The sequence below is a fragment of the Erpetoichthys calabaricus genome, chromosome 11 (assembly GCF_900747795.2).
Source record: "Erpetoichthys calabaricus chromosome 11, fErpCal1.3, whole genome shotgun sequence".
Lineage (NCBI taxonomy): Eukaryota > Metazoa > Chordata > Cladistia > Polypteriformes > Polypteridae > Erpetoichthys > Erpetoichthys calabaricus.
In genome coordinates, this window is record NC_041404.2 from 52,026,461 (window position 1) to 52,170,639 (window position 144,179).

Here is a 144,179-nt window from a genome sequence, read left to right on the forward strand (position 1 = left end):
ACCTACAACTGAACACCAGCAAAACCAAGGAGCTGGTGGTGGATTTTAGGAGGCCCAGACCCCTCATAGACCCCGTGATCATCAGAGGTGACTGTGTGCAGATGGTGCAGACCTATAAATATCTGGGAGTACAGCTGGATGATAAATTAGACTGGACTGCCAATACTGATGCCCTGTGCAAGAAAGGACAGAGCCGGCTATATTTCCTTAGAAGGCTGGCGTCCTTCAACATCTGCAATAAGATGCTGCGGATGTTCTATCAGACAGTTGTGGCGAGCGCCCTCTTCTACGCGGTGGTGTGCTGGGGAGGCAGCATTAAGAAGAAAGACGCCTCACCCCTGGACAAACTGGTGAGAAAGGCAGGCTCTATTGTTGGCATGGAGCTGGACAGTTTAACATCTGTGGCAGAGCGAAGGGCGCTCAGCAGGGTCCTATCAATTATGGAGAATCCACGGCATCCACTAAACAGGATCATCTCCAGACAGAAGAGCAGCTTCAGTGACAGACTGCTGTCACCGTCCTGCTCCACTGACAGACTGAGGAGATCGTTCCTCCACCAAACTATGCGACTGTTCAATTCCACCCGGGGGGGGTAAACGTTAACATTTAACATTATACAAAGTTATTGTCTGTTTTTCACCTGCATTATTATCATTCTTTAATTTAATATTATTTATTGTATCATTATGCTGCTGCTGGAGAATGTGAATTTCCCATTGGGATTAATAAAGTATCTATCTATCTATCTATCTATCTATCTATCTATCTATCTATCTATCTATCTATCTATCTATCTATCTATCTATCTATCTATCTATCTATCTATCTATCTATCTATCTATCTATCTATTTAAAAACCTGAATTTACACCAGGAGTCAAAAACGTTCTGTCTAGCCCTTGTACAAAAACCTAGACAAAACCTGGGGTATCACCTTGGTAACCCCATGTACTTTTGGAACTGTAAGAGGAAAATAGCACAACTTTACAGACAGGAGTCCAATGCAGAAGTCTACTTACTTTTTTACTTTGTAAAACAAAATTATTAACTGCTGATGATGTCGATTGTTTTGTCTGTGCTGAAATTCCAAACAGAGAAACCTGTTCTGACCTCATTAAAAAGATTCAGCATATTGGGACTCGCAAGATTACAAATATTGTTTTTACAGAAGTTCTGAAATAAAAGTGAAACTAATGAAATAGCAACAATTCAAAGAAAAAAAATCTTAAAAGTGTGCATCCGGAAAACCAAATACGGGGGTTGGCGAGCGAAGCGAGCAGGGGGTGAAGCCCCCTAGTTTCCAACAAAATTGCCATGCCAACCAGAGACATTTTGTTTGTCCATGATGGACGATTGCCTCCTCAGATTCTAAGGGGTAACGGGAAGCATGTTACAAGCAGGTTTAGCCAACCGAAGAACCTTAAAATAAAAATACTATCATTGTAAGTAGGAATCCTTATGAAATGAGATAAAATGAGCAGAAGAAGATCGCTGTAATTTCTCATAAAGAAATCCTTGAGCCAGAATGGGCTAATTATAAAATCTCTTTTTTTTTTGACAACGCATCGCTTCAGGCTTCATGTACACGGCAAGGCTGACTGGAAGAGTCGGACATGCTACAGCAAGGAATTTTAATGATCAAAAAAATGCAAGAAAATGTTCATCCGTACAGAACATGGAATTTAATTCGTTGAGCTATAAGTGTCCTTAACAAGATGACAACCCTAGACAAATAGTATCCGTCACTCCTAAGCCCAGATCATGTTAAATGAAAAGGGAGAGAGGAAATATTCGAGTGCAAGTCTCTTACGTCCATAGATACCTCTGAAATGTTAATGTCACAGTGGGCACAGGTGTGGCCTGCTAACCAGCGCCCCTGACACACATGTAATTTACACCCCCAGCTGGATTGACAGTCCCCTTCTTTTGACTTCATCTATGGCCACACAATTAGTCATCATAAGGCACTCAATTCTCAACGCACTGATTTAACCACTAGAGGGCGACACTACCTGCCGACAGAGGCCTCCTTAGCATTATGTTTACCCCCAGAAAAACAAACCAAAAGCTTGGAATTTTTTTCAAGAACAAAAAAATGTTATGATGTGTAATGGAAACATGTAAATACATGAAAATACTAAAACGTCAGCATAGTCACAGAAGCAAAGGCATGTTTAGTGTCTGCTGCTGCAGGGATGCAGATTTAGTATGTTTTGAAACTGCCGCCATTGCACAGAGGCACTGATTAAGGTGAGGTCAAAAGATTTCTTTAGTGAAATTTATGATGAAGAACAAGATAGAAGAAGAAGAAGAAGACCAGATACTGAACCAAATTGTCAAACAGGAAGTAACCTTGAATATAAAGTGATTGAGCAGGAGGTAAACATGAGGATTCACAGGCATGCAAGACAAAGTCCAGAATACACAATGTCCCAATTTCCCAGGGGCAGAAATGCACAGCGACAAGCGTGAAGATCATCACACATTCTTACCAATTTCTTTTTAGGAAAGACCTTCATTTACCATAATCTGTCTGTCTTCCTTTATTAATTGCCTATTTTGTGAACTCATGATGGCCATACATAGTGCACTATTGTCTCAGTAAAGCTTCAGGGAGTGTAGCAAAATGGATTATTTCTGCACTGCTTTATACAGACAGAGGGTTTGGGAGTAATCAAGAGAAGCCGGGACACCTGCAGCAATTGAACTTTCAAGGCTTCATTAACTTTCATTGCTGCACAAAAGTTGTAAGTTGTTAATCCATTACTTGCTCCCTGAATAACGCTGTTTTTATTACTCTGAAAATTACATCAAGTTTCATTTTTAGAAACCTTAGCTTTATTTAAATTTCTTAGATAGATAGATAGATAGATAGATAGATAGATAGATAGATAGATAGATAGATAGATAGATAGATAGATAGATAGATAGATAGATAGATAGATAGATAGATAGATAGATAGATAGATAGATAGATAGATGTGAAAGGTGCCATAGATAGATAGATAGATATGAAAGGCACTATATAATAGATAGATAGATAGATAGATAGATAGATAGATAGATAGATAGATAGATAGATAGATAGATAGATAGATAGATAGATAGATAGATAGATAGATAGATAGATAGATAGATAGATAGATAGATATGAAAATCAGTTTATAATAGATAGATGCAATATATATATATATATATATATATATATATATATATATATATATATAGTGGAAGGTCAGCCCCGGACACAGACAGACAGACACCAGAATGTCCGAAACACACATTTATTTTTCTTTTCTCCTCACTATGTACAAAATAGCAACCCTGTTTCTCTTCTCTCTCTTTCTCTCTCTCGCCCCTACTGCCCTCCTCACAAGCTCCGTCTCCTTCCTCCCAAATCCGGCTCATCTACTGGAGGGAGGCGGCCCCTTTTATAATAACCCAGAAGGGCTCCAGGTGCTCTGTGACCCCCATGCAGTCCAGAGAGGCTGCCCTCTTGCGTTCCGGAGGAAGTACTGCCCCATTTCCAGTCCTCTGCTTCTTCCGGCGTCCTGGTATATATATATAGCCAATAGATAGGTACAGTAAGTAGTTAGTAAGTTCAAAATGGACAGATAAGAAAGGCATTTTACAGACCAAAAACAGTATTTTGTCAAAGAGACACTTTATGCTAGATAATGAACACATTATAGATAGTCAGGAAATACCTCATATAACACACAGATGCAAAGTCACTGCATAATAACTAGTAAAGATGCTATAGAAGAGATAGGAAGGCATTAATTACTAGAGAGATTGATTGGAAAGCATGAATATGTTAGACATATTGTAAATTAATTATATAACAGGTAAATAAAAAATATCATATAATAGCTAATAGAAACACTATATAATAGATAGATAATGAAGGCATTGTATACTAGTAGGCAGGAAATCACAATATAATAGACATTTGAAAGTTATTATAGAATATAGAGCTAGGAAAGACACTATATAATAGATAGAAGGAAGACATATACTTGATATATAAATAATTAGAAAATACTCCATGTGACAGATTGTAGTGGTGTTATATAATAGGAAATATATATACTGTAACCAAATGATAGGTAAGTAGGTAGTAAATACAAAGTACACACATTCCAAAGGCATTGGGCAAAAAGTAGAACAGGAAAAGTAATTTAAACTACATAAGGAAGGCATTATGAACTAAACAGACCGACAGGCAAGTAACAGATAAATAAGAAAGTCTGTATATAAATGCCAAGTAAAGACACAGTGTAATAGGCAGATAAGGAAAGCATTATATACTGTAGTATACAACAGAATGATTGGAAAGGCACTATATAATTCTTATACAGTAGGTAGGAAAGGCACTATACAATAGATAGATAGATAGATAGATAGATAGATAGATAGATAGATAGATAGATAGATAGATAGATAGATAGATAGATAGATAGATAGATAGATAGATAGATAGATAGATAGATAGATAGATAGATAGATAGATAGATAGATAGATAGATATGAAAGGCAGTAAATACCAAGCAGACAGATCGGTATGACATTTTATAAATGACAGATAGCAAGGACATTTCATACTACTTAAGGAAGGCCTTATTATTATCTAGATAGATGGACAGGCAAGGCAGTCTGTAATAGATTGGAAAGGTCTTAGGTAACAGATGGACAGGGAAGGCACAATATAATAGATAAATAAGGAAGGCATTATATACTAGAGAGGTAGTCATGTAAGCACTATGTGATAGATTGATTAAAAAGGCTATTTATTGAATATAAACAGTAGGTAGGAATGTCACCATATAATCCGGTGCTAAGGGTATCACTTTATATCGGGTGGATGTGTACTGTAGATCGCTGAAGATTTATTGATCACTGAGGGCAGACACATTTGCTTCAACTGCAATAGCTCAGAAGAGTATAAAAGTAAGTGCAAACTATTAAACACCTCCAAGACCGAGACATCCCCACCAAACATCCCCAGTACGTATTTATGTGACTCTGGAAGTCGTGTCCCCATCCCAGTGTGCCTGTCATTACTGGTGGGCTGAGCAAGGGTGTGATGGGTGGAGGTGCTGTACAGTGTCATGGCTGCCCACCCAGGTGGCACCTCCTAACTCACTATAGTGATTAAAGCTTAAGAGACTGGGCAGGATTCACTTTAGTGGCCTCTAATGGTCCCCTCATTCTCTTTTTCTGCCACGGCCAGCGCTGAGTCCAGGGTCAGGCCTGTAATCCGGTTGGCTTTCCTGATCGCTTTATTCAGTCGTCCGTTTTTATTTTATACTCCCTCAGCAGACGACAACAGGAGTCAACTGGCCGTTATGAACCGGTAGAACATCTAGAGCACCTTGTCAAACGCATCAAAGGATCCAAGTCTCCTTAAAAAGAAAATCCCCTGTGACCCTAAAATTGGATTAAATAGGCTCAGTAAAGAATGAAATACAGAGCCAAACTGACGTGACAGCTGAATGGTACGACAAAGTGACCGAGGTCATAAAAAATCCCAACTGAAGCACTGCAGGTTCAGATAAAAACTAATTATTTGACAGTAAATGAAAAGAAACGCATTCTTTTTTAGGTTAAAAATAACTTGGTTAAGCCCTTTGAGCGAGTGAATAAGCCGCTACAGTAAAAAAGGGAAAATCTCGGGTTTGGAAATTTTGCCTGTAATTTGGCGCAGTCCCTCTATAACCACATCAGGAACATTTCACTAATTAACTCATTTGCATTAATTGGCAATTTATTTTATGCTCATTAATCATTAAATGGTTGAATTAAGAAGAAGGAAAGCTTTTTTTTTTTTTTTTTGAGCAATTTAATTAGAAAGCGAAGGACATCCACTGATTTTTCACCTGCTCCTTTGGTCAGGGTTTTCCACTATTGTTTCCCCTTTAAATTTTTTTTTTAGCAAACTAAATATTTCATACCCAGACATAAAGATGTGAGGAGGGGATTTGAAAGGACATCTTATCAAGCGGTTATCTAGATACCTCATATATTTAAAAATGAAAAGTCAGCCCGATAAGAGAAATGTCACATTGATGGCGTTCTAACCTTTACGCAATAACACCTCCGCGTGCGGCGTGCAAGCAAATGCAGAGCAGCTCTGAGCGTTATCTGCTGAGACTCGGAATTATTTGGCTTAAATCCCCGTCCTTAGGCAAAATTGCACAGACACAATTAACTAAAATTGTGAAAACGGTTAAGAATGCCTGTCATCAGTTTCTTAAAAGATCACGCGAATCACTTTTGTCCTTATCTCTTCAGCCACCAAAAAAAGAAAAAAAAAAAGAAAAACCCTAAAGGATATTTGGATTCAGACATCTGTGCACCAAATATCTTTCATTACACAACACACCAGCCTCTTTTATTGAACAAGAACCCAATTACTTAACCAAGCTTCAGGTTTCATTCCACCCTGCCGCTTCCACCTTGACAAGGGCTTGCTAATCTCTTTTGACAGGCGTTGCTACATATCAGCTCTGATACAGTGAGATGACTCCTGACCCCCCTCTAAGAACCTGATTAAATGAAAACTGTGATGCCCATCTTAGCTTCCCTGGGCCAATGAATAACAATGAGTGAAAAAATGTTTGAGAAAGAGCAACCTTTGTGTGTGTGTGTGTGTGCGCTTGACTCTGCACTTATATGCCAAATCAGCATGAAAGATTTGGCATTTGTGTCATGTTATGTGTGTATATACTGTATATATATATATATATATATATATATATATATACTGTATATATAAATATATATATATATACATATATATATATACTGCGGTGGGTTGGCACCCTGCCCGGGATTGGTTCCTGCCCTATGCCCTGTGTTGGCTGGGATGGGCTCCAGCAGACCCCCGTGACCCTGTGTTCGGATTCAGCGGGTTGGATGATGGATGGATGGCTGGATATATATATATATATATATATATATATATATATATACACATATAATCTATTATGATTAAAAAGTCCTGGGACGAGACAAGACTTTTTAGCCTGGGACGAGACGTGACTTTCTCAGAGAGACACTCCACGAGATGAGACATTGTGCCAAGAGAATTTAACCAGGCCCGGGGACGGAAATAAAAGACAAAGAGTAAATGACAAAGTAGAATATCGTAAAGAATTCAAGGACGTTGGCGTGATACACATGCAGAGTAGGTTAGTGATAATGAAAGTGCAAAAATTTGAAAGTCTCTAGAAAATGATAGTAAAGATCGGAAATGGAAATTATTACTCAGTGAAGTAACGGAACAGCAAAAAGAGATTTCAATATATTGTTCGGTTTTAAACTTTACGGCTCGGTGGTGCAGTGGGTAGCGCTGCTGCCTCACAGTTAAGAGACCTGGGGACCTGGGTTCGCGTCCCGGGTCCTCCCTGCGTGGAGTTTGCATGTTCTCCCTGTGTCTGCGTGGGCTTCCTCCGGGTGCTCCGGTTTCCTCCCACAGTCCAAAGACATGCAGGTTAGGTGGATTGGCGATTCTAAATTGGCCCTAGTGTGTGCTTGATGTGTGGGTGTGTTTGTGTGTGTCCTGCGGTGGGTTGGTATCCTGCCTGGGACTGGTTCCTGCCTTGTGCCCTGTGTTGGCTGGGATTGGCTCTAGCAGACCCCCGTGACCCTGTGTTCGGATTCAGTGGGTTGGAAAATGGATGGATGGATGGATTTAAACTTTAAGTCGGATACTTGTAGATCGTCTAATTCGTGTTGCCATCAGGGAAAAGTAGTGCTTCTAACCCAATGAAGAGGCGTATCCATGACTATTAAAAGATTTGTTGTTTGGTAAAAGTGAAATCTACATACACAAGCGACAGAGACGTAAAGTGGCTGGCGCGTAGTGCAGTCCGGGGGGTTGGTGGGTGAAGCGAGCAGGGGGTGAAGCCCCATAGTGTGTATATATATATGTATATATATATATATATATATATATATATATATATATATACTGTATCTATACTAATAAAAGGCAAAGCCCTCACTGACTCACTCACTCACTGACTGACTGACTCACTCATCACTAATTGTCCAACTTCCCGTGTAGGTGGAAGGCTGAAATTTGGCAGGCTCATTCCTTACAGCTTACTTACAAAAGTTAGGCAGGTTTCATTTCGAAATTCTACGCGTAACGGTCATAACTGGAACCTCTTTTTTGTCCATATACTGTAATAGAGTGTACCTCCATGGCCGTGGGAGGCGGAGTTATGTATCGCGTCATCACGCCACCCACGTAATCACGTGAACTGACTGTGAACGCAATACGTACAAAACAAGGAAGAGCCCCTAAGAACGCTGAAGAAAACATTCATTACACAATTGAGAAGGCAGCGAAACAATAAGAAGCGAGAGAGTGACGCATACAAGCATATTCATAAGTGCAGCTACTGCGGAAACAAAGCACAGTGTAAACCGTAAGTTTAAATTAAGTTTATAGAAACGCTCCCGCTGCCATTTGCAATACCATATTCATGACATACAAGTTTATTGAGAAGACACAAGGTATAAACGAGACTTTGGATCACTTTGTAATGGACTTAAAATTGCTGTAGCGAGAAACTTTTAAGTGCCGGGTCTTAGCTAACATTAAATAAAGCCGTGGACATCTCAACATCACACAAGAGAGCGGCTCATGTGAACATATGAAGCGACTGACGTGTACTGACATATTCATGAGTGCCGGTACTTCGGAAACAAAGCACCGTGTAAACCTAAAGTTTAAATTAAGTTCATAGACCTACAAAAGGTTGCCATTGATTTGAGGCAAGATTGCTTTTCTCCTGTACAACTATACGTTGCATTCTCAACAGTAAGCTTGCATGGCTTGGTCATATTACAACCGGAGTGCTGAGCTGACAAAGTGGTATACAAAGAGAACTATAACAATCCTAATAAATGAACAAAAAAACAGTGGAGAACCCGTGGATTAAATAAAAAGGCTGCTTCCTTGGCGAAACAAGGAAAAAGGAAGACCTTATATGGCGTTCGTTTATAAAACAGCGGAGAAGCTGTGTAAAGGCTGCTTCACAAATAAAACAGCAGAGCGCCTTATATGAGCAGGCAGTCAGCTAAAGAAGGAAATCAATAAATAACTATAATCATAATAAACAAACAAAAAATAGCGGAGAATCCGCAGACTACATAAAGGAAATGGGTACCTGAACAGAAAAGTGAGTCTCAAATAGCTACACAATAACTATAGCAATCGTAATAAACGAACAATAAAAGAATACAGAACCGCTAAGCAAGGAGAAAGGACGGCCTTATATTCGTTTATAAAACAGCGGACAGGCTGTGTAAAGGCAGCTTCACAAAAAAACAGATCCTTAACAAATTGTTATTGGTATATTTTCCCTCAATTTAAAAAGGTTTTCTTTTCTTCTTAATAAAAATTTAAAAGCAGTACTTCGCCGCTGCGAAGCGCAGGGATTTGTCTCTCTCTCTCTCTAACTATATATATATATATATATATATATATATATATATATATGTAGATATGTATATATATATATATATGTGTGTGAATGTATGTATGTATATATATATGTCTATATATATGTAGATATGTATATATATATGTAGATATGTAAATATGTATATGTATATATATGTGTCTGTATGTGTATATATATATATGTGTGTATGTATGTATGTATGTATGTGTGTATATATATGTATGTGTATGTATGTATGTGTATATGTATATATGTATATGTGTGTGTGTATGTATGTGTGTATATGTATGTGTATATATATGTTGATATGTGTATATGTAGATATGTATATATGTATATATGTATACAGTAATCCCTCACCTATCGCGGGGGTTACGTTCCAGAGCCCCCCGTGATAGGTGAAAATCCGCGAAGTAGCGACCTATATTTATTTTATTATTTATACATATTTTAAGGCTTTATAAACCCTTCCCACACTCTTATAAACCTTTCTCACTCTCTTGTTAACCATTCCCACACTCTTATAAACACTTCCTATGCTCTTAAACACTTTCTACATTCTTAAACACCGCAGACCAACACTGCACGCAGCTATCAGACGTCGATGTGTCTGCACTCGCTTTGTGAAGCGGGGCAGCTGAACTCACGCTGAGCAGCAATGGACTTTGTGCTGCTTCTGCCAAAATCCCTGCTTGTCGCTCTGCGCGTTCGGAAGGAGGAGGAGGAGTGGGGGTGTGTGAGGGCTGAACGCACGTTCGCTCAAACCCCCCTCCCCGGAGGCGCAGTACGCTCCTGCCACTTCGCATTGTCAAGGGGGTGGGGAGCTGAATGAACGCTAAGGAGAAGTGGACTTTGTACTGGCTTTGTGCTGCTTGTCGCTCTGCGTGTCAATAATTTAAAAGCCTGTACATCACCAATTTTCCTGTCTCACTGTCTTGTCTTGCGTGAAGTTAAAATGTTTTATAATAGTGAGATGTTACTCATATCCTTAGCCCGACATCCACATATCATATGTGTTAACAAAGTGTGTTTTATAAGTTTACATGTGTTTAAAGCATGTGGGATGGGTATTTTAAGGCTTAAACTATAAAAATGTTTATTTATATGGTCTTTCTATATCGCAGATTTTCTCCTGTTGCTGATGGGTCTGGAACATAACTTCCGCGATAGGCGGGCAATCACTTGTATTTAAAAACCTGCGAAGTCGTGAATCCGCGAAAAGTGAACCGCGAAGTAGCGAGGGATTACTGTATGTATATATATGTTTACATAACCTCTTTAACAAACTACTTCTCCGCTGTGAAGCGCGGGTATTTTGCTAGTATATGTATATATTGTGGAATATGGCCGGCCATTCATCCCGGCCAATACCCCCAAGCTGCCAGGTGGAGCTCTCCCTGCAGCATGGAGGTGCCCTGAAGGCCAGCAGGTAATCCTGGACAATGGGCTTTTTATCCACAGCCCCGCTGGATACCATAGGGGCCGCTAGAGGACACTGCAGGGAGGCCCAAGGATTATTATGTGCCCTACGCCCTGGAAGTACGTCTTAGTCACAGTGACAGGAGGAATGACGTGCTTCCGGGATGAAGAAGAAAACTTTTTATCTGACCCGGAAGTGATGGAAAGTCACATGGACTGGGGGTGTTGGAAACACTTCCGGGTCAGGGAATATAAAAGGACCATGGGAAATCCCAGACGGCGAGCTGAGTTGGGAGGCAGGGTGGCTAAGCGTCTGGGAGTGGAGGATTGAGTATTGTTTATTGGTTATTGAGGATTTATTGAGTATTGTGGAGAGGAGGGTGCTTTGTGCACATATTTATAATAATAAATATTATTATTGGACTGTTATCTGGTGTCTGACGTCTGGTCTGAGGGTTCAAGGGGTCGACAGTGCCTCTATTGCCACAATATATATATATATATATATATATATATATATATATATATATATATATATATATATATATATATATACTGTATACAGGCAGTCCCCGGGTTACGTACAAGATAGGGACTGTAGGTTTGTACTTAAGTTGAATTTGTATGTAAGTCGGAACAGGTACATTATTTTAATAAATGTTATTGTTGACCAACTGTAACCAAGTGCTCTGCCAATGAATGATGGAGTTTCACCTCTCTCTGACACTTTTATTATTTCTACTTTATTTTCCATGGTGATGGTTTTCTCTTCTTTACTGTATCACCAGCACTTGCATCAGATTTGTGTTTTAGAGACATTGTTGAAAGGTGAAGACAAAAGTTTAAGATGAACTCTTCTGCACAGCACTGTACACGCTTTCACAGTAGGAAGGCACCAGTCGTCAACACGTCTGATGTATAGGGTGGTTCAGATCTAATTATGCAATTTTCATTACGCTATAACTTATTCAATTTATCACACAGAAAATCACCCAAAAATCCTGGACCATCAAGAAGCGTGCGAACTGACGACATGAAGTATCGTCTTCACGCCGAACTGGAATCGTCCCTGCATAAATCAAAGTCATCCAGACGATCTGGATCTGCATAATTAGATCTGGACCACCCTGTACTGACAAGAGACAACTTTCTGCTATGTGCGTAACAGTACAAGCAGGCTTGCTATTGAGAATGAATGGGGGCAGTGAGGGGCGGCTCATCACCAGCCCACCTCACAGTCACCTACACTACAGTATGCTGCCTGCAGCATACGCAACACCACCGTCCCCATTCAACACGCAGCCATCCGAGGCACACTACAATGCTACCCCCGCTGCCCCGTTCAGCCACAACTGGATCACCGCTTGCAGCATTACCAGCCACGCACCTAGAACGAACGGGGCAGCTGTGTGTGGTGGGCAGGCAGTGAAACCGCTTGCTGTTGGGAGCCACCCAAAGGACACTACACTGCGCGAGCAGCGAAATCGCCCCCCTCCAGCCTCCGTCCAGCCACCGCTTGCAGCGTCCGCAGGCCAAAGATGACAGAGCAGAAGTTACTGAGGCGCATGCATCGCAGCTGCGGCCCCGTTCGTATGTCGTAGGTCGGATGTCCGTAACCTGGGGACTACCTGTATATATATATATATATATATATATATATATATATATATATAAATATATATATATATATATATATATATATATATATATATATATATATATATAATATATAGTCACACACGTGCGATTAGGAGGCAGTCAACAAGCCCGGAGGTGAGTGAAATATTGCAAGACAGAGGGTCAATCTGCAGTACTAACGCTTCTCTCTCTCTTTCTTCAGACAAAAGGAACAAAAACAAACCAACCTTACCTTCGGATTCCAAGATGGCCACCGGAATGTCACCTACGGCATCATCTGATGACATCACTTCTGGCTCCAACCTATGACGGCACTTGTGGTATCCAGTCGATGACATTACTTCCACCCATACATCACTTTCGGTCACTTTTGATGACGTCACATTTGTCTGTCAGCTTCAACGTCATTTCCTGCCAAGTCATTTCCGCCCGTCATCTTTGTTTTGTATAAAAGCCGCAATTTTGTTAAAGCCGTTGTGATGTACTGTAAAAGTCATTTTGATCACTATCTTTTTGCCTTTTCGTTTCCTTTGTCCTGTGGACATTACACAGGGAAATCTTTTTCTTATCACTATATATATATATATATATATATATATATATATATATATATATATATATATATATATATATATATATAAAATGTCACGCACGCGCGATTAGGGAGCCGCGGAACGATCTAAACTGTAACGCGAAAGCATATACCAGACGGGAATGGCAGACTACTAACCTTTCTCTCTTTATTTCCAACAGAAAGAAAGACACAACACCGCCATGAATCTTCCGAACACGGATTCTCAACACGCCACTTCCGCCTTCCCTCTGTCTCACCCCGATGACGTCAGCAATCCCATCATCCATCTCGGTTCCTTCCCATCAGCGCATTCAACCATTTCCGGTCCCCCCTCATAAATGTTCCCCCCGTCCGCCATGATGGCGAATGGTGTTATGAAATTTGTACTTGATAATCAAACTTCTGCACTTTTCCCACAGTATATGGGGCCGGAAAACCCCAAACCTTTATCTGCTCTCTTGTGTCTTTTTTACAATATACATATATAAATATATATACAGTATATATACTGTATATATATATATATATGTATTCTCTATATATAAAATCCTAAGTCTAAAAGTGCAATGATTTTGTTTAACGATTTTATGTCACGTTTTTTGTCATGCTTTAAATCGGGCTTATTTTAAAACCTACATATGGTGCATCCAGAAAGTATTCACAGCACATCACTTTTTACACCTTTTGTTATGTTACAGCCTTATTCCAAAATGGATTAAATTCATTTTTTTCCTCAGAATTCTACACACAACACCCCATAATGACAACGTGAAAAAAGTTTACTTGAGGTTTTTGCAAATTTAAGTTTAAAAATAAAAAAACTGAGAAATCCCATGTCCATAAGTATTCAAAGCCTTTGCTCAATACTTTGTCGATGCACCTTTGGCAGCAATTCCAGCCTCAAGTCTTGTTGAATATGATGCCACAAGCTTGGCACACCTATCCTTGGCCAGTTTCGCCCATTCCTCTTTGCAGCACCTCTCAAGCTCCATCAGGTTGGATGGGAAGCGTCGGTGCACAGCCATTTTAAGATCTCTCCAGAGATGTTCAATCGGATTCAAGTCTGGACTCTGGCTGGGCCACTCAAGGACATTCACAGAGTTGTCCTGAAGCCACTCCTTTGATATCTTGGCTGTGTGCTTAGGGTCGTTGTCCTGCTGAAAGATGAACCGTCGCCCCAGTCTGAGGTCAAGAGCGCTCTGGAGCAGGTTTTCATCCAGGATGTCTCTGTACATTGCTGCAGTCATCTTTCCCTTTATCCTGACTAGTCTCCCAGTCCCTGCCGCTGAAAAACATCCCCACAGCATGATGCTGCCACCACCATGCTTCACTGTAGGGATGGTATTGGCCTGGTGATGAGCGGTGCCAGGTTTCCTCCAAACGTGACGCCTGGCATTCACACCAAAGAGTTCAATCTTTGTCTCATCAGACCAGAGAATTTTCTTTCTCATGGTCTGAGAGTCTTTCAGGTGCCTTTTGGCAAACTCCAGGCGGGCTGCCATGTGCCTTTTACTAAGGAGTGGCTTCCGTCTGGCCACTCTACCATATAGGCCTGATTGGTGGATTGCTGCAGAGATGGTTGTCCTTCTGGAAGGTTTTCCTCTCTCCACAGAGGATCTCTGGAGCTCTGACAGAGTGACCATCGGGTTCTTGGTCACCTCCCTAACTAAGGCCCTTCTCCCCCAATCGCTCAGTTTAGATGGCCGGCCAGCTCTAGGAAGAGTCCTGGTGGTTTCGAACTTCTTCCACTTACAGATGATGGAGGCCACTGTGCTCATTGGGACCTTCAAAGCAGCAGAAACGTTTCTGTAACCTTCACCCAGATTTGTGCCTCGAGACAATCCTGTCTCGGAGGTCTACAGACAATTCCTTTGACTTCATGCTTGGTTTGTGCTCTGACATGAACTGTCAACTGTGGGACCTTATATAGACAGGTGTGTGCCTTTCCAAATCATGTCCAGTCAACTGAATTTACCACAGGTGGACTCCAATGAAGCTGCAGAAACATCTCAAGCATGATCAGAGGAAACAGGATGCACCTGAGCTCAATTTTGAGCTTCATGGCAAAGGCTGTGAATACTTATGTACATGTGCTTTCTCAATTTTTTTATTTTTCATAAATTTGCAAAAACCTCAAGTAAACTTTTTTCACGTTGTCATTATGGGGTGTTGTGTGTAGAATTCTGAGGAAAAAAAATGAATTTAATCCATTTTGGAATAAGGCTGTAACATAACAAAATGTGGAAAAAGTGATGCGCTGTGAATACTTTCCGGATGCACTGTAGATATATTGTGGTGGACGGCTGGCCAGGGGGAGAGGATATGTTCATGGCAATACCTCCACCGAAACACAAGAGGGCACCCCCTCCCTGGATTGCATCGATGCCACAGGTTGGAAACTTGGAAGTTCAACCCTGCAGGGGCTCATGGCCACCACTAGGGGTGCCTGAACAGTTCTGGAGCCCTGGACTCCAGCACTTCCGTCACACTCGGAAGTGCTGCCAGAAGAGGATCTGGGTGCATCTGGAGCATTTCCGGGTGCCCATGCAGCACTTCTGCCACACCCGGGAGTGTTGCCGGAAGAGGATCACAGAGCAGCTGGAGCACTTCTGGGTGCAGTATAAAGGAAGTTGTATCACTCCACAGTCGGGAAGTGGAGGACAACGCTTGCTGGGAGACGAGTGGTGATGGGAGAGAGGAGAAAAAGAGAGGGGGTGGGGGAGAAAGAGAAAGAAAGAAAGAAGAAGAAAGAAAAGGGATTGAGCAGTATTGTGGGACAGTGTTGTACTTGTGGGGAACGGGGAAGACATTTGCCCAAGGGAAAAGAAATAAACAGTGTGCTGCTTTTGCACCTGTGTTTCTCTGTGCCTGTCTGTGTTCGGGTTTGGGGAGCTGTAAATCCCTGTGGTATTCCACAATATATATATATATATATATATATATATATATATATATATATATATATATATATATACATTCACCGGCCACTTTATTAGGTACACCTTGCTAGTGCCAGGTTGGACCCTCTTTTGCCTTCAGAACTGCCATAATTCTTCATGTTATCGATTCAACAAGGTGCTGGAAACATTCCTCAGGGATGTTGCTCCACATTGGCATGATAGCATCACTCAGTTGCTGCAGATTTGTCAGCTGCACGTCCATGATGCAAATCTCATGTTCCACCACATGCCAAAGGGGCACCATTGGATTAAGATCTGGAGTCTGTACAGGCCATTTGTGCTCCAGTGAACTCATTGTCATGTTGAAGAAACCAGTTTGAGATGATTCGAGCTTTGTGACATGGTTGCCATCAGTAGATGGGTACACTGTGGTCATAAAGGGATAGACATGGTCAGCAACAATATTCAGGTAGGCTGTGGTGTTTAAACGATTAAAAGAGGTCCAAAGTGTGCCAAGAAAATATCCCCCACACCATTACACCACCACCACCACCACCACCTTGAACCATTGATGCAACGCAGGCCATGCTTTCATGATGTTGACACCAAATTCTGACCATACCATGTTGCACCAGAAATTGAGGCTCATCAGACCAGGCGACGTTTTTCCAAACTCATACATACTCCATTCAATTTGAACTAGTGTGGTGCTGAGGTGTCACCCGTTGCACCGCTGTTCTCGGGTCCTAATTTGGGATCCTGAGGTGGTTCGTCGTATAATGTTTGTGGCAATGCACTATATCTGCATGCTCCCAACCTCTTCCTCTGGAAGACCACAGATAGATAGATAGATAGATAGATAGATAGATAGATAGATAGATAGATAGATAGATAGATAGATAGATAGATAGATAGATAGATAGATAGATAGATAGATAGATAGATAGATAGATAGATAGATAGATAGATACTTTATTAATCCCAAGGGGAAATTCACATTCTCCAGCAGCAGCATACTGATACAATAAACAATATTAAATTAAAGAATGATAATAATGCAGGTAAAAAACAGACAATAACTTTGTATAATGTTAAATGTTAACGTTTACCCCTCCGGGTGGAATTGAAGAGTCGCATAGTTTGGGGGAGGAACGATCTCCTCAGTCTGTCAGTGGAGCAGGACGGTGACAGCAGTCTGTCGCTGAAGCTGCTCTTCTGTCTGGAGATGATACTATGGATTAGCATATAGATGATGGCATCCTCCGCTCCCACCTTCTCCTAATATGCAAACTGCAGAGGGTCGAGGGCGTGTTGGACCTGTGGCCTCAGGTTGTGAAGCAGCAGCCTCTCCATGGTCTTCATCACATGTGACATCAGAGCAACAGGCCGGAAGTCATTCAGCTCACTAGGACGTGATACCTTTGGGACTGGGGTGATACAAGATGTTTTCCAAAGCCTCGGGACTCTCCCCTGTTCCAGGCTCAGGTTGAAGATGCGCTGTAGAGGACCCCCCAGCTCCGATGCACAGACCTTCAGCAGTCGTGGCGATACTCCATCTGGACCTACTGCTTTGCTGGCACGAAGTCTCCTCAGCTCTCTGCTCACCTGCACTGCTGTAATTATGGGTGGGGATGTCTCGCCTCTGCGGTGGGTTGGCACCCTGCCCGGGATTGGTTCCTGCCTTGTGCCCTGTGTTGGCTGGGATTGGCTCCAGCAGACCCCCGTGACCCTGTGTTTGGATTCAGCGGGTTGGAAAATGGATGGATGGATGTCTCTCCTATGCTGGTATCAGCAGAAGGATGTGTGGAGGGTGCAGTACTCCGAGGTAAAAGAGAGTGTAGGTTAGGGTGGTCACACCTGTTAAAGAAGTTGTTCATTTGGTTTGCTCTCTTCACATCTCTCTCGATGGTGGCACCCCGCATCGAGCTGCAGCCAGTGATGATCTTCATCCCATCCCATACTTCCTTCATGCTGTTATTCTGCAACTTCTGCTCCAGCTTTCTCCTGTACTGCTCCTTCGCCACCCTGAGCTGGACTCGGAGTTCCTTCTGCACGCACTTGAGCTCATTAGCTAGAGTCTATTGAAATAAATTAGCATCTGACAAGTGCAATTGTAACTTAGCACTGCTATCTAGCTTCAGTAGCTGGCTTTAGAATTTACAAAATTCTAAAGAGTGTTAAGAAAGGGAAAATATTTTATGAAAGTATAAAATAAATATTAAGTCACCAAAACATCGCCTGCTAAGAAGGCACAGATTTGTGCTGACAGTACTCCATCATTAAACTCAGAAATTAAATATGGTGTGCTGCAGCATTCTGAGATCTTTACCGTTGTCACTTCACATCCTTCCATCGGGAACTCTTGTCAGAAAACGTAACATTCATTTTCAGTTGTATGCAGATAACACCTAATTATACTGTTCTTTAAGACCAAATGACGTTTCTCCAATGCTGTCCTTAATTAATTGTGTCAGTGAGTTAAAGGATTGGATGGATGAGAACGACTAAATCTCTAAATACAGTAAAAAATGGAAACTAAATGCTATTTACTTGGGAGAATAATGGATACCACAATATCATTCTGTCACTTTTTCATGATCATTAGTTTAGCTGAATCAGCACTAGCATGTCCTTTAAGATGCACGTTTTATGAACTATTCCAAACATTTTTTTGTAGGAATGTTTTCTGAATATACAGGATACTGAGAAATGAATTCATGAATTTATTTCTAGGTGGGTTGACTACTGCAAAGCGTTATTCATAGCCTGCCCAAATTATTCTTTATACGGCTTTTAGTTAACTTAACATGCTGCCGCAAGAACCATTACCTGAAATAGAAAGCACAAGCACATAATATCTTAATATCATAATATCTTTGCACTGGCATCCATCAAAATCCCCTTTTTAACATGTAAAGCCTTAAAAGGCCAAAGTTCTGCTTACTTATGTGAACTCATCATTACCTACAAACCAGTGTACACATTGAGATCTCAAGGTGCCACCCTACTAAAGATTCAACGGATTAATAAAACAACAGTGGGAGGGTGAGCTTTTAATTACAGGGCCCTGAAGCCATCGAATGATCTGCTTACTAATATAAGAGATGCCCTTTCGGTCTCAGGTTTTAAATCCTGACTGCAGATTCACAACTTTAGTCTAGAATACCCTGACTAGAGCTGCTGATTAGTTGTTCATCACTGTTTGTTAGTCATTTATACAGAAATATATGAACATAAGACATTAATGATAAACCATTACTATGCTGTTTCTCTTCTTGCTACCTTGATATGCCACTGCTTTGCTGCCAAGCTGCTCTCCTGCCAATGGAAAACTGGTCATAAAGGAGCACTGGAATCATCAGATGGAAAGATTCTGTCATCAGATTGCATGGCATGGCACAGACTTCACTATAGAATGACCAAGAGGGGGCCGGCGGCCAGTTAAGCTGTGACTGTGCTTAATGATGTCTTTGAGTCCTTTTACAATTTTCATAGCTTCTATTGCCAACTGGCCATAGTTCAACAATTGATTAAGGCAGAGTTTCTCAACCTTTATGTATTTGCGACCCGAGTTTTCATAACAGTTGTAATCGCGCCCCCCCTAAGGTTTTTTTGAAAGGAGCCCACTAATACCAATTTGTTCTTTTTTTAATTAATGATATATCATAGATGCATATTTTATTATACCTACTTAACTTTTATCGACATTTATCTAACTCTATATTTATTTTTCTAGTATCAGAATGTAGTTTAAGTTAATTTGTTTTGGTTTCAATAGATGTATTTTTCATATTTTCGATTCTTGTTTTCTTTTTTTCACATCTTCGCAACCCCCTTTTTGTTACTTCGCGCCCCCCTAGGTGGGCCCAACCCTCAGTTTGAGAACCACTGGATTAAGGGACCAATATTGCTGGTTTCAATTTATGTTAAATCGTTTTCTATTTTGTTTTCTATGTGTATTAACAAATCTATATATTTATATATATATATGTTTATATATGTTATGGCCAAAACCCGAAGTTCGGCCAGTTCTCGAATTGGCCGGCCAATTCGCATTTTGTCAGAAAGTCTGGAATTACTAGAAATGACCAGCATATATGCTACTTTGGTCAGCCATTTTGCGAATTGGCGAGAACTCCATCCATCCATCCATTGTCCAACCCGCTGAATCCGAACACAGGGTCACCGGGGTCTGCTGGAGCCAATTCCAGCCAACACAGGGCACAAGGCAGGAACCAATCCCGGGCAGGGTGCCAACCCACCGCAGGACACACACAAACACACCCAGCACACACTAGGGCCAATTTAGAATCGCCAATCCACCTAACCAGCATGTCTTTGGACTGTGGGAGGAAACCCACGCAGACACGGGGAGAACATGCAAACTCCACGCAGGGAGGACCCGGAAAGCGAACCCAGGTCTCCTAACTGCGAGGCAGCAGCGCTACCACTGCGCCACCGTGCTGCCCTGGCGAGAATTCCCTGGCCAAAATTCGATGTGCTGATATAAGACTATCCGCGGGTCTTGTTCAGAAAATGACGTCACTTGAAACGGCCCAAACACTAACCTTAAGGTCAATAAAATAGGTCCCTGATGTTAAGTCACTATTTTAGGGCTAAAATGATAACAGAAATGTGAAACCTACTTATGTACCTAGTCTTAATTATTGTGAAACAACCAAGTGGCGTCCGCTTTCTGAACAAGAGCCGCCAAGGCCGCACTCGATGCAATTGCACTACTAAGTGCTGCTCATGCCTTTTTTCTTCTGACTTTGGCCGATTGCCCCATGCTATTTCGAAAATTGGCTGGCCAAATCCCAAAATCAAAGAAAAGATCAGACATTGGCATTCAATTTACAGAGACACTGGCCATTTCCCGATTTGGTCGGACACTCCCTGGTTTGGCCGATTTCGGGTTTTAGCCGTAACATATACAGTATACTAATTCTGTATATACGAATGTATACTTACACTTTACCAGTTAATTTGTTCACAGTATTCTGAACCTGCATTCATTGAAGAGTGCTATACAAATATAAATTGTATTATATTGTATTGTATAATGTCCCGTATAATCACACAAGAAATAGTTGGGGAGCCAACCAGGCAAACTCGTTTAACTTGTGAAATTAAATAAACAATTTTTCACATACCCCAACTTATTCAGAGTTTTAGGGACAGAGCACAGAGTCAGCTATTTGTACAGCACCCCTGGACAGCCTTAACTCAAGGGCCCAAGAGAGTAGCGTTCCTTCTGCCACTGCCGGGATTCAAACCAGCAACCTTCAAGTTACCAGCCCCAATCCTTTAGCCACAGAGCCTCCACTATGGCCTTAAGAACACAGAGGATGTGAACCGGGGTCTTGTGGGCGGCAGACAAAAGGGTATACTCTCCATCACGGAGCAGCTGTCACACTCTCGTGCTGACATTGCATAAACATTAACAAAAATGATAATTCTCAGCCCTCTCCTCTGGCATCATCTAGCACCTCCTAGGGTAATCTTTTGAATTAGGCCTTCTCTTTGAGCTGTTTTTGGGAGCTCCATCCCGGTAGGCTTGGGTCCAAGACAAGACACCTCCTTCTGGGACAGCACAGAGAGGGGCGGGGCCTTCTCTGTGTGTGTCATATGCTCTCATTGGTCGACTTCTCGAAGAATGCGGGAGGAAGTGAGAGAACAGGTAGTGACAGCTCCCCCTCGTGTCCCGGAGTGGTATTATGTGTTAGCTTTGAGCCCTGTAATTGATCCTCAAGCACCCGTTTGTGACACCAGGGAAATCAAAATGCTGCCCATTTTTCACAGTTCTGCTCCCACCAGCAGCCACAGAGTCAGTCCAGTGACACTAATTAGGCAGGGACAGAGGGCAGTAAAGAAAGGACAGCAACAGGCATGTGCAGTATGGTGGTCCTGTGGTGTAATGATAGGATGGAGGATTGTCTGTAATTTTCAGTATTACAGGAAATGATATGACCAGTCTGAAATATTATTATGTCTGCAGGATATGAAGAAATTATCTTTGGAAAGATATGCCGTATTACATTATAGCTCTACGGGCATAATGTATTATGCATTGCAAAGTTATAATTAGCTATGGTACACAGTAGTAGTCCTATTAATTACTTAATACCATAACCCCGAGCAAAGTCACAGGGGGCTAAGGCTTATCCCAGCAAGCAGAAGGTGCAAGGCAAGAACAATCTCCGGACATCGCAGGGCGCACACACACTACACACACTTGAAGGAAAATTTAAGCGCTGCCCACCCACCATAACTCACATCTCTTTGAATGGTGGGAGGTATCCTTAGCGCACTAGCTCAGGCTCCTTCCCCTTCAGAGAGGAGACATTCCACGTCCCAAGAGCCACCTTCTGTAGCCGAGGATCGGACCACCAAGGTCCCCGCCTTCGGCCACCACCCAACTCACACTGCACCCGACCTCCTTGGCCCCTCTCATAGGTAGTGAGCCCATGGGAAGGGGGACCCACGTTGCCTCTTCGGGCATGGGTGCAGGCCCGGCCACCAGGCGCTTGCCATCGAGCCCCACCTCCAGGCCTGCCTCCAGAGGGGGGCCCCGGTAACCCGCATCCGGGCAAGGGAAAACGCCATCCAAAGTTTTCATTCATCATTGAAGGTTTGAACCGCTCTTTGTCTCATCCCTCACCTAGGACCAGTTTGCCTTGGGTGGTCCTACCAGGGGCATAAAGCCCCGGACAACAGAGCTCCTAGGATCTTTGGGACACGCACACCCCTCCACCACGATAAGGTGGCGGTTAAAGGAGGGGTCTAATTATTAATATTATTAATTATTAATATCTTTGTTATCTAAGATGATATTAATATTAATATTATTAATATCTTTGTTATTTAAGATGAAGCTGGCAATGTGGCAAGGGAAGAAGTTAGTTCAATGGAAGGAATCATGCCAGAGGCAAGAAAAGGTTGTACAGGATAAGCCAAAAACGAAGTACCACATTTCAAAAGTTTATTCTACAAAAATGCTACAAGATAAAATACATTCCATTGTGACACAAGAAAGGGTATACAGAATAGATTATTTTCACTGTGTTTTAAATATGAGGTCTTTAAGGTGGTGGCCATCATTAGCGATATGCTCTTCGAGATTTCTGAACAGTTGCATGACTCGTTCAGCCATTTCAAGGGGAATAGTGTCCTTGAGGGCTTCAAGGTTTTGAGGTCGGTGTGTGTCTACCTTCGACTTGAGATAATAGCCCCACAAGAAGAAATCTCACAGAGTGAGATTTGGCGAAACGTGATGGCCACCCGACATTGTCGCACAGGGAGATCACCTTCCCCGGAAACATCTCCTGTAAAACTTGCATGGATTTCCATGCCCCATGAGCTGTTGCTCCACCTTGTTGAAACCAGACATCCATCACATCCATTTCTTCCAGTTCTTTAGCATTTCAATGTAATGTTCTGAAGTGACGGTGACCGTTGCTCCTCTATGCTCAAAAAAGTAAGGGCCTACAATGCTAAATTCTGCAACGGCACACCAAACTGTAACACGCTCACTATGCAGGGGTCTCTGATGAAGTTCACGAAGGTTGGTTTCAGCACAATAGCAAAAGTTTCGTTTCTTTACACAATCATTCAAATGGAAATGTGCCTCGTGGCTGCACAGATAGATAGATAGATAGATAGATAGATAGATAGATAGATAGATAGATAGATAGATAGATAGATAGATAGATAGATAGATAGATAGATAGATAGATAGATAGATAGATAGATAGATAGATAGATACTTTATTAATCCCAAGGGGAAATTCACATTCTCCAGCAGCAGCATACTGATACAAGGAAAAAAAAAATATTAAATTAAAGATTGATAATAATGCAGGAAAAAAACAGACAATAACTTTTTATAATGTAACGTTTACCCCCCCTGGTGGAATTGAAGAGTCGCATAGTTTGGGGGAGGAATGATCTCCTCAGTCTGTCAGTGGAGCAGGACGGTGACAGCAGTCTGTCGCTGAAGCTGCTCTTCTGTCTGGAGATGATACTATGGATTAGCATAGTACTTCTATACTTCCTTCTAAGGAAGTATAACTTGGCTCTGTCCTCTCTTGCACAGCACATCAGTATTGGCAGTCCAGTCCAATTTATCATCCAGCTGCACTCCCAGGTATTTATAGGTCTGCACCATCTGCACACAGTCACCTCTGATGATCACGGGGTCCATGAGGGGTCTGGGACTCCTAAAATCCACCACCAGCTCCTTGGTTTTGCTGGTGTTCAGGTGTAGGTGGTTTGAGTCGCACCATTTAACAAAGTCCACGATTAGGTTCCTATACTCCTCCTCCTGCCCACTCCTGATGTAGCCCACAATAGCAGTGTCGTCAGCAAACTTTTGCACGTGGCAGGACTCCGAGTTGTATTGGAAGTCCGATGTATATAGGCTGAACAGGACCGGAGAAAGCACAGTCCCTTGTGGCGCTCCTGTGCTGCTGACCACAATGTCAGACGTGCAGACGCACATACTGAGGTCTGTCTTTAAGATAGTCCACGGTCCATGCCACCAGGTATGAATCTACTCCCATCTCTGTCAGCTTGTCCCTAAGGAGCAGAGGTTGGATTGTTTTGAAGGCGCTAGAGAAGTCCAGAAACATAATTCTTACAGTACCACTGCCTCTGTCCAAGTGGGAGAGGGATCGGTGTAGCATGTAGATGATGGCATCCTCTGCTCCCACCTTCTCCTGATATGCAAACTGCAGAGGGTCGAGGGCGTGTTGAACCTGTGGCCTCAGGTGGTGAAGCAGCAGCCTCTCCATGGTCTTCATCACATGTGATGTCAGAGCAACAGGCCGGAAGTCATTCAGCTCACTAGGACATGATACCTTTGGGACTGGGGTGATACAAGATGTTTTCCAAAGCCTCGGGACTCTCCCCTGTTCCAGGCTCAGGTTGAAGATTCGCTGTAGAGGACCCCCCAACTCCAATGCACAGGCCTTCAGCAGTCGTGACGATACTCCATCTGGACCCGCTGCTTTGCTGGCACGAAGTCTCCTCAGCTCTCTGCTCACCTGCGCTGTTGTAATTATGGGTGGGGATGTCTCTCCTATGCTGGTATCAGCAGAAGGATTTGTGGAGGGTGCAGTACTCCGAGGTGAGAGTGAGAGTGGGTTAGGGTGGTCAAACCTGTTAAAGAAGTTGTTCATTTTGTTTGCTCTCTTCACGTCTCTCTCGATGGTGGCACCCCGCTTCGAGCTGCAACCAGTGATGATCTTCATCCCATCCCACACTTCCTTCATGCCGTTATTCTGCACATGACGATGGCATCTCGATGAATAGTTTGCTGAATGTTCGCTTACAACTCTCTATGGCTCTGCCAGTCTCTCTCAGTAAGTTCATGCACTGCCATCATTTAGTGTGGATGGAAATTAAGGTCCTCGTGCAAAATTAAAGACGTTTTGAAAATGCCTAAGGCAGAAGTGTGCTGAACATCTAGGAGACTGCAAAATTGACACCCTTACAGCTTGGATGTTTTCGGGAGTTCATACAGTCCGAGGACAGCCTGGAGAATTTCTGTTCAATGTTGCACCCGTCCGTCTAAATTGATAAACGATTCCTATTTGGGATGTCACCATTAGGAGGAATGCTGAAGTGCGTTCGGAAGGCGTGATGCTTAATGATGATGGATTCGTTTTTGAAGAACACCTTCACAGCAAAAGCATGGTGAGCACCGGACCAAGGCATGTGGCCGACTGAAAACTACAAGGGATCGCCCACCAGAGGACCCCTGACACCAACCCACTACCTCACGCAATGACCTTGAAAAATGTCGTTCTTCATTTTGGCTTACCCTGTACTTCTGAGTACATGACAGTGGCAACAACAGCTGAGTAGGACAAAGAAAGAGATACTCGGGCAGAGAGAAGTCTACTCTAAGCTTTGATTACTTTGCACGTCTCCAGTCCAAAGATCTTGGCTTGTTTTGCTGCTGTCACCCTCAACGGTCCCCAAAACAGGGTGTGTTGTTGGAAGTGGGGAAAAAAGACCCCAGCTATTGAGAGTACAAAGCTGAAGCTACTTGTATTGACCAGTGTTTCTTAAACTATGGCTTGGGTCGCGGACATAATAAATAATAATAATAATAATAATAAAAATAATAATAATAATAATAATTCTTTGCATTTATATAGCGCTTTTCTCACTACTCAAAGTCCTCGTCAATTGCAGTTTAAGGGTCTCTTTTGACATTTATGGAATTCGAACCGGCAACCTTTCAGAGCCACCACTCCACCTTTTTGTTTTTTTATTTCTTTTATTTAAAAATTTCATCACAAACCTCTATCGCTGCTGCCTCATAGTTAGGAGACCTGGGTTCGCTTCCCGGGTCCTCCCTGCGTGAATTTTGAATGTTCTCCCCGTGTCTGCGTGGGTTTCCTCCAGGCGCTCCGGTTTCCTCCCACAGTCCAAAGATATGCAGGTTAGGTGGATTGGCGATTCTAAATTGGCCCTAGTGTGTGGGTGTGTTTGTGTGTGTCCTGCAATGGGTTGGCACCCTGCACGGGATTGGTTCCTGCCTTGTGCCCTGTGTTGGCTGGAATTGGCTCCAGCAGACCCCCGTGACCCTGTGTTTGGATTCAGCGGGTTGGAAAATGGATGGATGGATCACAAACCTCATGGGTGCCTGTAAAACATTTTATGAATCGATCAATATACCCACCCAAGCCAACCATCTACAATTAGCCCCCACCTACCCCTAACAGACCCCGAACATCTTATTACAAGGAGACAGGAACGAGCTGGTGGTACTTAACTGCCCATATAATCACATAGAAAAAAAAATAGCATCATCTCTAGGGGCCTAAACAAGATTGAAAGAAAGGGGAAAGCTATAAAGCTGGTGAGGTGTTCTGGGCACGTCTAACCGGGAGGAGGCCCTGGGAAAGACCCAGGACACGCTGGAGGGACTATGTCTCTCGGCTGGCCTGGGAACGCCTCGGGATTCCCCAGGAAGAGCCAATGGAAGCGGCCGATCTCGGATAAGCAGAAGAGGATGGATGAATGGATGGATGAATGGATGGATTATTGAATATTCGTCTGTTTTCATGTGTATTTATATTTATCACTGTCAATATATCCGTATTTTATTTTACATTTCTGTCTACTATTGCTTGTTATTTCGTTGTGTCAGGGGTAAAAAGGACAATCTGTAAGGAGTACGGCTTGTTATTGTCTTGAGAGTCTTCAGGCTAACCAAAGCAAAAGACTTGGTAGTGTAGTGGCTGGTCTGGGAAAAGGGGTCGGTCGTTACACATTTATGTTAAAAATTCCACATGAGGCTTCAGGACATGTGATAGTAGACACATTTGATTGGCTGCTTATCCGTATGATGGATGAGTTTGCTCAAAGGTTTTGATCTTTTTACACATCTCCGTTTCCCAAGTTATAAAATAACCAACATGGCCTGATCGATCATAGTCGCTTCCTGGTCTTAAGTTAAAAATAAAAACTTTCCTGCTTTGTTTCCAGTTTAATTATATTGTAAACCGGAAATAGAGATATTTTCGAGGTGATAGATTACTGGTACAATTCAGGAAGGGAAGATGCTTTGAGGTTAATTGCCCCTGTAACACTAGAATCCCTGATGCCTACTAAAAAACTCGTAATCCCGGGGAACCATTAGCATCTTTGTTTTGTAAATGTGTCGATCAGCACAAGCAGCAAGCACTGCTAAGTTTTACAAGTACCCTAAATTTACACCGGCTGTTACAGACTCAAATCAAATGTATGTTTTTATTGTTTAATAGTAACAATAAGAGCAGCTCACCACTCAAAATGGAAGCGTCCGGAAAACGAACCAGGAACCTCTTGATTATGAGTCAAAAGTTATTACCGTTGCACCACTCAATCGGTCGTGTCGATGTCGTACTCTAACCCGATTTCTTTTTCTAGGGTTATATTCTTGAATAAAAGTGAACTTGTTTTGTTATACTTGTACCCTTTGTGTAAGTGTATTTGATATTTGGACATCAGTTGTCACACACTACACACTTCATGTCTATATTTTGTCAGTTAGTACTACAATATGAAAACGTTTCTTTTTTAGTTATGTGTTCAGCATTTCTTGCGTTTCTCACATTTCCTGTCATCCTACATTTACCCAGATCGTTGTAGACATGGAACACAAATGAATTGTACGTATTCCAAATGACAATATATTTTTTACCCAATACAACTCCAGGCTCCTCACACCATGATAGACACACTTGAGCTCTGAGAATATTGCGACGGTCTCAGCTCCGTTGGTGTGGTGATGGGATGGCAGGCTGCTTGACTGCTTTTGCTGATTGACACATTTACAAAACAAAAGACGCTAATGGAGAGGTGCGAAGGAATTTAAGGTGGCCTGGGATTACAAGTTTTTTCGTAGGCTTTAGGGATTCAAGTGTTAAGTGTCCTGCAAATTCAGTTCATCTTGTTCGTCTGTTGTGAAAGAAACACAAAAACAAGAGAAAGGTTTGGGGTTCCATCCTGTAAATTGTAGTTATTATTATCTCTCTATTATTAAAAAAAATCTTTGGGAGAGAGACTAGGGAGATGAGATGTGATCTTCTCGAAAGACAATTTGAAGTCCCACGAGAGACACTTTAACTTGCTCCCAGCTCTTAAAACAACGACAAGAGACAAGCAAAACTCGCAGCTCGCCAGCAGCAGAAACCCAGCAGATGATCCGACCGCTTCTCCTTAGCGTGCGTTCAGCCGCACCCCCTTCACAACGCGACCAGCGTTATACTTCCTGCGAGAAAGAGATTTAACCACGCCCGGGGCCGGAAAGTATTGTTTTTATAAAAGTTTTAAAGTAAAAGTGAAAATAATGCATGTGTAACAATTCCCATGAAACTAACAATCTCTTTAAATTGTATATCCGGTAAACCAAACCCGGGGGTTGGCGAGCAAAGTGAGCAGAGGGCAGAGCCCCCTAGTTATTATTATTATTATTATTATGAAAGAATGCACTTCTCCGCCGAGTAGTCACAAATAAATGAGTCCAGGACGGGACTGACTGGGAAAGGGAAATGGCTGGCTTTATAGATGGTGGGAAGGAAGAGGAGGGCCCAATGGGGCACAGGCAGAAATTCGGTCAATAGGATGGTGTGGTCTGAAGACGGAAGTGGAACCTGATTGGGGTTTAGGTGGTCTTTTCTTCTGATGCATTAGTGTAGTTCATCAACCCCTGACCCGGCATTTTACCTTTCGTTAAGCCTATTGACTGCCTCCCGTACGCACGTGTGTGACACTGAGCAATGTATAATAAAAATATAACCATCTATTATTTAAAAAAAACACACATTCAAACTCATTTTATGGAATTTAAGTTGATATTCCAAATAAAATGTAGAATTGACAAGTGTTACAGATGCATGGTCTTCAACTGATAAGCAACACAGACGGAGCAGCAATAGCTTTTTAGTTTTGACATGCAATCCGTGAACATGAATTAAAAGACGATACGCTTTTTGCATTGCATTTTAAACTGACATGAAAATTGCATACCGTAGTGAAAAGTATCAATCAATTGGTGGCTGTATTTTAAATATGACGCCATAGGACGGTGGCAAAACTAAACGTGCCACATGCATATTCATTACATTTCACTATAGCTAACAGGTGGGATTGCATTTCATTTTCTCATTGAATAATCTTCCATATTCCTCTCTCTGTCTTCCTCCTCGCTCTTCACTGCAGGCAAGCAGAAGGCGGCTTCTTCACATGTCAGCACAAAGTGGTGTGTTTTTTTTCTTTCCTTTTTTTTTTTCGTTTGCATTGGGTTTTCTTCGCCCTTCCGGCCCCTTTAATAAATCACTATCCCTTTTACAATTCCTGACATGTATCCCCCAGGAGAAAAAGCTGCTAATCCAGCCGTCACTTGCTATTAACTAGTTGCTGTGAAACATTATTAGCCAATGAAATGGCCTCATTTTTCACTCATTGATTGAACCCCAGCAGCTAAGATAAGCAGCGCCACCTTCCTGTAACTGTGCCACACTTAAAGGGGCATCAGAGAAACACCATTTCTGTTTTGCAGTGTGCATCTGAGAGGCTTGAAAGTGAAAATTCTTGTGTGTGTGTTACTTCTTCTGGAGATGATAGCTTCATCTCTATATACTCTAAGAGACCAGAAACCTGTCGTGGTAAACTAAGGAGACCACAGAAGTGTTTATAAGGTGGATAGACAATCGGGTACACCCCATAGAAATGAAAAATTCAACAAAATATCTCCTTAATATCTTTTTGGTTTCTCCTGGACAACAATGAGATCAGAAAGAAATAAAATGGAGGCATTTTCTTTTGTCTCCTGCTTCTCAGATTTTTCTCCTGAGACCAAAAAAAAAAAATCCCCCATAGTCCTAACAAGGGTCTCTTCTTGACTTTCAGCAATATCACATAATAAGTCGTGTCTTAACTTTTTGCAATTTGAAAGTATTTGCATTGTGTACTCTGGTGAAATGCATGGACAATAATAATAAAACACTACGATTACAAAGCTGCAGTCCTTGCTTTTGAATATTATAAGTTGTCCCAGTTTATATTGCTGTGCTCCAATTAGACCATACAAAATTCTAGCAGAAAAGACAGGAAGTGTGGTGTAGTCGTTAAGAGTTTGGACATCAAACCCTGAGGCTGTGAGTTAGAAATCCCACTTCTTACACCAAATGACCACAAGAAAGTCACTTCTCCTGCCTGTGCTCCAGGTGGAAACGCAAAAGAAATGTAACCAATTATAGCTCAGATGTCGGAAGTCACCTGAGATAAGGATGTGGATCCTGTAATAAGTGAAAAATATGAAGTCTTGAAAGAGATTAAAATAACACTAGAATGAAATCTTAAAAAACATACCACGCTTTTCAAACCAAGTTCTCAAATTTTGACTCTTTTAACCTCAGTTGTAACTCATATCTCCTTTTTTTCTAAAGCTATTTCTTCTAAGGACTTTTAGGAGAAGCATCTGTGACAAAGTTGATTCTGAAATGAAGCTTAAATGAGAATCTCTTTATAGTCTCATGAGCCATCAAAGATCAACCTTCGAGCATAACATATTCCTCTGACCATGGAGGTACTTGTGAAGGTGAGATTTTCTCACTAATGCATAAGCAGGCATACAGTCGTGGCCAGAAGTTTTGACAATGACACCAAGTGTTGGTTTTCACAAACTCTGGTGCTTCAGTGTTTTTAGATCTTCTTGTCAGATGTTTCTCTGGTATACTGAAGTAGAATTACAAGCATTTCACAAGTTTCAAAGGCTTTTATTGACAATGACATGAAGTTTATGCGCAGAGTCCATATTTGCAGTGTTGGCCCTTCTTTCTTTTTCAAGACCTCTGCAATTCGCCCTGGCAGGCGGTCAATCAACTTCTGGGCCCAATCCTGACTGATGGCAGCCCATTCTTGCATCATCAATGCTTGGAGTTTGTCAGAATTGGTGGGTTTTTGTTTTTCCACCCGTACCTTGAGGATTGACCACAAGTTCTCAATGAGGACTTTCCTGGCCATGGACTCAAAATTTCGATGTTTTGTTCCCCGAGCCACTTAGTTTTCACTTTTGCTTTATGGCTCGGTGCTCCATCCTGCTGGAAAAGGCAGGAAACAGGTCATTAAACTGTTCTGGGATGGTTGGGAGAAGTTGCTCTTAGAGGATGTTTTGGTCCCATTCTTTATTCATGGCTGTGTTTTTAGGCAAAATTGTGAGTGAGCCCACTGTCTTGGCTGACATGAATGGCTTTACTGTTGGCATGACACAGGACTGATTTTAGCGCCGCTCACCTTTTCTTTTTTCCAGATGCCCCAAACAATCAGAAAGGGGATTCCTTAGAGAAAATGACTTGACCCCAGCAGTCCTCAGCAGTCCAATCCCAGAATATCAGTCTGTCCCTCATGTCTTTCTTGGCTTCTTTGCTACCCTTCTTGACACCCACCAGGCCATCCTCCCAAAGTCTTCACCTCACTCACACCTGCCTGCTGCCATTCCTGAGCAAGCTCTGCCCTGGTGGTGCCCGCAGCTGAATCCGCTTTAGGAGACGGTCCTGGCGCTGGCTGGACTCTCTTGGGTGCCCCGAAGCCTTCTTCACAACAATTGTCCCTCGCTATTCTGACTCAATCAGCATGACAGGGTGACCTCCAGCCTTGTCCTCGTCGACACTCTCACCCGTGTTAACGAGAGGACAACTGAGATGACGTCAGCAGGTCCTTTTGTGGCAGGACTGAAATGCAGTGGAAATGGGTTTTTTTGGGATGAAGTTCATTTTCATGGCAATTCATCTGATCCCTCTTCAGAACATTCTGGATTAGGTGCAAATTGCCATCATAAAAACCGAGGCAGTATACTTTGTGAAAATTAATATTTGTGTCATTCTCAAAACTCTACAGCAGTTCATCTGAGTCCAGCCCATTTTGCCTTAAGGACTTGGGGAGGTAACATGGAGTAGTACATCATATAACCAAAAGTATATGTGCACCTTTCCAAATTATTCATTACAGGCGTTTCCCAGTTAAGAGGTGCTTCAAATCAGCACACAGCCATGCAGTCTTCATTGACAAACAGAATGGGTGCTGCAATTAGATCGTACAACATTCATGAAGAACAAGGCAAGCAGTGTGGCACAGTGGTTAAGAGTTTGGTCATCAGACCCTAAGGTTGTGAGAGTAAATCCCACTGCTGACACCATATGACCAGAAGAAAGTCACTTCACCTGCCTGTGCAACAGTTGGAAAAAAAGTTAGAAATGTAACCAATCGTAATTCAAGTGTTGGAAGTCACCTTAGATAAAGGTAGCAGTTCATAATAAATCAACAAAAAATATGAAATCTTGAAAACAAGACTAGAAAGAGATAACAGAGGTGCATCAAATCAGCACACAGCCATGTAATCTTCATTGACAAACAGAATGGGTCATACTGAAGAGCTCAGCAACTTTAAACGTGGCACTGTCATAGGGTGATGCCACCTATGCCTCAAGTCAGTATGTGAAATTTTCACTCTGCTAGATCTTTCTTGGCCAACTGTAAATGCTATTATTATGATTTTAGTATCGACAAATCAGTTAACCTGCATGTCTTTGGACTGTGGGAGGAAACCCCTTAAGAATGAAAAATCCAACAAAAGATCTCCTTAATATCTTTTTGGTTTCTCATAAACATCAATGAGATTAGAAAGAAGTAACATTTTCTTTTGTCTCCTGTTTCTCAGATTTTTCTCCTGTGACAAAATACCCCCAATGTCGTCACAAGTGACTTCTATTGATTTTCAGCAGAGACCTCAGCAAAGTCAAGCACTTGGCTCAGATTTTCAAAATCGTGTCTTGACATGTTTATTTTTTGGCAGTTTGAAAGTATTCGCATTGGGTACTCAGTAATATCTGGTGAAATGTAATAAAACACTTTACTACGATTACAAAACTGTATTCTTTGCTTCTGAGTAACATTATTTATTGATCTAATTTATATTTCTGTGCTCCAATTAGATCATACGACATTCTGGAAGAAAAAGGCAGGCACTGTGGCGTAGTGGTTAAGACTACAATACAATACAGTTTATTTTTGTATAGCCTAAAATCACACAGGAAGTGCCGCAATGGGCTTTAACAGGCCCTGCCTCTTGACAGCCCCCCAGCCTTGACTCTCTAAGAAGACGAGGAAAAACTCCCAAAAAAACCTTGTAGGGAAAAAATGGAAGAAACCTTGGGAAAGGCAGTTCAAAGAGAGACCCCTTTCCAGGTAGGTTGGGCATGCAGTGGGTGTCAAAAGAAGGGGGTGAATACAATACAATACACAGAACAGAACAAATCCTCAATAAAAAATTTTTTAGAAGTACGGAGCAGAATTTAACAGTAGATGATATCACATAATAAGATTTAGATAATTTTAGACTCCTGGAGACCTCATCCATCAAGCTGCCTCCCCCATTTGGCCATTCCACGGCTGAAACAGCACTGGGCCAGCCAATCCGATGAAAGGACCCCTCTTTCTCACGATTCCTGCGATCCTCCATCAGGGATGACTTTACCTTAGGCAGGCAAAACAACTTGGCAGATGGGCCGTGGCACCAAGTGCCACATTTGAGTACCGAGAAGAGAAACAGAATAGGTGAGGGTTAGTATACAATTATAACTGTCATGTTACTTATGTTGAAGTGCTAATGACTAACAACAGAGATGCAGTCTGTACAGTTAATCAGCAGCTCTAGTCAGGGTGTGCTAAACTGAAGTTGTGAGTCTTCAGCTGGGATTTAAAAGCTGAGACCGAAGGGGCATCTCTTATAGTAGCAGGCAGACCATTCCACAGTTTAGGGGGTCCTCTAACAACAACAACACAACAACAACATTTATTTATATAGCACATTTTCATACAAAAAGTAGCTCAAAGTGCTTTACATAATGAAGAGAAGAAAAATAAAAGACAAAATAAGAAATTAAAATAAGACAACATTAGTTAACATAGAAAGGAGTAAGGTCCGATGGCCAGGGTGGACAGAAAAAACAAAAAAAAACTCCAGAAGGCTGGAGAAAAAAAATAAAATCTGTAGGGGTTCCAGGCCACGAGACCACCCAGTCCCCTCTGGGCATTCTACCTAACATAAATGAAATAGTCCTCTTTGTAGTTAGGGTTCTCACGGAGTCACTTGATGCTGACGGTCATACAGACTTCTGGCTTTTAATCCATCCATCATTGTTGGGACATCATGGTGCTTTGGGTAGATGGTGGTGGCGCACGCCACCACCAACAGGACACCGGAAAAGGAAACAGAAGAGAGAGTAGGGGTTAGTACAGTTTTTTAATGAATAGTTATTATAATGAATTGGATATACAGAGTATCAGGATTAAATTACAGTGAAGTTATGAGAAGGTCATGTTAAAGTAATGTGTTTTCAGTAGTTTTTTAAAGTGCTCCACTGTATTAGCCTGGCGAATTCCTACTGGCAGGCTATTCCAGATTTTAGGTGCATAACAGCAGAAGGCCGCCTCACCACTTCTTTTAAGTTTTGCTCTTGGAATTCTAAGGAGACACTCAGTTGAGGATCTGAGGTTACGATTTGGAATATAAGGTGTCAGACATTCCGATATATAAGCCGGGGCGAGATTATTTAAAGCTTTATAAACCATAAGTAGAATTTTAAAGTCAATTCTGAATGACACAGGTAACCAGTGTAGTGACATCAAAACTGGAGAAATGTGTTCGGATTTTCTTTTCCTGGTAAGGATTCTAGCAGCTGCATTCTGCACTCGTTGCAAACGATTGATGTCTTTTTTGGGTAGACCTGAGAGGAGTGCTGTAACTAAAAGCTTGACCTCCCATTGTTATTTTATTAATCCTTGGAACCATAAGCAGACCAGCATCTTGAGATCTTAATGTGCGTTCTGGTTTGTAAGTCATGATAAGTTCAGACAAGTAAGTTGGACCTCGGCCATTTAATGCTTTATATGTTAAAAGAAGGATTTTGAAATCTGCCCTAAACTTAACCAGGAGCCAGTGTAAGGATTTAAGAACTGGAGTTAAGAGTTTGTTCATCAAATCCTGAAGTTTATGAATTCAAATCCCACTTCTACCACCATTTGACCACAAGAATGTCACTTCATCTGTCTGTGCTACAGCTGGAAAATAAAAATAAATGTAATAAATCGTAGCTCAAATGTTGGAAGTCACCTCAGATCAACAGTTCTCAAACTGTGGGGCGTGCCCCCCTAGTAAGAAAAAAGGAGGCGCAAATGTTGCCATATGTGGCGTAATTTCGCTATTTGTAGGAAAATTTTAAACTTGTAGCGATGTATTGGCAGCAAAAAATATAGGAATTTTTATTATAGAAATAATTTTATTAGGGTTTCAAAAAAACATTAGGGGGGCGCGATTAAAACTGTTATGAAATCTCGGGTTGCAAATACTTAAAGGTTAAGAAACGCTGGAGTAGTTGAGGGTCTCGACTTGACACACTTCCTTCCAGGTAAGTAGATATTTTTAAAGTTATTATTAAAGTCTCTGAGGAAAGCAAATAGTGAGGAGAAATTACAGCTGAGACCACAGGAAGAGTGTCAAGTCGAGAACCTCAACTACTCCAGCGTTTCTCAACCTTTGTATGTATTTGCGACCCGAGTTTTCATAACAGTTTTAATTGCGCCCCCCCTAACGTTTTTTTGAAACCCTAATAAAATTTATTCCTATATTTTTTGCTGCCGATACATCGCTACAAGTTTAAAATTACAATTTACATACATATGGCAACAATCGCAACCCCCTTTTTTGTTACTTCGTGCCCCCAGTTTGAGAATCGCTGAACTATACCAAGAATTGACCCAGGGTCCTGAGGAGTGGCAGAACCCACAGATTTGGGACTATGACTCTTGATCTGTTATTGGGGCCCCTTCAGAACCAGTAACGAGGTCAAGGTAACCGCTGTTATCTTCTTCAATTGGATTGTTCCCCAACAGATCAGCACAAATTTTATTTTGATATTTTAATCACCTTTTAATTTTTATTTCAACTACTATTTTGTATTGAATTACACTATATTATTAATATTGTAACACCATAAGCATTCAACTCAGTTGATCGAGCTGCCCTGTGGGACATCCTGAGACTTTGCAGGATCCCCCCAAAGTTGCTGGATAGCATGGCCGGCCTGTACACTGGTATTGTGAGGGCTGTGCAAAGTGGAGGCAGAACCTCTGCGTTTTTCCCAGTTGATCATCAGAATGTGTTTTTGCTCCTACTCTGTTCAATGCTTGTATGGACTGGGTGTTGGTCAGGGTCATGGGGTCCAGCGGCTATGGGGCATCAGTTGTTGAAGAAAGATTCACGAATCTTGACTTTGCTGACGATGCTGTGATATTCGCGGACTCAATGGAGGCTCTGATTGGGGCGCTCGAGAGACTGAGTGAGGAGTCCTGAGTGTCTGGGCTTGTGAATGTCCTGATAAAAACCAACATCCAGGCCTTTAATGACCTCTTGGGCATGGCCATCACCAGTGTGTCTGTCTGCAGAGAGAGTGTCAACCTCTTCAGCGACATGCAGAGACATTCATGTCTCTGGTGACTCTTCCTGTGAAGTCAGTAGGTGACATCTATCTATCTATCTATCTATCTATCTATCTATCTATCTATCTATCTATCTATCTATCTATCTATCTATCTATCTATCTATCTATCTATCTATCTATCTATCTATCTATCTATCTATTATAGAGTGCCTTTCATCTATCTATCTATCTATCTATCTATCTATCTATCTATCTATCTATCTATCTATCTATCTATCTATCTATCTATCTATCTATCTATCTATCTATCTATCTATCTATCTATCTATCTATCTATTATATAGTGCCTTTCATCTATCTATCTATCTATCTATTCAATCTTTTCATGGGTTTCTCCTTCCCACCTCCATTCCAAATTCTTTTTAAGACGTATTTGAAGACTGTTTTGTTTGGTGATTTTCTGTCTTAGTGATTTTTATAAGGATTGTAACTCACTTATATTTTATTCTGCGCTCTTCACTTTTGGTGATGACTGATTTTGTGCCCTTGTCCAGTAACTTTTGTCCCCATCCCATCCCTAGACTGACGTTTGCTTGAATGTGATCATGTTAATCCTTTTCTTTAAGTCGCTTTTAAGTAAAGGCATCTGCTAAGCATGTACTAAATGTAAATTGTCCGCGGACCCCTGGTGGTTTATCCCCCCCTTGTTTTCCTCTCCTCCTTGGTCCCCTGGCCATAGACCAACAGTTAATTAATGGACAGGCGTTGCTGTTTATCAGTTTCAAGCTGCTTTGTTTTCCTGTATGTTTTAACAAACCTGTCTCTTCATGTGTGTGTTTTCTCTGCTCTTTAGTAGTTTGTAACATTTATAGTTGTATTTCACCTGAGAACTGCACTTATTGAGGAGCGCAATACAAAAACACATCAAAATGAACTGAATTGAACTTCCGTCGCTAATTAGCCTATCTGGATGTGCCTGAGGAGACGGTGACTGGACTGGCATTTGAACCCAGGTCCGGGAGCTGCTAAGCACTTTACCAAAAGTAATATAAACATGAATTCACCGGGGTTTGCACACGTTTGCTGTATCTTTTGGGCAAGTTAACATTGGATTGCTCATCTGTGACAGCACTTCTGCCATCACTAGCTGAAAAATATGCACCCTTAGGAGACAGAATAGCATTAGACAAATGGAGGGGAGGACGACTTCACGAAGATGAACCCACACAGAAAGCGCCATTAGCACTAATTTCATATAATATCTATGGGAGAGGGTTCATGGTTACTGTCAAATCGAATCTGTCTGTTATTTGCATTCGGTTTCAAAGCGCTGCCCGTTCTTTTGGCTTCCCAGATGAATGTTAGCGATTCAATTACAATCCCGGTGACAGAACAGATGACACATTGATGAATGCCAGCCTCATGCATCACCAGTGCCATTTCACTCCAGTGGAGGCTGATGGGATTTCGTCAACAGTCACAGAAGATCCAGTCAAGCGACGAGAAGTGCAGAGGAGCAGACCTGCGCTCCTCCAGGCCCCCCATAAGTTGTCAGTCACTTATAGGCAAAGTCACTTCTGAGCATTGGTGAGCACAGAGAGAGGTCTCCCATTGTGCGAAATTTACAGTCACACTTTCATTAATGAAGCGCTTGTCAGAGTCCACCCACTCATGCCGTGACTTAGAAAACTTTTCATGATGGTAGCAAATATAATTATGATGAATGTCACGTGCGTGCACATATGGGACAGCTGAAGGACACTAGTGACTGCAGTTCTACTGCCACTCCAGGGGTTGGCGCTGTGTCCTAATGCCTTCCTCTGCAGACCAGATGATTGACAGCTGGAACACCTCTGACATCACTTCCGGTATCCATCCGCTTCCACCCGCCTCTTTCTATTAGAAGGACCCAAAACCGGAATCTCCACCATCTTGGGACAGTTCTGTTCTGAACTCACGTCTGCAAAGATAATTTTGCAATATTTGCGTGTATTTTGTTTAATTTCTGAAACTAATTAACTCTGCCTGGCCCTGATGACATCATTTCTGGTTCTGGCCTCAACGATGGCACTTCCTGGTGTAGCAGTAGAGGCGTGTGTCCACCTCTTGAACCCTCAGGTACCACTCCAAACACCAGGTAAAAGCACAAGACTTCTTTATTTTGCAATAATCCAGTGCACAAAGCACCCTCCACTCCACACTACTCATATACTCACTAAACACTACAATAATCACAATTCCTCCGCTCCCAGACACTTAGCCACCCTACCTCCTAGCTCAGCTCAGTGTCTGGGCTTTCCCAGAGTCCTTTTATACACCCCGACCCGGAGGTGTTCCTGTCCAACAGTCCACAATTCCTTATTCCTTCCGGGTTAGGGTAAACAGTCCTTATCTTCACCCCGGAAGCACGTCGTTTCTTCCTGTCCCAGGATTATGACGCACTTCCGGGTTATAGGGCATGTATGAGACCCCGGACCTCCCGACAGCGACTCCTAGTGGCCCCCAAGGTATCCAGCAGGGCTGTGCATAAAAACTACATAGTCCATGAGGTCCTGCTGGAATTCGGGGCCCGTCCATGCTGTCAGGAGAGCTCCTCCTGGCGGCCTGGGGGTGAGGGCCGGAATAGGAAGCCGGCCATCCATCACAGTCCCCCCCCCCCCCGCTTAGCGACGACAACTGGGGCGGAGCGTCCAGCCCCGCGAGGGACGTCCTCCTCCAGGAGGACGCGTCAGTCGGGCCTCGGCCTTGTTGTCTAGGTCCCCCAGAGAACCTAGGGGGAACGGTGTAGCGGTTGTTCCTCCGTTCCCCTGTCCTCCGAGGACAACTTCGCCAAATGTGGCCCGGCTGATGACAGCTGTAGCACCGCCATCGTCCTCCCGGTTGTCTTTCTCCCCGAGACCGGAAACATCTCGGGAATTCTGTCAACTCCGCCCTTTCCTCCGCCAAGGGGTTTTTTCCGGCCGCCTCGCTGCTCTCAGCCCATTTCTCCATCTTGTCAGGAGACCCACGTTTTACTTTGGGGATCTCCTGCTTACTCTGGGGCTTGGGCACAGCTGGGGACGCTCTACTGGAAAAAGAGAGCCCCTTTGCTGTCTGCACGCCCTTTGACTTTCGCTTCTTAGGAGGCGGCGTCATCTGCACCGTATCACTCCGGGTAACAGCACTGTTCAGCTGTACCAGTTCGATCGGTGCTTCCCCCGCCCCTCCGGTTACCAGCGACAACTCCCTTATAACACAGGTCGGGGCCTGGAGGTCCGATTCGCTCCGGGAGGCCGTGTCATACGCTTGCCCCGGCGCGTTTGTTCCTTCCCCCAACCTTTCGGTTACCATACCACGCTCTACTGTTAGGCACACAGCGTTTTGGCACCCGCTACTTATTAACCACGGGGCCGGATCGCACTGTGTCCCTTTATTATATATGGTACGGCTTAGGCTTACCTGTACCGCCGAATCAATCAAGACCGGGGCTTCTTGGCCTAATCGCCGCAGGTATTCCAGTAGTCCTTTCAGCGGCGCCTCGGCTGTAGCTCCCAGCTCCTCCACGCGTGTCTTCAGCTCCTTCAAACCCTGAAAGAAACTGTATACGGGCTCGAGGTACTTCTCGAGATCCCTTAAGTCCACAAAGTTATTTAATTCAGCTGGAGGTAAGTTCACTTCCTCATTTTCCTTACCTGCCGGCTGGGAGCAAATGAGCACGTCCCCTATGGGCACATGTTCGGCTGGGTCGCGCAAAGGCTCTCGGGAGTTGGAGTCTTTAGAGGGACGGCTGGCTGCTCTGAGCCGACTGAGATCTGCCTTTTTTTCTTTAACGGCAGATCCTTCAGTCACATCCCGCCCCTCTGTCTCTTTATTTAATTCTGGCGCTGCTTCGCTCGCCTCCCCATTCCTTTTCAGGGAGCTCAGAACCATTGGGGAACGTATGACCTCACCTAAGGACCCAAAGTGACCTTCTCCGTCCCAGCATCCATCGTGCGAGGTCACGTGGTCGTATCCTTCGAATGGGCTCGTCGCTTGCCGACTCCTAGCCTGGCCTGCCTTATGGTTATCGCGGCCATCTTGCCGAGGTATGAGGCAGGCATCTGACTCACCGCTTGCTTTCTGGAAGCAGGCTTCTGCAAAATAGAAATAAAAACCTCCCTACACTTCGGGCGTTTTCCCGGCACATACCTCCAGACTTGGCTGCGGTGTTCCCAATCTATTTAGGGATTCCGGCGCGTCCGATGGCTGACAGCGTTCCTGCTGTTGCGCCACCGTAGCTCGTTCAGCCTTTATCAGTGCCCGGTCCTCCTCACTCCCAGTCAGGTAAGTCCAAGTCATTTCGGCTTTCGTTAGGTTCTGTACCCAGTTGTTATTGCCCTTCTTTTTCCGTATTTCTTCCCCATCATGGTACACAGTAACATACGGCTTACTAATGCAGCGGTTTCTGTAGAGGGTGGTGTTTGCACCTCCGTGCGATGAAGCGTGACCTTCTCAGGGTTGTCTGCCCACACAAAATTTGTTGAAAACACAGGTTCTCTGCCAACAGACGGCCAGAGAATCCTGCCGACTACGCCAGTGTAGCAGTAAAGGCATGTGTCCACCTCTTGAATCCTCAGGTACCACTCCAAACACCAGGTAAAAATCCAAGACTCTTTTATTTTGAAATAATTACGTGCACAAAGCACCCTCCACTCCACACTACTCATATAAACAATAAACTCACACTAATACTCTCTCCTCCTTGCCCAGACACTTTGCCACCCTACCTCCCAGCTCAGCTCAGCGTCTGGGCTTTCCCAGAGTCCTTTTATACACCCTGACCCGGAAGTGTTCCTGCCCAACAGTCCACAAGTTCTTATTCCTTCCGGGTCAGGGTAAACAGTCCTTATCTTCACCCCGGAAGCACGTCCTTTCTTCCTGTCCCAGGATTATGAAGCACTTCCGGGTTAAAGGGCATATATGAGTCCACGGGCCTCCCGACAGTGACTCCCAGTGGTCCCCAAGGTATCCAGCAGGGCTGTGCATAAAAATTACATAGTCCATGAGTTCCTGCTGGAATTCGGGGCCCGTCCATGCTGTCGGGAGAGCTCCTCCTGGCAGCCTGGGGGTGAGGGCCAGAATAGGAAGCCGGCCATCCATCACAATATATATATATATATATTGTGGTGGATGGCTGGGACACCCTGATTGTGGAAGGATGAGGGGAGAAAGAGCATTTCCAGAACAGTTTCTCCCCCAGACCGACAGAGGTCAGCCCCCTTGGTTTCCATGGGAACTCATTCCTGCTGGGGCCAGAAGAAGCTCGTTGGGTGCCTGGAGTCCTTCTGGGAGCCCAATAAATAGGGTCTGGTCACTAGAAGTCGAGGGCCTGAGTCGGGAGAAGGAAGACTAAGCTCTGGATGAGGAGTGAAGGCGGAAGGACTGGTGGCCAAAGGGAATGTGTGGTGCTACATGGGATAGGGTGATGTACGTGCCCTGGGCATCACCCGAACACAAAAGGCAGTGACACAAGTTTGTCCAACACAGATGGTTTTATTCTGTGTGGGAAACGCTTTTCACTCTTTCCCCACACCATAGCACAGGACCATGGACTACAGTCCACAAGCACAATACAGCAGTTGGTCTTCTGTTCTTGTTTCCTCTTTCTCTCTCTCTTTCTTCTTTTCCGCCTCCACATCATCTGGAATGCTTGGTATTGTCCCTCTTGACTCAGGCACCCGGAATGAAGGCGGTGGGGTGGGGGGGGCGGCTCCTTTTAACTGAACCCTGGAAGTATTTCTGGTGTCCTGAAGTCTTCTGGGTAAGTCTCAAGCCCCAATTAGTAGTCCCCCCCCCAGTCCCCGCAGTACCCCCTGGCTGCACCCAACAGGGCTGAGTCACATAACTCCAATTTCCATGAAGCCCTAGGGGAAACCATGGCACTGCCGAAAGAAAGAAAGAAAGAAAGAAAGAAAGAAAGAAAGAAAGAAAGAAAGAAAGAAAGAAAGAAAGAAAGAAAGAAAGAAAGAAAGAAAGAAAGAGGGTCCAGTCTAGGGTTAGTTCCTGTATTGCAGCCAATATATGGTTAATTGGAGCTGAAAAGTGAAAGAAAGAAAGAAAGAAAGAAAGAAAGAAAGAAAGAAAGAAAGAAAGAAAGAAAGAAAAGAGTTTCTTTTTTTAGTTTTAAAATTAACTTTATTAATCCAAAATCAATTAGTCATATTCCAGTACACACAATACCAGACAAAACACAAATCAGCCATAAATACTGTGGGAAACCATGGCATTGCCACAACCCAGAGGGACTGCCATCTAAAGAAAGAAAGAAAGAAAGAAAGAAAGAAAGAAAGAAAGAAAGAAAGAAAGAAAGAAAACCGTGGTCCAGTCTAGGATTAGTTCCTATATTGCAGTCAATATATGGTTAATTCCTCCATGAAGCCCTTGGGGAAACCATGGCACTGCCTCAACCCAAGGGGACTGGCATCTAAAGAAAGAAAGAAAGAAAGAAAGAAAGAAAGAAAGAAAGAAAGAGGTTCCAGTCTATGGTTAGTTCCTGTATTGCATCCAATATATGGTTAATTGGAGCTGAAAAGTGAAAGAAAGAAAGAAAGAAAGAAAGAAAGAAAGAAAGAAAGAAAGAAAGAAAGAAAGAAAGAAAGAAAGAGGGTCCAGTCTATGGTTAGTTCCTGTATTGCAGCCAATATATGGTTAATTCCTCCATGAAGCCCTGGGGGAAACCATGGCACTGCCTCAACCCAAGGGGACTGCCATCTAAAGAAAGAAAGAAAGAAAGAAAGAAAGAAAGAAAGAAAGCAAGCAAGCTGCGGCTGTTTTTCAGTGTTCCTCAGTTTCATCCCACAAACATATCCATGCTCCGTGACAATGTAAGCTGATTACTTGAGTGCCCAAAAATGAAGAACATTTACACTTCAAATTTTCAGACTTCTAAAAAAAAAAAAACAATTCCACAACTTTCCAATCATTTAATTTTAAATTTCATTTCCGCACCAAAGTCATTTTCTCCATTGCTGTGGCTTTAACAAGCAAATATAAAGGGTGCAATTTAAGGATACTCTCAGGATGTCTTGATTTCATGGCCCTGATGTTGATTATTTCAATTGATAATCCATTCATTTTGTAACCTGCTTGTCCAATTTGTATCCTTTCATCTATCAATCAGTTTTATGATCCAGTTATCAAAGAAACTGGTGCCAGTCCTAGCAGCACTGGGCACAAACATGAAAGCAGCCCTCAATGGTTCATCCCTGTAATGTGGATAGGCAGGTGGGAGGTCTGTGTCTGGGCGTCTCTATATGCACAGCACTCCTCATTGTATGTGATATAGCGCCTTTCAGTTTCAGTTAGTAGTGAAAGGAAAGTTACACAATCACATTGTCTTTTGCTCATGTAATTAAAGCTGCAGCCTTTTCTGAGTTAAACTATTTGGATTTTATTATGAATTTTCATTTGATTCACTTTAACTTTTTTATACTGTTAGTTAATCACCTGTTAAGCCATTGAGACACACTGTAATGGCACCTATTTTCTGTCATGTGTCGTTACGATAACCAATGAACAATCTGCTGTGTTGTATGAGGCACCACATACACGTTCATTTACTTGCGTCAACTAAAAAAAAAAATGCCGGTCCTGGTGCAATAACTGGGGTGCCCACCTGGCTCTGACCCCGTTTAATAATAAACCGTTCTAAAACAAAAATTCTGTCACAAAATAAAGCAACTATGCGCCCCTTGTATGTATGAATCAGAGAGAGCTCTGTGTTGTTTCCTGGCTAATCCTCTACCTTGGCTACCCGTTTTTATTGGCCTGCCACCAGAAGGGGAGGGGCTTTTGATGTTCAGCAGGGGCGGGGCTAGGCATCATGTTTTGGCTGTAGAGTAAATGGGAGACTCGGTTAGCAACAGTGGGCAGTGGTATTGGTCAGCTTACTTGAATGCGTGACAAGTGTCCCAAGTTAGAAGGCAAAGGAAAGCATAACTGATGTACGCTTGATCTCCACAGTGCTGTGTAGGTTTTTTGAGTTTTTGTTATGCTTAACGATAACAACGCCATATGAAAGAATAAAGGTTATATCGACAGATCCATTGAAACACCTCGGGGTAGAATTTTCCCAAGACTGTTTGGTTCATTGGCTGGGAGAGACACTGCACTTCTCCATGAGTCAATGATGACGACATGCATTTCTATAGCACATTTACATACACAGGAGGTACAACAAAGTATTTTACAATATGCCAAAGAAATAACTGCCAGAAAAGATGAACAAATTACATTCTAATGAAATAAATAATGAAAAATTAAAAAAACAAATCAATACAGGCTTACATAAAATAGATATTATAAAGAGAAAAACAGCACAGGATGAAGGGTCTGGGACACCCGAAGGCCTACCACTTCGTGGCCGAGTTGCTGTTGTTCCCAATGGCCTCCACTTTGTGACGATACCACTGACAGTTAACTGTGGAATATTTAGCAGCGAGGAAATTTCACGAATGGACTTATGGCACAGGTGGCATCCTATCACGGTACAACAACAACTACAGTATTTATTTCTAGAGCACATTTTCATACAAATGATGTAGCTCAAAATGCTTTACAGGATTAAGAAAGAGAAAAGAAGACAAAATAAATCAGAATTAAAATTAGGGAACACTAATTAACATAGAATAAAAGTAAGGTCTGATGGCCAGGGAGGACAGAAAAAAAAAAAAAAACAGACGACTGGAGAAAAAAAATAAAATCTGCAGGGGTTCTAAGGCCACGAGACCACCCAGCCCCTTCTAGGCATTCTACCTAACATAAATGACCTCAATCAGTCCTCATGGTATTCAGGGTTCTCATGGAAGAACTTGATGATGACGGTCATGTGGACTTCTGGCCTTCAATCCATCAATGGAGGGACATCATGGTGCTTTGATCAGGTAGTGGGGGCGCAGATCACAACACCACAGAAAACTGGAAAAAGAACAGAAGAGAGAGTAGGGGTTAGGATGGATTTTGGAGCCACTATGAATAACAATGATAATTGATTGAATATATAGAGCATCAGGACTAAACTAAAATGAAGTTATGAGAAAGCCATGTTAAAGTAATGCGTTTTTAGCAGTTTTTTAAAGTGCTCCACCATATTAGCCTGGAGAATTTCTATTGGTAAGCTATGCCAGATTTTAGTTACATAACAGCAGAAGGCCGCCTCACCACTTCTTTTAAGTTCAGCGCTTGGAATTCTAAGTAGACACCCAGTTGAAGATCTAAGGTTACGATTTGAAGTGTAAGGTGAAAGACATTCTGAGATATAGGATGGAGCAGATTATTGAAGGCTTTCTAAACCATCAGCAGTATTTTAAAGTCAGTTCTAAATGACACAGGTAACCAATGTAGTGACGCGAAGACTGGTGTGATGTGCTCAGATTTTCTTTTCCTAGTTAACATTCTAGCAGCTGCTTTCTGATAGATAGATAGATAGATAGATAGATAGATAGATAGATAGATAGATAGATAGATAGATAGATAGATAGATAGATAGATAGATAGATAGATAGATAGATAGATACTTTATTGATCCCAGGGGGAAATTCACATTAGGGTTAGGGTTAGGGTTGCACTCATTGCAATAGATTGATGTCTTTTTTGGGTGGTCCTAAGAGGAGTGCATTACAGTAATCTAGTCGACTGAAAACAAAAGCGTGAACTCATTTCTCAGCATCTTGCAATGTCTAACTAAGAGGTCTATTTCTTAACTCTTTTAGGGCTAATTTTTTTTTTGTTTCTTTTCTCCCAGGGCTGAATATTTTTCCAAAAACTAACATTTTTTAAAAAAGAACACAAATCAATTTTTTAACATGTCAAATCAACAAAAAATATTTACTTTTGACAAATGTTACTGTCTTGCATGTTGTATGAGCCTGCATACTCTATGATTTCACATACATATCACATAGATTTTACACAGCAAAGTCTGATCTAGCTCAAAGCAGCCAATTTCAGTCATTGCCACATTGCACTCCTTACAATATGTGTTGCTTTGATGCCTATTTTTCAATTGTCTGTTGCTGCACTTCTCACATATATTGTTAGTGTGTACTGTAGAGAGACAAGTCACCCATTTGCCATCATGCCATGCCACTGCCACCAAGTTTTCTGCCTGCATGAAAACCGTATTGTCACCTCTTTTCATCTTCTGAAACTTTATGTACTTTATGTATGGCATTATAGCCTGGCTCACCCCATGGGATTTGCTTCTGTTTATTACAGAAGTGAATAAAACTTTGCAGCAGCACGTACCTAAGCCACCAGGGGACAAAACACATTTGGACCAATGCTCCCTGAAGTTATATCACCAGTTCTGTCCCATCTCTATTTGTAATGCCACAGCGCGCTTCATCTCGTCTTTCGTTGTGGGTTTCCACTTTGAAAAACGAGAATGCGATGCAAACGCAGCCCGCGATTCAAAAAAAATCTCTGCCTACCTGTTTGTCTCGTCTGACAGTAGCTGAAAAGCAGCATCAGGAGAGAGCAGCCTGAAGTACAGCAGCTGGTGATCTGTCGTGTCCAAAAGCAAGCCATGCCGTCTTGTAAACTCCGGTAGCCAGATCGGCTCTCAACGGATCAATGTCTGTGTATTTATCCCATGCGAACCTTGCCGTAGATGCATCGGCTGCGCGAAGGCACTCAACTGGCAGCAGATCCGCTGGCGCGGCATCGGCTGGTGTCTGATCAGCTGATGCCTGCATCTAACTCTCTTGCTCGATCTCCTGATCACTGCCAATAAAGTCCGATTCTGAAAAATCAAGAGTCCGACTCCGCGATAATGCGCAAAACATCGTCTGCCGAGTGTTTTCTTTTCTGCACTTGCTTCGCTGCCTTTTCACATGTCGGTGCCATCTTGCCTTTGTTTACATTTCGCAACTCATGCACACGCAATGTTTATTTGCCGAGTCAACGAGTCTAGCATTCCTCCAAGCACAGAGGGAATGCCTGTGACGTGACAGTGAGATTTGTCGCCATTAACAGCTGATTGTCGCCCCCTATCCCTGGATGTCGACTTTTGTCGACATTCGCCTTCAACCCCTCCTGTCGACAAAAGTCGACATCCGCCCTAAAAGAGTTAAGTGAAAAAATACTGTCCTGGTAATCTGATTAATATGTGATTATAAATTCAGGTCAGAGTCAATACTTACCCCTAAATTCTTTACCTCCGTCTTGACTTTTAATCCTAATGCATTGCTTATTTCTAATAACGTCATTATATCCATTATTGCCAATCAGTAAAATTTCTGTTTTCTCCTTATTTAGTCTGAGAAAATTACTACTCATCCTTTCAGAAACACAAGTAAGACATTGGCATCAGTGAATCAAGAGAGTCGGGGTCATCAGGTGCTATTGATAAATACAGCAGCATGTCATCAGCATAGCTGTGGTAGCTCACGTTATGCCTTGAAATAATCTGACTTCACCGACACATGGAGATCGAAAAGAGCAGCGGACCCAGGATAGAGCTTTGTGGAACACCATATAGGATATCATGTGTCTTTGAGTTGTAATTACCACAACTAACAAACAAATTTTCTACCTGCCAGGTAGGATTCAAACCAATTTAAGACCCTGCCAGAGAGGCCCACCCATTGACTAAGGCAATTTCTAAGAATATTATGATCAGTGGTGTCAAATGCGGCACTCAGATCTAAGAGTATGAGAACAGATAAACGGCCTCTGTCTGCATTTACCCGCAAGTCACTGTGATTTGTTCTGAAACTCGACTGAAACTTATCAAGAATAGCAGGTTTTTTGAGGTGATCATTAAGCTGCCTAATTTTACTTAAGAAAGGCAGGTTAGAAATGGGTCTAAAATTTTCAAAATCGAAATTATTTTTCTTGACCAGGGGTTTAACTACAGCAGTCTGAAGACAGTCTGGGAAGACCCCGTATCTAATGACGAGTTTACTATGTCAAGAATACTATCAATTAGCCTGCCCGATACTTCTTTGAAAAAACTTGTTGGTATTGGGTCAAGGACACAGGTGGTGGGTTTCAGTTGAGAAATTATTTTATATAAATCTGATAGATTTAACTTGGTGAAAGAATTTAATTTGTACCATGCTTGAATTCACTGAGCTCCTGAGAGCGACCCGTTCTTTCCCAAATGGCTGTAGAAGCCAACAGTCTGCATGCCGAGGGGCTCGAATTTATACACTTGTGGCCATGGAAGTGATTGGAACACCTGATTTGTGAGGGGTCTCAATACTTTTGGCAATATAGTGTATCTGAGTGAGTAAGAGCTCAAGTCCCCCTAGGAGTGCCTCCATATTCATATGTGCTGACCCATTGACTACTCTGTAGGCAAGCATCAAGCATCTGAACCTATGCGTGCTGCTACAGGGAGCCAATGGAGTGACCTAGAAAGAAGAGTGGCACACCATATTGACAGAAGTTTGTTTCCATCCGACCATCATGCTCGCTTGAACTTGTTGGACATCCCATTCCAAAAACATTTGTATTAATATGGAGCTGCCCCCATACAAATTTGTGGTCATAACAACCCTCTTCTTACCGGGTGGCACATGAAAAACCGAACCATCTCCAACTCCAAAGTCAACGTACATTTCTTAGCCCGTACATGAAACGAAAGATATGCAATTCAAAAATCCAATTGCACTTGTTTGAAGGAGCCACGTGCAATAAAATACACGTTTTTCCTTGTCGTCGTCCTTCAGTTCTTGGACACAAAAGTCATTCTGTACGACTACATTTGTAGTGAGTGCAACACACATCGACAAAACCTACGCAAAACATTCGCTTGTTGTGCCAATTTACGTGTCGATTTCCTAGGGCTTCTGGCCACCCGTTCCTGAATATCCACTACGACCACAGGTGTATGAACGGACGGGGCCCGATTCTTTTTGCGGTTTGCAGCTGACCCAGTCTTACGCCACTTCTTCACCAACTTGTTCTCTGTTGCACAGAATACATCTTCCGGATCTCTTTCACGCACGTCTGTAACCACTGGCTCACAGCTTCCTTACTAATGCACAGTTGGGGCTGCTGACCCCGTTGCGACAACGAGGCTCCGTGATCGCGATGGCACCTGCCTGTATAATAGCTCGAGCCAGCCGGTCTGAGATGGTTCGTCTTTTCGTGTGCCACCCTGTATTTACAAGATTTTGGAGTGCGTCTGTAGGAATTTGAGCCCATTCAGTCAAAGGGAGCATTTGTGAGGTCAAGTTCTGATGTTAGACAAGAAGACTTCAACAACAACAACAACATTTATTTATATAGCACATTTTCATACAAAAAGTAGCTCAAAGTGCTTTACATAATGAAGAAAAGAAAAATAAAAGACAAAATAAGAAATTAAAATAAGGCAACATTAGTTAACATAGGAAAAGAGTAAGGTCCAATGACCAGGGTGGACAGAAAAAACAAAAAAAAATAAAATCTGTAGGGGTTCCAGGCCACAAGACCGCCCAGTACCCTCTGGGCATTCTACCTAACATAAATGAAATAGTCCTCTTTGTAGTTAGGGTTCTCACGGAGTCACTTGATGCTGATGGTCATACAGACTTCTGGCTTTTAATCCATCCATCATTGTTGGAACATCATGGTACTTTGAGTAGATGGTGGTGGTGCAAGCCACCACCAAAAGGACACCGGAAAAGGAAACAGAAGAGAGAGTAGGGGTTAGTACAGATTTTAGAGCCACCATGAATAGTTATTATAATGAATTGGATATACAGAGTATCAGGATTAAATTTATAGTGAAGTTATGAGAAGGCCATGTTAAAGTAATGTGTTTTCAGCAGTTTTTGGACTTGAGCTCTTAATCAGTGTTCTAATTCATCTGAAAGTTGCTCAATATGGCTAAGGTCATGACTGAAAGTTCCTCCATGTCTTTATGGACCTGGTTTTGCACACGGGGGCACTGTCCTGCTGCCTTCCCTGAACTGTTGCCACAAAGTTGGAAGTGCAAACTGGTCTAAAATGTCTTTGCATGTTGTAAAAGCATCTTTGATTCTTCTGGAACCAAGGGGTCCTGCCCAAATCCTGCCATTGTAGCTCCTCCACCAAACTTTCTGATTGGATATTGTAGACTGGGAGCTTACAGTTCTCCACCAAACTCTGATTCGTAATTCAGAATGCCAGATAGTAAAGTGTGATTCCCCACTCCATATTTCCACTGCTCCAGAGTTCAATGGCAGTGTGCTTTACCTCAGGGGTTTCCAAACTCAGTCCTGGGGATCCCCTGTGGCTTCAGGTTTTTGTTCCAGACAGATTCATAATCAGTGGCAACAACTGATAACACTGATCAAGTTTAATTAGCTGGTATTTTTATCCTCTTCTCTTATTCTTCATTCAGAACAGCACAGCAGCAGGATTTTTCCGTTTATAAGACACTAGCAAAATACCGGCGCTTCACAGCGGAGAAGTAGTGTGTTAACTCTTTTAGGGCTAATTTTTTTTTTATTTCTTTTCTCCCAGCGCTGAATATTTTTCCAAAAACTAACTTTTTCTAAAAAAAGAACACAAAGAAATTGAAATCAACAAAAAAATTTCCTTTTGACAAATGTTACTGTCTTGCATGTTGTATGAGCCTGCATACTCTATGATTTCACATACATATCACATACATTTTATACAGCAAAGTCCTGCAAAGCCTGATCTCGCTCAAAGCAGCCAATTTCAGTCATTGCCACATTGCACTGCTTACAATATGTCTTGCACTGGTGCCTACTTTTCAATTGTCTGTTGCTGCACTTTCTCACATATATTGTTAGTATGTACTGTAGAGAGACAAGTCACCCGTTTGCCATCGTGCCATGCCACTTCCACTAAGTTTTCTGAATAAAACTTTGCGGCATCACGTACCTATCATCACGCTGCATAACCTGTCCAAAGCCACCAGGGGACAAAGCACGTTTGGACCAATGCTCTCTGAAGTTATATCACCAGTTCTGTCCCATCTCTATTTGTAATGCCACCGCGCACTTCATCTCGTCTTTTGTTGTGGGTTTCCACTTTGAAAAACGAGAATGCGATGCAAGCGCAGCCGGCGATTCAAAAAATTTCTCTGCCTACCTGTTTGTCTCGTCTGACAGTAGCTGAAAAGCAGCATCAGGAGAGAGCAGCCTGAAGTAGTCCAGCAGCGGGTGATCTGTCGTGTCCAACAGCAAGCCATGCCATCTTGTGAAGTCCGGTAGCCCACGGATCAATGTCTGTGTATTCCTCCCACGCGAGTGCATCGGCTGCGCGAATGTGTTCAGCTGGCAGCGGATTAGCTGCATCGGCCGGTGTCCGATCAGCTGATGCCAGTTCCTTACTCTCTTGTTCGATTTCCTGATCACTGTCAATAAAATCCGATTCTGAAAAATCAGAGTCCGACTCCGCGATAATGCGCAAAACATTGTCTGCCGAGTGTTTTCTTTTCTGCACTCGCTTCGCTCCCTTGTGACATGTCGATGCCATCTTGCCATTGTTTACATTTTGCAACTCACGCACACGCAAGGATTAGTTGCTGAGTCAACGAGTCTAGCATTCCTCCAAGCACAGAGGGAATGCCTGCGACGTGACAGTGAGTTTTGTCACCATTAACAGCTGATTGTTGCCCTCTATCCCTGGATGTCGACTTTTGTCGACATTCGCCCTCAACCCCTCCTGTCGACAAAAGTCGACATCCACCCTTGAAGAGTTAAAGAAGTTATGAAAAAGAAAAGGAAACATTTTAAAAATAACGTAACATGATTGTCAATGTAATTGTCGTAGGCTTATTTTAGTATTGACAGTGAATTAAATGATTGTAAAGAGTTTCATTTATGATTGTAAATGTTGTGCATGAGAAACACACATTTTTAGGATTTTTGTAAACGACATTTGCAGTTCTGCACTCGGACTGTAAAATGACCAAGCTGTCTGCCGAGCTCACACTTGAGCACGTTAACGTACAGTTAGCCGTGTGAGAAGCAACCTTGTGTCAAGTCAATGCCGACCTGTTTTAGAGTCTGGCCCTGTGACTTATTTATTGTCATAGTGAGAGTAGAGCCTTACTGGAAACTGGAGGTGTTTGAATTGGAATGGGAGGTCAGAGGGTATGAGAGGGATGCGAGAAATAAATCCAGTCTCCCCTGAGTCCAGTTCCAGTGAAGACAGTGGCCTCAATGAGGTTCTTGTGCAGAGATTTGATCTGAAGCCTGGTGCCGTTACAAAGTTTTGGTGGTTGTAAGTTTCGTAGTAACATAATTAGTGTGCCGATCTTCAAAAGTAGAGTATGCAGAGGCCTGCCCGGAGGATTAAGAGTGTGAAGAAACTAAATGAAAAGGCAGGAGTCACCAGCAGGAAGACGGGAAGCAAGGCCAATAATAACAGGCTTGAAGCGGTGGAGTAAAGAAGAAGGGAGCAGAGAGCACAACGAACAGCTGAGGAAAGTAAGGAAGCGAGTGAGGAGGCACATGAGTGTGGGATGTCGTTAATGTACAGTTAGGTCCATAAATATTTGGACAGAGACAACTTTTTTCTAATTTTGGTTCTGTACATTACCACAATGAATTTTAAATGAAACAACTCAGATGCAGTTGAAGTGCAGACTTTCAGCTTTAATTCAGTGGGGTGAACAAAACGATTGCATAAAAATGTGAGGCAACTAAAGCATTTTTTGAACACAATCCCTTCATTTCAGGGGCTCAAAAGTAATTGGACAAATGAAATAACTGGAAATAAAATGTTCATTTCTAATACTTGGTTGAAAACCCTTTGCTGGCAATGACAGCCTGAAGTCTTGAACTCCTGGACATCACCAGATGTTGGGTTTCCTCCTTTTTAATGCTCTGCCAGGCCTTTACTGCAGCGGCTTTCAGTTGCTGTTTGTTTGTGGGCCTTTCTGTCTGAAGTTTAGTCTTCAACAAGTGAAATGCCTGCTCAATTGGGTTAAGATCAGGTGACTGACTTGGCCATTCAAGAATTTTCCACTTCTTTGCTTTAATAAACTCCTGGGTTGCTTTGGCTGTATGTTTTGGGTCATTGTCCATCTGTATCATGAATCAATTTGACTGCTGTATTTAGCTGGATTTGAGCAGACAGTATGTGTCTGAACACCTCAGAATTCATTCGGCTGCTTCTGTCCTGTGTCACATCATCAATAAACACTAGTGTCCCAGTGCCACCGGCAGCCATGAACACTCAAGCCATCACACTGCCTCCACCGTGTTTTACAGATGATGTGGTATACTTTGGATAATGAGCTGTTCCACGCCGTCTCCATACTTTTTTCTTGCCATCATTCTGGTAGAAGTTGATCTCGGTTTCATCTGTCCAAAGAATGTTTTTCCAGAACTGTGCTGGCTTTTTTAGATGTTCTTTAGCAAAGTCCAATCTAGCCTTTCTATTCTTGAGGCTTATGAGTGGCTGGCACCTTGCAGTGCACCCTCTGTATTTACTTTCATGCAGTCTTCTCTTTATGGTAGACTTGGATATCGATACGCCTACCCCCTGTAGAGTGTTGTTCACTTGGTTGGCTGTTGTGAAGGGGTTTCTCTTCATCATGGAAATGATTCTGTGATCATCCACCACTGTTGTCTTCCGTGGACATCCAGGTCTTTTTGCGTTGTTGAGTTCACCAGTGCTTGCTTTCTTTCTCAGGATGTACCAAACTGTAGATTTTGCCACTCGTAATATTGTAGCAATTTCTCGGATGGGTTTTTTCTGTTTTCGCAGCTTAAGGATGGCTTCTTTCACCTGCATGGAGAGCTCCTTTGACCGCATGTTGTCTGTTCACTGCAAAATCTTCCACATGCAAGCACCACACCTTAAATCAACTCCAGGCCTTTTATCTGCTTAATTGATAATGACATAACGACGGACTTGCCCACACCTGCCCATGAAACAGCCTTTGAGTCAATTGTCCGATTACTTTTGAGCCCCTGAAATGAAGGGATTGTGTTAAAAAAATGCTTTAGTTGCCTCACATTTTTATGCAATCGTTTTGTTCACCCCACTGAATTAAAGCTGAAAGTCTGAACTTCAACTGCATCTGAGTTGTTTCATTTAAAATTCATTGTGGTAATGTACAGAACCAAAATTAGAAAAAGTTGTCTCTGTCCAAATATTTATGGACCTAACTGTATATATGCAGGGAGCCAACCATGTGGTAGGTGTGCGAAAAAGGAAGGGGGACCGGGGGCGGCCCTTGTGCGTCTCTGCCGTGAAACAAATCCTCTGTTAATGGAGATAAGGAATGAAACCGCCAAAAGGAAAGGTCAGTTCCGAAAGTTCCTTATGTCATAATGGTGAGAACCGCCAAAAAGAAGACGTTGTTTTCGAAAGTTTGTTATGGGGCAGGGCGCAGAATGAAACATACTTAACATTTGTAAGTACAGTGTAAAGGATGAGCATGGGAAATTTGGGCTTCCTACGTATATTGGAAGTCGCAGAAATAGTGAGGAGGGGTTTCCTCTATCTATATATACAGTACAGTTTTGGGGGTACGCTCATTTCCTCCCCTTGGGTGTTGCAATAGGACATGAAACATACCTGACTTTTGTAAGTACATTGCAAGGAATGAGCACGCAAAATTTCAGCTTCCTACCTATATGGAAATTGTGAGAATTAGTGATGAGTCAGTGAGGGCTTTGCCTTTTATATGCAGAGATTTAGAAATATTTCTATTTTTGCTATATGTGATTGTAATCTGACTTTCTCATTGGTAGGTGGTCTCTCCTCATTGGTCATTGGAGTTGCTAGGTTTTTGTCTCGCAGTATGTAAAATGCTGTGTAAACACTAGCATCTTCCATCATGCTGTGACCGGAATGAAGACATATTTGGCCATCACCGCTACCTTATAACATCAGGAAAGACCAGCAGTCGTGGCCAAAAGTTTTGAGAATGACACAAATATGAATTTTCATAAAGTTGGCTGCCTCAGTTTTTATGGTGGCAATCTGCATCTACTCCAGAATGTTCTGAAGAGTGATCAGATGAATTACAATTAATTGCAAAGTCAGTCTTTGCCATTGTGGAGGATGGCCAGGGTTCATGCCCAGCCACGACGTCCCTTCTACTTGTATTCCGGGGAAGCAGCCATGGACTCCTCAATACCTCCCCCGGGACGCTTGGTGGCAGTCTCCCTGGTTGATGATGCCTCAGTTTCCCACAGGGTTTAATGGGAGATGGAGTTCCTCCCAACCCTGTGGGGACCTGGGATCGCCGCCAGGGGGTGAGGCAGAGATAATTAAGCCAAGCTGGTCTAATCATGGGCCCCACACGGGAATGCAATTGGGAACAGGTGAGCAAGCACCAAGAGCACTCCCGGGAGGGCCATAAAAGAGGTCAGCAACCACCACTCAGGGCCAGAATTGGGAGGAAGAGGACGAGGTGCCTGAGAGGAGTGGTGGTGCCAACGGAAGGATTGCTGTCTTGAGAAAGAGGTACTTTGGGACTGTGTTATGCCTGTGGGGTGCACGGGGAAGACGTGCCCCACAGATGAACAAAAAGATTTATTTGTGTTGCGTTAAGTGCTTGTGGGACTGTGTTGGGCCTGTGGGACACGGGGAAGACGTGCCCCACAGCTGAAGAGAAAATAAAAAGATTTGTGTTCAATTTATATGAGCCTCAGTGTGAGTCTGTGCCGGGTCGGACGCTTATATAGCGCCTTATTCACACCATGAAAATGAACTTCATCCCAAAAAACCACTGCCACTAAAGGACCTGCTGACGTCATTTCAGTGATCCTCTCGTTAACACGGGTGAGAGTGTCAACGAGGACAAGGCTGGAGATCACTCTGTCATGCTGATTGAGTCAGAATAGCGAGAGTCAATTGTTGTGAAGAAGGCTTCAGGGCACCCAAGAGAGTCGAACAAGTGCCAGGACTGTCTCCTAAAGTGGATTCAGCTGCGGGCACCACCAGGGCAGAGCTTCCTCAGAAATGGCAGCAGGCAGGTGTGAGTGAGACAAAGACTTTTGGAGGATGGCCTGGTGGGTGTCAAGAAGGGCAGCAAAGAAGCCAAGAAAATCATCAGGGACTGACTGATATTCTGGGATTGGACTTCTGGGGTCAAGTCATTTTCTCTGATGAATCCCCTTTCCGATTGTTTGGAGTATCCAGAAAAAAAGAGAAGGTGAGCGGTGCTACCATCAGTCCTGTGTCATGCCAACAGTAAAGCATCCTGAGACCGTTTATGTGTGGGGTTGCTACTCACCCAAGGCACTGGGCTCACTCAAAATTTGGCCTAAGAAAACAGCCAGGAATAAAGAATAGATAGATAGATAGATAGATAGATAGATAGATAGATAGATAGATAGATAGATAGATAGATAGATAGATAGATAGATAGATAGATAGATAGATAGATAGATAGATAGATAGATACTTTGTGAATTTCCCCTTGGGATTAATATACTCCAGCAGCAGCATACTGATACAAAAACAATAAATTAAAGAGTGATAACAATGCAGGTATAACAGACAATAACTTTGTATAATGTTAACGTTTACCCACCCGAGTGGAATTGAAGAGTCGCATAGTGTGGTGGAGGAACGATCTCCTCAGTCTGTCAGTGGAGCAGGACGGTGACAGCAGTCTGTCGCTGAAGCTGCTCCTCTGTCTGGAGATGATCCTGTTCAGTGGATGCAGTGGATTCTCCATGACTGACAGGAGTCTGCTCAGCGCCCGTCGCTCTGCCACAGATGTCAAACTGTCCAGCTCCGTGCCTACAATACAGCCTGCCTTCCTCACCAGTTTGTCCAGGTGTAAAGCGTCCTTCTTCTTTATGCTGAATCCCCAGCACACCACCGCGTAGAAGAGGGTGCTCGCCACAACTGTCTGATAGAACATCTGCAGCATCTTATTGCAGATGTTGAAGGACGCCAGCCTTCTAACTGAAGTATAGTCGGCTCTGTCCTTTCTTGCACAGGGCATCAGTATTGGCAGTCCAGTCCAATTTATCATCCACCTGCACTCCCAGGTATTTATAGGTCTGTACCATCTGCACACAGTCACCTCTGATGATCATGGGGTCCATGAGGGGCCTGGGCCTCTTAAAATCCACCACCAGCTCCTTGGTTTTGCTGGTGTTCAGTTGTAGGTGGTTTGAGTCTCACCATTTAACAAAGTCCTTGATGAGGTTCCTATACTCCTCCTCCTCCTGCCCACTCCTGATGCAGCCCACGATAGCAGTGTTGTCAGCGAACTTTTGCATGTGTCAGGACTCCGAGTTGTATTGAAAGTCCGATGTATATAGGCTGAACAGGACCGGTGAAAGTACAGTACCCTGCGGCGATCCTGTGCTGCTGACCACAATGTCAGACCTGCAGTTCCCGAGATGCACATACTGAGGTCTGTCTGTAAGATAGTTCACGATCCATGCCACCAGGTATGAATCTGCTCCCATCTCTGTCAGCTTGTCCCTAAGGATCCGCGGTTGGATGGTGTTGAATGGGACCAAAACATCCTCTGAGAGCAACTTCTCCCAACCATCCAAGAACAGTTTGGTGACCTACAATCCCTTTTCCAGCAGGATGGAGCACCAGGCCATAAGGCAAAAGTGACAAATAAGTGGCTCGGGGAACAAACCATCAACATTTGGGGTCCATGGCCAGGAAACTCCCCAGACCTTTAATCCCATTGAGAACTTGTGGTCAATCCTCAAGAGGCGGGTAGGCAAACAAAAACCCACCAATTCTGACAAACTCCAAGCATTGATTCTGCAAGAATGGGCTGCCATCAGTCAGGACTGGGCCCAGAAGTTGATCGGCAGCATGCCAGGGTGAATTCCAGATGTCTTGAAAAAGAAAGGAAGACCAACACTGCAAATATGGACTCTATGCATAAACTTCATGTCATTGTCAATAAAAGCCTTTGAAACTTATGAACTGCTTGTAATTCTACTTCAGTATACCAGAGTAACATCTGACAAAAAGATCTAAAAACACTGAAGCAGCAAACTTGGTGAAAACCAATACTTGGGTCATTATCAGAAATTTTGGCCACGACCAAGTAAATCCAACAACTAAAAAAACTCAGTTTTGAATAAAATGGTAGTTAGTAGGTTTTTCCATTGCACGCGAGTATAATAAGAATATAAGTTTAATGTTATTGTGCAAATATTTTAAATCTGCTGCTTCTCACATGTAGAGCTAAAGGCCACATTTTGTACAATATGTTAATTGATGCCCCCTGAATTTGCAGACTGCAAACCTCTTCAGGGAAGATTCTACATTTAATAGAGAAATACACTGCCTTAGCACACAGGGGCTCATCATTTAGAACTGCTAGGCAAGCATTAGAAGACAAGAAAGGGACAACTACGAAAATGGACATTGTACTATTTCTGTGTGGTAGAGTCTGCATGACATTGGATCTTCTTTTCCTTGTTTGGAATGGCATGATTCACCTACAGTGCATCCGGAAAGTATTCACAGCGCCTCACTTTTTCCACATTTTGTTATGTTACAGCCTTATTCCAAAATGGATTAAATTCATCTTTTTCCTCAGAATTCTACACACAACACCCATAATGACAACGTGAAAAAAGTTTACTTGAGATTTTTGCTAATTTATTAAAAATATAAAAATTGAGAAAGCACATGTACATAAGTATTCACAGCCTTTGCCATGAAGCTCAAAATTGAGCTCAGGTGCATCCTGTTTCCCCTGATCATCCTTGAGATGTTTCTGCAGCTTCATTGGAGTCCACCTGTGGTAAACTCAGTTGACTGGACATGATTTGGAAAGGCACACACCTGTCTATATAAGGTCCCACAGTTGACAGTTCATGTCAGAGCACAAACCAAGCATGAAGTCAAAGGAATTGTCTGTAGACCTCCGAGACAGGATTGTCTCGAGGCACAAATCCGGGGAAGGTTACAGAAACATTTCTGCTGCTTTGAAGGTCCCAATGAGCACAGTGGCCTGCATCATCCATAAGTGGAAGAAATTCGAAACCACCAGGACTCTTCCTAGAGCTGGCCGGCCATCTAAACTGAGCGATCGGGGGAGAAGGGCCTTAGTCAGGGAGGTGATCAAGAACCCGATGGTCACTCTGTCAGAGCTCCAGAGGTCCTCTGTGGAGAGAGGAGAACCTTCCAGAAGGACAACAATCTGTGCAGCAATCCACCAATCAGTCCTGTATGGTAGAGTGGCCAGACAGAAGCCACTCCTTAGTAAAAGGCACATGGCAGCCCGCCTGGAGTTTGCCAAAAGGCACCTGAAGGACTCTCAGACCATGAGAAAGAAAATTCTCTGGTCTGATGAGACAAAGATTGAACTCTTTGGTGTGAATGCCAGGCGTCACGTTTGGAGGAAACCAGGCACCGCTCATCACCAGGCCAATGCAATCCCTACAGTGAAGCATGGTGGTGACAGCATTATGCTGTGGGGAACTGGGAGACTAGTCAGGATAAAGGGAAAGATGACTGCAGCAATGTACAGAGACATCCTGGATGAAAACCTGCTCCAAAGCGCTCTTGACCTCAGACTGGGGCGACGGTTCATCTTTCAGCAGGACAACGACCCTAAGCACACAGCCAAGACATCAAAGGAATGGCTTCAGGACAACTCTGTGAATGTCCTTGAGTGGCCCAGCCAGAGCCCAGACTTGAATCCGATTTAACATCTCTGGAGAGATCTTAAAATGGCCGTGCACTGACGCTTCCCATCCAACCTGATGGAGCTTGAGAGATGCTGCAAAGAGGAATGGGTGAAACTGGCCAAGGATAGGTGTGCCAAGCTTGTGGCATCATATTCAAAAAACTTGAGGCTATAACTGCTGCCAAAGGTGCATCGACAAAGTATTGAGAAAAGGCTGTGAATACTTATGTACATGGGATTTCTCAGTTTTTTTATTTTTAATAAATTTATAAATACCTCAAGTAAACATTTTTCATGTTGTCATTATGGGGTGTTGTGTGTAGAATTCTGTGGAAAAAAATGAATTGAATCCATTTTGGAATAAGGCTGTAACATAACAAAATGTGGAAAAAGTGATGCGCTGTGAATACTTTCCGGATGCACTGTAAGTAAGGGCCTACACATGACGAAAGAGTATAAAGCCTTGGAACATTGCCCGGCACACCTCTGAAGCCGACGGATGGATGAGAGATACCATCATCCAATCCTGAAAATGTTTCCAGTGCAGTGACAGAAATGGCACACTGTATACATCGAGATCCCACTTTGATAATAGTCTTGCTATGGCTTCCTAAAAGTAAAAGTCAAAGTGAACTTTATTGTCATCTCAACCATATACAGGTATACAGATAGACGACATTGCGAAGCTCAGGGTCCACAGTGTAACATCATGACGTGCAAATAATAAATTGAAAATAGAGTTAAAATTAAAATTTAAATTTAAAATTAAAACACAAACAAGAGAAGACATTGTGCAAAGACAAGACAAAGAAGTAGCAGCAATACTGATGTGTAAGATATGTAATATAATAAATAAATAATAAGTAATGGATATGGATAATACAGAATTTATCAGTGTATGATAATAGTTGCTTAAGAGATGTAAACAAACAATGACAATTCCTCGTCTTTTATGCCGCATAAATCGTCATTACAGAAAGCTAAGTTATTTTCTCTTATGTGATTTCTTACCGCCATATCACTAAGGGAGGGAGATCGCCTCTGTAATATATCTATTTGGGTTCAGGTTACTTAAGATGCTGCAATTACAAAAAAACTTATTCCAACCAGGCAGCTAGTTCCCCCTTTGCTGGATAGAGTGAGATGTTAGGATCTGCCTGAGAAGAGGATTCGAAAACCTTTTGAGAGCAGTCCCAGTGACGTCTACATCAGAGAGGGTGGCAAAGAGGATCTGGTTAACTGTGTCAAAAACAGAGGAAAGATTAAGGTGAATGAGAATAGATGATATGGTGGTAGCTGTAGTGTTTCTTCAACAGCCAACAGAATCACCTCAGTGCAATGGAGCCACCTGAAGCATGAAGGATTAGGACCAAGCAATCTGCTCTGTAGGAGCAGCCATACCACACTCACTTCAGAAGAGGTCATCCACCTGCAGCTAAGCTTGTTCAGGCCCGGCCAGTACTTGGATGGGAGACCACCTAGGAAAAAGCTTGGGTTGCTGCTGGAAGAAGTGTTGGTGAGGCCAGTCTGGTCTGAATGAGGATCCCAGTGCAGTGACGGGGGGGGACACTGTGCTGTAAAAAAATGGTGCCATCCAGTGGATGAGATGTAAAACTGAGGTGCTGGTCATTGAAGATCCCTGGGTATCTTTCGTAAAGAGTAGGGTGTGTCTCGCTGTTCTTGGCTAAACTGCCCACCTTGGCCTAGTCATCCTGACCCCTAATCATCCCCAGTCTCTAATTGGCTCTCTCTCTCACCACTTCACCACCTAACAGCCAATGAGTGGTGAGCGTACTGGTGCAAAAATGGCTGCTGTCACATCATCCAAGTGGGTGCTGTACATTAGTGACGGCTTGAGGGGGCTCCCCCACTCAGTGAAGTGCTTTGAGTAGTGAGAAAAGCACTAAACAAATGTAAAGAATTATTATTATTAGAAGGGGCAAATGAAAAGACATGTTTGGAGAATGCATGTTGTTTTGAAGAAACTTGAATTCAGATCCCTGGAATTGTGAGACAGTGTCCATGCAGGAAATTAAATACACATCCCTAGAGCAGCATGCAGGGTGAGGAATCCATCCAGGGTCACTGGAGTATTAAGGCTACTGGTCTAACCCGTGTGTCCGCCATTAGAAGAACATCTACATACGTTACACTCTACGCACATTTTCATACCCGTTATTGGAAGGCCAGAGTCTGCAGTATCTTGGACAGTTCCGGGTTGCAAACCAGAAATCAGTTCTGGATCGGTCATTGGTCCATCTCACCAAGCCAGCTGGGAATCTCCGATTAATCGATCAGGCAAAATCTTCAGGGAAATTGAAGCAAATCCGGGGGAACTGGAGGAAAAATAAAATCTTGTAAGCATGAAAACTCCACAACATCCACGTGTGAGATTTGAACCCAGGACACCGAATCCTTAACGCAGCAGCTCTAATCATTTAACCACCATGCCGTCCATTGATATATCTAATGTTTTATTGCAATAAAACCGGACGAGTTCATGCCTGGATGCGTGTTGAGAGCAAGTGAAACGAGGAGCGTGTGATGACTTGGTAGCAAAACCAAGGGAAGAAAAATAGAAATATAGAAAATGTCATAAAAGTCAGCTGCCGAAGCATTTGACCATTCTGAAGCCTCCAGGATTGGTAGTTGCTACCTACTTTAATGTGATCACTTTAAAAAACAATTGCATCCTGCATAAAAAAAAATTAAATAAAATAACGGCTGCCAGTAAATGACTTCATTGGACCTGCTAATTTTCTCCGATAAAACCTGACATCCCTGAGCTGTGAGCAATTTGATTTCCTCACTGTATAACTGTCTGCCGCCAATTTTTGGTTGTTAAGCTTGACAGCAGAGCAGAATGTGATGGATTGCATTTTATGCTTTTTAGATGCGAAACTGCAGGAAATCTAATTGGTCCGTAACATTTCCAGTCCAGGAGATATAGGGAGATGAAACTATTTATAGACGTAACATTTGATAAAACATTGACCACTTGTGGATATGGATGGCATTTAGCATATTTTGAAACAAAGTTGTCTCAGATGAACACCCTCTGGTGAAAGTCAGAGTCCAATTGATTTTGTATTTTATACAGATACAGTATATGCCAGCATGCACCCCCTTCAGGGAGGCTTCCACATTTTGTACAGGAATATGCTGGCTGGCGCCCTCTTCAGGGTATGTTCTACATTTAGGACAGGACTACATTGCCTTATGCCCCCTTCAGGGCTGCATCTACGTTTTTGCAAAAATTCTGCTGACTGGCACACATTTCAGGGTTGCTTCCACATTTTGTACAGGAATATGCTGACTGGCGCCCTCTTCAGGGATGATTTTGCAGTTTATATACACTTACTCGTACCCCTTTCAGATTTGCTTCTACGTTTTGTACAGGAATATGCTGACTGGCGCCCCCTTCAGGGTAGGCTGTACATTTAGGACAAAACTACACTGCCTTATGGAATATGCTGGCTGGCGCCCTCTTCAGGGTATGTTCTACATTTAGGACAGGACTACATTGCCTTATGCCCCCTTCAGGGCTGCATCTACGTTTTTGCAAAAAATTCTGCTGACTGGCACACATTTCAGATTTGCTTCTACGTTTTGTACAGGAATATTCTGACTGGCGCCCCCTTCAGGGTAGGCTGTACATTTAGGACAAAACTACACTGCCTTATGCCCCTTTCAGGGCTGCATCTACTGTTTGCAGAAATTCTGCTGACTGGCACCCATTTCAGAGAAAATGCTTCATTTTGTACAATATGTTAATTGATGCCCCCTTCAGAGATGAGTCTACATTTTGTACAGGAATTTGCAGACTGCAAACCTCTTCAGGGAAGATTCTACATTTAATAAAGAAATACACTGCCTTGCACCATCTTTGATGAAGCATCAACATTTTCCACAAACATAAATCCTTACACTGGCTCCCGGTTAAGTTTAGGGCAGATTTCAAAATCCTCCTTTTAACATATAAAGCATTAAATGGCCAAGGTCCGGCTTACTTGTCTGAACTTATCATGACTTACAAACCAGAGCGCACATTAAGATCTCAAGATGCCGGTCTTCTTATCACACTAAGGATTAATAAAATAACAGTGGGAGGTCGAGCTTTTAGTTACAGGGCCCCTAAACTGTGGAATGGTCTGCCTGCTACTATAAGAGATGCCCCTTCGGTCTCAGCTTTCAAATCCCGGCTGAAGACTCACTACTTCAGTTTAGCACACCCTGACTAGAGCTGCTGATTAACTGTACAGACTGCATCTCTGTTGTTGGTCATTAGCACTAAAACATAAGTAACATGATAGTTATAATTGTATACTATCCCTCACCTATTCTGTTTCTCTTCTCTGTACTCAAATGTGGCACTTGGTGCCATGGCCCATCTGCCAAGTTGTTTTGCCTACCTAAGGTAAAGTCATCCCTGATGGAGGATCGCAGGAATCTTGGGAAATAGGGGTCCTTTCATAGGATTGGCTAGCCCAGCGCTGTTTCAGCCGTGGAATGGCCAAATAGGGGAGGCAGCTTGATGGATGAGTTCTCCAGGGGGGTATTTTTCGTACGTGGATTAGTCGTTTAGCCGGATGTAATTGTTGACGATTTGGCCTGATCCTGGATCTGTCGGTTTTTCGAAACTCTTGCTGGAAGTGTTTTCATAGCAACACATCCTAATCCTCAAACCTGCTCGGAGTAGGTTTGTTCTATGTAAACAAGGATTAGTTTACACACGTAATCAGTGACGGTGCGTGGAAGTCATCCAGTCATGGCTTCGCCGTTCATGAATGAGCGACCAGTTGATATTGGTGCGCAAATTATACGAAGAGAATTTCATATAGAGAGGGTTTTTTACGCGATCAGCAAGATCCTTTATTGCTCTTGGAGGAAATTCTTTTCGAAAGATACCGCTTTAGCCGAGGGGGAATATTGTACCTCAAAGATTTATTAGCACCTTATATTCGAAGTCAAACTCGGCGAAGTTGGGCTCTCACAACCACACAGACAGTATGCATTGCTTTGAGGTTTTTTACAAGCGGCACTTTTTTATATACTGTAGGGGATGCGGAAAATCTAACTAAAAGTGCAGTTTGCCAGGCAATTCGTAAAGTCTGTTTGGCTCTGAAACATTTCCTTCGGGTTTTCATAGTGTTTCCTGGACACCTGCAGTGCAGACAAAAGAGGCGTTTCATGCCATTGCAGGTAGGTAATACACAGGCTAAAACACCCACAGTTCCATGAAGAATCTCAATCAGCCTAACATTCTCATTACCCAGGATTTTCAAATGTGATTGGGGCACATGGGACTGATCAGAGTGGAGTTTGATCAAACATTATTTGGAAAATGTACCTCTCCTCCTGATGAATAATCAGACACAGTGTCTTCATCAAATATTTGACCTTCGTCAATATCTCGTTGGTCAGACACAGGTTCAAGGGATATGACATTCCCTGCAACTGACCCAACAAAAAAGAGGACTATATTGAACATACCTATGGCACACATCGATGACAAATATATGCAATGACCATCCTTTACCTAAAATGAAGTTACCACTGCATCCTGCCACTGGTTCTGAGGAGGAGCTTCCCCCTGGAATGCCCTCAGAAACAGGGCGATGGGCATTTTGCTGGAGAACCAACTCTTCTGCACAGGTTAGGTCTGGACCGTGTGGACCTCCAGCTGTTTTTTGCTTTTCTGCCTTCTTATTAGCTTTAAAAATTAATGTTTTTTATATTATATATGATTATTTATGTCAACAATTCTTTAAATAGTTATATACCAATATTTACCAGTTTGAAGTATATTCTTGTACTTCACTTTAACCTGTTCCCATGTTCTGCTTGTGCTCACGTTTGATCTGGAATTATGACATATTAAATAATAATTAATCTGACACACAGGAAATGAAATGCTGCATTCAGTAAGTACAATGCACACTACTTAGTGTTTAATTTGTCGGCCACTTTTTGCCAGCCGTCTTTTCTGGTCTGGGCTGCTTTTGCAGTGTTACCCCTTGTGCATATTAAATCTTGAAATTCTTCATGTCCTTCGAATAAAAGGTCTTGCATCGCTTGTGTGAAAAAAAAATGCGCCCGTTCTTTCGTCATTTTGTTCCAGCCTATCAAAGACTTGCTGAGCATGTTTTCTAGACTCAATATATATGGGCTTTTCACTCAGCGCGGTCGCGCACATTCATCTCGTATGATTAGATCTAGCTCGACTAATCTAATACATGGGTGCGTTTGAAAAACCGACCTATCCCGGATGAGTGTCACCAGCATTAACTTATCCAAGATGAGGCACCTGATCTCGGATGATTTAAGCGACGTACGAAAAATACCCCCCAGGACTCTAAACAAATCCAAATCATATTATGTGATATCATCTACTGTTAAATTCTGCTCCGTACTTCTAAAATTTTTATTTTTATACTGTATTGAGGATTTGTTCTGTTCTGTGTATTGTATTGTATTGACCCCCCTTCTTTTTGACACCCACTGCATGCCCAACCTACCTGGCGTCTCTCTTTGAACCGCCTTTCCCGAGGTTTCTTCCATTTTTTCCCTACAAGGGTTTTTTTTGGGAGTTTTTCCTTGTCTTCTTAGAGAGTCAAGGCTGGGGGGCTGTCAAGAGGCAGGGCCTGTTAAAGCCCATTGCGGCACTTCTTGTGTGATTTTGGGCTATACAAAAATAAATTGTATTGTATTGTATTGTATTGTATTTGCCAATTGTCATGTTTATCAAAGCAGATTCTACATTTTATACAGAACTAGGCTTACTGGCACCCCCTTCAGGGATGATTCTGCATTTTATATGCAAATACACTGACCCGCACCCCTTCAGATTTGCTTCAACATTTTATACGGAAACATACTCACTTGTGCCCCTGTAATCAAAATATAAGTTTATTGTCACTGTGCTCTGTACAAAAATTATTTTATAAATCCATTCACATGTACAGGCCAGGCCAAAGTTAGCGCACAGGGGCTCTCAGCATTAAGAACTGCTAGGCAAGCATTTGAAGAGAGAAGGTACAACTACGAAAATGGGCATTGTACTATTTCTGTATGTTAGAGATGAAATTGAATCCTCTCCTTGCCTTGTTTGGAACCTAAGTAAGGGCCAGCACGTGGAGAAGACAGTATAAAAGACTGGGATAGCAGCCAAACATCTCGAAGCTGACGGATGGATGGGGGATAACGTCATCCATCCTGAAAATCCTTCCATTGCAGCGACGAAAAAATGGCAGACTGTATACATCGAGATCCCACCTTGGTAATTGTCTTGCCATTTGGCTTCCTTCGTTTGTTATGCCACGTAAGTCATCATTACTACCGACCAGTTGCACTCACGCCAATCATCATGAAGTGCTTCGAAAGGTTAGTCATGTCACACATAAAGACTAATCTTCCTGCCTCCCTTGACCCCCTTCAGTTTGCATACCACTCAAACAGGTCAACTGAGGATGCCATACGCTCTGCCCTTCACTTCTTCCTGACACCTCTGGATAAAAAAGGCACATATGTCAGGATGCTATTCATAGACTTTAGCTCTGGCTTCAACACAATCATCCCTCCAAAGCTGGCTGTAAAACTGAGCAGGTTGGGCCTGAACACCACCCTCTGCAATTAGATCCTGGACTTCTTGACAGAGAGGCCCCAGTCAGTTCAGATGGGCTGCATCACTTCCAGCAACATCACACTGAGCACTGGAGCGCCGCAGGACTACGTGCTTAGTCCACTGCTCTTCACCCTACTGACTCACGACTGCACAGCCACGCACAACACCAACCACATCATCAAGTTTGCGAATGATACTAAGGTGCTGGGACTGATAAGCAGGGATGATGAAACAGCATACAGAGATGAGGTGGAACGGCTGTCTGCATGGTGTGAAGACAACAATCTATCTCTCAATGTTGACAAGACAAAAGAGATAATCATGGACTTCAGAAAATCACATCCTGCCCACATCCCACTCAGCATCAACGGTTTAGATGTGGAGACTTTTAGGAGTACCAAGTTCCTCGGTGTGCACATAACTGAGGAACTTACATGGACACATAACACCTCATCACTAATCAAGAAAGCCCAGCAGAGACTACACTTCCTGAGGTGGCTGAAGTGAGCACGTCTTCCCCCTTCCATCCTCACCATGTTCTACTGAGGCACCATTGAGAGTGTTCTGACCATCAGCATCACTGTCTGGTATGGCAACTGCAACACATCCGACCGCAAGCACCTGCAAAGGATAGTGAAGACAGCAGAGAACATTATTGGGGTGCCTCTCCCTTCACTACAGGACATATTTTATAAACAAAGTGTCCGCAAGGCCTCCAGCATTGTGTAGAACCCCTTACACCCCTCACATGGACTTCATCCAAGAGAAGATACTGCAGCATCAGAGCCAGTTCTGCCAGGCTGTAGGAGAGTTTTTACCCCCAAGCTGTTAGACTCCTTAACATCATGCTGCCCCCTGAGATCTTCCACACGGCCTCAACCACCTCTAAAAACAGAACTTTTATACATGCGAGTCACTGTCCTGCAAAGACGAGTGTGCAGGTAGAGAAGAACTGAAAATCTCCTGCTGACCTTGAAGGATTTTGACACTCTTGATATCCTTCTGCTGTGAAACATTCTGACCTGTCATTGTTTACATGTCTTAAACAACTATTATCATACACTGATCATTTCTGTAATATCCATCCATCCATCCATCTTCCAACCCGCTGAATCCGAACACAGGGTCACGGGGGTCTGCTGGAGCCAATCCCAGCCAACACAGGGCACAAGGCAGGGAACCAATCCCGGGCAGGGTGCCAACCCACCGCAGGACACACACAAACACACCCACACACCAAGCACACACTAGGGCCAATTTAGAATCTCCAATTCTGTAATATCGATATCTATTATTTATTATTTATTTATTACTAGACATTAAGCCCGTTACAATAACGGGCGCTAGAGCAGTAGTCCATAAACATTAGTAGGAACAGTCTATATTAAATGGCAAGGGACCTTTTACCTCATTAAATTTTTTCCGTAAAATGTCTGTAATTTTCTCTGACAGTAATACTGGCTTTGCTGTCCGTAATATGCGTTCAATTTTCTGTCACAACAGTGGGCAATCAGCAGATTCTCCCCAGCAACTAATGTAATGTGCACAAAAATAAATCTACTTTTAAAAGATTAAATAAATAAAATTAAATTAAATAAATCTACTTTTAAAAGATTGAATTTCCCATTGGGATTAATAATCTATCTATCTATCTATCAAAAGTCATCGTATTGTAATATCATGAAAATTCGTATATTTAGGAAAACCCCTTCAACGACTGACACTTTTACTTTACCGGGCCAAGCTTCTTAATCGCAAATCTGACATCCTCAGAGTGAACACTTGCACAACAATGGGGAAGCTGGTCTCCGCGTCTCAGTACCCGATTGGATTTTTCGTGTTTTATGTTTTAGGTCTTACCTCATTTACCGAAATCCGATTGGATCGGCCGCGCGATATTTTATAAGTCCCGCCCTCTGTGTCTTGTGTGATGCGTCAGGCGGCCTTTGAAGCATCTGCTTTGAAGCATCGCACTGTGCCCCGCGCATGCGCACTTCACCAGAAGACACACACACGGACACTGGATGCACACAGGGGTTTTATTAAAGAGGATATTACATATCTTACACATCAATATTGCTGCTACTTCTTTGTCTTGTCTTGTTTGTGTTTTCATTTTAAATTTAAATTTTAATTCTATTTTTAATTTATTATTTACACTTCATGTTGTTACACTGTGGACCCTGAGCTTCACAATTTCATCTATCTGTATACTTGTATATGGTTGAGATGACAATAAAGTTCACTTTGACTTTGACTTTGAAGTCCCGCCCTCCTCTCCACCTCCTCTCACCTCATGAGGGTCCACCGTTTACACGTCCTGGATGGAGTCCGCGTTGTCCCTTCTGGATATGAAGTTCCACGACTGGGCAGAGTCTCCTTTCTAGTTCTCTGGCATTAGCTTTTCCAGGGAGGCGGAGGAGTGTGATCCCCCGATATTTGGGGCACACCCTCCTGTTTCCCCCCCTTTCTAAAATTTTTTATAAATTTAAATCGTTTCAGTAATATTCCTGGTTCATGTGATTATTTTAAAGTCATTACCATTGAGACCTCTAACTAAGCAAATGCATTCTCTAACTTTTCTAAAGAATGAATGTTTACGTCTGTCCCCTCAACATAAATCTCTAATACCATGGAAGCCATCCTCTAAGAAAACGGTGTCAACACTTGTAAAGAAACTATGAATAAATTATCAAAGCAAATGTACAGATACGAAAGTACATTTTGAGAAAGCATTAAATCTGATGTTGTGCGTTGCCTCAAACCCAAAGGGCTTCATTGAAGTAGACGCCAATGAGACATTAGAGGAAAATGAGCTCAAGGCTACAATCGAACAATAAAAGAGCCGCGGCTTGAAACGAGTCTCATTATCAGAAGCACTCATAATCAAATCAAGTCCACACACCACTTAGACAGGAATACGTCCGTCCATTTGCTGAGTAGGAACCAACCTGGAAGGCGACGCCAGGCTGGGACAAGTCATCTGTCATGCTAAGCAGGTGCATCTTTGTGGGGTGTTCTAACTGCATTAGAGAGCAAGGTGGGGACCAACCCTGGGCAGTGGGTGCCAAATTATAGTTTCCAATCAGCTTCACCTTCCATGTCTTTGTGTCAAGGTAGGAAAAACCAGAAGAAAAACTCACTCAGAAATGGAATGCAAAGTGAATAGAATTATTCTCCTAATTGAACACAGGACGTCAGACATGTCAATCAGTGGCTCTAACCACTGTGCCAACAGGTTAATCCGAGTCACAGGTAGAAAATTCATGTTAGTTGTGTTGATTATACTTCAAAGACCCCTGATATTCTATATGGTGGTCCACAAGGATTTTTCCTGGGTCCGCTGATCTTTTCGATCTCCGTGCTTCCATGAGGTCAGATTATCTCAAGGCATAACGTGAGCCACCACAGCTATGCTGATGACACCCAACTGTATTTATCAATAGCGCCTGATGACCCCAACTCTCTTGATTCACTGGCGCAATGTCTTACTTGTGTTTCTGAATGGATGAGTAGTAATTTAGTAGTTGAGATGAATAGTAAGATCATCACTGGTTGCAGCTCGAAGCGGGGTGCCACCATCAAGAGAGACGTGAAGAGAGCAAACCAACTTCTTTAACAGGTTTGACCACCCTAACCCACTCTCATCTCGGAGTACTACACCCTCCACCCATCCTTCTGCTATTACCAGCATAGGAGAGACATCCCCACCAACAATTACAGCAGCGCAGGTGAGCAAAGAGCTGAGGAGACTTCGTGCCAGCAAAGCAGCGGGTCCAGATGGAGTATCGCCATGACTGCTGAAGGCCTGTGCGTTGGAGCTGGGGAGTCCTCTACAGTGCATCTTCAACCTGTCTGGAACAGGGGAGAGTCCCGAGGCTTTGGAAAACATCTTGTATCACACCAGTCCCAAAGGTATCATGTCCTAGTGAGCTGAACGACTTCTGGCCTGTCACTCTGACGTCACATATGATGAAGACCATGGAGAGGCTGCTGCTTCACCACCTGAGGCCACATGTTCAACACACCCTCGACCCTCTGCAGTTTGCATATCAGGAGAAGGTGGGAGCGGAGGATGCCATCATCTATATGCTACACCGATCACTCTCCCTCTTGGACAGAGGCAGTGGTACAATAAGAATTATGTTTCTGGACTTCTCTAGCGCCTTCAACACCATCCAACCTCTGCTCCTTAGGGACAAGCTGACAGAGATGGGAGTAGATTCATACCTGGTGGCATGGATCGTGGACTATCTTACAGACAGACCTCAGTATGTGCGTCTCGGGAACTGCAGGTTCTGTTAAGTTGATAGACGTATTTTGTTTGTTATGTTAAACATTTGCCTATATGTTAGTGCATAGTCTATAGTCAAGCTGAATTGAAATGGAATATTCTAACTAGGACGGCACAGTGGCGCAGTGGGTAGCGCTGCTGCCTTGCAGTTAGGAGACCTGGGTTCACTTCCCGGGTCCACCCTGAATGGAGTTTGCATGTTGTCCCCGTGTCTGTGTGAGTTTCCTCCCACAGTCCAAAGACATGCAGGTTAGGTGCTTTGGTGATCCTAAATTGTCCCTAGTGTGTGTGTGTGTGTGTGTGCGCCCTGCAGTGGGCTGGTGCCCCTCCCGGGGTTTCTTTCCTGCCTTGCACCCTATGTTGGCTGGGATTGGCTCCAGCAGACCCCCGTGACCCTGTAGTTGGGATATAGATGGATGGATTTACCCCATGTGATTTGTAGTGATAATCCGTGTTTTCAAGGGCTCTGTGCTTTGCTGCTTATTGTACTATGTTTTGGTGGTGGGAAACTCTTCTGGAAGAGTTTAACACAAATAAAACTTGTCTGCTGTGCTGGACTTGTGCCTTGTGTCTGTCTGTTTCGGGTTTGAGGAGGTTGAGTGCGTCCTACAGGCAATGACTGTGAAGATTAAGGGTAACCTGTGGTCTTTTGCGGTTCATTCATGAATGGAGACCGCAAACATTCTGATAGAATGGGCACCAATGGAGACCAATGATGGACAACAGCAAAAAATAAAATCTCACATCTGTGAAAAAAAATCTCTTTTCACTCATCTATTCAACTACTCCTGTCACATAACCCACATGCCAAGTTATTGATTTGTATGTTCACAATGGGCAAAATGCATTGTCACACATGCACGTCAGTGGGTCACCTGCCAAGATCTTCACAGGTAGGTGATACCACCCCAAGCCTAGTGGGGGCACTGCCTCTGCTCACTACCTTCTCATTTCTTTATTCAGCAGCATGGAAAGACCGCCCAGTGAGAACAACTAACTCCACCCCCTCTGCTCCCTGGGTAATAAATTCAAGTCTGCCCTGACGAAAGGCGTCACCCATGGAATAAGCGACCAAGGAGGGGAGCTCCACCAGCTGACTGACAAGAGCCTTACAAGAAGCTTTAATTAACCGATCATCAAAGGGCAACCTGATTGTGTTTATATGAGTGTTAAACACTGTCACACATTGTTTTATTTGTAGAATTTTAAGAAGTAAATGGGGACAACAAGCTTGGCACCCCAAAGAGCAGCGATTGTATCAACCGGTAATTCCTTGGACGACCACAATATTGTTAAATAAAATATGTAAAAGTCAGAGCAGTCCAAGCAGAGGAAATGCATTTACACTTGAGCTTTTGAAATGAAGACCCACTTCTCCCAATCATATACTGGTCAAGAGTCTTATCTTCCACTCAGGGGGACTTTGAGTGTGTTATTGAACTTTAAAAACCTGGTTCCCATTTTAGGCCTGTGTAGACCAAAGCCTGCACGTACCATTTGAAGATCAGACTGAGTTGGGGTGATCCATTTCTGGGTAGGCTGCTGAAGGTCTTGCCCTAATTGGTAAAGCATTTTTGGATGTTACAACGCCATTTTACTATTTGGAGTGCAGTCTCTCAATGAGGAGATCTCAGCTCTGTCAAGCAGCGTACGTGTTACGAAATTAAGAGAACCTTAGCGTAAAGTTCCGGAAAAGCCCCAGCAATTGGAAGGATCCATCGCCCTTTGACTTGTGAACATTAAGGGCAGATGGAGATAAAAAAAATATTATTTACACAGACACAGTCTTTGTAAGAAAAGCCCCAAAGAACACAAAAAAGGCACAGTAGGAGTTGTCAGAAAGGCAACCACAAGGCAAACAAAGTCCCAAAACCACAAACCCAACAAGAATGGTCAAAAAACAGAGCAAGATGTTAAAATTCAGAAACTTCACTTAAAAAAAGTATGGTGGCCAAAAGTTTGGAGAATGACGCAAGTATTGGTTTTCACAAAGTTTGCTGCTTCAACGTTTTTAGATCTTCTTGTCAGATGTTTCTCTGGTATACAGAAGTAGAATTACAAGCATTTCAGAAGTTTCAGAGCCTTTATTGACAATGACATGAAGTTTATGTGCAAAGTTCATATTTGCAGTGTTGGCCCTTCTTTCTTTTTCAAGTCCTCTGCCATTCGCCCTGGCAGGCTGGCAATCAACTGCTGGGCCCAATTCTGACTGATGGCAGCCCATTCTTGCATCATCAATGCTTGGAGTTTGTCAGAATTGGTGGGTTTTTGTTTGTCCACCCGCCTCTGGAGGATTGACCACAAGTTCTCAATGAGGAGTTTCCTGGCTATGGACCCCAAATGTCGATGTTTTGTCCATCGAGACACTTAGTTGTCACTTTTGCCTTATGGCCTGGTGCTCCATCCTGCTGGAAAAGGCATTGTGGAACAACTGTTCTGGGATGGTTGGGAGAAGTTGCAGGCCGAGGGGAGGGGGAAGCGGGATGTCAGGAGTGGGGAGCCGGGAAGGGCCCTCCTCACTCATGTGCCAGCGTCGATTCGAGTTGGTGTATCTCTGCATGTTGGAGAGTACCTTGCCTCCACTTAGCTTTTTTAGTTTGTTTATTGATTTTTAAAGTTTGTTCTATTTCACTACTACGTGGGTGGACAAGTATACAGTAGATATGATTATTTAAGTTTGTCCAAATCCTTTTGAGCCCCTGAAAATGGATGACCATGTAGAAAAATGGCTGCCATTCCTAAACTACTCATACAATATTTTTGTTAAATCCCTTGAATTAAAGACTATACTTCAATCACATAATTTCTTTATTTCAAATCCATTGTGGGGCTGCACAGAGCAAAAATTATAAAAATTGTGTCACTGTCCAAGTACTTATGGACCTGACTATACAATATATTGATAGAACTGAGAAAAATAGCGCAGCCTTTACTATGATTGAGAATCGTTGAAAACAGGATCACAGTTTCAAATAAAGGACTGAGAACAAAAAAAGGTTAAATGGCTCACACAGGATTTCAGAGATTTGAATTTGGATTCACTTAGCTTGAAGCAATCACCTGTGAGCACCGCCTTACACAAACTCGAGCTTCTCAACCGACCTGTCAGCACTGATTGATAATCATGTAAAACCAACACATTCACCGAGGCTGATTATAAAACACGAGCCGACGGCAGAGCTCAGTGGCAAACTGCACAAATCTATTTTACCTGAGAAGAACAATTCAAAAATTTCAATTCACGCTGTAAAAATGGTTACGATTTTGAAAGGACGGCTCCCTGTTATACACTGAATAATTTATTAGCCGTTGAATATGAAGGAATGTGTCAGCATTGAAGCAAACTCTACAAACCAGACGCAATGATTAAAAAAAAAAAGCTCTAATATCGAGTCAGGTCAGCTATGATTATCAAAATGTCAGCTTGCACCGAAGGCCTTTGTCATTTACAACCCTTTAAAGTGAGCAACTGCAGAGCACTGGCATTTGCAGTGACGTGCTAAAAATGTTTTACGAGTTTAGGAGGAAAATCTTAAGGACCTGGGAGTGAACAACTTTGAAGAGTGGAAAAAATGTCATGGAAATGATGAGACTGCAAGATGAGGACAAAAGTGATAGATAGATAGATAGATAGATAGATAGATAGATAGATAGATAGATAGATAGATAGATAGATAGATAGATAGATAGATAGATAGATAGATAGATAGATATGAAAGGCACTATATGATAGATAGATAGATAGATAGATAGATAGATAGATAGATAGATAGATAGATAGATAGATAGATAGATAGATAGATAGACATTAAAGGCACTATATGATAGATAGATAGATAGATAGATAGATAGATAGATAGATAGATAGATAGATAGATAGATAATTTTTTTTTTAATTTTTTAATATAAACTTTATTGTGCACAATAAACAGAAGACATGAACACATCAATACAAATAATTTTTTTCATATAACAATGTCATTACTCCTCCACTACTCCCCATTCTCCACACATTAAGTACACACGTCTGTATTTAGTATTCAGTACTCCAGCTAATCCTTCTAACATTTAAACATTACAATATTCACACCAGGTCTTCCAAGTTATTCCAAATTTATTTTTAGTTGCCCCTCCTCAATAGAGCACAGCACCCCCTTCACTCCCCACACTTTTTCAAATTCTTCGATATTACACATTGTTTTATAATATGTAAATTCTAGCTTGATTCTTGAAATTACATAAAATTTGAAAATAAACAGTACCTCATCTGGTAAAGTACCACACTGTTTGTTATTACGGCTTTTTAAAATGGCTAACTTTGCTTGCCCAAGCAAATAATTTAAAAGTTGAAATTTAGATTTTGATGTTTTGTTATATTTCATGCCCCAAATAAATCTCTGAACATCAAAAGAAACAGTAAGTTTTTCACATATTTTCTGAAAATACACCAACAGAGTTTTCAGTCTCGTACAATATAAAAACAAATGATAAACAGTCTCTTTCTCCCCACAGAAGGCACATTTATCGCTCACATCACTCCGAAGTTTACTTAGAAATACATTTGTTGCGATGACCCCGTGTACAACTCTCCATTGTAAATCGCCTGCTCTCTTATTATTAGGGGGTTTATAAAATTCTCTCCATGCTGGCCTGACCTCTGTTTTTACATTTAATGTTTCAGTCCAGGGTGTCATGATGGTATTTTTTAAACTTGAAAAATGGAAAACTTTGATGCAGTATACATACACATCTTTTTTTGGTAAAGACCGAAAAAAATTATTTTCCTGTTCGTCAAGCCTTAAAATCGAGTCCTCCCTCACACCATCCATGTTCAATTTGGGTTCCACCTCCAGATCAGTAAAGCAGCCTTCCTCCTCCTCCTCCTCCACCTTGTTATGCACTGAGGTCGAGTTCCCCTGACTGTCCCTTAGCCTGATGAAGTCTTTTGCCATAAATGATAATAAATAATTGACAGTTCTTATTGATCGAATGCCCAGCCTTGAAGCTAACACATTGGCATCTTTAAAACTCTTGTTGTCCTCCTCCAATAATTGAGAAACAACCACAATGCCACTTTTTATCAAATTCTTAACAAAACTAATTTTAAAAAGCAGTGGACATGTGAATAAAGAATTAAAAATGAGGGGTTCATTGAAAAGTGAAGGGGACTTGGATGGCACTCTCTGAAGAAAGGAGCTCCAAGTACGTAAAACTCCCTTATAAAATTTGGGTAACAGAGAGAGATCAAACCTGCTCAAATCTATGAGCAATAACTGCACATCAAAACCCAAATTATCAATCTTATGGAAAAATGAAAGGGCTATTCTTTTCCAAATTAGGGGTTCGAAAGAGAAAAAAAGGCGCTGTAAAACTAACAATCTGAAACTAGCCACCTTACAGCAAACATCAGTCAGGCCTTGTCCTCCTTCCTCCACTGGTAAACAGATGAGCCCTTTCTTCAGCCAGTGCACTCCATTCCAAAAAAAGTTAACCAATAATTTCTGTATGGAGTGTAAGAGTCCTGATGGCGGGTCAACACTCATCAGTCTGTGCCACAACATGGAGGCAACGAGATTATTAATAACGAGAACTCTTCCTCTAAAAGAGAGCTTAGGCGCAATCCACTGCCATTTCTTCAATCGTAGCTCAATCTGTTGTAAACAGCCCTCCCAGTTGTCTTTTTCAATGTCCTCACCACCCAGCACAACCCCGAGATAACGGAAAGCTTTCTTATTCCAGCCCAGCCCTGATGGTAAGACAGGCGGAGGACGATGTGCCCAGTCCCCTGATAAATATGCATTCCCCTTCTCCCAGTTAACTTTAGCAGAAGACGCTCCCTCAAAAAGTGCTAAACAGTTACATACAGCAGAGACGTCTTCATCAGAATTTACAAACACCACGACGTCATCTGCATAGGCCAGAAATTTAAAAGTTAGATTTTTACACAATGGAATTGTAAATCCCTGCAGGTGTTTCTCAAGCTGTCTAAGAAAAGGTTCAATGGAGATGGAGTATAACATCCCCGACAAAGGACACCCCTGACGAATCCCCCTGGTCACAGCGAATGGCCGGCTTAACACCCCATTGATTTTTAAGACTCCAAAAATGTTGGAGTACAACAATTTGATGTACTTTACAAATGGTAAACCAAAGCCAAATGCTCTTAGAGTTGTGAATAAATATTTGTGGTCGACCCGATCAAAAGCCTTTTCTTGGTCTAAAGAAAGAACGCCAACATCGAGGTTGAAAGCTTTCGAGGCAGATATGACGTCCCTCAGCACAAATATGTTGTCATGAATTTGTCTGTCTGGTACGCAGTAGGACTGGTAGGGGTTGATGATGCTGCCCATCACTTTTCTCAGCCTCGTCGCTAATCCTTTTGAAATGATTTTATAATCCGTGCACAGTAAGCTCACGGGCCGCCAGTTCTTCAGAAAGGAGAGGTTGCCTTTCTTAGGGAGCAAAGTGACGACAGCTCTCCGACAACTGACCGGAAGCTCCCCTGCTTGTAAACTGTCCTGTACAACCTCAAAAAAATCCATGCCCAATAACGGCCAGAACTGTGTATAAAATTCAACCGGTAATCCGTCAATTCCCGGCGTCTTTCCAGTATTGAGACCATTAAGTGCAACTGTGAGTTCTTGAAAAGTGAGGTCGCTGTCCAGAAATTCGGCAGAATCGTCAGAAATGTGAGGCAGTCCTTTGAACAGAGTGGCTGAAGAAGAGAGACTGAGCGGCTCCTCTGAAAACAAAGTCTCGTAAAAAGACACAGCAAAGTCCCGGATGTCCTCCGGCTCTCTTAGCTCTTCTCCAGTATCTGTTTGGAGAACATGAATAACTTTACCTTGGGCCTCCTTTTTTTCCAAAGCAAAGAAAAATTTTGTAGGTGCATCTAGATGATTAAGTTGTTGAAAACGAGAACGTATTAAAGCGCCGTGAGCTCGAAGCTCCAGTAAATCCCGTAGTGTTGTTTTCTTCGTGGTCAGGGTGTGCAGCAGATCCTCAGAGTAGCCATTTAACAGAGTCTGATGGATCTCAGTGATCTCCTCCTCCAGTGTCTTCATTTTTAAAATGCAGGCCTTGGTGACGTGTTCAGTGTATTGCTGACAAAATTGTCGAATCTGCACCTTGGACATGTCCCACCACTGTCTCAGGGATCCAAAACGCAGCTTTGTGGATCTCCACTGCTCCCAAAAAAAATTAAAACATTTCACAAAATGACTGTCCTGAAGTAGAGTAGTGTTGAAGTGCCAGTATGATTTATATTTTTGTGGAGATGGGAGGAGAAAAGTAACAGAAACCAGAGAGTGATCGGAAAAAGCGACAGGAGTGATATGAGTGTTAGTTAATAAATTTAGATGCCGTTTAGGACTGTAAAAGCGATCTAAACGGGCCATCGAGAGGTGCCCTTTGCTCCCTTTGAGCCACGTGAACTGTTTGTCAGCTGGAAAGTGAGAGCGCCACACATCCACCAAGTCGTAGGCCTCGACGATTTCCTTAAGTATCCGGACTGACCCCAAGTGCGGCTCGGCCCCATTTCTATCCATAAACCAGTCCTCAGTACAATTAAAATCCCCCCCCAGCACGACGATCTCATTATTATTAAATTCATCCAAAATCCCCCGTAATAATTCAAAAAAATCCACCCTGGCAGTGCCATTATTTGGGGCATAAACATTAATAAAAACCAACGAGTGGGGGCCATCCTCTGCCTGCACAACTAAAAGTCTGCCAGCCATAACCTCAGTCACCTTTGTGATTTTTAACACGGAGGTTTTACTAATCAGCACTGCCACCCCCGCACTCACACTGGTGCCATGACTGAAAAAGCCCATCCCTCCCCAGTCCTGCACCCAGGCGGCCTGACTCTCCGGATCTGAGTGGGTCTCTTGTAGGAACCCCACATCTAAGTGCTTTTGTCTTAAAAAATCACAGACCAAGTTCCTCTTCAAATCGCCTCGACAGCCATTCACATTTAGGGTCCCCACATGTAACTCAGCCATTTTTACACCACAAAAGAAACAAACAACACACCCGAAAACCAAGAGATTCACTTTCTTGATTTGACCATCCATCAGGACTTATTCTGAAGAATCTTGCGCACTCTGCTCATTACATTTTTCAACCTTGTGGTCTCTTTTTGGTCCAACCCTAAGTTAGCTGCATTGTGCTTTATGTTTTTTGCTGAGCTCAAAAAGAGATCAAGGTCCGGAAAATAGTCTTGTACTTGAACACCCCTCTTTCCCTCTAAATATATCAAGAACTTCCTGATGCTCTTCGTACTGTATCCCCCTTTAGGCTCCATACCAAACACTGAGAAGGTGTTACCAGAAATGTCAGAATCAGTCTCTCTTTCACCTTCCACACCATCGCCACTATCTGCAATATCCTTCTTATTAACTGGTACAATTTGTTGTTTGGACAGATTTTCGGACATTAAAATCTTCTTTGCACCCGTGGTGGACTCCACCGCTTCTTTTCTTTTTCTAGTGGTTATTTGTGATGTCTCCTTACACCCACTCGACTCCACACTCACATCCATCATGGCTGCCTCACTCACTCCTCCTCTCTTTGAAACTTTTATTTCCTTGCTGCTGCTGCTGCTTGCTATTTGTTTGGTACCCAGTCCCAACTCAAGATTTTCCCCATTAACATCAACAATGGCCATGTCTGAGTTTGTCTCATTATTAGTGGGCAGAGCTGCACCACTTGGAGATGTATCATCTCCTGTTACATCATTACAGCAGCCTTCATTTTGGAACAGGGTGACATTCTTATCACCGCAGACCTCTGCAGCCTGACCAGTGGAGGCCTCCTCAGTCTCAGCTGTGCGCCCTTCTTTAAGGACGGAGGCTCCTTCACCTGGGACACTGGGTTCATCAACAGGTGTATCACCAGCCTTGGCCAGCACACCTTCATTATTATTTTCATGCTCTTGGTTAGAGTCTAGTGCAGCATTATCTTTGTCAGCAGGCTCCATTTGCTCTTCAGTTTCCTTTTCATCTAATTCATTCTCACTATCAGTCAGCTCATCTTCTTCAAGCTCCTCCTCCTCTTCAGTCTCTGACTCACTCTCTCTACTTTCTTCATCACTTATATAAACATTCTCTCTTTTACAATCAATCGCTTTATGGCCTGCTCTACCACAATTGAAACATTTCATCGATTCTGAACTTACAAACACCACGTAATCCACACCCTCCACTCGGAACTTTAAGGCCACGTTAAGTTCATCAGTCGCGTTATTTAAAATCATATAAAGCTGTCGCCGAAAAGACACGACATGCTTTAAATCAGGGGATCTGCAGCCCAGTGGAATCATGCTAATTGAAGACATCACTTCACCATACCTGCGCAGTTCACGCTGCAAGATTTCATTACTCAAGAATGGAGGCACATTAGAAATAATAACCTTACGGGCAGGAGTCGACAGCGGCAACACCGAGATCAGCGCGCCATTAAGTACAACACCCTGCTCGACCAGTCGGGGCACCAGCGCTTCATCGTCCAGGAAAATCACCACCGCTTTATTCATACGTGAGGCCGACCGGACATTCTTACACCCCACCACCCTACCGACCTCCATAACGCAGGCCTCCGCCGAGACCGCCGGATCAACAAGCAACCTTACACCGTGCCTTCTGGAAAGGTTAGAAAAACTGTGTGGAGATAAGCCATCTCGTATAGCTTTAGACGCCGCCATAGCGGCAAAGCCGCTATCGCGTCCTCTTTTAAAACAGAAAAATAATTCGTAAAACTAAAAGAAACAAACAAAAAAAAGGAAAAGAAAAAGAGAGATACTCACAACACGCAGCAGCCGTCGACGGCAGAAACCACAGACACGCCCACCCCAGACCACACCAATCAAGAGCCAAACGGATAGAGAGAGAGATAGAGAGAGAGAGAGAGAGAGAGAGAGAGAGAGAGAGAGAGAGAGAGAGAGAGAGAGAGATAGATAGATGAAAGGCACTGTATAACTGATAGATAGATAGATAGATAGATAGATAGATAGATAGATAGATGAAAGGCACTATATAACTGATTTGATAGATAGATAGATAGATAGATAGATAGATAGATAGATAGATAGATAGATAGATAGGAAAGGCACTATATAATAGTTAGATAGATAGATAGATAGATAGATAGATAGATAGCTGGGTGGCACAGTGGCGCAGTGGGTAGCGCTGCTGCCTTGCAGTTGGGGGACCTGGGTTTGCTTCCTGGGTCCTGCCTGCGTGGACTTTGCATGTTACTCCCTGTGTCTACGTGGGTTTCCTCCCACAGTCCAAAGACATGCAGGTTAGGTGGATTGGCGATTAGGGTTAGGATTGGTGTGTGGGTGTGTTTGTGTGTGTCCTGCGGTAGGTTGGCACCCTGCCTGGGATTGGTTCCTGCCTTGTGCCTTGTGTTGGCTGATATTGGCTCCAGCAGACCCCCGTGACCCTGTGTTTGGATTCACCGGGTTGGAAAATGGATAGATAGATAGAGATAGATAGATAGATAGATAGATAGATAGATAGATAGATAGATAGATAGATAGATAGATATAGATAGATCACATTTGGCAAAAGAATTAGCAGAATAAATTGAAGTTTTTACAGTGAGTTAAATTCAGAAATACTGGTGATGACAGAATGTAATTACGTGTACTAGTAGTGTACATTACATATGATCTTTAATATCATTTTGCAACATCCTGTGGCTGAAGTTTTTTTAATAATAATAATAATATTCTATTTTATTTATATGGCGCCTTTCCCATCATAGAGAGCAGATTCCATCTCAAGTGAGGAGAAGATTCCTGTGCTGTCGTAAGTGGTTGGACGTGGAGGCTCCGTGGCTACTCTGGCTGTTCAAATTCCTTAAACAGAAAATTTTCCAAAGAGATTCCCAATGGAGATTTAAAAATCTGTGCTTACCTCTCAACCTAAAATTGTTGGCTGCATCCGTAAACATGACAGGTAGTGAATCATTTGTGATAGTTTGCTGGTAAAGAATTACAGAAGTATTGAGTCATTGAAATTTCTCGATAACACAGCTGTGGGGTTATTTTTGTGTCACTGAAATACTGAGTACAGCAAAAAGTGTCACTAAGCTATTGTGACGGTCTGGGTTGGCTCCACAGTCCTAGAGTTGCTTCCAGGAGCCGCTTGAACCCAGAACCGTCGATAACATGAGCCACAACAAGTGAGGACACTCACAGTCAAGAGATGGTGTAAAAGTGCAGGTGCTTTAATTTTAAAACAAATAGTAACCAAACAATTTTAGGATGGAGGGCAGTTCATGGCCGTGATTGGCTGATGGCTCTGCTGCTTAGGGGACCACCCACAAAACACATGGGACATAACCAAGGCATCTTCTAGTTACAGACAAACTCAAAGAAAGAACATAACAAACAAAAGACACATTAACACAAATCAATGGCTCAAGAATGGACAAAACAGACAAGAAATTTGATTTTCAACCTCAGCTGGTAGAGGAATGCTGGCTAACACATACAAAAGTAATCAACTTATACCAAACCAGCTGCAAGTTTATACAACTAGAAATTAATGAACATGTGCTGCTCTTTTCCAGGTCTTCCGTCTGTTGGAGCCAATCCCAGGCAGCACAGGGTGCAAAGCAGGAACAAACCCCAGGCAGGGCACCAGCCCACTGTAGGACACACACACACACACACACACGCACACACCAAGCACACACTAGGGACAATCTAGGATCGCCAATGCACCTAATAATAATAATGATAATAATAATAACCTGCATGTCTTTGGACTGTGGGAGGAAACCCATACAGACACGGGGAGAACATACAAACTCCACTCAGGGAGGACCCGGGAAGTGAACCCAGGTCTCCTTACTGCGAGGCAGTCACGCTATCAATAACCATTATTAACTTTATTTTCATTTATACATCATCAGTTTAACAATAACGTATGTGGATGTTAGAGGGCGCTGTTGACCCGTGAAACCCAACAGACAGATGCTCCGGACACAAGTTTAAAAGCACTAAGTAGATTTTTAATCTTTTCTTCAATATAGCACCTCATCCACCAAACACACCACAAATCAATACAATAAATCTCCTCCTCTCCTCCCAGCAGCTCTGTCACACTCCCTCCCAACTCCGGCTCTCTTGTTGGGTCTCCACCAGATCTTTATATAGTCCTTGACCCGGAAGTGCTTCTCCTCTTCTGTTCATGTGACTTGTCAGCACTTCCGGGTCAGATGTAGAGTTACATTTTTCTTCACCATGGAACAACAACAACAACAACATTTATTTATATAGCACATTTTCATACAAATAATGTAGCTCAAAGTGCTTACTCTCCGTGACTTGGGAGTACTTCCGGCTATATGGAAAAACGAAAATCCCCGCACCTCCCTGCAACATCACACGGTGGCACCCATGGTACCCAGCAGGGTTGTGAAGCTAAACTCCATCTCCCATGATGCCCTATGGGAATCTGGGGCACCTCTATGCTGCAGGGAAGTCGCCATCTAGTGTCCTGAGTGTGTCGGCTGGGTTGAGCTGCCGGCCGTCCATCACATGTATAAACATTGAACCTGCCATGTAAATATAAAGATGTAATAGGCACAATAAGCTGCTACATCCGCATCGTTTTCCTGGTAATACATTGAATTTTATGATAGTTTCATCATCATTATCATAATTAAATGTAGCAAAATACCATTTTAATTAGAGTGAATTATTGCAACAAATCTATATATATATAGAGAGTATATAAAGTCCAACATCAGTCTGTCTGTATGTCTATGTGCTTTTCATGAGAGAACTACATAATGGATTTAGATCGGGTTTTTTTCTATAATTTGCTTGAACATTCCGGTTGATTTTGCAACATCTCTCATCTCGCTAAGTATCATAGTTTGCTTGCAGTACTGATTTATTTTCACGAATCCGAGAGAGACGTTGCAGGCCAAGGGGAGAGGGGTGGCGGGTCCCTTTTGGCCATCCTCACTCACACACCAGCCTCTGTTCGACTTAGTCTACGTCTCGACACGTGAAGGAGTGGACCTTGCCTCCGCCTAGCTAGTGATACCTATTTGTTCAGCAGACATTATCATCTAGAGATTGTTAAGGAGTAACGTTTGACATTATTTAGAGAGAAATCAGACCTACATGTGTTTTAGAGGGTAGCTGCTGATTACCAGAGATATCACAGCCATGCCATTTCTCCCCATGCAGGGGATGCTTTCTAGTCAGAGCTGATCATGATCAGATACATCGCCAACGTTTGATGCCGGAGTGTACCTGCCCTCTGCTTGGCCAGAATTATGTTTTTTATTTTTTAAATTGATTTTTAAAGTTTGTCCTGTTTCACTACTACGTGGGTGGACAGCTAGTATGATATGATACTAATACTTTTTCTATGTTTTTAGGTGACTGTAACTCTTTTTATTTTGCACGTAATCTCGGTAATGCATATGTAATCATGAAAAAATTCCAACCACCGTTTTTCGACCTCCCTAAATGCTGTAGCGCCTCCCTCTTACTATGAATAAGGAGCCCGCCACACACAAAAAAAAAAGTAATTATATTATTTAAGGAACTCGACAGAACCTGAGCACCTATTTGAAGTCCCCAGAAGGAGTTGTTTTTTAAGAATTTATACAAAAAAAAAAATAATCACCCCAACAAGTATTTTAAAAAACAAAAGAATATTTATAAATCAAATAAATCCTAATTAATAAGTCCCCCTTTTACCCTTCTATAAATATACAAAAAGAAATCCAGAAAGAAAGCAAGAAAACACAGAAAAAGAAAAACCCAGGAAGAGAAACAAATATAACCTACTTATCAATACCCCCAACTAATTCACAGAACATAACCGACTAAATACACATAAATACCCATATATACAAATATATACAAATATGAATCAGACACCCGCTCACCCAATCCACCCGTGATCCCCAGTCCCTTTTATATTACAGTCTTGTCGATAAAGTCTTAATCCACCCGGCCTGGGAAGTCTGTGACAAATCCAGCAATCCAGTCAGTTAAACTTCGCTGACTCGTACACTGTATTAAAAGGTAATTAGAAGTAATCTCACCGGTCTGGCGAACGATTCCTTGACACAAGCTGAATCCGTAGCACCCGGTTGTTTCGCCGTTAGCGTCCTTTAATGGCCGCCGCCCGCAGCACAAATGTAAAGTGAAGCCGTGAACTCCAAGATTATTACCGATTAGCCAGAGTTCCTTTTCGTTGAGTCCAATCGGTATTACAATGGAGCCTAACGAGCTTTTACCGTTAACTCCTTTACCAAGTCACTTTCCCAGGTCCTTCCTTAAATCGACTTTAACGCACCTCTCCTCTTCCTTTAAACTTTCTCGACCTCCTTCCCTTTTTTTTTCCTTTCTTTAATACGTTCCTCCTCGCCTTTTAAAGAGGGTTCTTCCTTACGTCACACCCCAGTTCATTTTGGCAAGGACCCCCAGGCATTGTTTGGACCCCTACTCCCCTTAAAGAGATATCCCACAGACATTACTTGCATTGGACATCACCTTTAAAGGGCAAGCGGCAGAAACAGTTAAAAGCACACAAACAAAACAATATGTGACAACCGTTACAATGCGAACATATCATTTTAATAAAACGTTTTATTATAAAGTAGAGAAAGAGCCCGTTTCGACAACGACAACGTAAGATGAAACGGGCACGAGTGGAATAGTAATAAGTATAAGCACCACAAACCTGATATAGGTGTATTGAATCAGAATGCGTAATTAGGCCTCGAGCTGTAGTCGAAATCGCCTTTCAGGCCTCTAGAGCTTTAATCGAAGTCGCCTTTCTCTTTGAATTTTTGCGGCCGTAAATCCGCCACCTGCCGCGATGTCGGTCTCGTAAGGTTTTTCGGGCAGCTGCGCAGAGGGCGACTGCGCATTCGGCTTCGGACAGACGTGAGTGAGTGAGGAGGCAGGCGAATTATATATAAGATAGAGTTAAATGATTGTGTATCAATATTATCAATTAGTTATAATATTTGAGAAAAACTGTGCAACTTGAAGTGGTTCTAATGACCTTTTCCTCGATCTCAGTGTATGAGAAAGTCGAGGGGAGTGCACTCTCGATTTTTATATTATATACTGTGACAGATAGGGGGCGCTCTCGCTCCCTTGAACCCTCAGACTCCACGCCAGATACCAGATAAAAGTCCAAATATAATATTTATTCAGACTGTAATGTGCACAAAGCACCCTCCTCTCCACAATACTCATTAATAAACAATAACACAATCAATAATCAATCATCCACTGTCCCAGACGCATTGCCACCCTTCCACCCAGCTCAGCTCAACTCTGGGATCTCCCACAGTCCTTTATAAAGTCCATGATCCGGAAGTGCTCCTGAACCCCTGTCCATGTGACGGGTCAGACCCAAAAGTCTTCGTTTCATCCCGGAAGTACGTCATTTCCTTTGTCGCTGTGACCAAGACGTACTTCCGGGTTATAGGGCGCGTAACAGTCTTTAGGCCTTCCTGCAGCGTCCCTGTGGTATCCAGCAGGTCTGTGGATGAAAACTCCAATGTCCATAATTCCCTGCTGGCATTTAGGGCACCTCCATGCTGCAGGGAGGGCGGCCTGGGGGTACTGGCCGGGATGAAAGGCCGGCCATATTCCACAATGCGCACATATGAGGTGAGACACAAAAATAACTGGATTGGTAAAAATATACATATTTATTGATGAATTACAGCATTCTAAACATTGTCACCTTCTATATACTCTCCTTGCCGATCTCTACACCGCTCCATATGTGTCTTCCATTGATTGAAACAGTGCTGGAAGTCTTCTTGCGTTGAGGCTCTTCAACAGGCTTGCTGTTTCTGTCTTCACATCATCCACTGAAGAAAAATGTGTTCCTTTCAGACCACTTTTGATTTTCGGGAGCAAGTAAAAATCACAGGGAGCTAAATCGGGCGAATAGGGAAGATGATCGAGGACAGGAATGTTTTATTTTCTGTCAAAAACTATTTTATGGAAAAAGAGAAAATTCGAGAGAAATTTGATGTTGATTCGCTGTTCGATTTCTTCACCCGACATTATTGCAGCAACTCGTGTATCGATTGTTGTGCAGATACTGACTGGGTTATTCACAGGATATACTGTAGCTAGCTGGTTGGCAGTTTGAGAGGGCATGTAGGAGGGGACATAGTTCTAGGATTCACGTCCGGCTGACCACCAGACGGTTATCCAGAAAAGCCTCAAGCCCAGTCCGATTATTTTTGTGTCTCACCTCGTACTTCAGAACTGATGGATGCACTAGTCTCTAGGTTTTAATAACATGTTTTCACTTTGTCATTACGGGTTATTGAGTGTAGAATGATGGGTAAAAATGGCAAATGTATCAATTTCAAATGAAATATCTTCAACACAATAAAGGGGTCTCAATACTCACTCTATACTTGCACTCTATAGTAAGATGGCAAGCGTTACATTAGCGCAAAGCCCGTCTTGTTTGAGAAGCCTCCGGCTCAGCTCACTCACACAAAGACACATTATTGTCAATTTTGGCTGGCTCGAAAACTGGAGAGAGAGCACATAGAAAACAGTTTGTATATATACGTATATAATGAGCAATTAAGTAACGTTTACTGCCCTTTTGTGGCAGGCTGGTCCTCCAGTGTTATTCCATTGATAATCTGCTCATTCCCGCTGCAGTTCAGGCTGGCATTTATAAAACTGCTTCTGTTTAATCAACCCCCCAGAGTCCCTGGACCATGGCTGTCAGCCTGGCCATTCCCAGCCAATAATTAGATGCTGAATAATGAACTGTCAGGGGTCAGGAGGTTCTGGGAACACCAGGGAACTTTGAGCATCTAGTCAAACATGACAAAATGCTGGAGTAGGAGGATCAAGTTGTACTGCTTGGGCTCCCCACAGACTGGTGGTAAGTGAGAGGAAACTCGAGAGCTTTGCTTTTATTTCTTATAGAAATGTTACATTCTTACTCTCAATATAGGACTTGGCCTTTTCAGCTCTTCTTTATCTAACCATTCCTCCATCTTGTATCAAATCCACTTACAGTGCATCTGGAAAGTATTCACAGCGCTTCACTTTTTCCACATTTAGTTATGTTACAGCTTTATTCCAAAATGGATTAAATTCATTTTTTTCCTCAGAATTCTACACACAACACCCCATAATGACAATGTGAAAAAAGTTTACTTGAGGTTTTTGCAAATTTATTAAAAATAAAAAAATTGAGAAATCCCATGTACATAAGTATTCACAGCATTTGCTCAATACTTTGTCGATGCACCTTTGGCAGCAATTACAGCCTCAAGTCTTGTTGAATATGATGCCACATCTATCTATCTATCTATCTATCTATCTATCTATCTATCTATCTATCTATCTATCTATCTATCTATCTATCTATCTATCTATCTATCTATCTATCTATCTATCTATCTATCTATCTATCTATCTATCTATCATATAGTGCCTTTCATATCTATCTATCTATCTATCTATCTATCTATCTATCTATCTATCTATCTATCTATCTATCTATCTATCTATCTATCTATCTATCTATCTATCTATCTATCTATCTATCTATCTATCTATCTATCTATCTATCTATCTATCTATCTATCTATCTATCTATCTATCTAGCATATAGTGCCTTTCATATCTATCTATCTATCTATCTATCTATCTATCTATCTATCTATCTATCTATCTATCTATCTATCTATCTATCTATCTATCTATCTATCTATCTATCTATCTATCATATAGTGCCTTTCATATCTATCTATCTATCTATCTATCTATCTATCTATCTATCTATCTATCTATCTATCTATCTATCTATCTATCTATCTATCTATCTATCTATCTATCTATCTATCTATCTATCTGTCTTCTTCATGGTTACAGTAGGTGGGTGGCACTGCCATTCAGAGTTCTTCATGTGGGGTGAGAACTTGTTGCTTTGTAAAGGTTAGTAAGTACAATCGTCACCCTTTCTCATGTCTTCTTTTACTCCTGAGCAGCATCTCCTGTTATTAAATTGAAGACAGTGTATGTTTAAGTTTGTATCTTTTTATTGATTTTGATTTTGAGGATTTTTGTCCTTATAATCTGAATAATGTCCCACTCTAGTTGTCTGCATGGCTCTAACAGAACCTCCAATGAACTCTTTATGTCTTTGACTGCGGTATCACTGAAGGAGTGTGCCATTTAGATTTTGGTGGCAGTCACCGTTGCATTATCGTGTTTTCTTTTCCAAATTAAGCAAAATTGTACCCCATTGCTGTTTTTATTTAAATTCCAGTATTCGGCTCATAGAGAGTGCTAATTTATACTTAATGCCCTGTAAATTAATTACAAGAAAGGGCCATAATTGCAAAGTAAAGAACAAATGTAGAAGTGTGCTGCTAATTGAACTGCTGTGAAGCAGCATGCCAATACTTAATTATAGACACAGTGGGAAGCAGTTTCACAGGCTGGAGAGTGCGCTTCAGGAACTGCACAACAGCTGACTCATCTCGTCTGCAGGCTGAATTACATGAAATGAGGCTTTGCAGGTGCTCATCGCCGTGTTTAGGACGCTGTGTAGAAACTTGAGGGTCTTGGCTTATAGTGCCTATAAAAAAGTCTTCATCCCATTGGCAATTGTATAAGAATATGAGAAGATCAGAAAAAATTGTGACAAGAACGAGCCATCCAGTCAAACAAGCGCATCCAACAACAACACCTACATTAATTTCTACAACACATTTTCATACAAATGATGTAGCTCAAAGTGCTTTACAAGATGAAGAAAGAGAAAAAAGAAAAATATAAATATAAAATTAGGCAATACTAATTAACAAAGAGTAAAGTAAGGTCAGGGAGGACAGAAAAAACAAAAAGAAAAAAAATCTGCAGGGGTTCCAAGGCCACAAGACCACCCAGCCCTCACTAGGCATTCTACCTACCATAAATGATCTCAATCCAAATGACATCAAGTTGATGTTTGATGTCCCTCAAGTCCTGCTCTCCACCACACTACTTGGATGTTTATTCCACGTATCTGTGGTTCTTTGCATTGTGGAATATGACCCGGACACAGACAGGCAGACATGTTGTAAGTACCCCACACACGTTTATTCTCTTCTTCCATTATACACATCAGTACTCACAAACTCCAATACCCCACAGTTCTGGCCAAATCACAATGACTTCACTTTCTCTTCTTCAGGCCGCCTCCTTCTCTCTTCCAGAGACCTTGTCCTTCTTCCACCCGACTCAAGTCTCTGTCTGAAGGGAGGCGGCCCCTTTAAATAAGCACCCCGATGTGCTCCAGGTGTGTCCCCAGCAATCTCCCACCGACATGCCCCAGTGTGGCGGAAGTACCGCCTGTATCCCTGGAAGCACTCCGGCTGTCCACTCTTTTTTTCCCCCCAGCACTTCCGGGTGTGGCGGAAGTGCTGATGTCCAGGGTCCTACTGGTATTGGGGTGCCCCCTGGTGGTGACCACGGGCCCCTACAGGGTCGAGCTTCCCAGCTCAGCACCCATGGCCACCAGAGCGGTTGCCCCCTCGAGGTGTGGAGGAGGCACAAGCCCTCCTCCGGTCTTCTAGGGTGTCCAGGCTGGGTACCACCCCCATCCGGGTACAACAGCATGAAGAAAAACTTTTGAACTAGCAAAACCTATCCTTAGGAAGTTTCCAGCAGTGTCTCTGTCTTCTTGTTGAAGAATTGATTTTAAAGTAACATCCACTGGACTAATTCCCTTCATAATTTTATACACTTCAACCGTGTCACACTGAAAAAAGGGAAATGGTAGGTTGTTACGTTTACAAAAATGTATTAACTTTGTTTTAGATGTTTTGTCTATGTTCCACTTTTGAACAAAACTCGATCGTGTTTAATATATTGAATCTTATGGGATATACAATATAGTAATTTCAGTCTTGTAGTTAGAAGTTAAAAAGATAGTGATACCTTGGAATCCGAACTTAATCCGTTCCAGAACCCCGTTCGAGCTCCAAATCGTTCGAGTTCCAAAACAATTTTAAAATAATACAAACTGGATTAATTTGTTCCTGGGTCTCACAAATTCGAATTTTCAAAATGATTTTAACAATAAATATACTGGATTTTAAGATAAAATATTAACAAATCTTTATATATAATGCGCTACTGTGGCTGTTCATTTGTCTGTCCAGGATTTTAAATCACCTGTAGTTCGCAAACTGTTTGACCTGTTGACCTGAAATTTGCTATGCATATACTACGTGACGTCTACTAGCCACTTTCGGGATGATGATTGACCCCCAACGTTATTCCTCCTTTTTATTTTTATTTTATTTTATTGTAGAATCAACTCTCGGTAGCAGTCAGTAGAGCGTCTGTGTGGTGTATGCCTACGGGCGCCGTTCACATCCCTACCACCTTTGCTGTCACTTCCCCTACCTCTTCATATTTTAAATCATTCTTGAGGCAGATTGAAGACTTAAGTGCCAGCTTAAGTGAAAAAATAAGATAAATATACTAAGTAATTGCAACACAAACACTGACTTAATCAGTTTTAATGCGAAAAGATGAAGACCGAAGAAGAGAAGAAGCGGGCCGCTAGGGTGGAGAAAAGACGAGCAGCTCAGGAAGCAGCAAGCGCATCAACCTCTGAGCAAACAAATGATAAACGTACAGAGAAAGAGGATGAAAACTAGAAGTCAAGTGTATTTACTTCACGTTATTGTGCAGTGCGCTGTTACTGGTAATAATAATATTTGGATACAAATGTAAATTAATAAAATTAAAAATATATAAACCTGTTTATAACCTGTTTCCATCTCTTCCATACTTTTCAATCTCCTAGAGGTCAGTGTCGTAACCCCTTTTGCCACATCAGCTGCTTTGATAGCTCCTTTATCTTTCAAAATCGTACAAACCGTCGATTTAGGCATCCCCGCTATAGTAGGGAGATCAGCCACACGTGTACCGCTTTCATGCTTAGCGATAAGATCTTTCTTAACTTCAATTGTAGCTGTAACAGTTTTCCTCTTACTCTTATTTTCCTCACTACACTTTTTAGGACCAATGGCAAATACAAATACCGAAAAGTATCGATATTGAAACAGAAATCGGCAAAATGCAGTTTTGACCAAATTTTTTGCTGCAACGTTGTGAACTGACAACAAAAACAAATTGATGATGTAATACGGTATATTATTTAGGACTGTATACAGTGCATCCGGAAAGTATCCACAGCGCATCACTTTTGGCACATTTTGTTATGTTACAGCCTTATTCCAAAATGGATTCAATTCATTTTTTTCCTCAGAATTCTACACACAACACCCCATAATGACAACGTGAAAAAAGTTTACTTGAGGTTTTTGTAAATTTATTAAAAACTAGCAAAATACCCGCACTTCGTAGCTGCGAAGTACTGCCTTAAAATTGTTATTAAGAAGAAAAGTAAACATTTTTAAACTGAGGGAAAATATACAAATAATTATTTGTTAAGGATCTCTTTGTATACCATGTTGTCAGTTCACCCCTCCGGTTGTAATATGACCAAGCTGTGTGCTGAGCTTACTCTTGAGCATTAACGTACAGTTGGCCATGTGAAAAGCAATCTTACCTCAAATCAATGCCAACCTTTTGTAGGGTCTGTCCCTGAGACTTATTAATTGTCATTGCGAAGCAGAGCCTTACTGGAAATTCGAGGCGTTTGAATTGAAATCAAGAGATCAAAAATTGAAATTGAGATCAGAGGGTATAACAGGGATGCGAGGAATAAAAACTCTCCCCTGAGCCACTGCCAGTAAAAATAGTTGCCTCAATTAGGTTCTTTTGCAGACACGTGACCTGAAGTCTCGTGCCGTTACAAAGTTTCGGTGGCTGTACGGAAATCCACAATCGGCTTTTTTGAGCCAAACCTGTTGTTTTCGTATGAGCTGCTTTTTATTATTGGGATCGTACCTATAAACAGAAGCTCTATTAACTTGTGGATTTGCGTGCGAATATTTATCGACAGCGTGTCTATTAACTTGTGGATTTTTCTGCGAGTATTTGGCGGCAGCGTCACAAAGTTGTTTCCGTCTAGCTGCATCAGAAAATGTACCACGACGTCTGACATGCCTCCTTTTTACTGTTTTCTCACAGCTTGGATTGCTGCTGTCATAATCGGTTTGAATTTCATGGTTTGTTTCAATTATGTTAGTATTTTCAGGACTCCTTGTGTTGAAGTGACATTCGGCATCTGTCAAGCGTTGTAAGCATACAACAGGTTTCATCGATAACTTCGCATCCAGCTTTTGAGAGTTGAAACATTCATAAACATCAAAGTGTCCACTACTCAAATCGTCACCTGTGAATCTAAGATGTTTAAGAGGCATTGGCAGTTCTCCAAATATTTAAAATAGGCAGGCAGCCAACTATGTGGGAGGCCGGGGGACGCAGGACACAACCCCGCCTGACACGGCGACCGAGCTGCAGGCTATGGACGTCTATATGTACGTAAGTAGGATTCAGTTATGACCGTTACGCGTAGAATTTGGAAATGAAACCTGCTTAAGATTTGTAAGTAAGCTGTAAGGAATGAGCCTGCCAAATTTCAGCCTTCTACCTACATGGGAAGTTAGAGAATTAGTGATGAGTGAGTCAGTGAGTGAGGGCTTTGCCTTTTATTAGTATAGATAGCAAAATACCCGCGCATCGCAGCGGTGAAGTACTGCTTTAAAATTTTAAAAAATAAACTGAGGAAAAATGTACCAATAATTATTTGTTAAGGATCTCTTTGTATACCACGTTGTCAGTTCGGCCCTCCGTTTATCATGGCGGACGTTGTCGACCGTTATGACTGTCATGTGTAGAGTTTCGAAATGAAACCTGCTTAACTTTTGTAAGTAAGCTGTAAGGAATGAGCCTGCCAAATTTCAGCCTTCTACCTACACGGGAAGTTGGAGAATTAGTGATGAGTGAGTGAGTGAGGGTTTTGCCTTTTATTAGTATAGATGTACAGTATATGTATACTGTATATGTGTGTGTGTATGTGTGTATATATATATATATATATATATATATATATATATATATATATATATATATATATATATATATATATATATATATATATATATATAGCTGTACCCGGCCACGCGTTGCTGTGGCTCAGTCTGGTTAAATGGAAAAGAAAGAAAAGAGAAAGCGTACGTTTCTAATATGCTTAATTTCACAATGCTTGAGGGTATACAATATTTTTTGTTGTTTCATTGTCTGTGCAGAATGTTAGACTGAATAATATTGTTAAGTTCGTAGACATCTTTGTTTTTGGCCGTAAGAATAGCTCGTTCACTCAGCCAATCATGATTCTTATAATTGGTTTGAATATTGGGAAATACTTTTTCAACCAATTCTTCTTTTGACGTCACTAAATTGCAGAAGTTATGAGGCAATGAAATTCGTCCTGAGGTCAGATCAACCGGCACCTTTCTGTTCCCAATTTCCAGATTTCTCCAACCCCGTTATTGACAGCTTGCATTATTTGATCATAAATGCCTTTTTGCTGAAGCGTTAGCTTAGGAATATTTGATTGCACATACGACAAAAGATCACTCGTGTTGTAATTTTGTTCACGACGCAATTCTACATCGAATGAAGCAGCAGCAGCAGATCGATTCGGTGATGGCATTCCCTATTGATTGAGAACTTTGTTCGCGATTTCTAAGCACAAATCTTCAATCATTATCAACGCTTAGTTGTAGATGTCTGCTGTGACATCCATGTTTATATTTGAATTTTACTTGCGTATTCGACGGAAAATATCTTCAGCCATGTGCGATTTATATTTCTCCCATAACTGTGTTGGAGATGAAGGAGAGCAGGCGGTCAATATGATTGCAAACAATGCACGAATTTGATTTGGATGTGACGTGTTGCACGCGTCATTAATGTATACATCCCAGTGTCGGTCGTTCTCCAATAAATTCAGAGCTTGACATGTACTTCGGAAAGTGGCATGTGTAACGCCGTTGACAATTCTCAATTGCTGGAAAGACGTTGGACCGGGCACATTTACCAACAGCATGTGAACAAAGAAGCATTCATCTTGATTGGGATGCACGGAGTATGGTCTGCCTATCGTAGTTTCTTTGAATATGCCAGGTTGTCCGTTGACTCGCTCTCCTCGTTTGCATTGTTCAAATGATTTTCTACTCACATTCCATGTGTAATACGTAGGCACTTCCGAATACAGCAGTGTCTTCGCAAACGCGTCATTTTGACATAACGTAAAGGAAGCAGTTAACGTTGTAGCCGGTGGATTCAGGGCTATTTGTTGCACATTTGCAGCTGTGAAATAAACGCGTTGTCCATTTTCTAGATGTACTGCTAAGTGAACAACATCTGGACTTCGTTCATGTATGGGAAATGAAAGAATTCGCCATACAGCTTCATTGCTGCTTATGTATCTTCCTGCCTAATACTGTGCAATTTCATCGATATGTATGACCGCATTCCTATCATTTCTTTCTGGTTGCACGCCAAAAACTGCCATGTCGCTGCCTTTATTGACGTACTTACAAATGTATTTGATCGAAACATTGAAATAGAATCGTAAAATATTTAGTATGGCGTGTGTTGCCTTTACGTCCAACAGATGGCGCGGTGTTTTTTAAAAAAAGCATGTTTTTACCTGTCACAGGTGTGACATCTATATAATATTTATAAAAAAAAACATGCATGTATTTGAATGCAACGTTGTGTCAAAATTTCAAAGCAATCGGTGAAGAACTTTCGGAGATTTAAGGTTTTGAACAAACGAATATCATGGTGGATTTTACAATTTTGTGTAGGGCAGGGTCAGTCTGTGGATCAGGAATTTCCGCACGGATGACTTGATCGATGAGAGCTGGTTTAATCCTATCCTTTAGCCACAATAGAATGTGTGCATGGGGAATACCTCGTTTTTGCCACTCTATGGTGTACATGTAGCAATTTGTACAGCCGAAAATGTTACTCTTCGTGAGCAAGTCTATCATTTTGCGAATCTTGAGATGAAATACACGACTGATAAGGTTGTGGAGATCGTGAGGTTTTTGACGTGGAAGGAGAATTTCAGTGATGTCAGGCCATTTAGGATTGCAAGTAAATGTGATGAATAAGTCAGGGCGGCCATAATGACGTATGTATGTCATTGCGTCTTGTGTACGCTCGTGCATATAGCGAGGTCCTCCAGTGAAGGAAGATGGTAATATCACAGCTTGACCATGTTCTATTAAATCAGTGTCGTTTTTGTCAATAGCATCTTTAAAGTGAACGTAATTAGGTCAGGAAGCTTATGTAAAAGAGTGACAGAGACTTTACCACCATTACAGCACAAACCAGGAGACTCGCATTTCCACTTCTGAGCTTGACAATAGTCACAGTGAACATCCATGGATCCAATGTGTACTGTTTTGTCAGACTCATAATGTATGTTTGGGTCGTACGCAAATCCACAATTGGCTTTTTTGAGCCAAACCTGTTGTTTTCGTATGAGCCGCTTTCATTATTGGGATCATATCTAGAAACAGAAGCTCTATTAACTTGTGGATTTGCCTCCGTGTATTTAGCGACAACGTCCCTATTAACTTGTGGATGTGCTTGCGAGTATTTAGCCACAGCGTCCCTATGAACTTGTGGATTTGCTTATGAATATGCTAAGCACAGTCCTTCACCCGCGAATATTTACCTTATATGGGCAGGCACTCAATCACGTGGGAGGCGTGATGATGCAAGACGTAAGACGCAACTGCCTCACACGGCGACCAAGCTGCCCGCTATGGCCGTATATAGTATACGAAAGTAGGTTCCAGTTATGACCGTTACGCGTAAAATTTCTAAATGAAACCTGCCTAACTTTTGTAAGTAAGCTGTAAGGAATAAACCTGCCAAATTTCAGCCTTCCACCTACACGGGAAGTTGGAGAATTAGTGATGAGTGAGTGAGTGAGTGAGTCAGTGAGGGCTTTGCCTTTTATTAGTATAGATAAAAAAACTGAGAAATCCCATGTACATAAGTATTCACAGCCTTTGCTCAATACTTTGTCGATGCACCTTTGGCAGCAATTACAGCCTCAAGTCTTTTTGAATATGATGCCACAAGCTTGGCACACCTATCCTTGGCCAGTTTCACCCATTCCTCTTTGCAGCACCTCTCAAGCTCCATCAGGTTGGATGGGAAGCGTCGGTGCACAGCCATTTTAAGATCTCTCCAGAGATGTTCAATCGGATTCAAGTCTGGGCTCTGGCTGGCTGGGCCACTCAAGGACATTCACAGAGTTGTCCTGAAGCCACTCCTTTGATATCTTGGCTGTGTGCTTAGGGTCGTTGTCCTGCTGAAAGATGAACCGTCGCCCCAGTCTGAGGTCAAGTGCGCTCTGGAGCAGGTTTTCATCCAGGATGTCTCTGTACATTGCTGCAGTCATCTTTCCCTTTATCCTGACTAGTCTCCCAGTCCCTGCCGCTGAAAAACATCCCCACAGCATGATGCTGCCACCACCATGCTTCACTGTAGGGATGGTATTGGCCTGGTGATGAGCGGTGCCTGGTTTCCTCCAAACATGACGCCTGGCATTCACACCAAAGAGTTCAATCTTTGTCTCATCAGACCAGAGAATTTTGTTTCTCATGGTCTGAGAGTCCTTCAGGTGCCTTTTGGCAAACTCCAGGCGGGCTGCCATGTGCCTTTTACTAAGGAGTGGCTTCCGTCTGGCCACTCTACCATACAGGCCTGATTGGTGGATTGCTGCAGAGATGGTTGTCCTTCTGGAAGGTTCTCCTCTCTCTACAGAGGACCTCTGGAGCTCTGACAGAGTGACCATCGGGTTCTTGGTCACCTCCCTGACTAAGGCCCTTCTCCCCCGATCGCTCAGTTTAGATGGCTGGCCAGCTCTAGGAAGAGTCCTGGTGGTTTCGAACTTCTTCCACTTACGGATGATGGAGGCCACTGTGCTCATTGGGACCTTCAAAGCTGCAGAAATTTTTCTGTAACCTTCCCCAGATTTGTGCCTCGAGACAAACCTGTCTCGGAGGTCTACAGACAATTCATTTGACTTCATGCTTGGTTTGTGCTGTGACATGAACTGTCAACTGTGGGACCTTATATAGACAGGTGTGTGCCTTTCCAAATCAGGTCCAGTCAACTGAATTTACCACAGGTGGACTCCAATGAAGCTGCAGAAACATCTCAAGGATGATCAGGGGAAACAGGACGCACCTGAGCTCAATTTTGAGCTTCATGGCAAAGGCTGTGAATACTTATGTACATGTGCTTTCTCAGTTTTTTTATTTTTAATAAATTTACAAAAACCTCAAGTAAACTTTTTTCACGTTGTCATTATGGGGTGTTGTGTGTGGAATTCTGAGGAAAAAAATGAATTTAATCCATTTTGGAATAAGGCTGTAACATAACAAAATGTGGAAAAAGTGATGCGCTGTGAATACTTTCTGGATGCACTGTATGTGGCCCCGCTACAGTATGAGCGTATACTGTTTACTATAGCATGGTGACCAAGTGTGTGTGCTATAACGTGTGAGTTCCTGTCATGCACCTCAAAACACGAGGCTGAGTCTGTGTACTTTATTCAGCGTGAAACAGGAACAGCACGGTTATTTATTGTAGCGGGATCTGATACTCTCTTATACAGAGATACAGCAATCACGCAGGGTCGTGACCAGGTTAGTGGCTAAGTAATCCTGTGCTCTTGCATTTATAATGTTCCTTGCATCATCCATCGATGGCAGGCACTTATAGTATGACCGCGATCTTTTCTGATTCACTTTTACGGTGAACTGCTACAGCACTGGGAGCCTGCTGATGCTTTGGGATGCTCTTCCGCGTGTTGTCCCATTGGGAGGGAATCTCAAAAGAGTTTAGAAACCTTACAGTGCGTAAAGCATTTTTAAAATTTTGTGTCCAAGTGTAGTGACTCTTCAGGCAAAAGCAACTGTCATTAGAGAGGTACCTTGTTAAAGTCGCAGCTTTACATGGGATTTACAAGGGATTCAATTAGTTAGAGTGAAAGTCGCCCTACACAATAACCCTCCTCCTCATCCTCCTCTCATCTCTCTCGTCTCCCTCACACCAACCGCGATTCTTTTCAAAGGTAAAGTGCAGGTTAATTTGTTTAACGTATTTTTACTTTATATTTGGTATTAATCATCCTCTTTAATAAAATCCCTGTGTGCGTCCAGGTGTCCATGTGTGGGTGTCTTCTGGTGAAGTGCGCATGCGCGGGGCACGGTGCGATGTGTGATATTACTGTCAGAGAAAGTTAGAGGCGTTTTACGGAAATACAAACCAGTATTACTGCGAGAGGAAATTAAAGGTACACAATACAGTGACGCATATTACAGCCACATACAAGCCAGTATTACTGTTAGAGGAGATTAAAGGCATATTACCGACACGCACGCCTGTATTACCACCAGAGAAAATTAAAGGTACGTACAAGCCAGCGGACGTACAAGACGGTATCCTTCAATAAGGGCGCGCACAAAAAGGCGAGCCTCAAAAGGGCAACCTCAATTGGGCGCAGCGAATAAAGGCGCGCGTAAATAAAGATCTGCACCTTTGTTGCTCTTCACATATTCCAGAACCATTTGAACTAAATTATCTATGACCGCCTTTATTCGCCGCGCTCAATTGAGGTCGCCATTTTGAAGCTCGCCTTTTTGTACGCGCCCTTATTGAATAGAGCCGTACAAGACAGTATTACTGTCACAGAAAATTAAAGACACACAATATACGGCGGCAGCCCACGAAGAACGGTCAGCTCAGCAAGTAAACATCAACAAAAGAAAGGCTGAAAGAAAGAAAAATACGACCAACAAAAAGAATGAGGTCAAAGTCCCTTGTCATTTAATATAGACTGTTCCTACTAATGTTTATGCACTACTGTTCTAGCGCCCGTTATTGTAACGGGCTAAATGACTAGTTTTTATATAAATATCTGTGAGTTGTGAAACGAATTATCTGAGTTTCCATTGTTTCTTATGGGGAAATTCACCTTTGATATACGAGTACTTTGGATTACAAGCACTTTCCGGAACGAATTACGGTCACAAACCGTAGTTCCACTGTACTTCGTTTTCATGCATTTCCCTCCGATGCAAAAACCCGATCTTGATGGATTCACTGTTCAGGGAGAGAGCTTTATAGTTAGTCTCCATCCCCGAGTTTGTAGCTGACGTTTTGACAAAGTGGATTTTCGCGAGACAGGGTGGAGACTGCTGAAGAAGGGAGCGGCACCTTCATTGTTTGATTGGAGCGATTTCTTGGTTCTACTTTCAAGACCAGAAGTTTGGCACTGGAGAAAGAGACCAATGGAGGATGACACACCGGGCAAAAAGGAGGATGATAAAATCCTCGAGGACCACGACTATGCTTTAGCTCCAGATCCAGCCAGTTGTCGACCTGACGCTTGGAGATCCTCCACCTGAGGAAAAAAATTGAGACCCTTACAATGAAGCAGCGGTTTGGCATTCACTATTTTTCTGGCTCAGACAGAGGCATTAATTTTTTTTATAAGTTAAGATGTCCAGCAGACTCACGTTATTATGTATTGTAGCATCGGCACCGAGCACCACAACAGATCGATTCTCTGCTCTTTATGTGATTCTTTGAGGTGACTCACTATCATTAAAAGGACTGCTTGCCTTTTGTCACACTAATTGGAAAAGCGCGTGCGACTGTGCAGAGCTGCCATTTTTGTCGGCACTCCTGCTGATGTAACTTGTCCAGCGTCATTGCAGTATTAGGCTTCCCTACATATTCACCTGTCCCTGAATAAAGTATAATGAGTGAAATTCAGTTTATTTAAATAAGCCTATTGTATTCACATATTTGTCCCGTGTAAGTTCATTTCATAGTAGACACAAGTTTTTAATAGATCTGGATCTTACCTTCATAATTGTGGATGGAGCATAAAAAATATACTTTGAAGCCCTTCTCCTTTTTAGCTATTTGACACAATATTTGAACAATGTGACTTGTGTCGCTTATGGTAACTCTTGGCACGTCTTGAAGCGATTGGGTGAAAAATGCCATAGCTATTTATTTGTATATCACTGCTGGAATCTGGAAGAGAATGTGCATAAAGGCTAATATAACTAATATAACTAGTACGTAGCCCACGTTCTGCATGGAATTTTTTTTTTTTAATTTAATCCTCTGATATATGTTCCCTAAACAACCACCTGTCCTCTTATAACTTAACTAGCTGTGTAAGCCTGTGCTGTAAAAAGTCCGGGCTCCTAGAAACCATGGATTCTGGCAATTCAATCAATCAATCGCATCAGTTCTGCATTAGCGGCTAAACGAGTTTCTCTCTCCTCGGAGGTTTCGTTTTGCCAATGTGCTCGCCTCTGTTGCCTATCAGCAGCTAAGCGAGTTTCTCTCTCCTCTGAGGTTTTGCTTTGCCAATGTGCTCACCTCGCTTGTGTATTAGTAGCTAAGTGGGTTTCTCTTGCCTCAGAGGTTTCGTTTTGCCAATGTGCTCACCTCGCTTGTGTATTAGTGGCTAAATGAGTTTCTCTCTCCTCGGAGGTTTCATTTTACCGACGTGCTCGCCTCACTTGTGTATCAGCAGCTAAGCGAGTTTCTCTCTCCTTGGAGGTTTCATTTTGCTGAAGTACTCGCCCCCGTTGTCTATCAGCGGCTAAGCGAGTTTCTCTCACCTCGGAAGGTTTCGTTTTGCCAATGTGCTCGCCTCGCTTGTGTATCAGCGGCTAAGTGAGTTTCTCTCTCCTTGGAGGTTTTGTTTTGCCAATGTGCTCGCCTCTGTTGCCTATCAGCAGCTAAGCGAGTTTCTCTCTACTCAGAGATTTTGCTTTGCCAATGTGCTCACCTCGCTTGTGTATTAGTGGCTAAATGAGTTTCTCTCTCCTCGGAGGTTTTGTTTTGCCAATGTGCTCGCCTCACTTGTGTATCAGCAGCTAAGCGAGTTTCTCTCTCCTTGGAGGTTTCATTTTGCTGAAGTACTCACCCCCGTTGTCTATCAGCGGCTAAGCGAGTTTCTCTCACCTCGGAAGGTTTCGTTTTGCCAATGTGCTCGCCTCTCTTGTGTATCAGCGGCTAAGTGAGTTTCTCTCTCCTTGGAGGTTTTGTTTTGCCGATGTGCTCGCCTCTGTTGCCTATCAGCAGCTAAGTGAGTTTCTCTCTACTCAGAGATTTTGCTTTGCCAATGTGCTCACCTCGCTTGTGTATTAGTGGCTAAACGAATTTCTCTCTCCTCGGAGGTTTTGTTTTGCCAATGTGCTCGCCTCGCTTGTGTATCAGCGGCTAAGTGGGTTTCTCTTGCCTCAGAGGTTTCGTGTTGCCAATGTGCTCACCTCGCTTGTGTATTAGTGGCTAAATGAGTTTCTCTCTCCTCGGAGGTTTCATTTTACCGATGTGCTCGCCTCACTTGTGTGTCAGCAGCTAAGCGAGTTTCTCTCTCTTTGGAGGTTTCGTTTTGCCGATGTGCTTGCCTTACTTGTGTATTAGTGGCTAAGCCAGTTTCACTCTCCTCGGAGGTTTCATTTTGCTGAAGTACTCGCCCCCGTTGTCTATCAGTGGCTAAGCGAGTTTCTCTTGCCTCAGAGGTTTCGTTTTGCCAATGTGCTCACCTCGCTTGTGTATTAGTGGCTAAACGAGTTTCTCTCTCCTCAGAGGTTTCGTTTTGCCAATGTGCTCGCCTCGCTTGTGTATCAGCGGCTAAGTGGGTTTCTCTTGCCTCAGAGGTTTCGTTTTGCTAAAGTACTCGCCTCCGTTGTCTATCAGTGGCTAAGCAAGTTTCTCTTGCCTCATAGGTTTCGTTTTGCCAAGGTGCTCACCTCACTTGTGTATTAGTGGCTAAATGAGTTTCTCTCTCCTCGGAGGTTTCATTTTACCGATGTGCTCGCCTCACTTGTGTATCAGCAGCTAAGCGAGTTTCTCTCTCCTTGAAGGTTTTGTTTTGCCGATGTGCTTGCCTTACTTGTGTATTAGTGGCTAAGCCAGTTTCACTCTCCTCTGAGGTTTCGTTTTGCTGAAGTACTCGCCCCCGTTATCTATCAGTGGCTAAGCGAGTTTCTCTCACCTCGGAAGGTTTTGTTTTCCCGAAGTGCTCGCCTTGCTTGTGTATCAGCGGCTAAGCGAGTTTCTCTCTCCTCGGAGGTTTTGTTTTGCTGATGTGCTCACCTCGCGTGTGTATTAGCGACTAAATGAGTTTCTCTCTTTTCTCAGCAGTTTCACTTTGGCAACAGAGTCACTTTCTTTGATCTTCATGCTGTAGCCTTTCACTTCCGGGCCAGACAGACACACACACACACTTCCACGCTTTGACGTTTATATATAAGATACAAAATAGTAAATATGGAAACCACTTATTAGAAAATAAGGAAATTAAGTATATATTTCTTTATGTTGAATTTCAAAAGTTACAGAAGTTCAGGATAACAACATTCTGAGTAAAAACATTGGAGCTCTTGATAATAGTTTTTAGTTTTTCTTGAATCACGGTTTTCTGAATTTGAACTTTGACATTTTCACATGAAGTTGGTCTTAAGAAAGCAACATGCAGTTGTCCATGTGAGACGACAGGATTAGGTAAGTAAATTCCAAGTTTTTGAAGAGTTTGTCTATTGTGACTTGTTAATTGTCATTTAAGTTGGAAAGGAATATCTGGACTTTGATCATTCACATTTTAAATCTGCAAATCTACTGGAAAGATACCCGCAATTTTTCATTGGTGGCATTTTTATTCTGTAAATAAATGCAAATATTATTTACCGTATATACTCACGTATAAGTCGGTCTTCCATCCATCCATTATCCATCCATCCATCCATTTTCCAACCCGCTGAATCCGAACACAGGGTCACGAGGGTCTGCTGGAGCCAATCCCAGCTAACACAGGGCGCAAGGCAGGGAGCCAATCCTGGGCAGGGTGCCAACCCACCGCAGGACACACACAAACCCACCCACACACCAAGCACACACTAGGGCCAATTTACAATCGCCAATCCACCTAACCTGCATGTCTTTGGACTGTGGGAGGAAACCGGAGCGCCCGGAGGAAACCCACGCAGACACGGGGAGAACATGCAAACTGCACGCAGGGAGGACCCGGGAAGCAAACCTGGGTCTCCTAACTGCGAGGCAGCAGCGCTACCACTGAGCCACCGTGCCGCCCCCATCCATTATCCAACCCGCTATATCCTAACTACAGGGTCATGGGGGTCTGCTGGAGCCAATCCCAGCCAACACAGGGCGCAAGGCAGGAAACAAACCCCGGGCAGGGTGCCAGCCCACCGCAGGGCACACGCACACCAAGCACACACTAGGGACAATTTAGAATCGCCAATGCACCTAACCTGCATGTCTTTGGACTGTGGGAGGAAACTGGAGTACCCGGAGGAAACCCACGCAGACACGGGGAGAACATGCAAACTCCAAGCAGGGAGGACCTGGGATGTGAACCCAGGTCTCATTACTGCGAGGCAGCAGCGCTACCACTGTGCCACCGTGCCACCCCAATATAATATAATATAATATAATATAATATAATATAATATAATATAATATAATATAATATAATATCCATCCATTATCCAACCCGCTATATCCTAACTACAGGGTCATGGGGGTCTGTTGGAGCCAATCCCAGCCAACACAGGGCGCAAGGCAGGAAACAAACCCCGGGCAGGGTGCCAGCCCACCGCAAGGCGTGCACACACACACACACCAAGCACACAATAGGGACAATTTAGAATCACCAATCCACCTAACCTGCATGTCTTTGGACTGTGGGAGGAAACCCACGCAGACACGGGGAGAACATGTAAACTCTATGCAGGGAGGACCCGGGTCTCCCAACTGCGAGGCAGCAGCACTAACCACTGCGCTAACGTGCCACCCCATAATATAATCCATCCATCCATCCATTTTCCAACCCGCTGAATCCGACCACAGGGTCACGGAGGTCTGCTGGAGCCAATCCCAGCCAACACAGGGCACAAGGCAGGGAACCAATCCTGGGCAGGGTGCCAACCCACCGCAGCCATAATATAATATAATATAATATAATATAATATAATATAATATAATATAATATAATATAATATAATATAAGGGCGGCACGGTGGCGCAGTGGTAGCGCTGCTGCCTCGTAGTTAGGAGACCCGGGTTCGCTTCCCGGGGCCTCCCTGCGTGGAGTTTGCATGTTCTCCCCATGTCTGTGTGGGTTTCCTCCAGGCGCTCCGGTTTCCTCCCACAGTCCAAAGACATGCAGGTTAGGTGGATTGGTGATTCTAAATTGGCCCTAGTGGTGTGTGTCTGTGTGTGTCCTGCGGTGGGTTGGCACCCTGCCCAGGATTGTTTCCTGCCTTGTGCCCTGTGTTGGCTGGGATTGGCTCCAGCAGACCCCCGTGACCCTGTGTTCGGATTCAGCGGGTTAGAAAATGGATGGATGGAATATAATATAATATAATATCATTTGAGGAAGCTGTCCAAGTTCGTTGACTTTCTTAATGAAGTGATCTGCTTGTAGCTGGTATGCAGCCTCAAAATGTCCCACTGTAACGACTTTTTGACTGAGTATACAATGGAAATCTGCAATCAGTAGCCCCCTAAAACTTTAAAGACATGGCTGATTTCATTTTCTTTGATTTTAAACTTAAGCTGATGACCCACATGAGGTGTCCGGCAGCCAACATTTGTGTTTGGACTGACAATCACTGCTCTAGAAGAAACTCAACAAACACCAACACAGCATTTCTTTACAATGAAGATGAGAAGAGCTCATATAAGTATGTGAAGATCAAGCAACATGTCACTTGTGTCTAACAATAGATGTGTTGTGCAATGTGCTGTTATGGGCCACTGGCTTGTAAGAATTCAAAACAGATTCCATTCAGAACAGATGTCAGCTTACTTGGTCTGCCAGGTGGTCCGCTCAGACCTTCTGGAGAGTCTCAAAAGGATTTCATGTTACCTGCTCTCCTCCATTCTTTCAAGCCCTGGGGCTGTTTTCTACTAATAAATGCATGCTTATTAGAAGTTTGCTAGCAAACCGTCCCTTTTTCCGCTTTATTCATCAAATATTATTATTTCTACATTAAAAAAAATAATTATGGTATGTTTTGATGCTTTAAAATGTTTCAGAGGACTGGGATATGACAAGACAAATGTACTTCTCACTGTGCTGTTCCCTAAATATTCACAGGCATCAAATACGGCAGGGAATGAGAAATCCTCACTCCAGTGTATGAGTAGGGCAGAAGACACATTTTCTGTAATTCCTTGCAGAAATTATTTAAAGACTATGCAAATGGATCAGTTCCCAGTGAGAATTTTGTACAAGAACATCTTGTCATTTAATTGGTCCCTTTTTTCCTTCTCATTCCGTTATTTCTTGTATTAAATCAACCGCCACTGGCTAACAAAACCTTCTGGGCCTTAGAAACTAAAGTAGTGTGGAGTCTTGGATTGTCGACACAATAGATGTTAAAGCTTTTGTATTCAATAATATAATATAATATAATATAATATAATATAATATAATATAATATAATATAATATAATATAATATAATATAATATAGGGTGGCACGGTGGCGCAGTGGGTAGCGCTGCTGCCTCGCAGTTGGGAGACCTGGGTTCGCTTCGTCCCTGCATGGAGTTTCCATGTTCTCCCCGTGTCTGCATGGGTTTCCTCCCACAGTCCAAAGACATGCAGGTTAGGTGCATTGGCGATTCTAAATTGGCCCTAGTGTGTGCTTGGTGTGTGGCTGTGTTTGTGTGTGTCCTGCGGTGGGTTAGCACCCTGCCTGGGATTGGTTCCTGCCTTGTGCCCTGTGTTGGCTGGGATTGGCTCCAGCAGACCCCCTTGACCCTGTGTTCGGATTCAGCGGGTTGGAAAATGGATGGATGAATGGATAATATAATATAATATAATACAGGGTGGCACGGTGGCGCAGTGGTAGCGCTGCTGCCTCACAGTAATGAGACCTGGGTTCACCTCCCGGGACCTCCCTGCGTGGAGTTTGCATGTTCTCCCCGTGTCTGCGTGGGTTTCCTCCCACAGTGCAAAGACATGCAGGTTAGGTGCATTGGCGGTCCTAAATTGTCCTTAGTGTGTGGTGTGTGTGTGTGTGCCCTGCGGAGGCTGGTGCCCTGCCCAGGGTTTGTTCCTGCCCTGCGTCACAGACACAGCAATACCCAACACAATTCTAGGTTCCAGTAAAGTATTTTTATTTGATAAAACACCATCTTCATACAAACACCCACCACAGTATACCATTCACAATCCTCCTTCCTCCTCCAGGGGAGCACTGCCCACTACCTCCCAACTCTTACTCGATTTAAGTAAGGCAGCGGGCTCTCTTTTAATCTAGACCTAGGAACTGCTTAGGGTCTCCCGGCCATTTGGAGCATTTTTGGGTCATGTGAAAAGCAGGGCAGTCGTCCAGTGGTACCTAAAGACATTGACAGGGCTGCGAGTCCAGACTCCAACTCCCATGTCACCTTGCGGTGGTCTTAATCTGGTCCAGCCTTGAGGAACACTGCCACCTGTTATGTGGGGGAATTAGCTGCTCCTGGTAAGCCTATTCACCCTGTCCATCCATTATGGCATCCTGGCTGAGTTTGAATTCACCCTTCTATGCCAGCCCAGGTGCCTGTCCTTCCTCCCTGGCACCTACTGATGATGACGAATATTATTATTTTTCTGGTGAAGCCTTAGTATTATTATCAGAAAACTACAAAATGTCATCAAGAGTGCCAATTTTTAGTAAGGGGTGCTGTAAAACTGTGCCGTCATTCATTCTCAAACATGGCCTCCTACTCCTTGCTGGGAGTGGTAGTAGGACACGTTGTAATTACTTTTCATGTCCTATTCTGAGGTAGGATGAATTCTTATCCATGTCAGACGTTCAGTGCAGATCCTAGGAGTAATTCCGAGATGTTTGATTAATATGGGCACAGGCTTTCAGAATTCAAAAAGTCACAAATGCTCTTTAAGGAAGAGGATAACCATAAACCCTTGTCTCAAGGGCAAAAGGGTGATCAACATGAGCTCAAGCGCGTGCAGAAGGAACTCCGAGTCCAGCTCAGGGTGCCATAGGAGCAGTACAGGAGAAAGATGGAGCAGAAGTTGCAGAATAACAGCATGAAGGAAGTGTGGGATGGGATGAAGATCATCACTGGCTGCAGCTTGAAGCGGGGTGCCACCATCGAGAGAGACATGGAGAGAGAAAACCAGATGAACAACTTCTTTAACAGGTTTGACCACCCTAACCCACTCTCACCTCAGAGTACTGCACCCTCCACCCATCCTTCTGCTGATACCAGCATAGGAGAGAGTTTCCCCCCACCCACAATTACAGCAGCCCAGGTAAGCAGAGAGCTGAGGAGATTTCGGGCCAGCAAAGCAGCGGGTCCAGATGGAGTATCGCCACGACTGCTGAAGGCCTGTGCGTTGGAGCGCATCTTCATCCTGAGCCTGGAACAGGGGAGAGTCCCGAGACTTTGGAAAACATCTTGCATCACCCCAGTCCCAAAGGTATCATGTCCTAGTGAGCTGAATGACTTCAGGCCTGTCACACTGACATCACATGTGATGAAGACCATGGAGCGGCTGCTGCTTCACCACCTGAGGCCACAGGTCTGCCACGCCCTCGACCCTCTGCCCCAGAGGGGATGAAGTGGATTATGACAGCACATGACTTTAACTCTGTTAAAAAGTCGATCGGTCGGCCTACCAAACCGAAGTCCGAATTGTCATCTTTCATGAATCTTTCTGAAAGATAATGGGACTGAATGGGGTTCAAAACTGAAGGGAAGTCTACAAACAGGAGACTCACCTGAGTCATGATGCCCCCCAAGTGCTTATATAACAGATGAAGACATTCTCTGTCCCCCTACTGGTAGGCACATTGAAATGGACCTAAAAGCCCCTGAGTTATGGTTTACAGCTACAAAACAAACTGACAGTTCCCATTTATGTTCTCATCCCCATATTCCTGATTGTCAGTATACTCATCCTACAGAATTGCTACCTTGATGACCATCTTGGCCTCATTTCTCTTTATTCTGCATTTACTTTTTTTTCAAGCGCAGCACGAGGGGGGTCAGCAGCTCTCATTTGTTAGCTAATTGGGGTTGTTATTAGTAATGGCTGCACCTGCATCTACCAGCAGGTTAATGGATTTGTAATTGGTTTTCACAGGAGGAAATGGAGTACATGGGCGTAGAAACGCTCCGACGGTCCTCCTCACAGCAGCACCTCGGCATTTTGATTGTGTTTACGCTGATGTCCAAGTGCAGCAATGTCCCTGACAGCATTAAACATTCCAGATGTACATCACAGAAGAGTCAGAGTGTTTTCACTTGGTGGACTTTTATAAGTTCTGATGCTGCAAGAAGGGGTGGTGATGAATATCTTCAGAAAAACAAATTGTAGGTGAATTTTACTCACTATGAGCTTCAGTACTCGCCAGTCCCGCTCTGTGAGCTTGTGGGGTCTACCACCTCATGGCTGAGCTGTTCTTGCATCTTAATGCTTCCATTTCATAATAACAGAACTTACAGTTGATCAGGAGATGATCTAGCAGAGCATAAATTCCCATGTACTGACTTGTGGCATGGGTGGCATCCTATAATAGTGTCATGTTTGCTCATCAGTGGACCCGTTCTACTGATGGTGTGTGACAATGGACATTTTATAGCTGTGCGCTGGAGTTTATGTACCGGTTAACAGTGGGAGCTGCAGAAAATCCTGAACTCAATCATTTGGAGGGTTGTCCACAAACATCTGGTCAAATACTGTACTTTCTTCTTCTTCTTCTTCTTCTTCTTCTTCTTCTTCTTCTTCTTCTTCTTCTTCTTCTTCTTCTTCTTCTTCTTCCTCCTTTTACTGTACTTCTTCTTCTTCTTCATTCCCACTTATTGGTTGCTGATCAGTTTTCTCCACATATCTCTGATCTGCACTTCCTCTTCAGTCAAACTCATTTGCTTCAAGTCTTTTTCTTTATAATCTACCTCCACTTTGGCCTCCCTCCCTTTCTCTTCCTCTGAACTTCTATTCCCATCACTCTTTTGCCCACATCTTCATGGTCTCACCTCATCACTTGTCCATACCACTTTAATTTATTTTCCTGTACCTTCTTAGACATCTTTCCAACTTTTGTTGTACCTCTGATTGTGTTATTTCTTATTCTGTCTTTTTTGTAACTCCAGACATCCATCTGAACATTCTCATTTCTGCCACATCCAACTTCGTCTCCTGCTGTGCTCCCTTTACTGCCAATATCTCAAATCCTTACATCACTGCTTGTCTTACCACTGTCTTAACAACCTGACCTTCATTCTTCAATCACAATACTCCTGATACCTTCTTCCAATTGTTCCATCCCCACTGCACTCTGTGGTTTATCCATGCCTCTAATTCTCCATATTGGGCTACCACTGATCCTAGATATTTAATCTTCTCCTCTTTTTTCAATAGCTCTTCCTCCTGCAGACTAATTTCTGAATCCTAATCATCATTAAACCTCATATATTCTGTCTTCTTCCTATCTATCTTCCAAAGCCCTTCTCCATTCTTCCAACTTACCTTCACTTTCTCTTTTCTGGTGCTACATCACATAATGTCATCAGCACAAATCCAGCAACGGAGGGATTGGTCTTTTATGCCAATGACTCAACACGTCCATAACCAGATCAAAAAGGTAAGGATGTCAACAAGAACATCCCTGGAGCAGACCTTCTCTAAATGCCATCTTGTTTGTTACCCCAACACTTTATATACTATAAATTGTCCCCACATGAGTGAATGTGCCTTGTTATGAACTGTGTGAGGGATGACACACTGGGACTGGCGTCCCAGCCGGAATTGGTTTGGGTTCCTTACCAGGCCAGGACACCAATAACACAGAAGGACAGTGGAAAGCAAAATTTTCATCCTATTGTCTCCCTCGTATGCTAGGTGGCAGCATCCTTGGGTATCGGTACCCATTCAGACACTGGCAGGGAATACTGGGAATTGTAGTCCAATAGTGCAACCCTGCTGGGGTCTGTGGGTGCCACTAGGGGGTGCTGCAGGATGATATATTCCCTATACTTTGGGACTTCCGTGTGACCTTCCAATGGATGAAGCCCTAACACCAGAAGTACTCCTGGACTCTCAATAAAAGAGACTGCACTGCCATGTCCAGGTGAGTCAGAATCAGCAGCGGAGAAAAGCAACACTCGCCTTGAAGAAGTAGCAGTGTAGAGAAGACAGAAGAACAAAGAGACAACGTGAGTGATTGTTATAAAAGGTGTTTTGTAATAAATTCTCTTTTTACTTGAACCTGGGACTTGTCTTGTGTATTTTGTTTGGGGTTTGAGACTCAGTAGCTCCCCCTAGTTTTCAAAACTGACATTTTATTTGGAATTGGTTTCTGGTTTCTGGAAGAAAATCACAAATGTAAGGAGGACCATTCAGTCCATATGTTGCTTGTTTGTATGGATAAACTGTCCTGCTCAACTGACAGACTGAGGAGATCGTTCCTCCCCCAAACTATGCGACTCTTCAATTCCACCATGGGGGGGGGGGGTAAACGTTAACATTATATAAAGTTATTGTCTGTTTTTACCTGCATTATTATCAATCTTTAATTTAATATTGTTTTTTTGTATCAGTAAGGGGCTGCTGGAGTATGTGAATTTCCCCTTGGGATTAATAAAGTATCTATCTATCTATCTATCTATCTATCTATCTATCTATCTATCTATCTATCTATCTATCTATCTATCTATCTATCTATCTATCTATCTATCTATCTATCTATCTATCTATCTATCTATCTATCTATCTATCTATCTATTATATAGTGCCTTTCATATCTATCTATCTATCTATCTATCTATCTATCTATCTATCTATCTATCTATCTATCTATCTATCTATCTATCTATCTATCTATCTATCTATCTATCTATCTATCTATCTATCTGTTATATAGTGCCTTTCATATCTATCTATCTATCTATCTATCTATCTATCTATCTATCTATCTATCTATCTATCTATCTATCTATCTATCTATCTATCTATCTATCTATCTATCTATCTATCTATCTATCTATCTATAGAAATCCATCGTAAAGAGTAGTGTGTTCCCAATGTCAAGGCGAAATGCCTGGTCATTCTGGCCCACTAATCATCTCCTGTCCCTAACTGGCTGGCTCTCTCACCACTTCACCAATCTAATAACTAATGCGTGGTGAGAGTACTTGTGTAAAATGGTTGCCGTTGCATCATCCAGGTGGATGCTACACATTGATGGTGTTTGAAGTGGCTCCCAAGTGGCTATGTTAAGCGTAATGTCTTCTTCTAAATGTAGAAAAGTGCAAAGGGCCTCATGTTGGCAAAAGAAACGTCCAAGATAAATACAAGATGGGAGCACCATCCTAAATCTCTATATATTGTGACGGATGGCCAGGACCCATGCCTGGCCGGGACGACCCTTCACCACATCTGCCAGGGGGACAGGGGTGGGAAGCCCAGTGTCTCTGCCTGGACGCTAGATGGCAGTCTCTCTGGGGTGCAGCAGTGTCTCAGACTCCTCCAGGGCCTCATTGGGGTTGGAGTTCTGTGCAGCTCTGTGGGGTTCAGTATGGTGCCGCCAGGGGGTGCTGCAGCAGGAGCTGCTGGCCCCTTTTGGGCACTGGTTTCACCTTACCCGGAAGTGCAGCCGGATATCGCCAATCAACCACCTGGTACCCAATAAAAGGGAGCCAGCGACCACCACCCAGCGGCCAGAGTCAGGTGGAGGAGGACAAGGTTGCCTGGGAGGAGTGGTGGTGGTGAAGAAGAAAGGCGTAGCCCACAGACGAAGAAAAATAAATACTTGCTTTATTTTACTCGTGCCTCCCGTGTCCAATCAGTGTTGGGTCAGGTGCTATATAGCGTCTTAATATATAACATCCAATGTCAGTTTGTCCGCTTTTCATGAAAGAACTACTTAACGGAATTAGATCAGGTTTTTTTCTCTAATTTGCTTGAACATTCCGGTTAGGGTTAGGGTTAGGGTTAGCAGCCAAGAGACAGTACAGAGAGAAGCTGGATGGCTTCTATTCTACTGCTGACTTATGTGTCAGGGCCTACAGCACATCACAGACTACAGGACCACCACCAGCACAATCAGCTCCACTGACAGTCTGCCGAATGATCTCAACACTTTCTACACCCGCTTTGAGACATCCAGCAACAGCACAGAGTGGAGGCACACACACACCTGGACCACCCAAAACCCAATGGTCTCTTCAGGTCAGGTACACAAAGCACTAAGGAAGATCAACCCCCGTAAGGCTGCTGGACCAGACAACATCCCTGGGCTGGCTCTCAGAGCATGTGCCAACAAGCTGGCTGATGTTCTCTGCTCCATCTTCAACCTTTCCCTCAGTCAGCGCATCGTTCTGTCCTGCTTTAAGGCTACGATAATCGTCCCCCTTGCTAAGAAAAGCCCACCCACCTACCTGAATGATTTCAGGCCGGTAGCACTCACTCCAATCAGCATGAAGTGTTTTGAGAGAGTGGTGCTGGTCCACATTCAGAACAGCATACCGGACACTCTGGACCCCCTGCAGTATGCTTACTGGCCCAACAGGTCCACCTCAGATGCCATCGCGGCCGTACTACATTATTCCGTCTCCCATCTGGAGAACAAGGACTCCTACATCAGGATGCTCTTTGTTGACTACGGCTCCGCCTTTAACACGGTTATCCCCCATAAACTCACTCGTAAACTGTCTGCACTTGGCCTGCACCCCACCCTCTGTGACTGGCTCCTAGACTTTATGACTGGCAGGCCCCAGTCTGTCAGGATTGGTAATAAGATTTCAGCCACCATTATCACAAACACAACAACCCCACAGGGATGCGTCATCAGCTCCATTCTCTACACCCTCTTCACCCACGACTGTGTCGCCTCCCACAAAGATAACATCATCCTAAAGTTTGCAGATGACACCGCAGTGATAGGAACCATCACTGGTGGGGACGAGGAGGCCTACAGGAGGGAGGTGGCCAGTCTGGTGTCATGGTGTGAGGACAACAATCTCACCCTCAACACCGACAAGACGAAGGAGATGATAGTGGACATAAGGAAGGATAGGAGACCTCACTGGCCACTGTTCATCCGATGGCTTGAAGTGGAGAGGGTGAGCAGCATTAAGTACCTGGGCGTCTACATCAGTGAGGACCTCACTTGGACACTTAACACCACACAGCTGGTCAAGAGGGCTCAACAGCGGCTGTACTTTCTGAGGGGGCTGAGGAAGTTTGGTATGTCGACTAAGATCCTCGGCAACTTTTACAGCTGCATTGTTGAGAGCATCTTGACCAGCTGCATCACTGTGTGGTACGGAAACACTACTGCTATGAACCGCAAACACCTGCAGAGAGTGGTAAAGACTGCTGAGAAGATCACCAGGACCCCACTGTCCTCTCTGCAGAGCATCTACAACTGCAGAGTCCGCAGGGGAACTTCCTCGATCCTCATGGACCCCACCCACCCCCAACACAAACTGTTCACACGCCTACCCTCAGGCAGGAGGTATTGGAGTATGAAATGCAGGACGTCCAGGCTAAAGAACATTAGACTCCTTAATAACTGACTGGAGTTTATAACCGTAGGCCACCTCATTCTATTGACCTCACACAACTGTAACTGTATTTGACGTGTCCATCACACACCTACCTGCACATTACACTTTATATTTCTATTCTGTTTTTATACTTTATGCTGCCTCTGTTACTTATTATCTATCTGCTACTTATTATTTATGTTTATCTTTATACGTTGGTTTTGTCATCTGGTGTGGACAGCAAAGAAAGAATTTCATTGTATAGGGAAACGTGCTTCCTTACTGCGCACATAACAATAAACTTTGAACCTGAACTTGATAGATAGATAGATAGATAGATAGATAGATAGATAGATAGATAGATAGATAGATAGATAGATAGATAGATAGATAGATAGATAGATAGATAGATAGATAGATAGATAGATAGATAGATAGATAGATAGATATGAAATGTGCTATATGATAGATAGATAGATAGATAGATAGATAGATAGATAGATAGATAGATAGATAGATAGATAGATAGATAGATAGATAGATAGATAGATAGATAGATAGATAGATAGATAGATAGATAGATAGATAGATAGATAGATAGATTGGCACTATATAATAATATAATACTCCAGCAGCAGCATACTGATAAAAACAATATTAAATTAAAGAGTGATAACAATGCAGGTATAACAGACAGTAACTTTGTATAATGTTAACGTTTACCCCCCCCCAAGGGTGGAATTGAAGAGTCGCATAGTGTGGGGGAGGAACGATCTCCTCAGTCTGTCAGTGGAGCAGGACGGTGACAGCAGTCTGTCACTGAAGCTGCTCCTCTGTCTGGAGATGATCCTGTTTAGTGGATGCAGTGGATTCTCCATGACTGACAGGAGTCTGCTGAGCAACCGTTGCTCTGCCACAGATGTCAAACTATCCAGCTCCGTGCCTACAATAGAGCCTGCCTTCCTCACCAGTTTGTCCAGGTGTGAGGTGTCCTTCTTCTTAATGCTGCCTCCTCAGCACATCACCGTGTAGAAGAGGGCACTCGCCACAACCGTCTGATAGAACATCTGCAGCATCTTATTGCAGATGTTGAAGGACGCCAGTCTTCTAAGGAAGTATAGCCGGCTCTGTCCTCTCTTGCACAGAGAATCAGTATTGGCAGTCCAGTCCAATTTATCATCCAGCTGCACTCCCAGGTATTTATAGATCTGCACCATCTGCACACAGTCACCTCTGATGATCACAGGGTCCATGAGGGGTCTGAGCCTCCTAAAATCCACCACCAGCTCCTTGGTTTTGCTGGTGTTCAGGTGTAGGTGGTTTGAGTCGCACCATTTAACAAAGTTCTTGGTTAGGTCCCTATACTCCTCTTCCTGCCCATTCCTGGTGCAGCCCACTATAGCAGTGTCGTCAGCAAACTTTTGCACATGGCAGGACTCCGAGTTGTATTGGAAGTCCGATGTATATAGGCTGAACAGGACCGTAGAAAGTACAGTCCCCTGCGGTGCTCCTGTGCTGCTGACCAAAATGTCAAACCTGCAGTCTCCGAGACACACATACTGAGGTCTGTCTGTAAGATAGTCCATGATCCATGCCACCAGGTATGAATCTACTCCCATCTCTGTCAGCTTGTCCCTAAGGAGCAGAGGTTGAATGGTGTTGAAGGCGCTAGAGAAGTCTAGAAACATAATTCTTACAGCACCACTGCCTCTCTCCAAGTGGGAGAGTGATCGGTGTAGCATGTACATGATGGCATCCTCCGCTCCCACATTCTCCTGGTATGCGTACTGCAGAGGGTCAAGGGCGTGGCGTACCTGTGGCCTCAGGTGGTGAAGCAGCAGCCTCTCCATGGTCTTCATCACATGTGACGTCAGCGCGACAGGCCGGAAGTCGTTCAGTTCACTAGGACGTGATACCTTTGGGACTAGGGTGATACAAGATGTTTTCCAAAGCCTCTGGACTCTTCCCTGTTCCAGGCTCAGGTTGAAGGTGCGCTGTAGAGGACCCCCCCCAACTCCGATGCACAGACCTTCAGCAGTCGTGGCGATACTCCATCTGGACCCACTGCTTTGCTGGCACAAAGTCTCCTCAGCTCTCTGCTCACTTGCGCTGTTGTAATTGTGGGTGGGGATGTCTCTCCTATGCTGGTATCAGCAGAAGGATGTGTGGAGAGTGCAGTACTCCGAGGTGAGAGTGAGAGTGGGTTAGGTGGTCAAACCTGTAAAAGAAGTTGTTCATTTGGTTCACGTCTCTCTCGATGGTGATACCCCGCTTCGAGCTGCAGCCAGTGATGATCTTCATCCCATCCCACACTTCCTTCATGCTGTTATTCTGCAACTTCTGCTCCAGCTTTCTCCTGTACTGCTCCTTCGCCGCCCTGAGCTGGACTCGGAGTTCCTTCTGCACGCGCTTGAGCTCATGCTGATCACCGTCTTTAAAAGCCCTTTTCTTCTGGTTCAAAAGGCCCTTGATGTCACTTGTAATCCATGGCTTGTTGTTAGCATAGCAGCGTACAGTTCTTACTGGAACTTCAATGTCCATACAGAAGTTGATGTAGTCAGTAGTGCAGTCAACAACCTCCTCAATGTTCTCACTATATGATCCCTGCAGGATATCCCACAATAATATTTAATAATATTATTAAAATAATCTCCTTTCTTACTGTAACGTATGATGTTCTTCTCTCCCTCATCATCATTTCATTAACGTTTCTACTTACGATTTGCTCATCTTTCAATAGCACATCTCTTCCAGTACTGGATGCTTTGCTGAGTGTAAGTAATCGTCAGGTGAGTAAACATCACAGATCTTGTCGACGGGTGCCGTGTGTCCTTTACTGTCTAAATAAAAGGAGTGTGTGCCTCTTTCGACAAGTCTTATCACTCACACTCTTCCGGGGCGGCTATCTTACAGTAGATACTGAGCTGGAAAAGCACGCAAGGAAGAGAGAAAATAAACGATACGTATTATTAGTAATGGCACTGATAATCACGTCTCTGTGGGGTTTAATTTAACCTGGCATTACTCGCAGTCCCCTGGCAATTTGAACGACTCTTCATTCATCATCTTTTATGTATGCCGTAAATTCAGAGGGACATGCTTGAAAATTCAGGAGCATAAATTGCCGTTTAATTATATCTTACTAATTGTGTAATTACAATATGTGTATGGACTGGAGTAGAGAGGAATGGAATAAGGATCAATTGTCAGAATTTCATTACATGGGAATAAATAAATGTCAGTTTTAATTGAAACAATCTCAAGCTCGCTTCATTCAATTCAGGGGCAAAAAGGGACGGAGCCTGTCCTGGCAGCATGAGGCACAAGGCAGGATCCAGCCTGAGATTTGAGAAAGCACCCACTGTTATTATTACCTAGTAGTACTTTGTCTTTGGAAGTTGGTCTCGTCCACTGTGGAGATGAAGGGTGGTGTTCATTTTTCTCTTATTTTTAGTATCCCGAGGTATCCTGTATTTACTCAACTCGATGAGATTCTATTACAGTATATGCAAGCAAGGGGCTCACAAAGAAACGGAACAGAAACCCAAAGATACACCAAAGCCTCGACAGGCATCAAGTCTAAGTTCAACCTCATGGTACGGCCTTACAGGGACTGACCCGGAGCAGACAGGCAAAAGCACAGATCTCCCGGGACCCCGGGCCACTTTAACGTTTCCAGTTGAGCGCAAAAGTGGGAGCGAATGTGCAAGTGATGCAGGTCACGATAGCTCATCGATTCCAGAAGATCACCTGAAACTGGAAATGGCCTTGCCGTCCGCATTATCATCTACTCCTCGCGAGCCGGGGGCATCGGTTATAACGGGGCTTGCGTGAAGGCCGAAACAATCTGTCTGAACTGAAGGTAATGATCACTGAGCTCAAGAAAGATATAAATAGTACCTTACCATTGGAAAACTTGCCACTGGGTTTACTGGGGATAATAACGTATGGCGCCAGACTTGAAAGAGTCATCAGAAGAAGCTGGCAAAAACAAAAATTAATTTGTGTGTCTTCACCCCAATATTGGATTACAGTTTTTGTTCACGTTCTCTGCCTGATGTTCACGTGGACTGGTCGGTGTCGGTAAACAACGGCTCCTAACGCCTGCAGTTCTTCACCTACACCTCCTCACGGTTGGACAAAACGGGACATATTGCACTGAAAGTTGTTCACTTGGGACCTCCGTTCATTTATCACCTTCAGTCTGCATCTTCATCTGGAATCTGGGCTGCGTTAGGATGTCGTATTGTCGTGCTTATTGTTGATCTTATGTACTTTGTGTGTTGTCGGGTTTTGTTTTGTGTTTGTTAATTAAATATCACCTTCAGTAATCAGGCAGGACTTTCATGCACACGTTAGTTGTTAAATAATTGTTTCTTTATTTGTATAATACAGGGTGGCCCATATTTATGTATATGATTGAAAAGTTGTTATTGTCAGGAAACTACCAATGTTATGATCAAGTAACATAATGGAACATGAACATTTGAGAACCTTGAATGTGTTTCCATCCCCAGTTCTCCATGGTGTGGTCCACCAATGTGCCATCCAAATCGATACACGCGTGAAGAAGAACCCAACTTTAGAAGGGCATTTTCCACAAGAGCTGTGCTGGCATCGGTTCACACAGTTCACTTGCAAAGCAGGACTGCTGATGTCGAATTTTGTGTTTATTCTTGCGATGGTTAGCACACTAGAGCCACTGCCTCCAAACTCAACTGCCATCCTAAACCACATAGTTGTTTGTTGAGGAGTATAAAAGCACACAACATACGCCCTGCTCTACTGACCATTGATTTGCCGACATTCTGTATTCGAACGCAGCAGGGGTTGCCCGGTCCAGCACATCGTTACTCCCATTCTCAGGTTACACAGTGATGCCATTGTCAATACTTTTCACACAGTAGTTTAAATACTGCAGCCTGTGAAACGTCATACTGTATATGTAAATATGGGTCACCCTGTATATTCCTTATTGTCAAATCATTTGAGCCCCATGCATATATGTCACTTAGTGTGAGTGTGTCCATGCCAGGTCAAGGCCAGGTCTGCAACTTGGGACGCCATAATAAATAAAAAAAACACTGCTTAAGGACAGAGCCAGTCTTAGTGTCACACAGCTGCTATGACCTGAGCAGGAGTAAAGGCAGTAGATAGATAGATAGATAGATAGATAGATAGATAGATAGATAGATAGATAGATAGATAGATAGATAGATAGATAGATAGATAGATAGATAGATAGATAGATAGATAGATAGATAGATAGATAGATAGATAGATAGATAGATAGATAGATAGATAGATAGATAGATAGATAGAACAAAACTTTATATACTATCCATCCATCCATCCATCCATTTTCCAACCCGCTGAATCTGAACACAGGGTCACGGGGGTCTGCTGGAGCCAATCCCAGCCAACACAGGGCACAAGGCAGGAACCAATCCTGGGCAGGGTGCTAACCCACCGCAGGACACACAAAAACACATACCAAGCACACATTAGGGACAATTTAGGATTGCCAATCCACCTAACCTGCATGTCTTTGGACTGTGGGAGGAAACCAGAGCGCCCGGAGGAAACCCACGCAGACACGGGGAGAACATGCAAACTCCATGCAGGGAGGTCCTGGGAAGCAAACTCAGGTCTCCTAACTGCGAGGCAGCAGCGCTACCACTGCGCCACTGTGTCGCCCACTTTAAATACCATTAGTAGTATTTGAAAGTCAATACTAAAAGACACAAGTAAGCAGTGTAACGATGCTAAAAACAAAAGTGGTTTAACTTTTGTAATGTTCCTTAAATGGAAAAACACAGACCTAGTAATCTAGTTGCTGTGGTATTTAAAGTCCTCCTGTCCACCACACTACTTGGTCACTCAGTCCAAGTGTCTCTGGTTCTCTGTTTGAAGAAAAACTTCCTAATGTTTGTGTGATATTTGCCCTTCACAAGTTTCCAACTGTGTCCCCGTGTTCTTGATGAACTCATTTTAAAGTCACCGTCTCCATCCACTGCACTAATTCCCTTCATAATTTTAAACACTTCACTCAGGTCTCTTCTTAATCTTTTGCTTAAACTGTAAAGGCTCGGTTCTTTTAATCTTCCTCATAATTCAACCCCTGTAGCCCTGGACTCAGCCTAGTTGCTCTTCTCTGGACTTTCTCTAGTACTGCTATGTCCTTTAAGTTGCCTGGACGCCAAAACTGCATGCAGTACTCCAGATGAGGCCTCACCAGTGTGTTATAAAGCTTGAGCAGAACTTCCTGTGACTTGTATTCCACATGTCAAGGAGTTTAGAAGAGTCCACTATGACTCCTAAATCCTTCTCATAAGGTGGACTCTCGATTTTCAGACCTCCCATTGGGTATTCAAACCTCACATTTTTATTTCCTATGCTTAAACTGTAAAGGCTCAGCTCTTTTAATCTTTCCACCTAACTCATCCCCTGTAGCCCTCTAATCAGCCTAGTCGCTCTTCTCTGGACCTTTTCTAGTGCTGTTATGTCCTTTTTGTAGATCAAAGCTGCACCCAGTACTCCAGATGAGGCCTCACCAGTGTGTTATAAAGCTCCAGCAGAACCTCCTGTGACTTGTACTCCACACATCAAGGTGCTATATAACCTGGCATTCTGTTAGCCTTCTTAATGGCTTCTGAACATCATTTGCCAAGTGATAGTGACAAGTACACTATGACTCCTAAATCCTTCTTATTCGGGGTAATTTCGGCTTTCAGACATCCCATTGTGTATTCAGATTTACCTTGACTTTTAATGCTAAGTGATCAAGTTTAATTCTAACACCCTCATTATTTCCATTTTTATCACCAACTAATATTTCATTTTTTTTTCTTGTTTAGCTTGAGGAAATGACTAGTCATCCACTCAGAAATACGAGTGAGAGATTGGATCAGAGGGCCCAGAGCATCAGGGCCGTCAGATTCTCTAGATAAGTAAAGCTGCGTGTCATCTGCATAGCTGCAGTAGGTCAGCTTAATGAAAGCATGTCGATTGAGAATAACAGCGAGCCCAGTATAGATCCCTGTGGTACGCCATATACATCATATTGCATCACCCCAGTCCCAAAGGTATCACGTCCAAGTGAGCTGAATGACTTCCGGCCTGTTGCTCTGACGTCACATATGATGAAGACCATGGAGAGGCTGCTGCTTCACCACCTGAGGCCACAGGTTCAACACGCCCTCGACCCTCTGCAGTTTGCATATCAGGAGAAGGTGGGAGCGGAGGATGCCATCATCTACATGCTACACCGATCCCTCTCTCACTTGGACAGAGGCAGTGGTGCTGTAAGAATTATGTTTCTAGACTTCTCTAGCGCCTTCAACACAATCCAACCTCTGCTCCTTAGGGACAAGCTGACAGAGATGGGAGTAGATTCATACCTGGTGGCATGGATCGTGGACTATCTTAAAGACAGACCTCAGTATGTGCGTCTCGGGAACTGCAGGTCTGACATTGTGGTCAGCAACACAGGAGCGCCACAGGGGACTGTACTTTCTCCGGTCCTGTTCAGCCTATATACATCGGACTTCCAATACAACTCAGAGTCCTGCCACATGCAAAAGTTCGTTGATGACAATGCTATCGTGGGCTGCATCAGGAGTGGGCAGGAGGAGGAGTATAGAAACCTCATCAAGGACTTTGTTAAATGGTGCGACTCAAACCACCTACACCTGAACACCAGCAAAACCAAGGAGCTGGTGGTGGATTTTAGGAGGCCCAGACCCCTAGTGGACACCATGATCATCAGAGGTGACTGTGTGCAGATGGTGCAGACCTATAAATACCTGGGAGTACAGCTGGATGATAAATTAGACTGGACTGCCAATACTGATGCGCTGTGCAAGAAAGGACAGAGCCGGTTATACTTCCTTAGAAGGCTGGCGTCCTTCAACATCTGCAATAAGATGCTGCAGATGTTCTATCAGACGGTTGTGGCGAGCGCCCTCTTCTACGCAGTGGTGTGCTGGGGAGGCAGCATTAAGAAGAAAGACACCTCACGCCTGGACAAACTGGTGAGGAAGGCAGGCTCTATTGTTGGCACGGAGCTGGACAGTTTGACATCTGTGGCAGAGCCACGGGTGCTCAGCAGGCTCCAATCAATTATGGAAAATCCACTGCATCCACTAAACAGGATCATCTCCAGACAGAGGAGCAGCTTCAGCGACAGACTGCTGTCACCGTCCTGCTCCACTGACAGACTGAGAAGATCGTTGCTCCCCCAAACTATGCGACTCTTCAATTCCACCCGGGGGGGTAAACGTTAACATTACACAAAGTTATTGTCTGTTATACCTGCATTGTTATCACTCTTTAATTTAATACTGGGCAGCACGGTGGCGCAGTGGGTAGCGATGCTGCCTCACATTTGGGAGACCTGGGGACCTGGGTTTGCTTCCCGGGTCCTCCCTGGGTGGAGCTTCATTGTTCTCCCCGTTTCCTCCGGGCGCTCCGGTTTCCTCCCACAGTCCAAAGACATGCAGGTTAGGTGGATTGGGGATTCTAAATTGGCCCTAGTGTATGATTGGTGTGTGGGTGGGTGTGTTTGTGTGTGTCCTGCGGTGGGTTGGCACCCTGCCCAGGATTGGTTCTTGCCTTGTGCCCTGTGTTGGCTGGGATTGACTCCAGCAGACCCCCGTGACCCTGTGTTCGGATTCAGCGGGTTGGGCAATGGATGGATGGATTAATAAAGTATCTATCTATCTATCTATCTATCTATCTATCTATCTATCTATCTATCTATCTATCTATCTATCTATCTATCTATCTATCTATCTATCTATCTATCTATTATATTGTGTCTTTCATATCTATTTATCTATTATCTAGTGCCTTTCACATATATCTATTATATAGCATCTTTCATATCTATCTATCTATCTATCTATCTATCTATCTATCTATCTATCTATCTATCTATCTATCTATCTATCTATCTATCTATCTATCTATCTATCTATCTATCTATCTATCTATCTATCTATCTATCTATCTATCTATCTATCTATCTATCTATCTATCCAAACTCCACACAGGGAACGCCTAGGACTTGAACCCCATTTGTGAGGCAGGAGTGCTGCTACTCTGCCACCTTTGACTGGACGTTTAATTAATTTCACTGCACGTTACTTTATTCCTACCCTGAGTCTGATATCTTTGCAGACCACGAAAGGAGTTGAGCTGCCATTTGAATGGCCCTACTATAATAAAACTGACTATTGCTGGGTAGGTGAATAGAGACTGACGATTTAATCAACTGCCTGCGTTTTATATCATAAAGAATCCAAATACTCAAATAGTTTATTTAGAACATTTTTTACAGAGGAAAGAACGGAACAAAATCAGTCATCTAGTCAAACAGTATAAGAACAAAAAAAAAAATAAAAGTGTGGCTCTTTGAAGGACACATGCAGGAAGTCTCTTGTCTTCTGTAGAGGCTTCATAAGAGTTGCCATGACCTTTTTCTCTGTAATTGAGGTTTAAAATATATCTGAATTACGGTCAATTGTCATAAAGTGTTGCCAGAATAATAGGCTATGATTGGTTTAATCAGAAAACAGAAATGGCTATGACCCTCTAAGATAAAGATTGGCCTCCTCATTTGTAGGCAATGTTAAAATCCTGGCCAGTGTTAATGTTCAAATAGATTGGATTCTGCGGGGTTTAATTTAAATTTAACCTCGTATTGTGAGGACCAACCCCAATCCGTGCTTGACATCAACCTTGGAAAATAGCAACGCCGCCACTTGCCCAAACTCGACAGCCCGAGTGTAATTCAATGCATGCAAATGTAATCAATGCTGATGCAGTGTGCTGCCTAGTCCTCGGGGTGGGAGGGGTAGAGGTAGGGGAGGGGGGTCTGGCATGGCTCTCACTCCCTGCTCTGAATAAAAGGTTAATCTATGCCTGGAGAGGAGAGCAAGCACATCTGTCCTGGGGGTCAGCCACTACAACCAAGCGAAACAGTGGCGGAAGAAACTCAGTTCTTGCCTATTCTACAAAGTCCTTCCAAAATGGCTGTGGACAAAATTAGGGGAACCCTTCAGAAGTTCTAAGACATAATTGTTCTTCAAGCTGACTGAGCTCTTTTAATGGTTACCGCAAGCCCCTTCCATCTTCTGATCACTCACTCAACCAGTGAACATGGAGGAAAGAACTCATTCAACTAAACACGGGAAGGAGAAGGAAAAGCAGAAGGTAGTCTGAGGGGAAGAGATGGACAGTAACAGCCGAGCCTGGTCAATGAGTAACAATCGCCCGATACAGGTATCGTGATCACTACACTTCACCACCCGAGAGGGAAGTGGACGATGTTCGAAGGTTATAATAGCATTAAAATATTTGGTCCTCGGCCCCTGTTCTCCCCTTTACGTGCCCACCAATACTTGAAAAATACCAGATGGCAGTCTGAGGGGACGAGATGGACAGTAACAGCAAAGCCTGGTCAACGAGTAAGAATCGCCCGATACGGGACGTGATTACTACACTTCACCACCCGAGAGGGAAGTGGACGATGTTCGAAGGTTATAATAGCATTAAAATATTTGGTCCTCAGCCCCTGTTCTCCCCTTTACGTGCCCACCAATACTTGAAAAATACCAGATGGCAGTCTGAGGGGACGAGACGGACAATAACAGCAAAGCCTGGTCAACGAGTAAGAATTGCCCGATATGGGACGTGATTACTACACTTCACCACCGTGAGGGAAGTGGACGATGTTCGAAGGTTATAATAGCACTAGCCATGTGCGCCCAACTACGTTGCGCGTGTTAAAGTTGTCTGTGAAGGGCTCCCTGTTTAAACGCGGCTGCCAGTCGTGAACTGGGCCCTTCGTCACACAGCATTATGATTTTTTATAAAGGAAACAAAATTACAAAACAAAACCCTTGGACATTGATTCGATAGGAACGGCCTACTCAGAATCACTGTCCGAATAGTAATTATGTGGTGGTGTAGGAGCATTTCTGCTTCTCTCCGTTCACAGTCCGTCTCGTTTTCACGACGCTGTCGTTTCCTCTCACGATCTCTTCTCAACCTTTCTCCAATCTCGCAGGTTGCTTTGTGGCAATCGAAAGAGTAATGCAATATACACGGAGCAATGGTTATAAAAGGGGGACACATAGGTATCCAGGCTCTTTAAAGCATAAATAGGGATCACTTCACTGACATGTGAGCAAGCCAGGGTACAACTGTGAGATGCGCAGCACTCGCCGGCTACAACGTAACAATAATAATTTCCGGAACGTGCTGTTACGTTGTCATTCATTTTACCCACTGTCTTTCTTTCATTCATATGTTACGTAGGCACGTACCTTTTATCTTCGGCAATCTCATTCTCTAACCAGGCCTCATGAGCTAACCAGCGTAACACTGTCCACCACCCCTTTCGTTATTCTGGCACATTGTTGACATCCGTGAGTAACAACAACGTACTAAACTGGAAGGTGGTCTACGCATGCGTGGAATTCGCGGACAAAGAAAGATCAAGATCCAAAAGAAGATTATATATAATAAAGATTAAAATATTTGGTCCTCGGCCTCTCTTCTCCCCTTTACGTGCCCACCAATACATGAAAGAAACTAGATGGTAGCCTGAGGGGAAGAGACAGACAGTAACAGCAAAGCCTGGTCAACGAGTAAGAATCACCCGATACGGGACGTGATTACTACACTTCACCACCCAAGAGGGAAGTGGACGATGTTCGAAGGTTATAATAGCATTAAAATATTTGGTCCTCGGCCCCTCTTCTCCCCTTTACGTGCCCACCAATACATGAAAGAAACCAGATGGTAGCCTGAGGGGAAGAGACGGACAGTAACAGCAAAGCCTGGTCAACGAGTAAGAATCGCTCAATACGGGACGTGATTACTACACTTCACCACCCGAGAGGGAAATGAATGATGTTTGAAGGTTATAATAGCATTAAAATATTTGGTGGTCGTCCCCTCTTCTCCCCTTCACATGCGCACCAATACATGAAAGAAACCAGATGGTAGTCTGTGGGGAAGAGATGGACAGTAACAGCAAAGCCTTGTCAATGAGTAAGAATCGCCCGATACGGGACATGATTACTACACTTCACCACCGTGAGGGAAATGGACAATGTTCGAAGGTTATAATAGCATTAAAATATTTGGTCCTCGGCCTCTCTTCTCCCCTTTACGTGCCCACCAATACATGAAAGAAACCAGATGGTAGCCTGAGGGGAAGAGACGGACAGTAACAGCAAAGCCTGGTCAACGAGTAAGAATCGCTCAATACGGGACGTGATTACTACACTTCACCACCCGAGAGGGAAATGAATGATGTTTGAAGGTTATAATAGCATTAAAATATTTGGTGGTCGTCCCCTCTTCTCCCCTTCACATGCGCACCAATACATGAAAGAAACCAGATGGTAGTCTGTGGGGAAGAGATGGACAGTAACAGCAAAGCCTTGTCAATGAGTAAGAATCGCCCGATACGGGACATGATTACTACACTTCACCACCGTGAGGGAAATGGACAATGTTCGAAGGTTATAATAGCATTAAAATATTTGGTCCTCGGCCTCTCTTCTCCCCTTTACGTGCCCACCAATACATGAAAGAAACCAGATGGTAGTCTGAGGGGAAGAGATGGACAGTAACAGCAAAGACTGGTCAACGAGTAAGAATCACTCAATACGGGACGTGATTACTACACTTCACCACCCAAGAGGGAAGTGGACGAAGTTCGAAGGTTATAATAGCATTAAAATATTTGGTCCTCGGCCCCTCTTCTCCCCTTTACGTGTCCACCAATACTTGAAAGAAACCAGATGGTAGCTGGACTGGTGAACTTAGCGAGTGTATTGTAATCCAATGTTGATACATTTACATGCCAGGTGACTGAGTGCTCATTAGTGATCCCTTTTTCCACGGACGCCCTCCCCAGTGGTCAAATCTTAATCCCCGGTTTGAACCACACATAAGAGGAAAAAGGATATCCAAAAGAGAAAGATGAAATGTAGTTCGTGAAACGGTGAAGAATCCTGTAGTACAGTCCTTACTGCATGATGATCCTCTGGCGAATATGGCTTTCTGGTTTGCCGACTCACCAATGGGAGCACTCGGAGAACCTCAGGTCCATATACCTTAACCTCTCGCCTCTTCTCAGGGTTTCACCTCACTATTTCAACTTCGGGGTGGCCACCCACAAATAGAAGACATTTCCTGGGTGAAGTCTGATCATGAAATATTCTTAAGCGTAGGTAGCCAAGCTCCTTGCCTTCTGCTCCTCTTCCTCCTTTCCTCAGGCTGCCATTTCCCTTAAAGAGAAAAGTTTCTGGTGGAAACATCCATTTCCTGCTTAGATGTCATAGCAACATGACGACGGCAACAGGCAGCTGGAATCCTTACCTTGCAGGGTCCTCCCAGAACTTGGTCATCCACAATCACGCCTGAAGGGATCTTTCTTAGACCACTTCCGGGTGTGGAATAAAGCACTCTATAACGCCCTGTTGAACCCACCAGACAGACGTCCCAGACACACATGTAAAAGCACAAGAAGATTCTTTAATTATTTTCTTCAATAAAGTGCACAAAGCACCACACACTCCACAATTCTCAATACTCAATACAATAATAATCAATAATCACACTCCTCCAACTCCCAGCAGCTCCATTCCACACCCTCCCAACTTGACCCAGTCTGCTGGGGTTTCCCACAGTTCTTTTAAAGTCCATGACCCGAAAGTATTTCTTCTCCGGGTCAACACCACATCTTCCTTCATCAAGTGTCCCGGAAGTACTGCGGGCTTCCGTCCTCATGACCCGGAAGTACTTCCGGGGTAGCATAATCATAAAAGTCCCCCGGGTTCTTGGTGAGCATCCCCTGGCAGCACCCATGGCACCCAACAGGGCTGAAGAGATGTACTCCATGTCCCATGCTGCCCTGCGGGCATCCGAGGAACCATTACCATCCAGGGGAGCTGCCATCTAGCATCCCGGGGGATGTAGTGTCCTAAAAAAGCTGTCTTCTTTTGTTGAAGGACATCCCGGCCGGACTGAAATGCCGGCTGTCCATCACACAGGCCATATCATACAGTGACAGCCAGTCCAGAAAACCAACCCTCCTGTAGTGTTATGTTGACTTGCTACAAACGTAAAGGCAACAAGATCATCTCCAAAAAGCTGGATGTTTCTGAGACCACCATTATTATTATTATCAAAAGTTTAAAGCCCAAACGACTGTAGCTGACATCCCCAGATGTGGCTATATACAAGAAAAGATGACCCCATGACCATAGAGAAAGAGAACCAAAGAGAAATTCCAAACAGGCTCAAGCTGCCCTTCAAGTTCAAGGTGCAACAGTTTCGAATCACACCACCCCGTCATTGTCTGGATGAAAATGAGTTCCATGGTAGAATCCTTAGAAAGACCCCAATTTCCAAAGAGAAATGCAAACAACCTCTGGAATTGGCCACAATGCATATCTGACAGAATGTTCTACCTGGGACATCCCGGTCAGGCAATAGACTGGAACCTGTCTTGACATGGATGCCAGCCCATGCATGCTGTCTATTATGGGGTTTACATAAAATCACAATTCTAAAAACAAAAAAAAAATGAAGCGTTCAAAGAAAAGAAAACCATCCCTACTGTGAAACCTGCCTGAGACTCTTTGCTCGTTGCTCTTTGAAGCTGTTCAGGGTACAATAAATTCAGAAGACGATTAGGGCATTCTGCGGGGGGTTGGCACCCTGCCCGGGCTTGGTTCCTGCCTTGTGCCCTGTGTTGGCTGGGATTGGCTCCAGCAGACCCCCGTGACCCTGTGTTCGGATTCAGCGGGTTGGAAAATGGATGGATGGATGGATGGATTAGGGCATTTGAGGGAGAAATATGCCAACCAGGTCAGAGAGTTATATTGCAGTCGCAGGTCATGGGTCCTCCAGCTGGATAAAGACCTCAGAAAGTACCAAGAATGGAGGAGAAGAAAACATCGAACTACTCTGAAGTGGCCTTCTATGAGTCCTAATCTGAATCCCATTGAACATCTGTGGAATGTCTCTTGAAAATGTTGTTGTGTCATTTGTATAATTGGGTTCCCTTTACTCAGTTTTTGGAATGCAACCAGTAGGGGGCGTCGCAGTACCCCCAAGTCACAGGTGCAATTGAAGAGTTTATTAAAGTTTTTATACTATAGCAGCCTTCAGGAGGGGTAGGCAGGCCCATGGACAAGACTGAGAGAGGTGAGATGTTGAAGCTGAGGGAGCGCTCTTCGGGGGAACCTTCTGGAAGCCGAGGGAAGGTGGGCGGAGTCTGAACACTGTGGGAGTTGCCGAGGGAAGGTGGGCAGAGTCTGAACACTGTGGGAGTTGCCGAGGGAAGGTGGGCGGAGTCTGAACACTTTGGGAGTTGCTGAGGGAAGGTGGGCGGAGTCTGAACACTGTGGGAGTGGAGGTGAATGAGGCATGAAGGAGGGCGAGACTTTTCAGGGCTTAATGGCCGTTTCCTGTGGCACAAACAACAGGCAGGTTTAGCTCATGTTTGGAGTTGTCATTTTCTTGAGTGAAATAAAATGTCCAATTTGGATTTTCTTAAGTTGATGTGTGTGTTGTTATTCTCATCCTGGAGTCATTAAAATACATCAAAAAGGCTTCCCTGTAATAATGGCACAACCACAACACAATTTTCTTTCTTTCTTTCGTCATCCTCCACAACATCCACCCATTTTCCAACCCGCTGAATCCGAACACAGGATCACGGGAGTCTGCTGGAGCCAATCCCAGCCAACACAGGGCACAAGGCAGGAACCAATCCTGGGCAGGACACACACAAACACACCAGGGCCAATTTAGAATCGCCAATCCACCTAACCTGCATGTCTTTGGACTGTGGGAGGAAACCGGAGTGCCTGGAGGAAACCCATGCAAACACAGGGAGAACATGCAAACTCCACGCAGGGAGGACCCGGGAAGCGAACCCAGGTCCCCTAACTGCGAGGCAGCAGCGCTACCACTGCACCACCGTGCCGCCCCTTCCTCCACACCCGACACCCAATTTGCCTAAAAAAGTTTGAGAGGCTTCTTTTATTTAAGACCCGGGAGCACTTCAGTGTTAAACAGAAGTCCCTCAAAGTAAGGACTACAAATCCCAACAGCTTCACCTGGTGGTCCCCAAGGAACCCAATAAGGGTGCCCCACGAGACTATATACAATACAATACAATTCCAATACAACTCGGAGTCCTGACACATGCAAAGGTTCACTGACGACACTGCTAATGTGGGCTGCATCAGGAGTGGGCAGGAGGAGGAGTACAGGAACCTCATTAAGGACTTTGTTAAATGGTGCAACTCAAACCACCTGCACCTGAACACCAGTAAAACCAAGGAGCTGGTGGTGGATTTTAGGAGGCCCAGGCCCCTCACGGACCCCGTGATCATCAGAGGTGACTGTGTGCAGAAGGTACAGACCTATAAATACCTAGGAGTGCAGCTGGATGATAAATTAGACTGGACTGCCAATACTGATGCTCTGTGCAAGAAAGGACAGAGCCGACTATACTTCCTTAGAAGGCTGGTGTCCTTCAACATCTGCAATAAGATGGTGTGGTGTGCTGCGGAGGCAGCATAAAGAAGAGGGATACCTCACGCCTGGACAAACTGGTGAGGAAGGCTGTATTGTAGGCATAGAGCTGGACAGTTTGACATCCGTGGCAGAGCGACGGGCACTGAGCAGGCTCCTGTCAATCATGGAGAATCCACTGCATCCACTGAACAGGATCATCTCCAGACAGAAGAGCAGCTTCAGCGACAGACTGCTGTCACCGTCCTGCTCCACCGACAGACTGAGGAGATCGTTCCTCCCTCACACTATGCGACTCTTCAATTCCACCCGGGGGGGTAAACGTTAACATTTAACATTATACAAAGTTATTGTCTGTTTTTCACCTGCATTTTTATCATTCTTTAATTTAATATTATTTATTGTGTCAGTATGCTGCTGCTGAAGAATGTGAATTTCCCATTGGGATTAATAAAGTATCTATCTATCTATCTATCTATCTATCTATCTATCTATCTATCTATCTATCTATCTATCTATCTATCTATCTATCTATCTATCTATCTATCTATCTATCTATCTATCTATCTATCTATCTATCTGTTTTATATAGTGCCTTTGCCTTTCATCTATCTATCTATTATATAGTGCCTTTCATATCTATCTATCTATCTATCTATCTATCTATCTATCTATCTATCTATCTATCTATCTATCTATCTATCTATCTATCTATCTATTATATTGTGCCTTTCATATCTATCTATCTATCTATCTATCTATCTATCTATCTATCTATCTATCTATCTATCTATCTATCTATCTATCTATCTATCTATCTATCTGTCTGTTTTATATAGTGCCTTTGCCTTTCATCTATCTATCTATTATATAGTGCCTTTCATATCTATCTATCTATCTATCTATCTATCTATCTATCTATCTATCTATCTATCTATCTATCTATCTATCTATCTGTTTTATATAGTGCCTTTGCCTTTCATCTATCTATCTATTATATAGTGCCTTTCATATCTATCTATCTATCTATCTATCTATCTATCTATCTATCTATCTATCTATCTATCTATCTATCTATCTATCTATCTATCTATCTATCTATCTATCTATCTATCTATCTTCTATATGTCACAGCATGCCATTCTCAGGTCTGTCTGGCAATCCTAACCCAGGGATGCTACCATCTAGTGTAATAGGGTAGCAAAAATAATCCAAGTAGTTTAACTCCCTTGGTTCTACCATTTTATAGGCCTCCAGGCCAGGTAAGGAACCTGATCCTCCTCCTACATTGACCACAGTATAACTGGATGTCTGGCAGGAAAGATCTTCTCAAGACTTCTCAGCCAGGCAATAGACTGGAGCCTATCCAGGCATGGATGCTAGCCCATGTGTGCTGTCTGTTACAGGATTTATGTAAATATTTGATCATGTTTTAGATCGTATGTATGCAGAAATACAGAGAATTTTAAAGTGCTCCAAAACTTTCTGACACGACCGTATATTTGTGTTTGGAAAAGATGAAGGGTGGCACAGTGGCACTGCGGTAGCGCTGCTGCCTCGCAGTTAGGAGACCTGGGTCCTCCCTGCGTGGAGTTTGCATGTTCTCCCCGGGTGCTCCGGTTTCCTCCCACAGTTCAAAGAAGACATGCAGGTTAGGTGCATTGGAGATCCTAAAGTGTGAGGGTGTGTGTGTGTGTGCCCTGCGGTGGGCTGGTACCCTGCCTGAGGTTTGTTTCCTGCCTTGCTCCCTATGTTGGCTGGGATTGGCTCCAGCAGACCCCCACAACCCTGAAGTTAGAATATAGCTGGATGGATGGAAAAGATGAAGGAGATAACAGATAAAGATAAGAAGATAACACTTCTCTAGCAATCTGCTTATACTTCATATTTGCTTACTTGACATCTTTATCCAGGGTCTCATTTTTTGTGTTCTTCCAGTCGGATCACAGGCGGGTGAAGCGGCCTGCTCAGGGTCACACAGTGTCAGCCTCAGGGTTTGAAGTCCAGCGCCTTACCCACTACACTATACTGCATTGCGCAAGTGCATCTGAGGATCTCCTTGCTGGCTCCTTCGAGGTTGGTGGTAACCTGCCAGGGTGAGAGGGGGTGGTGTCACTAACTGTGTCATCTCCTTTTCTCCCCACAGCTCCAAGAAGGAAATGAGCTCCATCCCTTCCAGTCCTCCCATTATATAAAAAGCCCGACTGCCTCCACTGAGCTCTCTTTTGGGAGCGATACCTGCCAAGTCGGAGCTCTTATTTGTTACGTCGGCTAATCTGATCCCTTATTTTCTTTTGTGTTTTGTCATCCAGGGTTATGCTAGTTGTTGCCCGAAGGCACTTCCATCCATCCATTTTCCAACCCGCTGAATCTGAACACAGGGTCACGGGGGTCAGCTGGAGCCAATCCCAGCCAACACAGGGCACAAGGCAGGAACCAATCCCGGGCAGGGTGCCAACCCACTGCAGGACACACACAAACACACCAAACACACACTAGGGCCAATTTAGAATCGCCAACCCACCTAACCTGCATGTCTTTGGACTGTGGGAGGAAACCCATGCAGACACGGGGAGAACATGCAAACTCTACGCAGGGAGGACCTGGGAAGTGAACCCAGGTCCCCAGGTCTCCCAACTGCGAGGCAGCAGCGCTACCCACTGCGCCACCATGCCGCCCCCCAAAGGCACTTGTTTAAGTTAAAAGAAAAAGAGCAGAGAATTAAACGGGACGTCCCGGCTGGTGTCCCAACTATTTTTTGCTTGTCATGGCTCTGTTTTGACCTGTGCTTGGCCAGCACACAACGGCCTTTACTCTGCAGGCCGACAATCATTGAGCATATCATAAAATGTTCAAATCCGATGAGGTGTCAAACAAAACAAAATTGAAAAGGTTGAATTCAAGCATTTTTTAACCCACCTATCCATGTTTGGGGTCTCCTACCAGTATTGGGCATAAGGTAGAAAACAACTCTGGACCACCACAGTACCCACTCAAACATATCAATGATCATATCCCCAAAATAATAAAAAAAAACCACAAACTATATCCAGCAGGGGGCGCATGTTCCCCGAGTGGGAATATGTTAATTAGCAATTGCAGACAAAATTTATATAAATATAAAATAAAATGCTATATCCCTCCCTTGTGAAATGCTTAATTATATGATGAAGAAAAAAAAATACTTCACTTCTTTCTAATGTCGACTGCAGATAAGAAACCCTGAAGGAAGCTCCTGACAGAGCCTGATACTGGAGTGGGGTCCCTACAAGCGGGTCTCGTCAACTTTGGATATGTGTGGGACCCACACACAGACATACTGTAAGGAGAACATGTGATTGAGAATTCAAGATGCTGCTTTCAAGGTAAAAAGGAGGAACGTTAAAAAGAAATCTTAATTTTAAGAAATAATTCACACACACACACACTGGATGTCACATAAAAGCCTAGAAATTATGTAAGTGGGTGAAATTTCTACTCCAGATTTCACTCAGTCGACCTTTTCTTTTGACTTTCTGCTGACCTTCCTGTCAGATGGAAAAACCCGCTGAATGTAGTTATTTTAATTTATGCAAAACTGCTCCCTGCAGATCAAAAAATAATAACAATAATAAGGTCGTGCAAAGAAAATCGTGCCTGTGACCTCGACGCCAGACACCTGCCTACCTGCTCAGCCAGAATTCATTTAAAGCTAATTTTGTGACTTTTAATAGTATTTGGCTTCACTTTGACTCTTCTGTAACAAATATAAAGAGGACTGTGAAAGGCAAATATTACGCATGTGCGGCGCCTTGTGAATGTTCACAAATTGTGCCATTTAGGTAGTAATCATTGGACAGGCTCATGGCTCATGGCAGCCATGCTTTTGATGCTGCAAAGCCTTTTGGTCTGACTTATCAGTCACAAATTTTGGACATCGCCACAGTACTCCCAGGTGTGGTGGAAACAGAAGACCCTGGCGGTTCCCACAGAACCCAAAAGGGCTGTGCCAAACTCCAACTGCCATGCGGAAATCCGAGGAACCGCTGCAATCCACGGGGGGCTGCCATCTAGTGCTCTGGGGGAGGTAGTGCCCTGTGTGTGTCCACTCCCCTGGTCCGTCCATTATGGAGGCGTCCTGGCCAGAAAAGGGCCCCAGCTGTTCATCACACACTATAAATGTATATCTACTCTCTATATATAAAATCCTAAGCCTAAAAGTGGAACAATTTTATGTGATGTTTTGATGTCACATTTTTTGTCACACTTTAAATCGGTCTTATTTTAAAACCTACCTATATATGTTTGATATCATTCTTTTCAGAATTTATCGAACTTTAATGTGATGTTGTTAGATTTTCAGATTCTTATTCTGTTTTTAAATTATAAACTAAAATATCAAGAAAGTTGGGGTTTTTTAATATTAAGAAAGTAATACTTTTTATTTTTGATTGAGTAAACTTTCATAACTTTCTTTCACAGGAACAAACTATTAAAAAAATAAGCATCTATTCATAACACCAATGTTTGTATTTTTGTACTATGAAAGGCACTGTATAAAATAGATAGATAGATAGATAGATAGATAGATAGATAGATAGATAGATAGATAGATAGATAGATAGATAGATAGATAGATAGATAGATAGATACTGTATATGTATATATATATATATATATATATATATATATATATATATATATATATATATATATATATATATATATATATATACAGTGCATCTGGAAAGTATTCACAGCGCATCATTTTTTCCACATTTTGTTATGTTACAGCCTTATTCCAAAATGGATTCACTTCATTTTTTTCCTCAGAATTCTACACACAACACCCCATAATGACAACGTGAAGAAAGTTTACTTGAGGTTTTTGCAAATTTATTAAAAATAAAAAAACTGAGAAATCCCATGTCCATAAGTATTCACAGCCTTTGCTCAATACTTTGTCGATGCACCTTTGGCAGCAATTCCAGCCTCAAGTCTTTTTGAATATGATGCCACAAGCTTGGCACACCTATCCTTGGCCAGTTTGGCCCATTCCTCTTTGCAGCACCTCTCAAGCTCCATCAGGTTGGATGGGAAGCGTCGGTGCACAGCCATTTTAAGATCTCTCCAGAGATGTTCAATCGGATTCAAGTCTGGGCTCTGGCTGAGCCACTCAAGGACATTCACAGAGTTGTCCTGAAGCCACTCCTTTGATATCTTGGCTGTGTGCTTAGGGTCGTTGTCCTGCTGAAAGATGAACCGTCGCCCCAGTCTGAGGTCAAGAGTGCTCTGGAGCAGGTTTTCATCCAGGATGTCTCTGTGCATTTCTGCAGTCATCTTTCCCTTTATCTTGACTAGTCTCCCAGTCCCTGCCGCTGAAAAACACCCCACAGCATGATGCTGCCACCACCATGCGTCACTGTAGGGATGGTATTGGCCTGGTGATGAGCGGTGCCTGGTTTCCTCCAAACGTGACGCCTGGCATTCACACCAAAGAGTTCAAACTTTGTCTCATCAGACCAGAGAATTTTCTTTCTCATGGTCTGAGAGTCCTTCAGGTGCCTTTTGGCAAACTCCAGGTGGGCTGCCATGTGCCTTTTACTAAGGAGTGGCTTCCATCTGGCCAGTCTACCATACAGGCCTGATTGGTGGATTGCTGCAGAGATGGTTGTCCTTCTGGAAGGTTCTCCTCTCTCCACAGAGGACCTCTGGAGCTGTGACAGAGTGACCATCGGGTTCTTGGTCACCTCCCTGACTAAGGCCCTTCTCCCCTGATCGCTCAGTTTGGATGGCCGGCCAGCTCTAGGAGAAGTTCTGGTGGTTTCGAACTTCTTCCACTTACGGATGATGGAGGCCACTGTGCTCATTGGGACCTTCAAAGCAGCAGAATTTTTTCTGTAACCTTCCCCAGATTTGTGCCTCGAGACAATCCTGTCTCGGAGGTCTACAGACAATTCCTTTGACTTCATGCTTGGTTTGTGCTCTGACATGAACTGTCAACTGTGGGACCTTATATAGACAGGTGTGTGCCTTTTCAAATCATGTCCAGTCAACTGAATTTACCACAGGTGGACTCCAATGAAGCTGCAGAAACATCTCAAGGATGATCAGGGGAAACAGGATGCACCTGAGCTCAATTTTGAGCTTCACGGAAAAGGCTGTGAATACTTATGTACGTGTGCTTTCTCAGGTTTTTTTATTTTTAATAAATTTGCAAAAACCTCAAGTAAACTTTTTTCACGTTGTCATTATGGGGTGTTGTGTGTAGAATTCTGAGGAAAAAATGAATTTAATCCATTTTGGAATAAGGCTGTAACATAACAAAATGTGGAAAAAGTGATGCGCTGTAAATACTTTCCGGATGCACTGTATATATATATAGTAAAAGGCGCTATATGAGTGCCTGACCTGACACAAATGGACACGGAGGCACACCTAAAATAAAACACAAATTTATTTTTCTTCAGCTGGAGGGCAAGTCTTCCCCGTGTCCCCCAGCCACAGCACAGTCCCAAAACAGACCAATAAAGCACCAACACAACACACTCTTCTTCTGTACTACCACTCCTCCTCCAAGCTTCGTCCTCCTCCTCCCGACTCTGGCCATTGAGTGGTGGATGCTGTGCCCTTGTATAGTCCACCCAGAAGTGCTCCAGGTGGTTGACTGCCGAGTTCCGGCTGCACTTGCGGGTGTGGCAAATACACTCCCCAGAAGGGCTCAGGAGTCCCAGCTGCAGTACCCCCTGGCGGCACCTGCGGGACCCAACAGGGCTGCACCCAACTCCAGTTCCCATGGAGCCTTGCGGAAAACCGATCCACCACTCCAACCCAGGGGGGCGGCCATCTAGCCTGCAGGGGGAGGTATTGTACAGTCCATGGCTGCTCCCCCTGAACATATAATGAAGGGGCGTCCTGGCCGGGCATGAACTCCAGCCATCTGCCACAATATATATATATATATATATATATATATATATATATATATATATATATATATATATATATATATATATATATACAGTGGGTACGGAAAGTATTCAGACCCCCTTCAATATTTCACTCTTTGTCATATTGCAGCCATTTGCTAAAATCATTTAAATTAATTTTTTCCCTCATTAATGTACACACAGCACCCCATATTGACAGACAAAAAAAAGAATTTTTGAAATTGTTGCAGATTTATTAAAAAGGAAAAACTGAAATATCACATGGTCCTAAGTATTCAGACCCTTTGCTCAGTATTTAGTAGAAGCACCCTTTTGAGCTAATACAGCCATGAGTCTTCTTGGGAAAGATGCAACAAGTTTCTCACACCTGGATTTGGGGATCCTCTGCCATTCCTCCTTGCAGATCCTCTTCAGTTCTGTCAGGTTGGATGGTAAACGTTGGTGGACAGCCATTTTTAGGTCTCTCCAGAGATGCTCAATTGGGTTTAAGTCAGGGCTCTGGCTGGGCCATTCAAGAACAGTCACAGAGTTGTTGTGAAGCCACTCCTTCGTTATTTTAGCTGTGCGCTTAGGGTCATTGTCTTGTTGGAAGGTAAACCTTCGGCCCAGTCTGAGGTCCTTAGCACTCTGGAGAAGGTTTTTGTCCAGGATATCCCTGTACTTGGCCGCATTCATCTTTCCCTCGATTGCAACCAGTCGTCCTGTCCCTGCAGCTGAAAAACACCCCCACAGCATGATGCTGCCACCGCCATGCTTCACTGTGGGGACTGTATTGGACAAGTGATGAGCAGTGCCTGGTTGTCTCCACACATACCTCAGTGCAAGACACATGACAGCCCGCATGGAGTTTGCTAAAAGACACCTGAAGGACTCTGAGATGGTGAGAAATAAGATTCTCTGGTCTGATGAGACCAAGATAGAACTTTTTGGCCTTAATTCTAAGCGGTATGTGTAAATCTGCAACAATTTCAAAAATTCTTTTTTTTGTCTGTCAATATGGGGTGCTGTGTGTACATTAATGAGGGAAAAAATTAATTTAAATGATTTTAGCAAATGGCTGCAATATGACAAAAAGTGAAAAATTGAAGGGGGTCTGAATACTTTCTGTACCCACTGTATATATATATATATATATATATATATATATATATATATATATATATATATATATATATATATATATATATATATATATATATATTTATATGCAGTTGGAGATCCACAAAGGGAGAAAAAACGAATCACGTATCATAAAATAGTTTTTATTCCTGAGCTTTCAACCCCTATCAGGGGTCTTCATCAGAGGATAATGCTTAGACTTACAAGAATCAAAGGCAATATATAGCAACACATTCGGGGGGGGTGTGGGTGGAGGTGACTAAGTCCGTATGATCAAAAGGGGGGGGGGGGGTTATCGTTAAATTAAAGTGCATATGTCCTTCTTAAGTTGGCATATGCTGGGTTTATGAACTTCCTCGGTTCGTTAGAACATATCTTAGCAACTGAAAAAATACCAACAGAACAGGCACAAGAAATAAGATGCAACGTCGCCAGCCAGCTACACACAAGACAACCAACCACACGTATTCTGGCAAGTGAACAGAAAGCTTTAAGATCTTTACGGAATGACAACAGCATTATTATTACACCAGCTGACAAAGGAGGCGCAACTGTTATCCTAGACAGAGAACAATACACCACAGCCATAGAAGAAATGCTTTCGGACACTAATACTTATCAACAGCTAAATAACGACCCAACAAAAACCACACAGAATAAAATAAACTATACTCTGACAAAACTCCGAAATGGTAACCGCCTAGATGTACAGAACTTTCACAAAATGAAATCCAATGATGCTAACTGCCCGGAATTTTATGGACTCCCAAAAATACACAAAACACCACTAAAATACAGACCAGTGGTTAGCCTAATAGGCGGACCATCATACAACTTGTCAAAAAGACTTTTCCAACTACTTAAACATTTAACGGACGACTCGGATTATTCTGTCAACAGCGCGGAGTCGGCATTACAGCGCTTGAATGACTTATCCATCGCCGAGGACGAGATCATGGTCTCGTTTGATGTTATATCGCTATACACCATGATCCCGACCCAACTGGCCACAGAAACATTATTAATGAAACTGGATAGTGACCCCACCATAGAGACAAGAACCAAACTGTCCATCAAAGACTTAATGCACCTAATATCACTTTGCCAAAAAACGCACTTTCATTTCAACGGCAAGTATTACACACAGAAAGAAGGCATGCCGATGGGATCACCGTTATCGGGACTCCTAGCCGAACTGGTAATGCAATGATTTGAAAACATAGCTTTATCCCAGATTACACCCAAAATTTGGATACGCTATGTAGACGACACATTCGTCATATTAAGAAAGAACCAGCTGAATGAATTCTTCAATCATATTAACACAATATTCCCTGCAATCCAGTTCACAATGGAAAAAGAAAATAATCGACACATCAATTTCCTGGACATTTACATCAAAAGAAATAGTGACGCCACCTTGACCACAAGTGTTTACCGCAAACAATGCCACGCAGACAAGATTCTACACTTCGCCAGCAATCACCCGGTATCTCATAAACGGAGCTGCGTGAAAACCCTATTTAAACGAGTCCACACGCATTGTAATACCAAGGAAACAAAATTAATGAGAGACGCTATCTGTTTCAACTTTTCACCTCGAACGGATACTCAAAATCATTCATTAATCGGAGTCTACACAGCAGGCGCCAAAGGAATCAGCATACAAGCGACGTACATCAGAACCCCCACCCCACCTGGCATTCACTCCCATACCACCATAATGTGTCAGAAGGCACGGCATGCACCCTGACCAAGTGGGGCATCAAAATAGCACATAAACCCACCAACAATCTGCGCATGGTCCTGTTTAATGCTAAAAACAAGAAATCGACAGCCGAAACACGAAACGCAGTTTATAGTATTCCATGCAATTCTTGCTCAGCTGTATACATAGGACAAACGTCAAAAAGAATTTCAACACGTGTACAGGAACATCGCAACGCTGTCAGAAGAAAGGACGCACTATCTTTGATATATGCACATACTAAATCGACAGGACACACATTCAACTGGGACAACGTGAAAGTAAAATTTAAGGCCAGTACAAAAAGCGCCAGAGAGTTGGCCGAGTCTTGGCTGTCAGATGAAAATGCCATCAACAGACACTTGGACATAAACCCAGCATATGCCAACTTAAGAAGGACATATGCACTTTAATTTAACGATACCCCCCCCCCCCTTTTGATCATACGGACTTAGTCACCTCCACCCGCCCCCCCCCTGAATGTGTTGCTATATATTGCCTTTGATTCTTGTAAGTCTAAGCATTATCCTCTGATGAAGACCCCTGACAGGGGTTGAAAGCTCAGGAATAAAACTATTTTATGATACGTGATTCGTTTTTTTCTCCCTTTGTGGATCTCCAACTGCAAATATGCAAACCGTATGACAGACCTTCTCTTCCATATATATATATATATATATATATATATATATATAAATCCTGGGACGAGATGAGAATTTTTCAGACCATCAGGGGGCGTACAGCTCCCCCTACCCCGACACTGACAGACACAGAGTCCGATTTCAACACAGCACACGTTTTATTCTTCAGTGGGGAAGCGTTTTCTGTTGCTCTCCACTTCACAAGCACAGTACAAAAGCACCAAACACTATACAATACAACCCAGCCCTTCTGTCTTTCTTCTTCACCTCCACTCCTCCTCGCCAGCTTTGTCCTCCACCTCTCTGACGAGTGGTGAGGTGGCTCCTTTTATAGCCAGGTGTTTCTTGGCCTGTAGCACCCTCTGGCAGTGCCCACAGAGTTCATCAGGGCTCTAAACTACAACTCCTAGAATGCCATGTGGTGCTGTATCAACCCCGTTGGAGGGCTTCCGTCTAGTGTCTCTGGGAAGATAATGTCCCAAATATGGTCTGTCCCTGGTTGCTCCCTGGTTACTCAGTTTGATCAGATGGCCATCTCTAGGATGAGTCCTGGTTGTTCCAAACTACTTTGATTTTGCAATAATCAAGTCCACTCTGCTTTAGAAGTGGTTTCATCTCCTTGTCCTGACCAGTTTGATCGCATGGTCTACTGTAGTGTTTCTCAATCGCTGGGTCTCAAACCACTCTTGTGTCACGTTAATGTGTGTGATGATCATGAAGTGACTCAGACCGCTCTGATGTTCATACCTGAATCGCCACAGACGACTCCATCCCATGGGTCGCTACGACACTTACGAAGGAAAAAGTGGGTCTCTGCACCAGGAAGGTTGAGAAACAATGGTCTACAGAAAGAGAGAGAGTTCCTTGGACATCTTGGCTCGTTTTTTGTCTGACATGAAGTGTGAGTTGTGGGGTCTTCTATATTCGGAATGATGTGTTCAGCACTTGATATTCCTTTTTTCTACACTGCTGGTGGGAATAATTTCTGTGTGCCAGTCCTTAGATTCTGTGGAAATGCAGCTGGCAGTAAATGTGCATCAAAATAATTTGGAATTGATTTAATTCACTGTAAATAGCAGTAATTTACTGCAA